Here is a 130899-nt window from a genome sequence, read left to right as displayed (position 1 = left end):
GCCATATGCCAAGTACTAAGCAGGACACTCTATTCATTGTAATGACTGCAAGCACCACCCGTTCTCCCTGTATCTCTCAGGCCACAATCACTGGTGTCAGATGTGTTTTTGCTAACAAGACTGTGGAACTTGTAAGCAGAGAGCTTTCCCACCCTTCCCTTCTCCCAAGCATCCGACAAGCCACGTTTTCAGAGAGGCCACACCCTGCTTGTTATTGTTGAATTCAAATATTAAAGGTGGGTTCTTTTTCTATTTTCCTTAGCCTTTCACCTTTATTTAAAATAGAGTGCATTCAAGGGACATCTGTGTTACTGGCAACAACATCACGTGAAGGAGCTTTCTATAAATAACATCACTATTAAATAAACTGCTGGAGCACAGCTTTACAACCACGATGAATTCAGTATTGTAGTATTTATTCTTGCTAGAACTGACTCTTAGCGAAGTAAATTATGCTTTATTTTCATTTTGAAACAATACTTTCAATGTGCAAATAAAACTGAAAAGCAAGATTCAAAAGATGCGTTGCCAAAACTGCTAAATTTCCAAAGTGACACTGGTAGAATGACTAACATCCAAATCCAAAACATTGTTCCTTTTTTTTTTTTTTTTTTTTTTTTTTTAATTTTTTGTTTTTTTAATAGACCATTTTTGAAAATGGAGTTTCTCATCTCTTTTATCTGTGCTTTTCAGCTGGAAAAATACAAAGGTGGGGAGGGGGTTAATAACACTTAGCCAGTTCACAAAAGTATTATGATGGTTAAAACATTTGTGTGAGTAAAGGACATTAAGTTTCTCTAACTGAATGAGTCATTACAATACCGAAATTATTTAAGATGCTTGGCATGTGAAGGAGTAAGGTAAATACTAGCTCATTTTCTTCCATTTTCACAACAGAAGAAATGCAAAGACTAGAAAACAGAGGCCAGACTTTCAAAGAGCTACAGAAAATCCATACAAGTATACATTCATAGCAGCTTTCACAGAATAACGAGATGTACCCGAAACCAGTTCTAAACTGTCTGGTTCGAGGTTTGTCAAGCTCTAGTCAAAGCTGTGATTTACTGTGGAAACTGAGCAAATTAGCCTGCCAAACTCCTTACTGTTTCTCTAAACTATTACTATTAAAAAAGCTATCTAGGTAAACCTAACTTGAATGTTTCTGCTCTAAAAATGACTACAGTGAGGACAATATAATTTAAGCAAACAATGTGATAAAAAAGAGTATTTTATGAGAGAAACAGGTGCAAGAAAAAATAATATAACACTACAAAAGAAGTGGAAATAGACATAATTTCAACAAGAGGGCACAGCAGCAAAGAGATTACGAAAGAAAACCTATAGAATTGATTAGAATAATTTATTGTTTTCCTATTCCTAAACATCCTGTGGAATTTAATGCACATGTTGAAAGATTTGTTTTTCCTATTACATCAGGGAGCTAAAGGACAGCTACATAAGCCACACATTAGCCAATATTAAGTACACAAATATTCCAAGCAAAACATCTACAGTCCACATAATTTTTTTATGTAATGCTACAAGTTTAAATGCGTATAGCATTTCTTGAAGGGAGAATTCAGCTGAGAGGTAATAGTATTTTATTAAGAGATTTATAAAGATTATTTATAAATCTCTTAATATTTATAAAATCTCTTTTATTAAGAGATTTATTTAGAAACACATACAACTCGAGATGCCTGTTCAAAAATTGGACTTGTGATTCTAAGGAAATTATATACTCCAGAAGGAAAGGTATGCAATTTCTGAAGAATACATGGAATAAGGATACCTAAGTTGTTTTAAAATCTGACCTTTTCACAGTAGGGCCAACATACTCACCAGTTTTCCGACTTTATTTTTTGGAAAACTCACAATACATCTCTTAGAATAAAGTCACATAGAAAGGCCTAAGAAAGAGGAATCAGGAGTGAATAGAAAACAAAACAGGCAATATCTTCTTGCCACCATATAAATCCATGGCTCACCCACACTCTAAATGCTGTGTGCAGTTCTGGTGCCCTCAGCTTGAGAAGGTATGTTAGAAAAGGCCAATATTCTGAGAAAAGTAACAAGGCTGAATAAAGGTTCAGAAGAGCTTTCAAACAAACAAACAAAAAAAGGTAGGTAGGCTGGGAATCTTCACATAGAATAAAGAGTGGAAGGCTGCAAAATCATTAATGGCATAAAAGGGTTAGATAATGAATGAGTGCTGTTTCTTTCAACATAAGAACCAAGCACAAACACATGAAAGCCAGATTCAAAGCAAAAGTGTAGATTTTCTTCATGCAAGAGGTAACAGTGTAATTCAAAAATGGATACCAGGGATGCAAGAAATGTATGCAATTTTTATATGAGTCTGAACAAATACCTGGAAAAGAAATCCTCAGAGGTTCCTATATAGAGAAATCACAACAAGTTCAGGAAATTCCCTTAACTAAATACAGTTGGAACACAGGAGAGTACATGACAGAAATATCATATTTTCTTGCTCTGTTCTTACTCTTCCCTGACACTTCTGTTTTTTCCAACAGGTCTCTGCTGCCGACACTAGACACATTGACATTCAGGCGTATAGCTCCTGAAGTAGTAATATTCTCAACACGCCTCGATTTTCTCCAGCTGCTTCAAGTCTTCATGCAATTTATCATCTACCCCACTGGCCATGATCTGTTGTTTCTGCCATCCTTGCCATCCTTCTACCTGATGAGGCACAAACTAGGAATCCTATACTAACAGGAGTTCTGCCTACTGGTGAAAATATTCTCCTCCTCATCTTCTGTCAGCATCCCTTCTCTGCTGGTAAAGTCAATCTTTGTTACTCAGTACCATGTGTCTAACATTGGCCCAGAACACTGGATGGCAAAATGATTTTATGCCAGCTTTTGATATTGCTGTTTTGCACATTCAGGAATCATGACAGATTTGTCTGCACTGCTCCACTTTTGGAGACAGGCTGTTGGACCAGATAAACCCATGGGTTGTGAGGCTGTTCTTATTTTCTAGAGAAAACCAAACCATGCATCACTTTACTCCCTAAAAGCACAAACACAAAAATGCTGTATTAGCACAAGTTAATTTATCAATGGATTCCAAATCAAGAATGAAGGTTATGGTTGTAGCAGTTAGCTATGACTGATATTTAGTACATTTTTTCATCTATCTATTGTGGAGACATGAAATGGGTTCTTCATGGGTAAAATATGTTGTAAGGGAACCTTTTCCTCTAGGCCAGTCCCTGGAAATTATGCTACATGTCACCAGGAGAAGTGATGTTTATATTATTTTGCAGGACTGATTGACCGTGCTCTTATAATATACCTTATATTGAGATGCAGGATTAAACATACTGAATGCTGAAAAACAATAAGGTCGGAGGAATACAATTGCCAAGTAAAACAAAACAGAATTAAACCTAAATTTCCACCATAGAACTCCCACGTGTTGGTATTTGAGACTTAGGAGAGGAATAGGCAGGTTAGGCCTAACAGAGATTTGTTTTCTTTGGCCAGTAAACAGCTAATCATTTTTTAAACTTGGCTCTTGTTTCAGATATCACATTCTATATGACTGCCCCTTTGTTCCCCTCTTTTAAGTCTTTTGAATTTCTTTAATATATGACAAGGTCTTTTAATTCATTATATTTTGCTTGTTTGTTTAGAATGAGAAGGTAATCTACTGTGTAGCACATTAAAGGGAAGGTAAATATTTTTGGTGACAACTCGACACCTACAGAGTTCAAATCCACCCTAGACTAATGTTGGTTACCCTCTCATGTCTCCCCAAAGCCACATGGATTTTTGATTACAGTACAACCGCAGACTTGCACAGTAAATCAGTCACTACAGTCAAACAGCAGTAATGACACATTCAGAAGTGTAACTTGTGGCATTCAGCCACCAGCTAGGGGTCTATGGGGAGCTGCAGTACCCCAGGGAGGGAAAGCTGGACCAGACACCACGTCTTCCAGAGCAGCCTCACAGCACTGAAGACAGTGAAGCTTGTGCTCTCTGTTTTAAGTTAAGCTGACTGTCAACTTGTGAACTGACGTGACTGCAAAAACAGATTTAGAGGCACTCAACAAAATGACTGTTCAGGAGCAAACTTTTATGATTTACCTCAGGCTGAGCGTACAAGCTCTGGCTGTGGCAGACGCTTGCAAGGTGCGGGGCTGTGGTGAGAAGCCAGCCTCCAAACCCGCTCCGGAGGTGTAATTTTCCAGAACGCTGCTCTTCTGGGGGTCTTGCCTGTGATAAGTCTCCAGGGCCACCTACGAAAAGAAGGTGCCGGTCATTTTATGATTTGCCTTTCAAATGACAATTACCCTTTGATTCTTTTGAGCTCCTGGTTTGCTGAGTCCTGGCACCTGCACAGCTTCAGGCTGGAGGAAAGCCACTGTGCTATAATGGTACAGCCCTGCTGGGGGATCATTTGTCCGGACCCACTATACTGTTTTTCCAATTTCATTTCTAAATAAAAATCAATACATCCGTACAAAAATACCCAATACATTTGTGTAATACCACTGTCACTCTATCCAGGTTCCATATGGTATTCTAATGACTGCTCTGGATTCATAGGCTATTACCTAATTGCTTCACACCTACCACACCTATAAAAAAAAGAGTAGCAAAGTAATTGTAACTAATCATGTCATACAAGCACATTGATTAACTCAGACAAAGCACTATGGATGTATAAAACAACCAAAATACCGTCTTTCATTTACAGCTACACGTCTGTTATAAGGGCAGATGCTGAAATGCTTTAGCTGTGTCATTGCTGAATATGTTAATGCTACTGGCCTGTTGTATAACAGTAGGTCAAGGGATGGCACAAGGTTTCTTGAGACACATCATTAAGTGGTATGGCTATAGTCAATCATACCACACAGAAAGGAATATGAATGTTAAGAACACTTGAAAAGGAAAAAAACAAACAAAAAAAAAAGCATTGCAGTTTTAGGACCAATCCACTAAATTACACATTTTGTCTGGAGAACTGTTGTGATTTACAAGTGTACAGTAGAAACCAAGATACATAAGAGTTAAAAGAGCAATTCAAACCTCTCAAACTATATTTAGTGTTCATAAAACTTGCTACAGTTCGTGGACCTGTTTCTTCCATCAGTTAAATTCATACTCCTTTCAAAGAATGACTCCCTTTTCTTAGTTTTAATAACGCTGGGTTTCTACTAACTGAACTTCCATTGAAACAGAGCAGTCTCTAAATACTAGACTGGCACAGACACTTATTTGCATTAAAATTTTCATTTTCCCACTTTGCTTCTTTACACACAGGCTTCTCTTGATTCATTTTTTATTCCACTCTTTCACTCTTACTTGGCTCTGCCTGAATTTTCATTGAATTTTTTTTTTTTTTTTTTACTTTCCCTTTTTTGCCATCTCTCTGGAATGAAATGAAAACATGTAGCATTAAGGCAGACTTGGAAATAACATAGCAGGATTGCTCATCCCAAATATAAACACATTAATTTTTCTATAGTTATCTGACACCTCCTCCTTATAAAAAAAAAATCCTTAAAAAATACAACAAGCATACACATGGAAACAGAGTGTCTGTCACTGTGGTCCAGTAGCTTTACTGTAAATTGCAATGTCTAGCAACTTAGCTGCAGAATTAGTTTTGTATGTATATACAGAATACCCATTTCATGTTATTCATATGCACACAAACCCATATACATGTATATTAGGGGCTACCTGTTAACCAAATATAACTGCTGTTACAATCCCATGCTAACAGAAATCATTGCTAAAAGAAGTTGACAAGCCCAGAGTCTTCACACGGATTTCTTTAGCACAAAATACAGGTGCCAGCAACAAAGTCTGCAGACCAAGTGAATCCTGATGATAGGAATTACATTTTAAATGCAATGTTCAGGAAGTTGACTACACATCTTGCATTCATAAAGCATGGTATTAGGAAGAGTATTTTAATAGCATTTTCAGTGCTTATTATGTAAAGTATGAAAACCAGCCTTTTCTGTGGAGAAAGAACAAACTATTACATTCTACATATATTCTTATTTTTTCAATTAAGAGAAAAAAAAATTAACATTTGATTATTGTTTCTATACAATAATCAGAGAATTTAAAAGTGAGGTTGCTCAGTCTCTTTCTCACAGGACTGCTTCCACATGGAAAAGACAGATGCTGCAAAAGGGATCAGGTAGACAAGGCAGGCAGGTTGGGATACCAGGCAAAAATGCAGCAGGAGAATTTTGGTTTCCACAGCCATCTTATATCATCCTAGCTGAAAACACACTTATCATAAGAAGAAAAGTACACCAGTGACAATATTATGCTCTGGGCGAATTTTCCTAACCTATTTATACCAGGTTTGAATTTGACAACCAGTGTTCTAGGGGAGAGCATTTCATTGTCATGTGTATCTGACACCATTATTGGAGACTCTCAAATGACATCCATCAGCAGTGCATCAAGTACATTTATTTTATAGCTCAATACAACTTGGAACACAGCAAACTGGCTTTGCTGGTGTTATACAGCTATTTCTGCACTCTAACTTTTGGACAAAACTCAAAAATTCCTCAGATTGAATCCCAACATACTTACATTCAAGGACTAGCTCATCTTGGAACTACTGAAAAACATTCTTCCAAGTACAGGCACACAGAGCTCGGCTAATGTTTGTCAATCTATTGAAAATGAGATAAAAAATGTTCTGCAGAATGACAAAATGTTAACGATAGCTTGTAATCTGAAAAGAAAATACTGAACACCAGTGTATGTTCTTGCTACATCTTCTGTTTCTACCACAAGAAAAGGCAAAAACCACACTGCCATAACTACAAAGACTGTTTTCTCTCCCACCTAAATCCAACTCTGGCAGAAGGCGAGTGGGTTTTTTGGACCATGTCAGAGATGAGTAGGGAGGAAGTGAAAATAGCCACTCTGGCTCACTCACTGAACTTGCTATAAGGAATGGACAAGAGCCACTTTTTCTCAGACAAGGTGATCCCCTCAAAAATTCTGGCATCTAGTAGCTAATCTGTAACCAGCCAAGTTAAACACCTGTATGCCAGGCAGAACCAGCTGTCTGTGTGGCTCTGCCAATCCATCTGCCCAATATACCTCCTACTGGTGGTTTGAGGCCTTTCAGTAAATATACAGCTCAAATACAAGTTGTTGTTGGTGGTTTTTCTTTTCTGTTCACCAATCTTCCTTAGGACCTCAATTTTCAAAGCACCCATTGATCAACCACAATGACAGCACTAATTGTATTATCGCCATCAGCTGGACATCAGCTCAATTTTTAGTGGCTACTTTAGAGATAAGGAATGCACGCTAAAGTTGCCATAAAAATGCTGATGCCTTCATCACCCATTGACACACGAACACCATGTTGCTTGAACTTCTGTCAAAATAGTTATACATTTAGGATAGGGTTATGTTTTCAAAAAGTTAATCTTCTAAGGGATTCAAGATGGGATTCTATAAGGGACATGATAAAAACTTCTTTTGGCTGTGTCCAGCCTTAAGTCATCCAATATCTTCCAAAATGAAAATAAAACTAGGTTAGCCACTATTGTAGCACACACGTTTCAGAAGGGATTGTATAACTGCTGGCCTTCAGGAAGGAAGAAAGAAGAGAAAAGGAAAAAATATTAAGGCTTATTTTCATTTCATCTATGGCAGCTCCACAGTTACATGTGCAGATGTTACTAACCACCTCAGGAGCTGAATTTGTATCAAGGGAAGAAATGCCACCTCACGCTCCCTCTTCAGAGAGGTTTTTAAGTTCATCCTCACAAACAAACTACTTCCAACTAAGAAGAAATAAGTGTCTTTGTTGCTCACAGTAGCGAAACAGAAACTGCAGAAAAGCCCCAGCAAAGTCCCCAAGAAGCCCCCATTATCTGGCCTGACTGAGCACGGCACACCATCTGCTCTAAACACATAACAGCATTTATTTTCCCTTCCTTGCCCAACGACCTGCTTTCTCCTTAGTTCCCAGGTCAGTTTACCCATCTGGTTTGGGAAGTATGTCAAGTTTTGTCTGGCTGAAGGGGATCATTTTAAAAGACTCTTTACAGTAATTTTCACCTCTTCTCTCTCTCATTCTGCTCCCTAGTGTAGCCTTTTCGAGGAGGCGGTGTTACATTTCTCCCGGAAGAGCAGTGACCCACATTTGTGCCTGAGCACCCACCTTTAAGTGGTCCTGACAGCTTTGCTCTGTTTGCTGGCTGCAGAGAAGTTTTCCTCCACAGCGAGCTCTTGGTTTGCTCTTTGCTCAGACAGACTATCTGTCTATTTTCAAACTGGTAAAGCTTAACTAGTGCTACACAGGATGTGTCTGACCAAGGAAGCTAACACAAACCAGCAGGACACTTTCGGCATTGTGTACATTCCCTTTATATGATGTCACTCTAGCTGCTGGCTCGGGGGAAATGCATTTATATGATTTACTTTTCTAGAATGTATAGGCAAAGTATAGAAACTGAAAGTTTTTAATTTTGAAACATTTCATCATCATTTATGGTGCAAAATAAATTAGAAGAGGTAAAGTAGAATTAGATCCTCAGTCCTTTCCCAGCTAGGAAATGTTTTCCGTGAAGTTTATGGCTATCCATAAACTGCAACATAAATATGAAACTCCAACTTTACAAAAGCTGATGCCAAGAAGATTTTGGAAATGCATTGATGTATTACTTAATTTTACAGTACCTTTGTAAGCGTGCACATTTCACTTGGATAAAGTGTAAACTCTGTATGATAGTGTTTTTCTCTGGGTGGGATACAGCCTGGAATAATAAGCATATTATCACCAATTTGTTACAGCCAACTCTCCTAATGATATGGATTCACATGTATTTCAGCCTTCCTGAAACTGCTTCTCTAAATAAATGATGGGGCATGGGGAAGGAATTTGCACACTTCTGAAGGAAGAATTTATACATTATTTTTAATTTTTTTATATATTATTTCATCATTACTTCTTCTTAGCAGAGAATGGGATTCATGTCCCATAGAGGTATACTATATTTCAGGACTACTGAGAGGTTCTGGATCTTTCCAGAGGAAGAGGATGAAGAGGAAGAACATTACAATTGCTTGTATAGCTTGTCTTCATAGAATAACTCATGGCAAAGTGAACAAGGATTCCCTGAGCTCTGTCCTGAGCAGAAAGATATAAAAATATAGGTATGAGGCTGAGGGAGGGGATTGAGGTTCTTATCCAAAGAGCTAGGGCTTTTTTTTTATTTGATTTTTTTTTTTTTTTTTATATATTCATTTTAGAGCATGGATTCATGAAAGCTGCTGGCTTATTTAGGATAGCTGTTTCTTCCTCTGGGCTCCCCTCTCTCCAAGTTTCCCTTGCTAAATAGGAGGAGCTCAGGTCCTGGAAGAAACGATGCTGCATGGCTATTTACAAACAACTATGCCTAGGTAAAATAGCACCAATTTCCTGTTCAGTCTGGCTCTAAGTGCTGATGTTTCAGCAGCTGCTGCATAAGCAGATGACCCACATGCCAACATGGAGGGACAGCAGCCATTTGAATGTGAGCTGTGCTCCTCACTTATTAAAATACATGATGATTTTTATATTCCTTTTATGGACGTCTAGTTCTGGATATGTAACTATTTCCTTTGCTGCTGTTTTTAATTACAAATATTTGGAATTAAAATATGTAAATGAATTTTATAGGAAGTAACATTATTGATGCTAGCAGTACAGTGTCGGATTACTTTGTTAACAATGGACTGTTCCCATTAAACTTAAACTGGCAGAACTCTTACAAGCAAGGCACTTTGGGGAAGTTCTGTTGCCTTTGACTACAAACAAACCAGGGGGTTAAAAAAAATCAATTCAATTCAGATTCAACTTAAAAGCAAGCTATATTCTTGAATTCAAATCCAGAGAGGTGATTCTAACCTGCTCCCAACCATAATCAAAAATATGGGATGGAAAGGTTCTGAGTAGGAAGATACATCTCAAGCCTCTATTTTTAGGTAATGTTTGCCCTACTTGCTACTGTGAGAGTGGCAAGAACTTGAGCAGTATATCCGCATCGAGGTCAGAGTTTACCCCACTTTAACTACTGATTTGTGTGAGGGAACATGAAGAATTTAATACAGACTGCAAATTATTCCAATTCCCTTAATTATTTTCACTGTGTCAGAGATAGGTCTTTGGTGGGTGTTTGTTTTTGCAGCCATAGTGATGGGATATATTTGTTGGCTGCAGTCAAAATAATTCCAAGCAGTTATCTACTGGCATTTTTTTTTTTTTTTTTAATTCAGTAAATCCAGACATTTGCCTGCTTTACAACCAGAGGATAAGAATTTCGAAACTGTAGTCTCAAAATAGCTCTAAAATTATTTTTCTAAATCAGACTCATAATTCACCATTTTGTTTCCCACAAAAAATCAAGACGGGTACTCACGCTAACCCAGAACTGACTCCATTCAGAATTTTCTTACTATTCCATTCCTAGGGGCAGGAGGGAGGAAAGATGATCTCATTTAAAACATAAACTTAAATATTCTTCAGAGCAACATCCTTTATAACATGCACGCAATAAATCACATGCTTTTCTCACAGTGCTGCTCTGCTACTATTCCTTTTGGTGTGAAAAACTGCCAGGATATGATTTGAACAAACTGTTGACGCTCGCTTGATTTTTAAAAGCATATAGGAATCAAACATTCACTGAAGTTCATATGTCTGGCAGCAGTGTATTTAAAAGCATGTGGATATGTGTATAAATACACATTGGCTACTTGACTTTACTGACCTTGGACATAAGCAATGTTTTTCATAGATCTGCACTGCTCACAGCTTCACAGAACAGAGTTAACCCCGTGTGATTAGCCTGGAGACTCTGACAACAGTTTTTGTTGCAACTAGGAGTGACAGTAGGAACGTAACCTTTTAAGCTGCTGAAGTTAAAATCCATCAGGGACTGAATCAAAGCCCTCACAGATTGCAGCTCACAGGAAAGTAAGCTGAACTTTATGGGAGCTTGATCTGCTACAGGCTGTGGCTTCTCAAGACAGGAACAGCGCCTAGCTAGCCACCCCTGCCACTGGCTTGATAGCATCTTGCAGGAAAATAGGCTGAGAGCTGGAAGCAGCAATCTCTTTAGTCATGCCAGCATGAATTGGTGGTGCTTGGGATTCAAAGCACGTATTCACATGAGCAGGCCCTATTCTCAGAGCTGGAATAGCCCCATTGATTCAGTGTATCCAAAGTAATTGGATTATGAAACAAAAGTAAATTCTATCCTTGTGCTTTCTCTACATCACTTCCTATTGATGCAGGGTGCTCTTGATTCTATTTTCAAAAAGAGGATGCACTAGAATTGGACTTAGAGTGTAACCAGGCAGTTAATAGTCCTGGGAAGCCTCTGCACTAAGAGCTCAGTATGCTGGTACAAGAGGTACTTGGTCTGGGGAGCCACCAGTGGTTAATATTGTTTCAAGTAATGCTGGGCAAGTTCCCAGCTACTCTGAACTCCAGAACTGTTACAGAGCAAGCATTTATTTGCTAGCACTTCTTTCCACCCCCAGGAGCTGCTCTAAGCCATTATTGGAAATGGCAGAGCACTACAGGCTTGAATTTTTCAGTCAAATTACAAAATGAGATTCAGTGATGAAAGGAAGCTAAGGTATAATCTTGCTTACATAAACCGGAATCAGCAAAACACTTTTTGTCTCTGGTATGCAGTTTGAATCCGATCTAAGCACAGAGATGATTTCAGGAGACTCACCCTGTTTGCTGCTTGACAGCTTTCTAACATATTTGCTTTCCATCATGAAAAATGTATTGTCACAACAACTGTAAGGAGCCCTTTGTGCAGGACAGAGTTTAACAATACAGCATTGTGGGAGCAATTTGTTTGCCTTTCATTAATGAAGATGTATAGGACAATAAGTACTAGCCATAGCCTTTTCATCATTTCTGCTAGGAGAGAGGGCATTTGCTGTTCCTAATTTAAGCAGGAGTCGGGATGGCTGTCAGAGCAGTCCATGTCCTCCAGGATGGGTGTTGCTAGTGAGTATTATTGTTTAAAAGTAAAAATAGTTTCTAAACAAAATGTTGTGGGAGGATAAAAGTTCAGTTAAAGTTGGGCAGTGGCCAGCCTGGGTTTTATGGAGTAATTGCTAATTGTGTAAGCTCTGCCCAATGCTCTGTTTACCAAGGATGTTTTGCCCATTTTAGCTGAGGTGGGGCTCGTTTCCTTAACAGACACAGAACAGAGCTGCAGTCTGCTCTGTATCCTGCTTTGACAGAGCATGCTCAGATCCTCAGGCATTCACAAAAAGTAAAAGTAACTTCCCCCCCTTCCTGCTATATAGTGGGCTTAGATAAAAGAATCAGGATGTCCTTCATGTTCAATATTTACCTTCTCTTACCAGTATATTTCAGAAACATCCAAGGTCAAGTGCAATTCAGTGCTTGTCCCAGTTAATCCTTCCTGCCGGGCTCTGTTGAAATGCAGCATTCCCAGTATTCCATTTTGATCAGTAGTGCATGTGAGCAGTATACGACACTGAATGCACCGTCCCTGTTACCGCTGTTTAGTAGCTCCTGCTCACAATTAATAACAGCAACACATGTGGTGTGTTAATACTAGCAAATCTCAGCCCTGACTACAGTGCAGGATGCAAGCTAAAATGTATTTATTGAAGTCATTGTGGGTTACAAACTGTACAATGCATATTAGCACACTGATGTAAGTGATCTACCTCTCATAACAGCCACGGGCTAGAAAACCACAGAATATTGCTTTGTTAATTAGCTCTTCTCTCCTTCATTGTAAAGTAACCTGAAACTGAATCAAGTAAAGCAGTCTTTTAGATAACCTAAAACTTAGAGCTTGTGGTATCTGATGGAGAAACAGTTTTTAGGCACCACAGAAATCTCTGTTAAGAAGAACCATCAGCAACACTACTTCTGCAAATCAGTGCTAGGTCAGAGGATAATAATCATTTTACTATGATTATTCTTCTCATGCCACATTACGCAACATTAGGTTAGCTCCCTCTTAGTTAGCTCCCAGTTCTGCTTTGCTATCACGTAATAGCCACATTCTTAGAAACTGTTCACATGGTTGAGGTATTTATATAGTCCCCTGCTAAATAAGAACGCCTGAACTAGTATTTTGAACCCTGTACATGGAACTGGCCAGGCACCGAATGGCCCATATGGAACTCTGTAGCTCTATTACATGTAATGGCACTGGAGTTAATTACATCTGCAACAGCAGCCTTAACTCGGAATTCCTCAGCCTTTGCCAAGTTACTTCTAGAATATGGAAAACCTTGTATGACTGTGTTTGTTTAACAGGAGTATGATCCACATACCTCACCCTTAAAAACAAGGAGAAAAGGATTGAGCACATCAGTCTTTCACTTTTAACAATGACACCGCACTTGAGAAGGCAACGGATACCAAATAAAGCAGTTCCTTGCACCCTGTCCCAAACCTGAGTCATAGCCCTGGGGACCTCAAAGCCTCCACATTATATTTCCTTTGCCTGTTGTCTTTAGCTCGTTAGCACACCCATCTGACTGAAGGAGACTGCCACCGATTATGTACCACCTTCAACAATAAGAGAGGGTGGGACCTGGGTGGAAGGATGTGTGAAGTGCCATGGAATAGAAACTCTGCACAGCAAAATCTTTAAGATATGCCTTGAACTGCATACTAGTGCTTGAGAACATGTTGCACCTGCTGAAAAGAAGCGACATGCAAAGTGGACAGAATTTGTGGAAAGGCAGAAAATACCCTACCTTCCAGTAAAAGCTGCTTTATGTTGATGTTCACAGTCTTCAACATACCCCTGGAGAGTTCTGCTTAAAAACGTGGTGTGTTTTATGTTTTGTGCATTGGCCAGGCTCACTGCACATACTGATACTACCAGTTTTGTTTCCACTCTTTCCTATCCCTGGCATGCCACACTCCCACAATTCTCTCTACAGCATGGTTTGGCTGTCAAATTTTGAAAGATTTCATGGAGTGAAAGATTCATGCTTACTATAAAACATGTAGCCCCAGTGTTTCTGGATCATGTTGGAATTACCAAGAAAACCCATATTAGCTCCACAGAAGGCTTCTGTGATGAAGCCCAAAAACCCATCTGACTCTACAAACATGCTATGCATTTGTTGTGAACACAACATAAACGTATCTGGAATCTCCAAGCTGTGCAGTGTCTCTGCCTAATCTACTGAACATCCATAAATCCTGAACAGACAAAGAAAAGACTCAAATTCTTCCTACAAACAAATTTCCAGATGGAAAAAGATGACATATGCAGAGAAATCTGACCAACCAGAACCCAGCTCAGAAATTCCCTGCAATCCCAGTTTTCTCCCTTGTCAAGAAGGATGTGGGCACACTTTCTCCCCATTTTCTATGCCAGACTTCTGATCCTTTGATAAGGAAGGCAGTGATTCAAAGGTATCATGTCACACACAGATATGCCATTGAGTTGAATAAAAGACTTTGCTTAGCTTGGCACCAATTTAAAAAGAATGTTTATCATACACAGGACAATCAAGAGGCACATATACCAACCCAAAGCTACCTTTTGTTTTCTTTTTTACAAACAGTGTTTTCCAGCTATCTGAATTATTTTCCTCCTCAATAAAAACAAATGAACAAAACCAAATCAAAACTACCAAATTAAAACAAAAACAAAGAAATAGGAGCTGTATCTTACAACGCAGTTCTACAAGAATTTGAGCAAAACTAGCAAAAAAGGGAATGAATTGCTTCCATTTTCTCCTGTGCCAAACCTCCCTTCTCTGTCCCTTCCTAGCTCCTTGCACCAAAGACGACACTAATCAAATATTTGCACAGAACAGCTCAGTATAGTAACTCAAGAAAATCCAGCCCTTTTCATGCTGGCTGAACATGTTGAAGTGGCTCACAGAGCAGTCTGTCAAGGTAAGTGCTGGGTGCGGTTAGCTGGGAGAAAAGGAACAAGATCAGCCCCTTCCAGCAGCAGGGAACTACCAGATCAGCTCACCTTGTGCCTCATAGAACCACATGCTTAGAGGTTTAGCTCCAGACTCTTGTAGCCATATAGATAATACATTAAACAGGGTCTCTACAGGGACTATAGGAAAACAAAAACATGGTTAGCCAACCTGACTGGACAACAATTCAGAATTCCCTGCTCTGGCCCTGAAGAACACTATCTTGATAGCATCTCTTGTCCGAATCTCAAGACATGGCTGCATTTACATCCCAAACACCACAGGGGACTGCTCTTTTGGTAGACAGCTAAAAGGAGGAGGAGGAGAAAGAACAAAATGAGAAACTAAGCTCATTTACTTTTCTATGCTTTCTCTTTTTGTTCATCTTTAACTCACATTTCAGCATTGTAAGCGGTAACAATGCAGTGAATTTATTTTAAATAAACTGCAGAGGGATTACTTCAGGGTTTCACTTCTCAGTAGCAAGAACAGAGCACAAAATAGCCCTATTTAGTAAAACAAGGACAGTTTAAGTAGTACATCACTGAGCAGCTATTCTCTGGTTCTTCTCCTACTTTGTTCAGCTGTCTCTCCCCCAAAACAAGCAACAACTAAAATGCAGAGATGGCCAATGAGGAATTATTACTAATTCATGATATTTGGAAGTGAAAGACAGATAAAATTTTAATAATAATGATGATGATAATAATAATAATAGTAATAATAATAATAATGAAATAGATGTTCTGACATCTGAATAAACCAGTGCCTGACCAAGAACACCACAGCACATAATTGCCGCTCTGTACAGCTTGTACTGGTCTCTTTTGTGTCTCACTCTATACCATATAACCCATAACAGTTCCAGTGAGCCATTTTCTGATAAAGTCATATTATTCTTATTAATGTTACAGAAGGACTTATTTGCAAGCAGCAGTGCTTTTAGAAAGTATTAAAGGAGAACAGGTTCCCAGAAAAGAGAGTAATGCCTTCTGCATGCTATCAAAATATAACTTCAGGTTGTTGACTGATTCCTCCTCCTCCCTCCCCCTCCCTCCCCCATTTTTTTTTTTTTTTTGGACATAAACTAACATTTCTCAGGAAATCCTTCCAAATGCCAGAAATTCATCTATTTTAGTTATAGAGAAAGCAAACTGTCTCCCCACAGAACTTTACTGATATCAAAATGGATGTAAGTAGATTACCTTTCAGAAGAATTTAGGGGGAAACGCTGTTCCTGGCCATAGCCATGCAATATATTAGCACAAAGTAAGAGTATATTATGAAATACTGACCAAGTCTTTATGTTTCTAATGTTATTTTTGCTACCTGTGGCTTCTACAGAATAACAGCAGTTAGAGTTCAGTATACATTGCTAACTGTCTTATTCCTATAACTTATAATTTCTGAAATTATGTCCCATAATTAAGCAAAACAATACTATAATATAAGAGCATTAGTTTTAATGAAAACCAGTCATGTATCAGTCTTCAGCTTAATTTGCTCTTCACAGACCCCAGAAATTAAAGGATTAACTATTGCAAATCACCCTGGTACTTTACATTTAATCACAAGCAATTTATGATAATTTATTCCACATGTCTGATACCATTGAAAAAAATTTGCAAATAAAGCTTGCCGATGCCTCCAGGAAGTGAGCTGCTCATTCTGTTCTAATATTAGAAGCAGACTACAGCAATGCAACACGTAACATTTATTCCATACCCCCAAATGCTGTGAGCCATCATTTTATGCACGTACAAAACAAATACGAGTGCCTGACAGTGACTGGGCTGAGAATTTCTGTCACATGAATACTGAATGACTTATAAACATGAAGAACTGAAAAAGAAACTTTGCTGATGTCTCAATCCAAGAGTACAGGAGTATCAGAATTAATTTGCTTCTTTTTTGTACTTGAGGGATGTCTCAAAGTGAGAAAGTACTTTTGGCTATGGCATACATGTACCCTTCTTAGTGTTACACCCACCCACAGCATTACTGCTTTTTAAATCAGCTAGATTTCAGAAAAGCAAAACTTTCTATGTAAACCGAGATGCTGCAACAGAAGTTTGACTTCTGGAATACGCTGACCAAAGAGCGGCTGACACATTCCTCGTATGGCACCCAGGAGTTCAGGGCTCCTGCTGAGCTGGTGGCACTGAGATACTACGGGCTTACTGATATCTCTCTGGCTCTGGAGGAAGGCAGGGCACCTGGCTCTCCCTCAATTTACAGTACAGAATTAACCAGGAAACCTTCTACTGGCACACTCAACTACTAATTTGGGAAAGGAAAATACTGCCTGGCAAGTTTGCAAGGCTGCTGACCCTGGTCTACTGGAACCACGCAAACCTTAGTGCTCTGCACCACACCCTGGGCTAATCAGTCTTTCCTTGGCTTGCTCAAATCCTCTGAAACAGATCTGTGTGAACAGGAACCCCTGTAATGGAACTACTGGGTCTGCTCATCTTTCTGTGCCCAGCTTTAGGTGTATAGGTTGGACATCATCATGATGTGATTTTTACCGAGCAGGTTTTTTTGCTTCCACATGGAAGCACATCACGAAAGCGAGGGTGGCGTTTTTGGTAGCTTTCAAGGTCCATTCGGCAAACTGTCTCCAGTTCCTGTCAGCACACAAAATATGGGAAAGTGAGTTTTTAGACTGTAGATAGAGGCCAGGTTAGCATTTATATTTAGATATTAATTAAGCTCATAATTTAATAGTTATTTTTCCTGTGTCCACATTTTTGAAAGAGTTTCAAGGTTGTTTTTTTCCCCTCCTTCTTCTAGAAACACTTCTCTATTTTCTTACCATAGCTCTTCCCTGAAGGCTGCAAACCTAATTATGAGAGGACTAAAAGAACTAATTATTTTCCCAGTAGCATCACGTCTTCCATCACCATGCATACATCATTACACAATGGTTAGGCTTCTTAGATTTCTTTTTAAAGAAATCTCAAATCTTTTTAAACTTGCATTCTGGCTTGGTGGGACCAGCAGTGACAAGGAACAACAGGTGCCTAGGAAGAAAAAAAACTAATGGCCTTGAAATTCAAATTATAATTTACTTCCATTCCATACTTGTTACAAGCATCATGCTGTATGAGGTGTTAGGGTCCAAGATGGCAAAACTCAAAGAAATCCTGCTTTATAAAAGTCTTTAATCAATAAGTAAATTGGTTTCTTGTTGAAATTAACCTAAAAACACAAAGAAGCAGGTTTTAAAGGCTAGAAGTATTTGTGTCACCGGGTAATGAAACATGTATTCAGAAAAAAAAAAAAAAAAAAAAAAAAAAAAAAAAAAAAAAAGATAAGTTCAATTTCACTTTCTACAAAGATGGAAAATAGAAAAACAGATGGTTCTGGAGGCCATTGCTTTTCCATGGCAATCCTCATTAACATAAATTTATTACAATATATGTATGAAAACTGAACTAAAAATAAATAAATAAAAATATCCCGAGTAAAACTCAACTGCAGCAGAGTTTCAGACCTTCTGTTGTCCCATTATGTGTTTTTGGCTCAGGTGTGATTCTGGGCAATCTGTTGATTTCCCCAGTCCAGGGCATTCATTTCAGACATTCCCTTTTCTTCATGTTGCTGTTGTCTGTCACCCAGAGGGGTTTGGCCAGTTCGGTTTTCTTCTGCAGTAGCCAGATAAAAAGGTAAAATCTCAATAGATGTATAACACTGTTAGAAAATAGCTGTGAGACATGAGTTCAAGGATGTACTAGAAGAATATAGCAGATGGCAAATAGCATGTGTTTTCAGACTTGTTTCCGCAACTATTTTCTTTACAACTAGTTATGTTTCATTATATTTCAATAAAACTAGAAATGAAAACTAGTTTTGATGACAATAGACAGCATATTCTCAAGTATTTCAATTAGTAATCTCAGAAGGAAATAAAATTTAAATTAGAACTTCTGCTCACCCCAGTGTTGTTCTGATGCAAACAGATCCTACACCCAGATTAATTTTGTAAGATTAGAAATTGCTCATTTTCTTTGAAATAGAAAAAAAAAAAGAAAGAAAGAAAGTCATCCTCTTGAGACCCAGTTGTTATGCCCTCCCTTTATGATTTATTTGGCCTTGAAAAGCAGAAGCAATGTTACACATCTGACTGGGGAATGTTACAGTTTAACAGACATGAATGCAGTGGGTAGAAATAGAAGCTGCCCCTGCAATCAGATTAGGTACCACTTTATAAAAGTTTCAAAAATAAAATTCCTGCTATTTTTGTCACTGGGGAAAATTCTCAGACATGCAAATCATTACAACTGCCCCACAGGTTTCGGTACAATTTATGCCATGTTTACAAGCACATATAAAATAGGGAAATCCTTCCCAGATACAAAAGCTCTAACTGACTGCCGCTTTTCCCAGATTTAAGCATTATTTCCTGTTATATACACCAAAGTTTTAAAGGTTCAAATGATGGCATAGTGACTGTTTTAGTAAGTGCTAGATCCTGAACAACTCTTGTTTTCTCTGAACTCTGAAATCTCCATCAGAAATGACGTGTACACACACCACTCTGTCACACGAACAATCATCTTTGAGCACATTTCAGGAAAAAGCATGTGCTATTCGAAACGCAGCTTTAAAAATAGCTCCTGTGTGGACAGATTGATTTCTGCCTAGCAGTATTTTGTTCCCTTAAATGTGACGGAAAATGGAATGATGAGCATGGGAATGAGTGATACGTATGGGAATTGCGAGGATGACATGGTTCCATTGTGTCTTTGCACTGTTAATCTTTCCGAGAGTGAAATTTCCAAACACTTAAGTCTGGGAACTTAGGGCAGGTTTGGTGTGTCCTTTCCCGATCTATGGTTGGGCGGAGGACTCAAATCTTTCTGCTGGAGACTTCCTGCTAAAGAGAAAGTGGGTGGTTAATCTGGTCTGCAGAAACAGATGTAGCTGTTGCTTTGCTACCAGAAAGCACTAAAACAGAGGTTTGGAGTAATTCTTAGAATAAAACATAAAAATAGAATTGAAGAATTGCCAGTTTGTCAACAGATGTTATGTCCACATTAGCAAGTAATACAAGCACAATAGGAATGCATCAGTAGAGCAAAACAATTTGTTCTCAGGCCCTTATGCCTTCACAACCTGTTTTTCTAGGGTTTCACTTTGGATTAGATTTGGTCTGGTCCCCAGATTAAATATCTCCCACACATGTGGTTTTACATCAGCCAAAGGACCAGTCAATGGTACAGGCTGCAATGTCCTCATCGGGGCTTGAAGCAAACACAGGGCAAACCCATTGTGAAGCCTCTTTAGTTTTCTCCAGGAACAGCCTAGCTCACATATGCCAAAACTATTCTGCAAATCAATCCAATGCACTGGGATTTGCTTCAAAACCATGTTATGACTTCAAGCCAAAACACTATTGCAGATAACTCTCTAAAACCCTGTTGTTTTCTGACTCTGTATCATCACCTATCGTCACTTCCCAAATACTTGATCACGATTCCAAAACCTGTACCATGTCAATTCTTCTCCCACATGGCTCTCTTGCAGCTGCACAGTACAATTTGCTGGCCCTATCGCTCCTCCACCTGTGTCAGCTGGACTTTGTACAATTACAGACACCAGCAGGATAACTGTCTAGATCATAAATTAGTTAGTCCAGAGTAATATTATTCCAGAATCTGGAAGTAAAATAAAGAAGGTACATGCAGGAGTGGTACTAGTTGATAGATATCACACAACTAGTGGATAAACTACAGTTCAATCCCTTACATGAAAAACAAAAACAAACAAACAAACAAACAAAAACCAACAAAAAAGCAATTAACAAAATATCTACATTAGTATACCTGAACTATTTTAACAGGAGATATTGCTTGCACTAGACTTCATTTATTGTTACTAAAAGCAGTTTAGGATGTTGAACAATCCTGGAGTAAAACGATCTGCAAAATGGAGAGGCCTGTTAGTGAATTACTCCAGGGACAGCTCAGCAACTGACAGGAGTTTTACCAAGAATTAATGAGATTGTGGGTTTTCAAATTGTTAGTTTGTTCGGCGTGCATACTAATCATTGTATGACATTGATAACAACATTTTTAAACAACCTTTAAAAAAGCTAATTACATTATTTATATTCCCTTCTTCTGCAACTTTGAGAATATTTGATTTTGACATAAAAGTGAAAATTTAAATAGAAAAACAGAAAGAAAACCAATACGATTCAGAGTCTGCATGTCTTCTGTTTTTATTCTTACTTTTCAGAATGGCAAGGTCTCACAAAATGACTCCTTAAGAATGATTTTATTTTTTCAGAAGAAGAAAAGACAGACGATGTACTCATAAGTACTAGAAACCAAACTCTACATAAAAATTGACTTAATGTAAAAGTAACGTAGGAATTCAGTGTCAACAGATCTACAGATAAATGAATGAACTGAAAAGTACACACAGAAATTGCACGAATGCCCTCAGTTCTGCTTTTTGGACACGTGAATCAAACATTTATTCTATAACCTTGCAAGGTGAAAAGCTTTAAAGATATTTATGTTCACTTCTCATTTGGCTAGGATAACTTCGCTGCATGAGCTCACCAACTTGGTCAGTCCAGCCTCAGACTCCAGGTGCTTTCACAGAATATAACATCACATTTAAAGCAATAAGCACAACAAAGAAAATGCAACATGCTGCTCATACGTTGCTGCAGTTTCTAAGAATCATTGAGTGCAATGAGTGAGTCATCACTTTGAGGGACAACAGCTTAGAGGGATGCAGCATTAGTAAACAGGCTTATTTTTTAGGTCTAAAGATGATGTGCCCACATCAGACTGATGTGAGACATGCAACAAAAATTTCCATATAGCACAGACCTTTTATGTTACCACCTCAGACATTTCCATGAATACAAAGCTTGTGCAAACTGACATAAGGCTGTACAACTGCTTGTGCTTCACTACCTTAGAGCAGGTCTAAAAGAGTAAATATATTCAGTTGGAGAAGGTTTCGCTACAGTGGAGCCCCTTCCCTTCCCTTCCCTTCCCTTCCCTTCCCTTCCCTTCCCTTCCCTTCCCTTCCCTTCCCTTCCCTTCCCTTCCCTTCCCTTCCCTTCCCTTCCCTTCCCTTCCCTTCCCTTCCCTTCCCTTCCCTTCCCTTCCCTTCCCTTCCCTTCCCTTCCCTTCCCTTCCCTTCCCTCTCCTCCTTTTTTGAGTCAAGTTTAATATATATTCTATTCCCTTTGTCACAATATTGAAGGAGGAGTTATTGTTAACATAATTTAACTGTTCTCAGCATTCACTGAGAAAGCAGGCATCCCTCCTAAATTCCTTTCAATGACTAAGGCATGATGACACATTTGGCATTAATTACATGGTGGTGCTATAACACTTATTTGCAGGACTGACTGGCGCTAAAAAATATTTTCCTACTCCTGCCTCAGCAAATCTCTAGGAATAATCAGCACAACCTACAGCACAAACCAATTTCCAAGGGCCAGACTGCTTTGGAATATAGGCTGCTATAAAAAAAATCATTAAGGCATTAATTGCTCTCCACCACATTGGCAAAAATTATTCCATCTCACTGCCTCCTCTTCCTGAAATCCTTGTCTTGCTCTCCAGTGTATCCATGAAGTTTCTGGAACTATCGTTTGCTTTGCCTGACAGTCATCATATTCCATCTCCTCTTTGAATTTTGCTTATACGTTTCACCTCTGTTTTCTGAACTTTCTGTCTTTACCCTTTTGATTTTTGTTATTGTTATTTTGGGTGGTCCTTTGGTTACCAAGGATTTGGACTCGATGATCCTTGTGGGTTCCTTCCAACTCAGATATTCTATGATTCCATGGCCATACATCTCTGCCTCCACCTCCAACACCCACTTCATCTCTAGACCTTTGCTCTGCTTAGACAGTCAAAAATGCACGTATTTTTTTTCCAGAAAATATACTAATATCTAGGATATACTATCACGTCAGAGCCTGAGCATTAGGACAGAACAAGAAGACATGAGAGTAACATGTGGCTGAGAAGAATGGTAAAACCATTACAAGATTCCCCCTGTTACCAGCAAGCTTCTTCTAGCCACAGGTATGAAAACATTATGTAACCAGACTGGACTACAAACATGACTCTAACAATTAAGATGCCTTTTTTTTTTTTTTTTTTTTTTTTTAAATTCCAGTGTTTTGAATTGCCTGCTTTCTATATTTATTTTATTTATTTTTTGCTACTGACAGGTATAAGCATATAAAGCAGCATTGCTGCAGCTGTAACAAAAAATTCTGGACAGCTCCAGGTGCCACCTAGCCATCCTATACTGAAATGCGTATCTTAAACCACTGAATGACTGTGAAGTATACTGGAAGAAAACTGAGCTGGAAATATTTTTTTCTCACAAGCTTGCTGCTTCTTCCTAGCCTGCAAGTAATCCTAAGAATGAAAACGCTAACACATGGAAGTTAGCTTCAAGTATTGTGTCTGGCCAAAAAATGCAAAATTTATCAACCTGTCTCACCAATCATAGTAATACCAATTCTCCAGCATTTCCCGCTACCATTCTGAAAACAGTCAGAGACTCACTATTACCTTGAGAGTCTTCAAACTCTACCGAGGTTTCTCTATTCTTCATAGAAATTCAAAATTCACTATCAATTTCTGTAAGGTAGAGTTAAAAAGGTAGTCATAAGGTAGAGTTAAAGGTAGTCATAAAGTTGTTCTTTACTACTTCATGACGACAAATGTAGTTTATTTTTTGGCCCACTTGATAGCTTTTGCTAGGATTACAAATTCACTAACTGGACATGGTACAACGGATGAATAAATTAGACAAGTGCCTGGTCCTCCAGCCAGGGTAATGAAACAATGAGAACAATGAACCTTAGTAGTAAATTAGCATGCTAAGCTGCTTTGTAAATATAAACATTTGCAAATACATGCAAGGAATCACGGGTTTTTAATATAACTTTTAGAATAGATTAAGGCACTGTTCTCACTCATATTTACTGTGGTCTAAATTTTAGAAAGGGTATAACTAAGGCATAAGAAGAGAAGAAAAAAAAAAGAAGTTACAAAACATAATGGATAAAATAACAAAAGCATGCATCGTACTCAGTAAGTACCTGAAGGAACTTGTATCAGCAAAAATACAATGTAAACAGTAGAGGCTCATCAGAAATGCCTATCAAGGCTCTAGGGACTAAGCAGCCTTGACAGACTGTATGAAATATGGGATTAGGAAAAGAAGTAAATGAATGAAGAAAACAATTTCAGAGGTAGCAAAAGTAAATAAAGTGGTATTTGAGAAGAGAACAATGGAAGAAAAGGGAAGGGGAGTGGAAAAAAGGAATGTTTATTCTAAAGCTTCCTTCTGTCTTGATAACTATTGCATTCCTTATCAACCAGAACCACATGGTCAGATTTGATTCTCTCTTCATGCCGAGTCTAAAAGAATCAGAAGAATGCCACTTATTCCTCCTTCCAGCCACTAAGAGGCAAGCTTTTCACTCTCCTCTGCCAGTGTTCAGATCCAACTGGTCTCCCAAGGCTAAATCATCCTCCTCCTTTCTGAATTTATTTGCAGTTTCCCAACGTCATCTCATACACAAGTGGCCAAGATCACCACTTAAAATCTCTTCAACAGTTCTTTGATGTTTCTTGTTTTGTGTGTTCACTAATACGTTGACACAAAAACCTGCAGTGCTGCTCTAATTGCATGTGTGTATTCTTAAGACTTGGAAGTTGCATTCCTGCATGGCTATCTCTATTTAGAAATTCTTTATCTCAAATTTTACCCAACTGAATCATTTTCTTACCCTGCTACATCATAAGAAATCACACTAATCTTCTCTAAGACGCCGCTGTTGCTTTAAGTTTTGCCAAAGACTGCTGCCAGAATCAACATAGATTAAAAAGTAGTTTGTGGATTTGGTGATTGTTCATAGAGAACTCCATCCTTACACAACCTCTGTAAGAGGCAGAACAGTTCATAATGTCAAAAGAGTACATAAAATGGAGCTAAATACAAATATCTTCCCTCTTTGATTATCATTATATGCAAATATAAGTTCTTTTACATTAGTGGTGCATCTTGCAAGAAGAAAATCTACTAGCTCTTTTTCTTATTCAATATAGCCCATTGGTTTTTACATCACTAAATTCATTCTTTCATTTGTTTCCTACAGCTATTATCACTTTAGGTTGCTCAAAGATAATCAAGCTTTCACTTTCCATGTGAAAGTTAATAAGCCAAAAAAAAAAAAAAAAAAGCCTTGCAACTGCTGCCGTTATTTGATATTACATACTTCTCAGGAATTCCTACCAAGATGAAACAAAAAATTTTCTTAGGGACCCTTCCAGTGTGAACCTTAGCCAAGGGTTCTGTATAAATAATGGACAGAAATGCAATTTTGGGCTCCCTTTACTAAGAAGGGCGTTCAGACACCCCCTTGTGGAAGCTGCCCACTTGTCTACGTGAACAGTACACACACACACCAGTAGATGTGCTCATCAGAGCACAAAGTTCTTTTCTTGCTTACAGGTACCTTGTCTCCTTTCTAAAGAGCTCCAACCCTTGCTTTTACACTTTTTCTTTTTTTTTTTTTTTTTTTTCCCAGCTGTAAAACTTGGAGAAAAATGGCTGATTCCATACCATTCCTTTCCACTGAAAAGAACAAACAGGAGGACACTTATCAACACTTAGAAGTGATTTCTGTGAAAATGTTATTCCTCCCCAAAACAGGTATTCAAGGAATGAATGATCTAGCTTTTCATTTTGGACTAGCAAATGCATTACATGTTGCAATGACTGTTTTAGTAACTGAGCGTAGCTCAGTCATTACATTATTTGGGCTGTCTGTTCCTTGAGTTCCCAACATTATATTGACATACCATCCCTCCCACATCTCAAAGAAAAACAACCAAGTGCTAATTTATAGATGATGACCTATAGCAACAAAGAAATACCAAAATGTCCAGTCTCTCGAATTAGAACAGTTGCCAGAGTCTTCAGACATATAAAATATTTTCTGTAGGCTGTGATGTCTGACATAAATACACTGCCAGAGTAAGGTCATCCAAATCAAAACCATAAATAGTGGAATGGTGGCAGAAAATGTTAAAAACAATCACAATACACATGTTCTGTTCCCCTTAGGACAAGAGATTCTCATCATGTTCCTTTTTGTTATGCCAGAAATATTTAACTGATTCATTGTTTGTGGTGTAAATACATAGGCCAGTTTCTGTTCCTGTTTTTTTAATAGTGCATTTTATGTAACATACAGATTCATTTGAACCAAAACAGAAGTATTCTGATCACTAGCATTTCTTTATCTCTAAACCTTGCCTAACACAAACTTCTCATGTGAGCCCAGTGGGACGTAGTTTCCAACAAGCAAATTTAGCAAAGGTTTCAAGATGGACTGATGTGTACCTCTAGTGTCATTTGTCAACATCATTACTTTCCTTTAAGAGATTGAAGCAGGTATTTCTACTAAAGAAAAGGAAGGGAACAGAGTGTCTTCTGTCTTAACTTTATCACCATAGGGAAGTGAAATCCAAAAGGAGAGGAGTGAAACAGGGGCAATGATTGATGCACAGAGGTGATTCACCATAGAAGATAAGGATTATGCTGCAGGCAAGGCTAAAAAGGGAAGCAGAGGCAACCCTTAGCACTACCTATAGATAGCCCTAAAGTGGGAAGAAACAGAATCAGCTGGGTTCACAAGGGGTCATGTAAAAATGTCACTTTTCAGTTTCAAGAACAGTTGGTTCAGAGTGGCAGGACTACCAGCTCGAACAACCCCAAAAGTCAAAGTCAGCTAAAGTCACAGAGTTTAGACTAAAAGACATAGAGCATAGAGTTTAGAGTGTTTTTTTTTTTTTTTAATTTTTTTTTTTTCCCCATCAGACAAGCATGAAAAAAAAAAATGCTAACAAAAAGCAAATTTCAAAATCTCAAGCATGAGTCTTCATGGAAACCAAAGTTTAAACAGATCAGTAAACAAGAGAGACAATGACCTGATTTCCACCCTTTATAAATAGGACCACGCCTCACCCACAGTGATTTTGTGTCAGTGACTGTGGGTGATGACAGAACTTTGTAGTTAGTGAGTGTAATGCACTCAATATATTGGAAGTAGGGTGGAACATCACTTAACAGAAGTCTCTTCAAATATATCCCTGGTAAAAAGTACTTAAAGGGAGCCAGCTGAGATCATACCATGTATGTTAAGAGCTGCAAATTTAACATAAACCTTTCACCTAGCCCATGACATGGCCAGTCTCAGTGTTCTGGTCGTGATACCTTGGACAAGACTCCATATATTGGAAAATTATTAATTTTTTTTTAATTGCCTGAGGATATACATACAAGTGCATAGCTCTGTGCAGAGATACGTATAAGAGCACAAGAAGTGATAATAGCTTTGCTTGTGGTCTTTCTGTCTGGGCTGATAAACACAGCTTAGTTGTGACTTACACTACAACTAAGCTATTGCTTGCTGACAAAAGTATTCCAGCTTCTTCAGAGTTAATATGCATCTCTGCAAAATAATGTTATTTCTTGGAGGCATACTTTAATATTTCTGTATTCTTTTCATAATTCACTATTCCTGAAATGACAACATTTTCCTCAGCGGTTCAGAGCTCTAGTGGTTTTCAAGACCACCTCCTAAGATTCAGCCAGTCAGGGGAGAAAATCTTCAAATATCCAGGATGACAAGTCATGATAAAACAGCTCAATTTAAAGATAAAATTATCTCAATTTGAAGATAAAATCACTTTTATAACCACTTCTCAAAAGAGTATGCTCTGCACAACCTAAATTAAAGACCTCTTAGAATGAAAATACCATGGGGACATGGATAACTCAATCCAAACCTTAACTGGCAAGTGTTTGACAGTGTTAGATATATTCTTGTCTCTCTAACTGTATTTTTTGGTTATAAAGCCCCAAGGGAGCTATTGTAGCAATTTTAGATGTCTTCAGCCAGATCAGATCTAATACTGGGAAAATTTCCCCTTGTATAGCCATATCAGCATACCTACTGCCAGAACAACACACAAGCATACCGCACCTCTTCCTTGCAGGAGGTAGACTGAGAGGCCTGCTTAATGCACTACTACATTTCAGAAATTACTACAAGAACAGGTTGGTTGCTCCTCAGCAACAAGCGTGACAGGAAAACTCCACGTGGAAATTCACTGCCAGAATGGGAGACATCAGTACAAGCATCTGGCACAACAACAATCCCTAAATCTTAGCGTATAAAATACTTAATTCTTTTTGTGCTGCGAACAGATGAGTGTTTGGGGAATAGGCTAGAATAAGAAACTGTGGTTATATTAATAACAAGCAGATTAATCATTTTAATAGCCAAAAAACAAGTAACAGGAAAAAAAAAAAAAAGAAAGAAAAAAGATAGCTATGGTCTGATTTATTGCATGTGTCACAATAATGCTAGTGTGAAGTAATAAAATGAAAGGAGACACAGTCCTGAAGAACGTGATTTACTCCTATGTAGTACTATTTATTCTGTATTGGTAATCAAATTTGGCACACTCATAATTTTCAACAGAAAAAGCAACAACAAAAAAGAAAGCAAAACAGGAAAAAAACAGACACTCTCCCAAGGCAGAAAAGGCAGGTATTAAAAATATTCTCATCCAACCTGCATATGTTTAAACATTGTTTTAGAACTTTTTTTAGTATGAAAATAATTTCAGAAGTTGTGAAACATCAGCAGTGCAATAAAAAATCATGTTTTCCACCACAAAATAGGGAGGTATGTGAGTGCAAGAGTTTACAGATTTACTTAATGTTCTGTCAATTCCTCTAAATACAGATGACCTGCATCATTCTTGGATTTAATTTATGTTCACATCCATAGCCCTTGCTCTTTCTGCCAAAGGAGACTGAACTACTTTAATTTGCACTATTGACATATGTCAATGCATTTTATGTTCTGAAGTATTTATAACACAACCTATCCTGATTTACTGACAACCTTAAAGCAATTAAAACTTTAACCAGCCTAGCATTTTACATAAATGAATGGCCTAGACAGCTCTATATGACATTTCAGGTCTTCTCAACCATACAGTTTTCAGAAAAGGAAAAAGGAAAATTGGGGGAAAAAACTATGACTAGAACAGTAGGGGTCAGGTTGTCACTTCTTTACCATGATGCAGTTTCATCTATCTCCTCAACTACATCAAAAGCACGCTGGCTATATTTTTATTTAATACAGACTTGAAGAAAAAAAGGAAAGTATTTGTTTCCAATAATTAATAAACACCTTTAAGCTTTTGTATGCTGACATAAATTAAGACACAAAACATGGAACAATTCCTTCACAAATGCAGCTTTTATACACAGAATTTCTTGCAGAAAAGATAAAAGATGTTCAACTTAAAAATATATAGAAGCATCCTTTTTTTAAAAAAAAAAAAAAAAAAAAAAAAGTTAGAGTTAGATTAGAGTTATTTTTTTTTAATTTTTTTTTTTCCCATAAAGTATTATGCAATCAGAACTGAAATCCTTCCTGGTGACAAGGATAGTCACTACATAATGCTTCTAAGAGATGCATGAAGAAATTTCTGTACACAATTATATTTTGAGTACAAACACTTCTGTAACATTCGCATCAAATTTTGTAGGTAACTAAGTACAGACTGATCCACAAGATCATAGAATCATTAAGGTTGGAAAAGACCTTCAAGACCATCTGGTCCAACCATCCCCCTACCACCCATGTCACCCACTAACCCATGCCCCTAAGCACCATGTCCAACCTTTCCTTGAACACCCCCAGGGACAGTGACTCCACCACCTCCCTGGGCAACCCGTCCCAACGCCTGACTGCTCTTTCTGAGAAGAAATGTCTCATTACTCCAACCTAAATCTCCCCCGGCGCAACTTGAGGCCATTCCCTCTAGTTCTATCACTAATTATCTGTGAGAAGAGGCCTACCCCAGCTCCCCACAACCTCCTTTCAGGTAGTTGTAGAGAGCAATAAAAGTCTCCCCTGAGCCTCCTCTTCTCTAGACTAAACAACCCCAGCTCCCTCAGCCGCTCCTCACAGGACTTGTGCTCCAGGCCCTTCACCAGCTTTGTTGCCCTTCTCTAGACATGTTCCAGGGCCTCCATGTCCTTCTTGTAGTGAGGGCCCAAAACTGAACACAATACTCGAGGTGCGGCCACACCAGAGCAGAGTACAGGGGGACGATCACCTCCCTGGTCCAGCTGGCTACACTATTCCTGATAGAAGCCAGGATGCCGTTGGCCTTCTTGACCACCTGGGCACACTGCCCGCTCAGGTTCAGGTGAGAATCTATCAGCACCCCCAGATCCTTTTCCTCTGCAGAGCTTTCCAGCCACTCTCCCCCAGGCCTGTCGCACTCCATGAGCTTGTTGTGGCCAATGTGCAGGACCTGGCACTTAGCCATGTTGAACCTCATCCCATGGGCCTCTGTTCATTGACCCATCCTGTCCAGGTCCCTCTGCAGGGCCTTCCTATCCTCCAGCAGACCGACACTTCCCCCAGCTTGGTGTCATCTCCAAACTCACTGAGGGTGCACTCAATTCCCTCATCCAAATCATCAATAAAGGTATTAAAGAGGATGGGCCCCAACACCAGCTCCAGGGAACACCACTGGTGACAGTCACCAGCTGGATTTCACTCCGTTCACCACCATTTTCTGGGCCTGGTCATCCAGCCAGTATTTAACCCAGCAGAGTGTGCCTGTCCGAGCCATGGGCTGCCAGCTTCTCCAGGAGAGTATTGTGGGAGACCGTGTCAAAGGCCTTGCTGAAGTCTAAGCAGACTACATCAACAGGCTTTCCCTCATCCACCACGTGGGTCACCCGGTCATAGAAGGAGGTGAGATTGGCCAGGCAGGACTTGCCTTTCATGAGCCCATGCTGACAGGGCCTGATCCCCCATCTGTCCCATATACATTGCATGATTGTATTCCAGGTGACCTCTGCCATCACCTTTCCTGGCACTGAGGTCAGGCTGACAGGCCTGTAGCTCCCGAGTTCCTCCTTACAACCCTTCTTATAGATAGGGGTCACATTAGCAAGTCTCCAGTCATCCGGGATCTCTCCAGATGACCATGACCACTGACAGATGATGGAAAGCGGCTTGGAAATCACATCCGCCAACTCCCTCAGCACCTCAGGTGGCTCTAAAAACCCTATGATTTTGCAATTTTGAACTAAAGGTTGTTAAGTCCCTATTTGTATACCAATATAACTAACTGGTGACCTTCAGCAAAACCTTAGCTCTGTGAAGAGCACGAATGTCAGTTTAAGAGGTAAGTAGAAATTACTAATAACGTGGGAAATTAGCTAAAATAAATATTTTCTCTCTTTTTTTTTTTTTTTTTTTTCTTCTGATAAAACTTCGGATTTCTAATCACTTCCTAGGCTTCCAAAATTTGTTGACTTTTGATATTAGGCCAAGATGAACGAAGTTTCCTCCCTGTTTCAACGAAGTAGTTTCAGCATCGCTTCATGTAGGGAAACTTCGCTTACCACAACTGACCACAGAGTGGTGCTATTTGAACAAATACAGATTTATTTCGTCCTTGAAGACTCTGAGATATGCTGAATAACTTTTGGAGCCAGAACAAAACGAAAACAAAACAAAAAAAAAAAAGGGCTATAATGTGAACTGTTGACCAAGATGGCTGATGATAGCATGTAGCCCCGCTTTCCATTAGAACAGACAACAACAACCACCATTTTCTCTTAAGCTTTTTAAGTTCCCCAGCTTTGAAACCTGCTTACAACAGTCAGCTCGCAAGAAAACCAAGACTAAGGAAGCTACGACTACTATGGGGATTAAACGTCCTGTGAGAGGATCTACACCATGACTGAAAATTGTTGGCTTAAGTTGTCTGGAAAGCAAACCTTCAGTATGTTCACACAGCCTGTTTTGCCACAGTTGTCTTCAGAAGTAAAATAATCACAGAACCAAAGCATTCGCAAAGTGTTCACCACATTCAGCAACACTATAGTGCTAGTTTTGTGCTTGTCAGGTAGGTGAAGATGAAACAACTCTTTGGCCTGTAAGACTGGTGGGTTCTAAACAATGCTCACTCCAAGACTGTATGTTGGGCTCGCTGTTCTCTGAGGAACGGATAAATTGTGCCTCAAGTCAGCGGGTGCTGGTCTAGTGTCCCACACACATGCAGCCACCCCAGCAGCATGCTTGCCCTTGGCCTGGCCACGGAGACCCAAGCACCAAGGCAGGTGCCCCGAAACCCCTCAGCACAAAGCCCAGGGGCTCAGCCTCGCGGCCTCCTCACGCCTTCAGACTTGGACAAATCACAAGGGACCCCACACTGCCATACATATTTTTATTTCTCTATTCAGTGGCAGTGGCCTGCCCCTGCTAGATTTGGGGTCTGCAAGGCACTCCTTAAGAGGGAGCGAGTTCAACGGGCTCGCTCCGCAGCTGCCCCCACGCTGGGCACGGCCACAGAGGGCCAGGGGCCGAGCCCCTCTCCTGACGCCATTTCTCCCGGAGCTCTTTCGCCTCAGTACACCCCGGTAACGCCCTGCCCCGGCGGGAAAAAAGAGCCCGCCCCCTCCCCTCACGAACGCTCCGCTCATTGGCGGCCTCCGCCCCGCCAGCGCCCAATCGCCTGCTAGCGCGGTCGCCATGGCGACGGTGGACGCGGCGCGGCCTAGGCCGCCATGGCCGCCTACAGCCCCGGGGTGCTGGTGGGCAACTGGAACGAGGCGGCGTTCCTGGAGGAGGTAACCGCGGAGCTGGGCCCTTCGCTCCCCCGCCCCAGCTCCCCGGAGCCGTCCTGCCTCTTCGCCTTCTCGCAAAACCTCAGGTTGTTTGCGCTAGGTAACGTTTGCCCCCCTCTCTCCTTTGCAAACAGGACCGCATGAGGGATTTCATACGTAAAAGAGACCGAGGGGAGCTGTTAATGCAAAAAATAGGCAGACTGGAAGAGAATCTTTTAAAGAAGGTAATTTTTAAAGCAGGTTTTGTCAGTTCTCTGTGACTCCGCATAGAACGACATAGCTGCTTATTAACGTGCTTTAAACATGAAGAATGCTATGGGCTAGCATTTCATAGGTTAAAATACTGCTGATACTAAGTTTATACAGATAATTCTGTATAAAAGTATGTGTATTTTGATTTAGATAAAGCTGTCGGTGTCTAAGGATGGATTTATTTGCTTTGGAGACACCGTGATGCTTTTGAGCCCGGACAGCAAATCCTCAGTGGACAATTACACTGGAGCGTGCGGCAACCTAACGCTGGCAATTAATCTGGAGGAAATATCCATATATTCGGCTGTGTCACTGCAAGCCCCTTGTGGAGTTAGTGCTGTCAAAACCATAGACCCCATGGGTCGAAACACATTTTGTCTTTTAAGGTTTGGTACATTCCTCTACATTGTTTTCAATTATTCCATTAGCTTTCAGTATCTTACTTTGAGAAATATGCAATTAATTTTGCTAAAATACAAATGAACTTGAGTAAAATATATTTAAGAAACACTCTAACTTGGGTCATACATTAAGCTTGCTTCTGGTGTGCATATTACTGTGAATGATTCCAAGTCAGCATAGAACTGGTGTGAAAACAGAATCAAGTCCACTGTGTCATTTGGTAAGTTCTGCAGCTGTTTTTAATGTGGTCATATTTGAGCTCTAGAATACAAAACATGTCCAAATTATTCATTCTCCTGCAAATAAAGTCTCTGAAGTGGAAATTTGTATCAATGCTTTTGCTGTCTATAAAATGCACTGCTACTCCTGTTGTCCTAAAAAAAAACCTCAATCAAACAGCATACTCACTCTCACAGACATGCTTGATTCCAGCTGCTCGCAGGAGAAAAAATAAAACAGGCCCCTGCTCAACAGTGGAAGGCTCTGCCTGAGAGCAGGTGTTTAAGAAAAATAACATTGTGTAAGAGTACAAACTAACCTATGTAATTCTGATTGAGCAAAACACTTTCAGTTAGACATAATAAACAATTTTGATGCCAAAATCCCAATTTAGGCCTTCTAGAAATGCAACCAAAGTACTTTTGCTCAGCAGCTGTCTGATACTAGTCATTGGCACTGCATGCTTTCAGATCCCTCATTAGCTAGCTACAAAGTTCATCAGCTGCAGAAGTTTCTACTCTAAATATACCTAGAACAGCCTAGCACTTAATTTGGAGATTCTTCCATGTAAGATACAGAAACCATTTTGAAAATATGGATATACCAGCACGTACATTGATGTAATAAACCCAATTACTAAATATCAATTATGTGTATAATTAGCAACAGGTGTTAGAGACAAACACTGTTCTGCTTTAAGTCTGATTTTTAAGATGCTTGTATTAAGTATATTTGGAAGGTGGCCTCGGTGCTTAATTACCATCAGTTTTTAGTTGGATATTATCTTTCTACTATGCGTGTTAATGAATGCATCATAAAAAGTAATCAATAAAGTTTGAATTTCTATTCTGTTAAATATTTTAACCAGTAAATAATTTATGATATATCTTTTCAGTTAACACAGACTTTAAACACCAAAAACTAATAGTAAAGCTGATATACTTGACTTTCTCTTTGTTCTTTTTACAATTTTAATAGTGTTGATGGAAGTTCAGTGGGTGAACCCATTAGATTTGGGCAAAAGTTTGGTCTCGGCACAACAGGAGGGTTTTCTGATCCAATGGTAAGGGAATAAAGTTGCAAATGACAGTGACAGCATATACTGATATTATGCTTTTAGTTACTGTATATATATATATATACACCAAGCTGTATAATGGTTCAACATCTTACAGAACAGATTAAGAACCATACACAGATCAAGACAAACAATACTTAATTAGAAAGTTCATGCAACTTGTCTGAGCTCAGGTGTGCAGTCAGTCCAAGGGGACTGAACCTGAATGATAGATAAAGGAGTTTTGTTTTTCTTTAAAGTCCAAGATGAAAAGCTTTCATTTGATTTCATTTCTTATGAAGAGAAAGCTATAGTCTGTATAGGAAATAGCATGCTATTCTATCATTCAGAGGCAGATTTCTATTAAATGTTAACATTGGCTTCCTTTACAAGTTAAAGGCAAAATAGACATTTCATGTTATGTACGTACTCAGAATAAATCACCACAACTACAAGAAAATTTTCCCTCTCAGCTATCACTTGATTCAGAGAAAATCTTTGAAATGTAAATTCAATTTTAAGTTAATATTCACTGGTTTAAGTATAGCATGGCTACTTTATGAGTTTATCAACACTATAGATTATTTTGTAGGTTTTAATTGTGTAGCTTCAATTTGACAGATGTTGTTCAGAAGCAAAGAGATATTTTTTGTGCTGATTTTATTTGAATTACATATATTTTAATTTTATATTGTCGTTAATATGTATTTTTGTTTACAGTTATATCTAGCAAGTGACCATAAATCATTCATCAGATTTGCTAAAAAATCTCACCTTCAGCAAGTATTTTTGACAGATGAGCTTTCTTATTTGACTTGCTGGCAAGCTGCCTTCTTGGATCCACAGCTGCGTCTTGAATATGAAGGATCTCCAGTTCCTGTAAGAAATTAAAAATGTTTTAAAAAAAAAAAAAGTTAAGTATTTAATTGAAAGAGTAAATCGACTATTTAAAAGAAAGTTGCATCCATTTTATTCATTAATTTTAATGAATTTTCATTTTAAGAAAGAGAAGAAGGAAGATTTTTATTAATTTATTTTTTTAAACCAGGGAATCTGGTGCTCATTTGAGGTTGACTTGCTCAGTTTTTCAAAAACTGTCAAAGGTGGGCACTGTTTGGAGGATGCAGTACTCGGAATCTGCATTTCAGGTCTTCTGAGCACTAAATTCCATTTTCAATATTGGAAGCTTTGATTGCTTAAGAACATTAAATTCAAAAAGTAACAACAGTAAACCGCAAGGCATGTGGAAAAGTGGATGCTTTTCCAAATTTGTTGTTGTAAAAACATTAAGTGGATACAATATTTTCCTGTTCCACATAACTTCTTGGCTTCCTGAAGTGCTGGGTGTATAGCAAACTATCACAAATATAACAGTTCCACTACAGCCTTGATTTGTGACTCATTTCCATGAATCAGCTCACTAATAAACTCAGTCAGAGTTACGTAATTGTCAAAGAATATTCTTGCACAGTGGTAGTAAATGAGGGTGACTAAAGATTCTTTTACCAAAAAAAAAAAAAAAAAAAAAAGTAAAATGTAAGGGTCCAGATCTAGTCTGTATCCCCAAAACACCTGGATCTCTCATCTGACAAATATCCACTGTAAGCAGTATTACCCTGATTACTGGCATAACTCTCCATTATTTGCTTATTATTATTTTTATTATTATTATTTAAGTGCCCAACATAAGGGAGTGGAGGAGAATGCATTGGACAGTAGACTGTGTCTTATCTGAGGGCTAAGTGTTTGGTTAGTCTGAACTGTTAAGATGGTTGTGTTGAGAACGGATGGCTTAAAATACCTCACTATCGATCTATAGCATGATACACAGCCATGCAGACTTGCATTAAGCAGTAAAGTAAATCATTTAATTTGAATAAGAGTTATTAAAATCAGTCTAAAAGTATCTATCATCCCTCTTTTGTTTTTGGTTTTGTTATTTTTCCAGGCAAACTCTAAAGTGATTATTACTCATTGCCATACTAATCGGAGCTTAGCTGTTCCAAGGAACTTTTGGACAAGGTAAGAATAATTTACAACTGGCTGCGATATCCATTATGATACACCAGCTGAGTACATCAAGAATTACTGTAAGAAGCAAGATAGTTGTGTTAGGAATACACCAAAGAAACAGAAAAAAATGCAGAATGCACGTTCTCCTTTTCCCCAGTTTTATTTCTTGGCTGTGATGTGTGCTACTGTGATCCTGTAGACAATCAACTGTCTTATTCATATTTGTTTTACCTTTTTATTTCGTACCACATAATGCTTCTAGCCTTCTTTAGTGTCTTGGTGGTTCTCCCTTTGAATATCTTGAGCAATTAATTTTATTTTTTTTCTAAGAAAAAATGGTATGCTAAGAAGTATAAGGAGTAACAGAAAATAAATACCACAGCATACAATTCTATACTTCTTATATATCCACATGACTCACAATAAATGAAAATTAATCCAACAATTCATGTTCATATGCATGTATTGAATTAATATTGATGAAATGTTAAGGAGTATAAAAATTGTTTCTCATTAAATCAAGGAAAAATTTGACTGAGAATTTGTTTCAGTTTTTTGAGTATGAAACAAGATCTGTAGGGCTGAGACTGAAATGATTAAGTAGCCAGATTCATCTTCAGTCAAAAAGAACGGCAATATAAAAGGCTGCAGAGAACCTAACCTGCTTCCACATACTCAATATCAGTGCTGTATACTGTTGGGGCTGCTTTAGTTCTGAAACTAGAAAGGTGGCATTTCCCTTTAATTTCACATTCCTAGGTTATTAATGACTAACAAAGCGATATATACATGTGTTTCTATTAAGAGTCCAATCTTTGTAAGTACATGCTAATATTTCTGAATAAACCAAGAAAAACATGAGAAAACGTTGAATGTCTTACAGCTAATTCAGACTTGCTGAATGTGTATATATTAATTCTATGCCCCTTTTCTTTGGCTTTGCAGGTCGTATTTTGGAAGGGAATATGAAGTAATTTGTCACACTTACCTGGACTCCCATAGAGTTGAAGAAGATAAGAATTATTGGGTAATAGTTACAGCAAATCCCGGTGACGATGGTACTATGATTGATAGACCTGACCCTCAGCCAGGGGGAATCGGAAAGAAAGAATTTTGTCAAGAGACAGAGAATATAAAAATCCCAGATTACAAATGACAAAGATTGATGAGATTCTGGTTCTTATTGTTTTCTGCTCAGATTTTAGTATTAGAGATGTTTAATTAAAAACAGAAATGAAAGTCTATCATTAATAATTTTATGTAATCTTATCAACTCATCAGGGTTATGTGGATGGCAAAAATTGACTAATAAAGTTTGATGAACAATGCATGACATAAAAAATTTGTCAATCAACAAGGGTTCATTTTCGTACTTTCACATTCAATGATGGCAAAAGAAGTCAGATCAGTAAATAAAGTGTATTTGCACTAAATTACTGGCCTTTCAAGTGTATGTAACCAATGCTTCCAAAAACAAACCAGTGTCAGCCTTTTGAAAAGAATGAGCATAGAGTTTCCAAAACACTAAAAACCAAACTCATGCAAGCTATTATGGGACACTTTGACATTTAAAGATCATCCGAGAGAAATTTGTTGGTTGAGTTTGTTCCACACAATGTAATGTTGCCAATTATTAAAAAATCTCAAGTACAATCTCTATATCTAAAGCTTGGCTTCAAATTTATGGGAATGGAATTAAGAAAAAAGTATGAATTTTTACTTTCATCTGTCTGCTCTAAAAATTTAAGTTCCAAGTACACAGCGATGAGGACTAGAAGCTGTGCACACAGTGCACAGCGATGAGGACTAGAAACTTCCTAGAGCCTTTTTTCATGCATCACCACGTTCCATTTGCTTCCTAATGGCAGAATTTTTCAATCCATAATCATTTCAATCAAGTTTGACAGCAAGATAAAATTCTCAAAGAAAAGTAAGCTCATACATGTCAAGATAGGAAAAGAATGAGAGACCCTGTAAATTTGCCCAATAAGACTACAGTTTATGTTTATATCTAATCAGACACCAAAGAATCCACATGAAAGTGTATGGGCCCAAGAATGGTTAAAAGATTGAACTCACATTTTCTTAAACATCAAAATCAACAAATCATGAGACACAACTATGAGCTGAAACTACCACAGAGAATCTTCTTAATATTTGGCATTCCATTATATCCATTTAGTACAGTTACCTGTATACATATTTCATTTCTTATTTTACTGCAATGGCAGGCGCTTTCTGCACAAACTAAATAATTGAAGTTCTGAGAGAATGGACTTTTTGAGAATGGACTTTTTAAGTCCATTCTCACAAAGCATTCCAAAGATCTTCAATGTTCATAAAGGTTAAACTAAACTTGTTAAGTTTAACCGAAACAAAAATATGAAACTTTCACAAAAGAAGGGATCAATCCAAACATTTATGACTTCAAACTCTGTCCCAGATAGATGAGCTGTTTCAAGCCAACTGGGAAAACTTTAGAAGTTCTTGCTTTTATTCAATATAAATTTAATAGCAGGATAGGCTAACTGGCACTTGTCATACAGTGTCTCAGAGCAGGTGAAAGACTACAGTTCTGTGACATGCAGATTTGCTCTGGGGGAGCATATCACAGAGGACAATTTTTGAATCACATTCTATGCGTGCAAGCCTTAACCTGTCTGCTATAGATAAAGCTATTTCAAATCTGGAAAAACTTCTTTTCATTGAGTTAAGTGTAATAAACAAGAGGCCTTAAAACAAAACTATTATTGAAACAAAACTTCATGTGAACTCATGCAGAAATGAGAGCTGTGTGGGCAGAGAGCCTCGGCTGGCCAATGTTATGGACAGGAGTGTTTGGGTGAGTTTGTGCGCATTTGTGTGGGAGAGAAGCAATGCAGGTTGCACAAAAACAAGTTTTGTATGGTCTTAGAGGAAAACCAGAGATAAACAGAAATGAGTGCAGAAGTAGACAATGTTGTAATTAGGTGCTGATTAAAAGTGGCTTGAAGTCTTTCACATGTTTTGATCAGACCTTATGGGAAAGTGCTGTGCAAACTGTTGGAAAATAAACAGGATTGAATCAATTCCTGATTATCTTATCAGTTTTTCTTCTGACCTAGTACAGTTTTAAGACCAGAGATTGTGCAAAGTTTCTTATATCATAAGATATCTATTTATAGTATAGCTGATTCTTGATGTCAAATGCAGATATTTGTGTTACTCATTTTTTAACTGTTCTTTTTACACTTCTTAATATTGTCCACACGATGGCACCACGTTGTCTAAAAAGGCTGATTATCGCCAGCAGGATTATTGCTACCTATGTAAAAATAGCTTGAAACGTTCACATTCAAATAAGTTCTTGATACAATGCCAGAAAAAACTAACTAGATGAAATCAGGCTTGAATTTTGTGCTAGGAAATGTGATCAATGTTTTATCATCTTTTTAGAAAATAAAATCAAGCAACAAAGGCAGATAGAAGAAAGTACAACATACATGCTTTGCAGGGAATTAATTTCTTAAAATTAATTGGAATATTAATTTCTAACAAAAAACATACAGAAAAAGTATGTTTCTAAAGAAAGAGTAATACTTTCTACATAAAGATATGAAAGCTGGTGTGCAGCAAATGATGCATATTTTTATAGGGACACTGCTGTTACTTACACCAATCTACAGAGACTAAAATTCTGCACATTTTCAAAATAGATTGACATAATTCTGCTTTGATGTTGTGGGTAATAAACTAGAAAAAAATCAGGCTGCATGGATGCACTGCAGTGTTTCTAATTCGACCAGTGTGGACATTTATTGGTAAACACAGGATTTAATATAAAGCTTTATGGGACTGAATATTAGCACAGAATCTGAACAGTCCCGTGACTGCCACAGTGTGGCGTAATTGATGGAGTAATGGAGATCTGAACCACGCTCTAGACCTGACCATTGAGCAACTAAGGGCATGCACTGTATTTTGGTTGTGCTGGTTTTGCAATCCATGAAACATGGACAGTGATTCATATTGCTTCATTTGCAAAGCACTTTGACATATAACAATGAAAAGCAAAATGTCTTAAGAAAGCTCTTAATGCTTCTTCCAAATTACACCCAGTAAGGAAAGGTCTACAAAGTACATTGTGGGCAGATAAAATTCACTTCCAGGCAGCTCAAAAGCTGTTAGCATGAAGCTAATCCTGAGCTATTAGTCCCCACTAAGAGACAGGGTGCATTAGTTCAGATTCGGTGCTGTGCTGATATAGCTTTTTGGAGGCCTGAGGTATAGAAAGAACTTGCATCTGTGTACGTTTTGCTGTGTGATGTATGTTAACAGCACAATATTGAAGTAAAGAAGAAGTATGGAATTCAAGAAAGCCCTCATCCTCCTAGTTAACTGACACAGAAGTAACACTGGAAAAATGAAAATCCAGTTATACATCTGCCTTTTCACTTTCCCTGCTCTTTTGCATGATCCCCCATCTCATATTTCACATCACTTCTCCTCTGCCATGTCATCTAGCCCAAACCTACAGATTTGCAAGGGTTATAAAGTCCTCTTCTAGCACTCAGTCCAAGTTCCTCGTCCCTCACTCTAATCACACCAGTACCTAGGCTGCTTTCTATTTTTGATTGTCAGGAGGTATTATTTTAGCTCAGTCAGCTGGTCAGAGGAGGAAGCCATATGCAGACTTCATAACTGGATATCTGAAAAAAAAAAAAAAAGGAAAAGAAAAAAAAAGAAAAGCACAGAGAACATTACAATAAGAAATTCCACACAGCAGTGGAAGAATATATCCAAGCACTGGAAACTTTGGTGGAGTTGGCAGGTATGAGGGTGATTTTGATAACATCTGTGCCCACTCACCCTAAATTAATATTGCATAAATGCTGTAACTTGGGATGGAAGGGAGTGTCCTTCTAAAACATTTTTTAGGAACACTTAGATATTTTAAGCATGAAAACTAAACTAAGGGGGCCACAGATGAGGAATACATAAGACATAAAGTGCAGAAGGCATCAAATACAAGTGGAAATTAAGAAGTCTCTATGTTGTTTTGTCACCTACACCTCTCTTCTGTTCTGGTGTTGCCTCCATTCCCTGCCTAACCTGCTCTCCCTTAGATTCCTTGCCTGTATGCAGTATAAAGAGGGAAAAGCACTGTATTTCATGCTGTCTTGGCTTCATCTTGGAAGTAGTAAAAAGGAATCTAATCCTAATTCCAATACTGTATTCCCCTGGGTAAGAGTAAAGGTTGGAAAGACCTGTCACCTTGCTGTGATGTGTGCTATTTCAGCCAGGAGATGTGCAGCCGTAATAATGCCAACTACAAGACTTGCATGATAGGTGTAGCAGTGCTTATAATGAGAGGGACAACTTGTTATAAAGACAAAGGGAGAGACACACATATTTTTAATTTTTTGTTGTTGTTTTTAAGGAGGATATATGATGAATGGTGGGCTTGTACAAGGCAATGCCTTTCATGTGAGAGAACAGAATCATCAGTGCTGTGCTAGAAAGCATTGCCATGACAGAGTCACTTCACCTTTCTTTCAATAAGTTTCTATATTTTCTGGCTAGGAGGCCTCAGAGTGCAACAGGATAGGCGCAAGCATTAGAAAATGCTTGATGACATTAATACCCACATTCACTTATGAAATTAATTCATACACATGCATCTCTGCTGTATGTTTATATGAGAAGCTCAGAGAGCTCATTTTCCAACATCTGTTAAATGCTGCTTCATACAGTACGTCAAAACAAAACTAAACAGACCATCCAGTTACAGGCCAGCTAGTATATACGTTTCTATAATGCTGGTCTTGTTTTAATTATAGGCTCCTTGGGGCAGGGACCATACCTTTATCTATTTCCCAAATAGGAACAACTGTAGCAGAGATGCTCAGTAAGCAATAGCCTAAAGTTGTTATTAAATGTAGTTGAAAGATGACAGGAAATTGAAGTAGACCTGGTGCAAATAACCAGAGATAGAGGGATATGAATTCTACACATAAACCAACACCAACTAGTAAATTCTCAGTGTGGGGTATAAAGATGCAGCTGCCCAAGTAATTCTGACGTTAATAGGAGTTGCTAGGAGAAGAGCCCACAAACCACAGTACTGTCTCTGTGGGTCTGACAAGCCCACAGAAGGGAATAAGAATTATATATGCCAGCATTTATTTATATATATATATAGTTATTTAATTATATGGCACACCAGTTAAAAATACCTAACCAGCTTTTAGCATAAATCTCATTTCCAAAAGTGGCACCAGTCCTGAAGAGCCAAGGAGTTGTTTCTGCAGCTTGTTCATGTTAAAACTTTCAGGAGTTAGGTGATCTATGCCTTGGAAGATCTCAGTTTATGAAAAACACCTTCAAAAGTTGCATTTAGCTGTTTCTGAAAATGTTGCATGTAGAATTTATAAAAAATATTATATCCTGAAACAGCATGAAAGCAAGAATCTACTGAATAAACAAAGATCTGAATTAAAGCATGAGTTATCTGTCCTTTATAGGCAATATTTAATAAAACTCCTGAAACACTATTTAGCATGGATTATTGTTATAGGGCCTCTTAAAAAATTAAACACAGCAGTTTGTGAAATCCACATCAGACAGCAATTTCTATCCTTCCTCCCTGGTTTCCTACCACTCCTCTCTTGCTTGGGCTTTGTGCCTCTTCTATATCCTGAAGAAACAACTGAGCAGTTGTTTGGGGAAAAGTTTAAGGTTCATCAGCTTTTCCGGTCTTTTTGCTGACAATTTTGGCAGCATCAGTTCAGCCAGAACACCCAAGATGTATTATAGTCTTGCAAGTAACCAGTGAATTTAATTGACCATGAAAAGTTATATTTTGCCAGATAAATGTATATCTATGCATGCATGTATGTGTACATATATGTGTATACATACATAGGTATGTACATATAATAAAAATGAACTATACATACATACACATACTAGGTACTTTAATGTTGGCACAGCAATAACATGTGTGTGAAGAACAATCTTTCCTCATCTAAAAATATTAACTGTTCTTTTTTTTTGAAAATACCTGAATTAATCTGTTCTTTCAGTGTAATCTTGTGTGGTCCTGAACATACGCATACTCAAGCCTGATTACAAATGACTTCATGTCACATAGTAATCCAGAATAACACTCTATTTTATGCTTCATCACGTCCCCTTTTTTCTTGTCCATCATCTTTCCCCCTTCTGCTTGATGCACAATTCTGTCCACAAATCCAGTTGACCTCAGGTTCTACTTGTGGCTGAGAAGTCACTCAGAGACAGCCCAATTTATGAGGCTGTGCTCTTTGATCCTCCTAAGGCAGTCAGTGTGATAACTCCCCCGAGGACATGTTGAGCAGATGACCATGTTGAGTGCCTCCCACCTTGCCTTCCTACAGAGGGGAAGCCAACCAAGATAAAGGGGAAGATCAAAGTATGAAACTGCAAACAACAGTAAACTCCAGCCTAACAAGTTCCTGAAGAAAGTGGTCAGCTATGATATCCTTGGTAATCCCAGAAACAAGCTTTGGAGGATGAGGAAGTCACCCAGTGATCAGACAGTCACAAAGCTGAATGGCATAACAAGTTCATGCTCATACCTCTTACGAAACAAAATCAGAACTCATAATAAAATACTAAACCATAATTCTTACAAAAATGGGAATGGACTAGTTTTCTATGTGCATGGTAAATGGATGAAGCCCAGGTGAAGGACTGTAACTATGTCTTTTGCTTTTATGGCACCATCTTTGACTAGTGATCATGTTAGACAGAGGTAATAAAAAGAGATTACCATGGCCAAAAATCCCCTAGGTTTGATCTTTGTATTTCTGGTCACTGTTTTAAAGAAAGTGAAAACTCCTTCAGTTTCCCTAGCTAACATGGGTAACAGTAGTCTATTTCACACTTTGTCATACATGTATCAGGTGCATTTTCATCCTTTGTTTACGATACCTATGAGTTAGCATCCTTGCCTGATAAACAGGCATAACTGCTTTGTAAAGAATACAGTAAGAACTACTTTTTGGATGTTTCCTAGGTGCTGACCAAAGCACCATACAGATATTACCAAGAAATTATTATTGTTCATAAATGTTCTGGCATTCTAAAATGTACCACAAAATCTTTCTGCATATATTTGGTGTCAAATCACACCAAAATTCACAGGTTTAATTAATAACAACATTGATAACTCCATCATGACAAAAATACTCGGTATCTGTTCTCTTTTATGCACATTCTTTTTTTCAGGAACAAGTGAAAATTTGTTTAAAAGGCATCCACACAACTATCTCAATAATTGCAGTGCATGACCTTTGATAGAACATAACTTATTGTTCTTACTGCTCATTGAAAATGTTGATGCTTCCAGCAGTGCTTGTATTTCAACATTTTCCTCTATCCCATGCTAATTAATATCTAACTGCATATATCAACTGATTATGCCATGTTAGGCGGTTATGGAATTTTGTCCTGAAGTGCTAAGTGATTTTAAATAGTGTCACGCTCTGGGACTCTTGAATGGTTTCTACTGAACACTAGGCTTAATACAGAATTCAGAAACACCAACACAAATTCCTGCTTCCTATGAAATTAGCTTAACAAGGATTTGGGGAGTAACCATTTGCACTATATGGTTGATGTGAGCAACCATTTCATCAAAGCGATTATGTCTGAGAACAGAACATTCATTCATCACAAAAAGAATTGAAACAAAGTTGATTTATACCACACATTTGACCTGTTACACAACAGAACCGTTAGCTGTTTGATTTTAGAAGTTAAATGTTACATGTAAGTGATGCAGCTTATTTGATTGGTCCATGTAACCTATAGCAATTTTAGGTTTTCTGCAACAACACAAGGTTCATATTGTAAAGAAAGATGTCAGAGTCAGTATAAATGCACAATAATGATTCTTCAAACATATTTCAAGTTATTCTACAACGAGAATACATGTATATTAATATATTGGGGTAGGGCAATTTTTCTAAAGGAACAGTGTAATTAACTGAGGACAATTCTCCTGTGTAACTGCCATGAAGAGAGTATTCATCAGCTGGAGACCTTGTGCCTGCAACATAACAGCACCGTTGGCTAAGACATGCTTCCTGAGGGTGGGACAGTGAAGTTGAAACTGAACTGATAGGCAAGGAAAGAGTTCTTAAAGAGCCTGGAAAACATACCCATGAAATCAAAACTATAGAGAAAAAGAAGAACATAAACTAAAGCTGTTCAAAATATTTTAAAATTTGTATGGCTATCTGTGCCTGGGGAGAATCTAACATGACATGAAGCATTTGAATATGAGCAAAGATTTTCCCCACAGAAATAAACAATAAATCATCTTTTCAGTTTAGTAGTCAGATATAGCTCTAATTATATTTTTTCAGTAACAGTCTATGAAGTTTTTTGCTGATACTTTTCTCCCCTGTTGAACCAAAATTAAAAATGTTCACTTGAAAGAGTATTTTAGAGATTAAAAAATAAATAGATCTTTGCAAAAGTTAAAAATAGTTTGTTGCATATCGTTCCTGTTACTGTGCAAAGATCCTCGTATGCCTCAAGTTATGGAATAAAAAGTGTATTGCATTTACAGCCCTGAATTCATTGTCTATGTACCATTTTTGTGTTGAGTACAATCAGGACAGCACCAGGGGAGGTATAATTAATAGCTTCACTTAGATTCACCTCACTAATGGTTTGTTTTCTTTACCTATTTTACCCAATTTTGCCAAATTACTGTGTTACATTCTTCCAATCCAGAAGAACATTAATGCAAAGTGTGAATAGATGGGCAGGCTTTTGTAAAAACAACAACCAAATAGCTCTTCAAATTGGTTACAAGAGTAACAGCTGTTGAAGATCAGCTGTTATACCCCAAGCCCATTGCTGCTGTAGTAAATTGCACAGAGCAGAATAAACATGCCAGAATGCTTTAATTACCTTAAATTATGAACATTTTTTAAAATCGTATTTCTGATTCAAAGAAGTCTGTCTTTCCATCCCAAGCCTCTGAATTCTGTCTCATGAAGGTATGTAGACAGACAGCAAAGAAATCATCTTGCAACAATCCGCCGGAAGAAAATAAAACAGATTCTTTAGTCTCTTCCTGCAATGAACACTCCTCAAACTTTTTGTATAATTTTTTTCTGAACTCTTTCCACCTTGTTAATATCTGTTCTAATAAGAGTGGATGCCCTACCTGGGCAGAGTGGCTCATGTAGTGCTTTACTCAGTGGTAAGGACACTGTTTCCCCTTAACACTTGGCACACACACATTTCCAAGACTGCATCCACAGTGAGGGTGGGTGGGTGGATTGGGGCTAGCCAGTGAAAATGGTTCCAGTCCTCCAGTCTCCTCATTTCCATTTGCTAGAGTAGTCTGAGACATGCTGCTTCCCCAGCGTCAAGAAAGCAGGAAGGAGAAGGGAGATTGGATACATGGGACAACACATGGGTTCAATAGATAGGCTCAAAGCACCTAGGAGCTGCTTTACTGAATTCAGATGTTACTGAATTATTCCACAGTGCTCTTGGGAGACTAGAAGGGACTGCTCTTGCACAGTAGGATTACAATTTTCTCACTCCCAAACAGTTTGCTGCTCTAGGTAAATGCTAGTTTTGCCTATATCTAGGCTGGCTGTATTTGTCCATACACAGTTTCAACAGACACTTTCCATTAAATTCTTTATTAAAGACATTACAAAAGGAGATGGAGTTGTAATTTTAAAGGTATCATTAGTTATATATTCTAAATAGTGTAAAGTGTTTGACTTATGGTCAGTAGTCAAGACCAAATAAAAAACACAAGTTAATGGCTATTTTCAGCTAGGAAGCATATTAACAAGGAGATATCCAAAAATCTACACCCAAACTGGGATTAATATAGTGTATTTACTACTCATCTGGAAAGCAAGCATGCAACACCAGAGGTGGTGTAACTGTGAAATTATACGTGATTGTTTAGAAAAACCATAACTTAAAGAAATTATAACTTAAAATTATAACTTAAAGTTATAATTAAAATTATAACTTAAAATTATAACTTAAAGAAAAACGAAAGCTAAAGGAAGGGTCTGGGCAACAAGATGGCAGCTGAAATTTAGCATAGGTAAGTGTAAGGTAATGTGCATTGAAAGGAACAATTCAAACGATTCATATACACTGATGGTTTGCAAAATCACTCAAGAAAAAGATTTAGGCGTTACTGTGGACAGCTTAATGGAAATTTCTACTCAGTGCACAGCAGTGGTCAAAAAAAGCAAACAAGATGTCAGGCTATATTAAAGATGGATTGGAAAATAATACTGGAAATAATAACAATACCATCAAATACATCAAATAATGTATTCTCTGTTTTAAGAATAGCTTATTTTGTTTTCATTCTTTGAAAATCACCTAAAATAGGGAATTAAAGTGGATTTAAAGGCATAGACAAACTTCTGTAAAGTGAAAGATATTTTAAAGGGTGTCAGAATCATGACATCCTTGAAATTAATTTTCTTTTCCTCTAAACAACTTATCTGCTCAGTTTATAGGTTTGTAAACAAGGATAGTGGAGGGACTTACCTTCACTATATCTATAGATGAATGGCTTAAAAACGACATACAGCCTATTGATGGGCCTCTTTCCAGCACAAATGCGTCATTTCCCTGTTACTGCAGAGAAAAATGGAAAGGGGCAGTTCCTCACCAAGCCTCCTCTGTGCTCTCCCCACACCCAAGTCTGCAGGACCCAATCCAGTACCACTTCCTATTTGGTTTACACTCAGTTGGTGGCTGTACCCATCACCTTCTATTCAAATTTCACCTGCTTCCCCAGGTCCAGTCAAGCACCTTAACCTGAGATCTTCCTTCCTTTAATCCCTTCTATTCCCCCACGCCCCACACTTGCACATCTCAGAGCTGATCAACCCTTTGCAGTCCCACACCCATTATCCCAGTGCTCCCCCACATGACTTTATGACCCACTTTTCCCCCACTGCAGGCACAGCTCACCAGCTTAGTTCCTTCAGCTTTGCTGTCAGGATTGTTGATGCTGTTGGACACCCACTATTTGCCTTCCCTATAGTATTTACGCAGAAGGTCGCTTTCCCATATTCTGCAGACCACTGTCAGACATGCATGATGCTGTTGACATTATCACTTACACAGTAAAGTAGAAAGACTAAAACCAGAGGTTAATTTATGGCAGAGGAAGTCCCCACGTACACACCCATCCAGTTTAGGGCTATAGCATACCTCAGTGCATATATCGCCTAGATATAATTTAAGGCAGAGGTTTCTCTCCTGAATACTTGACATTCCAGATTGAAGGCTGTCCTATGAACTATGGACAGTGATATACACCAACCTTTGTGGTTCCTAGGTTCCTAGTGCTTGCTGTAATTAGATGTCAGATTTGTAAATTCAACATTGTTTAGTCTGAGGATAAGTGAGCAAAATAGGAAACTCATTTACCCAGCAGTGGGAGGGTGTGGAGAGAAACAGTGTTGTTTTCTGTGGAGGATTTTTATTTTTATTACTAGACTCTTGAGAGGCTAAAGATGTCACTAGGTCCTTATGCTGTTCTGGGCTGTGAAACCAGCAAGGGAAAATATTAACTGATGCAGTTTTATATAACTTACAAATGTGTTTAGCATTTTCTGTGACAGAGTGAAGGCAGTCAAAAATTTAACTGTTTCCTTTATGAACTTTATTTTGTTTATCTGTAACCTTGCTCTATACCAGCAGAACTGGCAGTAGTCTTGTCCAGAGCAGGGGCAGGGCATTTTCCCACATAACCAAAATAAATTCTTATTCCAATAAAAAGAGGAGAAGAAAAAAAAAAAAAAAGAAGAAGAAGAAAAGAAAGTTATGCTGTGAAATGGCATTATTACCTCTAACAAAAAGCATATGGAATAGTAGCTTGCACATAGGTCTGAGAGCCAGGAATAAATCAGTGCTAGTCTAGACATGCTGATTCCAGCTGTGGTCCTGAAACAAGCTGTTAGTGCTAGAATTTGATTAAGCCTAATGCCCATCTGGAGAAGATGATGAATGAAGGCAGAATACCACTGTCCCATCAGAGTTGTGCTTAGAGGTATTTGTATTATGGCTGGAAAACAGGCAGGAGAACAAGGGTTACTCATTGTATTCCTGTTTCTCCCAGTAAGTGACTGGTTCCACAGCCAGTTTCAGAAGACAGTGTGGTACATTCTATGGAATTGTGACTTACCACATAGCCCTTTTCTTCGCCTCAGTATAGGCAAAGAAGCAGCAGAAATGACTTTACTTGGTCGTGGTTTCCACTTATTTAGTATGGCCCTCAGTCATTATGTCTCATTTGCTTTCTCCACAGTGGCTGTAACATTTAATTAATTAATATTTATAAGCACACAGAAGATGGAAAGCCTTATATATTATATGTTTAAGGTGAGTAATTACCTCACAAAAAGACATAAACGAACTCTGACCAGTGATGTAATTTCAGAATGCAGAGTGCTGGCAGGGACATAGAAAACCCTCACAAACATACCTCTTTCCCTCCTGCCTCCTTTCCCTTCCCCAAAAGGATGAATCCCTCTCAAAAGTGACCAGATATGAATAACGTTTGCACCTCCTTTACTATTATCTTCTTTTCATGCAGCAGAAGGGTCCTGGTTTATCTGTTTGCTTTAGTTTAAATTCTGCCATCCGCAGACAAAACTTCTTGCTCCACTACACAGACTTTATTCACCAAAGAACAACCTCCCCAAGCCCTTGCAGAGCTTATGAAAAGCGTTTTCACTCGCTTGGGTTAAATGAGCACTGTGTGTGTTTTCTTTCTTCTTCCTCTTTTTTTTTTTTTTTTTTTTTTTTTAGGTTAAGAGTAATAAATGAATCATTTCAACTTTGGGCAAGGAGTTTAGGTGTTGTATTTGTACCATGCAACTACATAAACACAGAATGAGCCAGTTAACCAATGAATTGCAGGGATTAGAAGCAATGAGATGATCTAAAGCATTTTAACACATTTTCCATATATTAGTCCTTGGACTAGTTGTGTTTTGCTTTCTTACAACAGACACAAGTCAGTAAAAGTCCAAAAGGAAAGTTTGAGGTTTTACATTTCTGTTTGTGGTACAGGAAAAGGGTTACGATCTCAGTGGTTGATTCAGTGAAATAACATCTCTTTTATACACATCTGCCTAGCAAGTAGGGCGGTAGTTGGAAATACCCAATCTAAAGCATTAAAGATTTGCTGGCAAATAGCAAGGCATTTTCTGCTGAGGAAAAATTGTTATATTGAGTAGTCACTTTGAATGCTTAGGAGTTACAGTCAAATACCCAAACATTGTGGAGTTGCACTGCACTTATTATTTTCTCAAGTATTTAACACACTGGGAACTGACTCTGCTGTATACATCATGTCCAAGAAGGAATGATAATAGTGAACTTAAATAAGAAGAACCTTGGCAATGGTAAGTAATATTTTTATATCAAATTATTTGGGCATCATACAGTCAACTGCTTTTATATGTCAGTATGTATCATTTTCAATTGTTTTTATTTGACAATTTAAATGAGAAGAATAAACAGGTAAGACATAAAATCAGAGGTATTTCACAAACTATATATATTTTGCCTTTCTATTCTCTGTTTTGTTTTTAAGTTGTATGAGAAATTTGAAGTAAGTTAGTGTTGTTGAATTATCAGTCTTATGATTTAAAACAGAGATGTTGTACATGAAAGTACCTTAACTTTGGTCACTTTTGCTTTGCTGTATATTTCTCCTATTTCTCCTGACACATATGAAAGTCAGCAGACTGTACCAGAGAATTTTGTGAGCCTGTAGCTTTCTTCAGTTTTGAAGGCCTCTTAAAACCTGCAATATCGGGAGGCAGAAAAGAAACAAAAACATAAATCAAATGATTCATTGCTCAAATGCATTTAAATTTACAAGTTCTCTCTCAAGAGTAATTCATCTTCCTAAAAAAGAGAAGGGAATTAATTTCAAAACAGGATATAAAGGAAAGGCTATGGGATATTTTTTAGCTTTTGCTAAGTACATTTTTTTCCAGAATTGTTTCTAACCTTTTGCTCACTTCAAATGTTGCGTAGCTGCAAGCTTCACTCTTTAAATGTTTTATTTTTCTTTAAAGAAGAAATGCAGAAAGATGCATGTCTCCATGAGAATTGGATAGGAGTACTATCTAATCCTCTGAAAACACATGCGCATTTCCAATCCATTTTACAATTAAATATTAATATGATTATTATGTTTCAGAACATACTTCCAGGCAAGACATCCAAATGCACTATTTACTTGAATCTCCGTATGAACTAGCCTATACAGGAAATCAGTAAATTGGTCCAGAGTCTCAGACTCAAAGGGGATGCATATTTGTTTAGTCATATACTATAAATAACATCTGTAGTCTTGGAACTGTGACAACATTATTAATGCAATGCTCACTTAATAGTTCCCTCTGTTACGAGCCTCATTAGTAACTGATTCATACAGTATGAGCCTACAGAAAAAACATGCAGGCTAGTACAACACACACATTGATGATATATTGTCCATACTGCCAGCGTAACCTCATTTGTTGTGCAGCTGGTAAGCTGTGAGCCAAGGGCACACCTCCTGGCCAGCAGCCCCCTGGGAGACACAGTCAGTGCAGAGGCTCTCTGCAGGGGGATTGCTGTCAGGGTGCAAGTGGGGGCCAAAACACTCCCCTCTTCCCCCACCATACCATCCTGTGGCTGGGACCAGATGACATAATGCTCTGTGGCTGTCAAATTGCTTCAATCTATGCTGGGGGACAGACCCTAAGGACCATGGCCTCTTCAACACGGTTTTGCTATCAGAGAGCACCGAGGATGTGACCTGCTCCTTTTATTTTTCTAGTACTGTTATAACATTTGTCTTGCCTGTATTACAGTATGACACATACTGTACACTGCAAAATAACTTGCATATTTTTTCTGCTTTGATATTTCTGGAATTACCATACAGAATAAACTTTGTATGAAAACTATTCTGCATAATGAGATGAGAGTTGGTATAGGATATCATTACTTGCCACCAGCAAATACTTACTGTTTTCTAAGGGTAGTTAATTGCTTTGTCTAATTAAAAGAATTTCACTGAATTCTCTTTTAGTACTTTTTATCAGAGAAATCCCTGCCCATCTGAGAAAGAAAGGAACAACTACAACTCATTTGCACTGATGAGGACAGGGATTCAGAAAAGTGGGGAAGTAAACTTATCTGATGTTAAAGCATCAGGTCACTATCAGAGCTGGAAGGAGATATCCAGACTCACAGTACAGTGCTCTGTTGAAAAATGGGCTGGGGCATATTGTTACTGGTTTTTGGAGTGAGTGGTGTGTATTAGATATGGTAGATAAGGTTCAAGTATAGGTACTTGAAGTCATTGCCCAAGATTAATGGTCAGCCTATACTGATATTGACAAAAACTTAACATATTATACATAGAGATCCTTTGTTTTGGCCAGAAACAGGAAAAACAAAAACAAAAACCAAACCACCACCAACTTTTAAACTCCTGTTCTTGTATGCTACCCCCAGAATTCTGGGTATTCTTACCTCTTGAATGTTTGAATTAAGTCTTTTAAGATTCATGTCACAAACTAAAAGACAATATTTATAATCAGAATTATGTTGAAGAAAAAGGAAAGAAAACCAGACTGGAAGTCTTGGGTTACAATATTGGTTGTATGGCTGTCTTAGAACATGATGTTGGACACTCAAATTCCAGAAAAGACTGCTTTCTTTTGGGAAACTCGAGCTGAGACAAAGGATTTAGTATTATTTCTTATGGAGATAACACTAGATATTTTCTTGATAGCTACTCAAAAATGGGCCCATGTGAGGGAAAAGACTGAAAATTGGACCTTCCAGAGCTCGTTTCTGCTCCAGTGTCAGAGTCATTCAGTGGCTGCCCTGAGTCCTAAGCCTGCTTTACCACATGGCAATCTGTAAGCCTGACCACGCTGTTTTACACATTCATAGACATACCAGGTTTTTGCACATACCCAGACAGCCTTCCAGAGAGCCTTTCCTATTCACAAGACAGACATGCAGTCAGGAGGTAGACAAACTGTTGCATAATCTGATCTCACAGCTGCTCTTGTCCCCTACTTCAGCTGCAAAATAAATATAGTAGCTGTGATCTGAGTTATAACTACTTCTTATGGAATAAGGTATCCCTTCCACTCCTTAATGCCATGGATGCTCAATTACCCACTCTCTGGGAGCCCTGGACTACAGACTGTGTGGAACCAACAGTTATTTTTTGGTGTTAAAACTGATGTCATCACAAAATTAAAAAACAAAAACAAAACCACAATAAAATATTAGGACACGCAATAACGTTTCATGACACCTCCCAACCACCACCTTCATGAAAAAATGCTAGGGAAGTGATCATGGCTTTTAATGTGCAATAACAATACTATTCAAGCTCTTTTGGACAAATAGGTAAAAAAATGCAAATGAGTATCTGAATACAGAGATGTTTAAAAGAAATAGTAGCTAACAATTTATATATGGATAGAACAAGTTTTCAAGATTGGAGGGATAATGTCTTCACATTCAGATTTGATGCTTATTTTAAAAGATATGCTTTACCTGGAGCATATTGTTGCCGTCAAGACAGGAATGACAGGTTAAAATTTTCTTTGTCAGGTCAATTAGACTAATTAATATGAACAACTTCTTCTGAACCCAAAATCTGTAGGAAAGAAAACCAAAAAATCTCAGGTCAAGAATCCACATCTGAGGCCTCTTGGTCACTAACTCCAAGCTATTTAACATTAGATACTGCTCTGAAGGTGTAGACTGATCTCAAAATATGTGAGAAGAGCTGTCTCCCAAAGACATTAGATTGTAGACTGTTTAGAACGCTACATTTGGCTCCAGTATCAATCACACACTCAGGCAAGGTATCATTGGATCTCATGAAGCACCAAGAGCATTATGTTTTGTGTCTTACCAGGGAGCTATTTTTTCTGACAGACTATATTATTTCACCCACAAGAAACGTGTAAGGTAATTTAGTCTCATCTTGCTGTCAACAATGATGCTAGTGAGCAATGCGCGCAGTCAAGAGTGAGACAGCTGCCATTGGAGCTTTATACTGTTATCTTCTATACCACAAATAAAACACATCCATTCAGACTCATTCTGATTGTGACAGCCTTAGAGACACAGTAAAACAGAAGAAATGTGCGCCAAGATATTGTTAGTGCAGAGAAGCGGCTGTATTAAGTAGCTGTGCCTCTTTGAGGCACCAGGAATGACAAATACTCAGAAGTAGCTTCAGCTAAAGCCTTGCAACTGAAATGATTACTGTACTTATAAATGCAGTAAAGTCATCTTATTCAGGCATAGATATCTACAGGAAAGAGATTGCATAATTTCTCATCAGCCACTGACAATGCTAAATTAAAAACAAAAAAAACTAGTAAACCCAGCAACCAAGACAGGACCATGCATACTACCTGTGAGGTGCTAAGTGATAAAAAGCCCCAGACTTCAGTGAGACTGAGGCTACAGAAAGTGGTGCCTGTGCCAGAAAGTAAAATATGGAGCAAATTCTGCCACTAGTACTCAAATGGATTGAATATATTCATCTTTCACTACTTCCATTCATTCCTATCTCTCTGTTCAAGGCAGAAAGGAAAAGGTAGTAGCAACAAATATGCAAAATGCAGAGACAATAAAAATGCAGCATCAGACAGGTCTAAATACACCTTTTATACTGAACTAATGAAAAATACAGAGAAAATTTTCTTGTGATTTTTATATGTGGAATAAGTTCATTTTTCTTCTGCCCTTTACTTTTTTTGCTTGATAAATCATAGTTTTGGCAATTGATAATTCCCCTTTCATTCAACCTAAAGGGCCCCTTATTTCAGACTACAGTTTAGGGGAATATAAATCAAAAGGAATGCAAAGTCAGATGAAAAAGGAACATTATGTGACTGGAAATGTGGAATGAGGAGGTAAAGTCATAACTTTTAAAATATTTGTTTTAAATTAGAATGACACCATACAGGGGAGCTCACATACTGTTTTTACTACTCTTGTGCTGCAGTAACTTATAAACTCTGTATTGGTCAATGACTTTAAAGAAATTGATGGTGCTTTTTTTCAGTACCAGCTATTTAGTAATTTCATAGTTCAGACACAAACATCCTGTAGTATCTCTCTAAGCCCAACATAATCATTTATGCAGTCTATAAACTCAATACAAAAATATTGAAATAATAAACACAACTCAAAACCTCATGTTTAAAGACCCATGATGTTTAAAAAGTACCATTCTTGCTATGCTTGATACATCATATCATGGCTAAAGTCAATGCACTACCCACTGACACTGCTGTTTTTGTTCAATTAGACATGCTTTTAATGCAGTATTTATATCACGTTACTTTTCTGTAAACAAAGCATTGTATGCATAGAACAACAGAGTTTGGGAAATGAAGGAAAAATTACCTTTTGATGAGTGTATGCTTAGTATTAAATTTTTGTCCATGGACCTACATAAGCACTATTTTACAGGTTCTCTCTAAGGCATTACAACAACCAAAAACACCTGAATAAGGTTAGTGATCATACACAGTGAAAGTGCACGTCATGCAACATAAAGTATTTGGGAATACCAGGTCTAGGAACTTTAATTAACTCACAGGGTGGCACTCCATTGGAAAAGAGTCTAGGAGGCTGCAGAACTGGATACCATTATGAAAGAGTCGGGTAATAAAGCTCACACAAGGAAGTTGATTTTTAAAAAAGGATCTGAAGAAAAAGGAGGAGATCCAAATATATGAGAGCAGCATGAAGCTTAGAGAAAAGAGGGGCAGAGGAAGGAAAGATAAAAGTATGCAGAGAATAGAGGATGACATCAGTACAGAGATAAATGAGAAAAGAATTCTACAAAGACTTGAAGAGCAGGGTATTTTTCCTAGTACAAGAACTGAACCAATTATAGAGGCAACAAATTTGAAACAATTACAAAGAAGTACATTTTTATGTAGCACATGAAACTCATTGCCTCTTGGTAATCAAAACTTAATGGGAGCCAGAAATGCATAGGTTATAGTTACACTACACAAGATTCATTTCATCTGTAGAAGAAAAATTCTTTATGCTTCCTGGCAAAAGCAGGTACTAAGTGACGAAAAGAATTAGAAAGAGATTTACCTAATTTGACATACTGCAATACTTATCCATTATGGCCTCATGTAGCTTCTGTTAAAACAATACTATCCAGCCATAATGTAAAAAGCTCCAACAGTTTTGGAATTCATACAAAACCTCAGAGTGCCAGCCTACTCTTATCAACAAGGCACTCAGAAGAAACTCTTCCTGAAAGCAAGTTACCTCTTGAGTACTTTTTTTGCAAGGTAATTCTATTGAAGCAATTGCTATTAGCCATTGCTGGAGAAAGATACTGGATTAACTGTGCTAACAGGGTGATGCAATGTGCCAGTTCTCATGTTGCTCTTGTTTTGACGGATGGAAGGGCAGTGTGAAAGCTGCAAAATCCAAGACAGAGATGACTAATCCAGTCCTGGCTTAGCAGCAATGAGGGAAAAGACTGTCTTGTGCAACGTAACTGTTGTCTGGAACGTGGAAATGTGTGAAAACTGTGACTGTGCTCAAGGCAAAACTAATTCATCCGTTTTCTGAGCAATGTAAGGACAGGACAAAAACTAGAACACCTCAAACTATTGGCTTTCTCTCCTATTAACACAAGAACTGCTTGGACTTGGATGGGGATCAGGACAGAGGCTAAGTTCCATCATTACTTAGACTTGCTTTGCCCAGTGCAAATGTTCTGTTTAAATTTGTACGTTGCTTTTTGGAGAAAGGTTATCACCAGTAGCAACGGGCAAAATATTTGGTACTGAATAGTCTGTAAATTTATCCTCTACAATCCAAATCTTTGGATTTGGAAAATAATTTGAAGGGAAGGAAGGATCAGCTCCTGTATCTGCTGTGGTTCCAGATGCATCTTGATTTTAGGCAAAAGAGAAGAACTCTCATAAAAAAATAAATTCAACGGCCTTCTCAGAAAAGTGTCTCCACTTTGTGGTAACTAGGACACTACCCCAGGGCAGAAGTATCACTCTACCTATGAATGGTACTGTTTGACTTTTATTCTGAAGCAACAGTCGCTGCCCCTTCTACATGCTATTCCCTTTAACTGAAGGTATTATTTTTTATCTACTCACCTCTTGAGGTGAAATCTCTGTCCCACTGAAATCAAAGGCAAAACAGCTAACTTCAAAGACCTAATAATTTCTGCTACCTTCTCGTTCTTCATATTAATTATGCTTTAGATTTCAAGTATTTCCTTTTGTTTATTTGAACTCTTAATTTTATTGCATTCTTCCTTTCCTGTCCCTCACATGAGAAGAGAGTAAAGAAACCCAGCTGATTTTCCTTATACTATTATTTCATAAACCTTTAATGATTCAGCTCCTTTCTGTAGAGAGAGTTCACATCACTTCAATCTTTTCAAACAAAATCCCAGCCTCTGATCAGTGTTCATTGGCCTTTTCCTAGTACGATAACTTTGAGCTATGTAATGAAGATTGACCACAGGATCCAATATCAAAGCATACCATCAGTGCGACACGGCAGGCGCAGCAGAGTTTCTCTCTCCCTCTCTCCTTTTCCTTATGGCTTCTTAAAATGTGCTTTTCTGTTCACCACTGGGCAATGAACAATTACTGTACAGAGAAGATGGAAAAAATTGCAAAAGGTTACAGTGAAACATCAAGAAAAAACAGCCCCTCCTTGTGATATTTATGTTTCTGCTGCTGGCCCTGGCAGAAGTCCAGATTCTGAATGAACAAAACTCCCAGTGGCTTAGGAACTACAGAATTCAGCCCATAGTCAGGAAATGCAATAGCATATGACAATGGGAATTAAAAAAGAAAAAAGAAAAAAACAGCTTCCCAATCCTTTTGAGCTTCCAGCTCAATCAGTTTGGATCAAAATACAGGGACTGTTGAGATTTTGCGTGAATGAGTTCTCTATTGCTAAACAAAAACATGTGTGTGTTACAGTGTAAGACAGTTAAATGGTAAACAGTACGTGGCTCTGCTTCCTCAATGATGTTTCATTTTCACAGTACTAGAACTTATAAAATTCCATTTTATATAGAAGTCCAATATCCTCTCTATTCAAACACAGTGAGGAACTGTTTTCTAAAACAGAAAGTCATATCCCTATTTCTGACCTTTCTAGGAAAGCTACTTGATATCCACTGTTCACTACTCAGCGTCAAATCATAATTTTTCTAAAGATTAGTACTTAAAATACTGTGGTAATGTTTATTGTCATTTAGTGATTCGAGTTAAAACTGTGTCCTTTACAACATATTTTCTTAGGGGTAACTAATACCTGAAAACCCATTAGCTGGGAAAAAAATGCCAAATTTTCTTCTTTTTGTAAATACTTAAAATACAAGTTAACCACTATGATATTAGCAGGAGCAGAGTGTTTCAGGGCTACTGTAGGTGCTGTACAAAGCAGAAATTTCAGCTTCGCTTTTTGTCCCAGTATGTCATTCTCCTGGAGCAGATACTTGTCTTCACAGTCCACATTTTATCTAGAAGTCACAGGAGACCACTAAACATGAGACCATGTCAGCAAAATTTTTACAACCCCTTTTAAACTCTCTCTCTTTTGAGAGTATAGTGAGAGACCGATAAAACCAGGATCTTCAAGCCACATAATACAAAGGACAGCAGGTGTTTAAACACTCTTGTTGGCCATTTCCATGACCAGACAGGGCTGCATGTAAAATTCTGTTTTCTGTTTATGCTTTCCAGAAAAGTAGAGGATCCGTGGTTTGTGAGAACATTCCAAAGAGGTCTCACTATTTCAATAAATTAGCATTAGCTGTCTCAGAGATTTTTATTTTTTTAATATACAAACTCTCTATGCAACTTGTTCCTACTTTCCCCTGAAAGCAGTCACATCTCCGAGAGAAAGTAGATTTCTGAAGCAAGATTGATAACCATCAATGTGTGAGTAGAGCTAGGGATTGACAGGCAGAGAAGAGCAGACCGATGAATGAAAAACAGCTGAGCACACCTATGGACATGGCAAAAAGGTGGCTGCCTGCTCCCACCACTGACAGTGGATGCAACTCAAGCAGCATTTTGGTGAGAGGAGCTGCCATAATAATAGACGGGACTATGAACCATTTATTTCACAGCATACTAAAGGTGCAATTGAGAAAATGGGCAATCTGTGGCATAGTTCTCATTTCACACACACTCCATGGAAGGAGCAACAATTTTCTGAGTCCTTGATAAGGCTGGATCACAAAGGTGCAGTCTAGCCCATGAAGGGGAAAGTATTTAAAAAAGAGCAGGTTAAAGGGACCATGCCACTTTCTGATGAAAACCACAAGGAAATGGCATTCAAAAGTAGCTCCTATTATTATTATTATTATTATTATTATTATTATTATTTCTATTTATTTATTTATTTATTTATTTTGCTCCTAGAGCAGAAGCTGCCTATGAAATTATTAGCAGTTTCATGTTTAAAATATCTGAAAAAAAAGTGTGAAACATGCTTGCCATCTCAGCCCCCAGCAGCAAATCCTGCCCTCGATTAATACAGATTCCCCCGTGCTTCCCTGTAGGTTCAACATGTTTGAACCCCATCAATCCTAGGACCAGAGAGCAACACGTAAAAACAAATTACACAAACCCCTTAAATGGAGTAGCGCCTTTGGGTAGCTGGAAGTTTGCTGGAAAGTTTCCCCCAATACAGCATCCCATTGCTTTTGTTTATCTATCCTTGCTGACATTTTCTTCAATTAGGAAACAATAGCTCCGTTCCAATGTACTGAGCAGAATTACTGAAACCAAGTCACGTGACGCCACAAGAGTGTGTTTTCAATTATTCACTCTGTCTTTTTTGCCAGGCCTATGAAGAGGAACAGCCTTCTGCAGGAGTCAGGTTTGTCTGCCTCGCTGTTGTAAGTTCGTCCTTTTGAATTTTTATTTTACAATTAGGGATTTTTTTTTTTTTAAACTGTAAATTCAACTCTCAGAGAGTTTCTTGCTCTTTTATTAGAGAATTTCCAAATCTCTTGCTCTTCCTACTGCCTGGAAATCCTTCACATCTGCAACAGTTCAGTTCTAATAGTACTGCTCAGTAATGAATTTGATGAAGATCACAAGATCTAGATTAAAAAGGCATGCAAGATATCACGCTATTAGCACTTGGTAATGTAAAACTCATCTTGCTCTTGCTAGTAAAGAAGCTTTAGCTTTCCTATTGTCTGGTTAACAGTAGTGCATTCCCATTCAATCTGGGAGCTACACCAAATTATTTACATCTTGTAAATGCTTGGTTTAATATCAACCAAAAATTTGAACCAAATGAGCGCAGCTCAAATCATGTACTTTGTTTGCAGAAGGCAGACTGAGTTAGGACTTTTTAGATTTAAAGCTGGAAAAATAAAGCTTGGGGAAAAAAAAAAGAAACAGAAGGAACATTTGGTTTGCATTACAAACCACAGACAACTTCCATCAGGCATGCTGAAGGTATAAGAATGGCAAGAGAAAATGACAAGCAGTGAGTGCACTGGAGGTAAAGATGAATGGGCTGGAGAATTGACTTTGAAGTAATTGTCCATGCCCACGATACCTTGAAATCAGTTTGCTGTAATACGGTAATTAATCATGAAGCTTTTCCAGCACTTGTGATACTGTTTTCTGTGTAACATAATGTTTCTGGATATTTTTATTGGAAAACATATAGAATATATTTTTGGTTGCTCCTATATTTCTGTCGCTCATGCAACCCTGATTCAGCAGCTCTGGAAAGGATGTCGCCTTAGTTAAAGACCTGGGCTGTAATCTAATCCCTAGAGGCAGAGCAAGCATTTAACTGAAAATCTTCAGGTCTAATGGGCTTATTTTCACTGCAGCCACTGTGTTGAGATACTAGGTATGTCATTCAGGATTAAATTTGGTCTTTGAGTTAATAAAGCTCAAAGGAGGAGGAGGAGGAAGTAACTGATGTAGCAGAGGTAAAGAGAAATTCTCTCTGTATAATGTAAAATTTCTCAGGAGAATTGCAGAGGGGTGGGATGGAAGAGTACACCGAAAGCAATGTTTCCTTCCCTGTTTCAACAGGTGCTTCTGTTTTCCATGCATCTCAGATGCTTAGCACTAGTCAGAAGAACCTTTTGAACCATTTACTATTGATGGCAGTGCTCAATACTGATGTTCTTCAGCTCAGCAGCTTCAGGCAGTGAGAAAGGCCTCCCATGTCTCTTCCCATCTTTTATTCTATCTTGCCAGTCTCCAGAGAGCTGTATTTTGACCATTAAGCTATTAAGTCCTCTGCTTACCCATGTGCTTAATGGCTGTGATTTTTTTTTTGTTGTTAATTCTTTCTCTTCACAGAAGTAAGAGTGCAGTTAGTATTTGCACAACATAGTATTTCATTCAAGGATTTCTATTTCTCCTAATTTTCCCCCACAGGCAAGATTGTTTAGATATGAATGTGCAACTTGGGCTCATTTCCGACACTGTTATTGCTAATATCTAATAGTGATTGCCAGAATCACAAAAGGAGCAACAATCCCTTCTCTAGACTTTCAAGTGAGCACAATCCACAGACCTTCAAGCAAGTTAGTTCTGTTGCTCTCTACCCAGGTGATGAGGTAGAAACTTGCAGAAGTTACCTTAATACATCAGCAGCAAAGAATGAAGTTCACCTCATCCTTACTATCCTATTGCTTTTTCAAGTCCACATTCTGGTCTAATGGGCCAGATCACATCTTTTCCTTCCTCTGAAATACCTTCAGACATACAGGAAAAGCAATATCAAGCTTTACAAGATAAAACTCTTACACTTGTGACTCTAACAGAGATTTTCCAACCCCATCGTTGAAACTAAGTTCATACCTATTATGGTATACTAAAGCTTAGTGCTAACCAAAACACTAAAAAGGGTTCTTTAAAAGAAATAGTAATCACCAAACCTTGAAAGTCTTTATATATTAGTAGTATCAGTCATCTTTTAACTAATGTAATCAGTGAAAAAGCATACAAAAATTGCTAACATGATGCTGAATTACACCAACAGTTACTTATTGCAGTTCTCAAAATCATTGTTCTAATGTAATTCTTTGCACTTTTCATCTCTGTACTTCAAAATAAATTCTGAGAAGTAGCTTCTCTCAACAGTGTAGAAGGGGAGATTAACCCCAGAGAAATAAGATCACAAGTCAACCACAAAGTCCATCTGTGAAAGCTGAATTCCATGTCAACCCCTTCTCCATCCCCTCAGTATCCTTACATACAAGCTCAGATGTCCTGTATTCAGCATGAGCTGTACATCACAGGAAGGGAGCGTGGCTGTGCTGTTGGGTTGTCTTCCACTGACACTTGTGGTTGCAAGCCTTCATAAGAAGAGAGGGAATTCTGAAAAAAAAAGAAAAAAGAACATTCAATGCACTAAAGAAAATACGCTAACTTAGTTTTACCCTGAAAGATTTCCTCACGACAGTGTGGGGAAGGCTGGGAGCCCGGTAATTTTGGTACCAATATTCCTGTAAAGTCAGGTCAGACTTTTCCACATCAATAGGGAGCCTACCAAAGACACACAGGAGAGAGCCAGAAAATAATGGTTTTGTTCAACTTGACATATTCTCCAGAAACTTTAAAATTTCAACTTTGCCATGGTATCATTTCTTGCTGGGAATCCTGAGGAGTTTCTGAAGTGCTGGGGATTTTATTTTGGAAGAGAGACATCAGACAGCAGATCAATGTTATGACTGGTATGACAGAAATAAGTTATAATTGAGGGTTACAGGAGCATTACCTATCAAAAACACCAGAAAAGACTGCACTCCCTGGGAGAAAAAGGGACCTCTTTTCTCCTCCTGGAAAAGCTGTATCCAAGGTTTTTCTTTTATAAATCGAAATTCAGATTCACACTGAATTGTATATACTTCTCCAGGAATGCCATAGAGCTCAATCACATAGTGCTTATCTTTTTTTTTTTTTTTTTCCTTGTTATTTGTATGAGAAAAAAAAAGTAATCCTTAGGATATGGCTGTATTGTATTTATTATAGATATTGGTCTGGTTTGGCTAGAATTTGAAGGCCTACATTTCTTGTCAGGGCTGTAAGGAGCCTTTAGAAAATCTGCCTTCTCCTATTTCCATATCACCATTTTCGGCAAAAAGTGCATATGTGTCCACCTAATTCCGCATTGAACCCAAGCCAGACAGTTTATAGCACATTGTACAACCGTTTTCTCTCAGTGGTATGCTTGAGAATGTCTTTTGTAATAAATATGATAATGAAAATTAAGCAAGTCAAAGCAATTCATTAAGACTTGCTCACGTTGATTTTTTTTTTCTAGCACCAATACATTCCTAACAAAATAGTTCTACAAAATTTCTGAGAGAAAAAGAAAACTGCTTTAACAAAGCTCTCCTTTGCTATCTTAACATGCTCATTACTTTTTTTTTTCTTTCCATTTTACAAAAGCTCCAGCTTGTCACATTTTGATTGTATAGCATTTCTTCCATTTTCTCTTAATTTGGTGTGCTGTATCATACACCGAAGCAAACCCTTTCTGTAATGGGACACTTTTTGATTGATGTATTGGAGCTGTAATCCTTTATAGAGTTCAATCCTTAATCAGATATTCATATCTAAAGTGCTTCACTGGATCTCTGTTACTGTTAAATGCAAAGTCTTAAGTGAGTTCTGGTCTGCGAAGGTAGGAGCTTTATAGCAGCCTGACATTTCTTACTCTCTCACGGCTAAGATCTGCTTTTGCTAAACCACTTACAAATCAGATGTGCCAGGCAGAGAACTTAACCTCAACAATTTGATTAATCTTCTTTGAATTATAGTGGTTTCATGAATCAAACTTCAGAAGGAGCTTCCTCTTTTCAAGTAATGTTAGCAGGATAGAATAATGCTTTTAAAGTATCTTCCTTTTCAATTTAGGATTTCAACATGCAAATTCAGCAGAAGCCAAAAAGCAGTAGCACAATGGAAGCATCAAAAACATTTATTAAAAGCACTCCATTGTGCTTGGGGAGCATGGGAAGAGAATGAAAAGGTGAAGGAGAATTTAGTAGAGCACTGCACAGAAACAGAATTAGCAAGTCATGAGATATCACGTGGCTGTTAGCAGACTGAAAGGCTCTGTTGATTCAATTTATTCATTAGGGCTTTTCAGTAGTGTAGGTTATTGAGTAGGGGTATATTACAACTTACTTTTTATATGTCCTTTCCTGGAGGATATTTAGCACCAGAGAAGCGGAGAAAGTTATTGAAGGTATCATGCCACATAAGTGGGAGAATGATAGGAAAAAGAGCAGTACCACCAGCTCTCTGAAGATGGATCGAAAGAGCAATGCTGGGAACAGGAAGTCAAGAAAGTTTCGCTCCATTTCAAGATCACTTATATTGTGCAACGCCAAAAACAGTGATGATGGGTCAAGTCCCGATGAGAAATGCCCTGATCCCTTTGAGATTTCTGCTAGCTGGGGTCAAGAGGATTTTGACTGCTGCCCTAGAACACAACTGACATTCACAACAGAGACAGAAGACAGCCCACCTGATCCTCCACGTGTGATCACCAGCATAGTCCAGTCCAAGGCTGCAGCAAATGAGAACTGCAACAACATGAGAAGAAAGTTACTCATCAAGGTAGGCAACCGTGTGTTATATTGTAATGCTTCCTATTGCAGTCATTCCTAAATGGGTTAATTCATATTTCTCAGGAACACAGGATTCCATCTGTCTCTTTCAGAGCTTATGAGCTTGCAGTGTTCCTGCTCTGTATAAACTGCATGAAAATGTATTAGATTCCCAGCTGTGCTGTTACACTCTGCTGATTAACGTTCTACTGAAATCAGTGACTGATTGGTCACTCCTCAGCGTATTCATACTAGCACAGCTGATGCTTCCTACTTGCAATATGTACTCAGCTCAAAATACAAAACTGTTGCTACAGGAAAATGAATGTGAGCATAAATTATATTAACACTGTTAAAGATGCAGGAGATTCAGCAGGCAGATTCTATCTGATTCAGGAAGGAGCTAGTGGTGGATCTAAACCAAAGAGGTCACTTTTTAAAGAAAACATTTACATCTTTTTAGAGATGTAAGTGTTCCATTTTTCTTCAATCAGGAAGAAACTATTTTAACCCCCAAACCATTTTTCAGTCTAGGCAATGTAGTTCAGATGTCTTTAGAAAGTTCCTACTCTGTGACATATCCTATTTGTTCACTTTATATCTACCTGTTGGTGTGAAGGGGAAGGGGGATGTCACCACAGCTATGATATGATTTTTAATACAGTCTGTGTCCTCCCAGCTTCTAATATTCGAATACCCAGTATTTATGCTTTTTACCTGTGGAAATAGTGGCTTATGTGAAAAAAAAAAGTTTCTTTCACCTATAATATTTCTCTTACATATTCTATTGTACTTACCTTCTGTAAAAATCGACTAAAACCAGACCTCTACATCTAAAGACAGAGTGGCACTTAAAATCTGAATCTCCCCTTACTCCTTGAGTTTCTTGCTGATGATCACAGCACACAGCCCAATGTTACAAAGACTGCAGCAGGACAGAATTCAGGTGAGGAGGTATCTTAGCCCCTTGGCAAAACCACAGAATGAGGACAAAACCAAGCCAACTTCCTATTGCATTCTGACAGAAAACATAAATAGGTGGAACTGACCAAAGTCCCAAAATACACACAGTCACCTGCAAAACCATACCACCTCCTCCCATTTGGAAGCAGTTTGCATGCACTCTGCTGATTTCTATGTGTGAGTAAAGAAGGAGCTGGCCTCTGTGGATTCTCCCCTTTTCTCTTTATCACAGCCTGAAACACTTTCTTAGGTGTGTGTCAACTGCTGCAGTCTGATTGCTTGCATACCTCCAAAATATGCCAGGCTCCAATAACTGTCATGATCCATATGCTTGTGAAACTACTCAATATCTTATTGCAGACTGTAAGTGTAGATCATTTGCTTTTATAGCTGGCAAGCAGCTCAAATAGGGATCTGGGGAACAGAGTAAGTCTCATAACTAATGCTGTTGCACAGATAAAATACAACTGCTGAGGGTATAAATCCTCTCTTAGGTTGGAATGTTAGTGTCACTGAACAGGATGGGTCAGGAGCCTGGATGGAGGGTGACATAAATCAATCAGTAACCCAGGCCTTTCTGGCAGTATTTGGGTTGCTTACTGCCACTATAGACAAAAGGCACAGTAAATTCTTTCTCCAGAGCTCTGACAGCAATATAAACTTCTTCAGGTGCCACTTGCTAATATTCCTACCTTTCAGAGTCACAGATCAGCAGCTCTAAAAAGTCTTATCTCAGCATGCTAAATTTGATAACTCCTACACGAACCTTACCCTGTACCACTGCTGCTGAGGCTTTGCCCTATATTATGAAAGCAGTGATCTTTTTTTCCCCATACGGCATAAGCCTGGCATAACAACCTTTCTATAGCACGTGTGTTAACTTAAGCTTAAAACCTCTCTGTTTAAGAAAGGACTCAACAACTATTTTTCAACTTCTAATGTACCACACTCTCTTCAGTCCATGTGACAATTCAGAAATTCATGATGCGTGACTCAGAGCTAAAGGGTCCTAGTCTTTGTTCAAGAAAATTGATTCCATTCTTCCTGTGGTGTTGCTGAGATTATTGCATTATTCGTTCGCTTTCCAGTGCCTGCAGCCTTAAGCATGACTCTGAAGGTGCTAATAACTCCCACAGAACTGAATAACTTAATTTTTTCTGTTACACTGGAAGAAGAGAAGAATGTTTAAAAGTGCAGCATGATTTAACACTCCCTGTGACTCTCTTCTGCAGAGCTAAGGGGGAACCTGGAGCATCAGTCTTCCTGATACTAGTTCTTCTCTACTGCTCAAAGACTTAAGTATCTCTGAATCCATACCCTGTCAATTGCATGAGATTCACTGTTACAGAAACTGTACCACACTGGCTGAGATAGGACTGCAAAGTGATGTCACTGCTCCTCCGCCAGCTGATCCCACAGCACAGTGCTAGGACTGACTTGTACTAACACACACATTTTTGTTTTCAACCAGGGCATTCATAGCCCACATTTATGCTGCTAAAAGTTGTGACACTGGCTACCATTTTCATTGTGGTGATGTGTGGCAGTATTAGATGACAGGGGTTCAGTTCATAATTGCATCTTCTAAGCAACTTCCTTCCAAAAGTATATGGCATGGTGGCACAGTCCCCATGTAAAGGACAGACAACTTTAACTGTTGTCATTGACACCTCCTCTGTAGTGAGGTTATATATAACCTCTTTGGTGGAAGGGGAGAAGTTTGAAACAAGAATTAAGTAGGAGCCTATCAACATCTATTCAGTGGTTCATTACATTCAAGGCAAAAACCTCAGTGGGTGCTACATCCATGTAAACTATGCAGTTACCTGAGACATTTGGACATTCAGATCCTGGCAAAACATGGCCATTATATTTTGCATAGGGCCCTGTGTAGCAGATCTTAGTGGTTATGCCATTCCATGACTTTAGCCTACACTGATAAAAATGACATAGATATGTCATTTTCCTGCTGAAGTCCTACCTTCCAGTCACTTTTTTTTTTTTTTTTTTTTTTTTTTTATCACAGAAAATCTGTTATGACATGCAGAGAACAGAGAAGACAGGAGACAATCTGGGAAAAGGGAAATGGAGAAGGGAAAAGAAAAAAATTATGAAGACAGGAAAAGAGGAAACAGAGAATGTGTACTTGACTATAAAATACTTCAAAGCAAGTGAAGCAAGAGGAGGAAAAAACAATAGCCAGGAGCAGTGAAGGAATCAGACTTGCAGCAAAGTGCATTTGTTAACGACTCCACATTTCCTATCAAATACCACATTCTTCCTTTTTTCCCTTCTCTGCCTCCCCAGTGCATTTTGTGCACTGCAACAGCAGACTTATTCACCTACATGTTGCTCTGCAGAAAGGCAAGTAGAGATGCCACACTTAAGGGCCATTAGTTCACAGACTTTCCAACAATTTCTTTCTTTCTGTCTGACCAATTGTACAAAAATAATAAAAGCAAATAACACATCACCATGCACACTCAGGCAAAGAACAGCTGGATCAAAATCTTATAGCACATAACTCACACACTCTAAAATGGTACCTGACAAAGAATATCTCAGTGTGATCCATTAACCTCATATCCTTTTCAATGCATCTCCTCTACTTTCATTATATATTCTAAATAGCAATGATTTCTCCCCCTTCTCTAAATGTACTGCTAACAATGATGAGAACAGTCTTTTAATTCATTTGGTTTCTTTGTTCCAAGATTCACTCATATTGACTCTTGCTCACTGTGCCTACAGCACCCGGCATTACCTGGGCATCATCCATTCAGCCAGCTCCTGGACCACTTAGTTTCTAAAGTGAGGCGTATTTACTCTGGCACTGACAGAGCTGGAAAACCAGCTTGTCAATATATAAATAAGCAGATCTGCTTTATAGTTTGCTTCTCACAAACTCAGCAGTTTCAGTTGGCCTGAAAAGGAAAAAAAAAAAAGAAAAAAATTATCTGATACCTGATGCACTGACAAAGCAAACACTTTTGAAGACGGCCTTGCCTGCTCATGTCATTACAAACTCTGAGGCTTTGTCAGTTGTAGGAAGGATGGACAGGAGTAGACAATATTGACTTGTTCTTCAGAGAACAGCAGTCTATGCTGGGTATGAGAGATGCTCCCAGAAGCATTACATTACAGTCAATGGGCTCTCCTCCCTGCACTGTGGACAGTCTGGGAAGCACTGAGGTATGAGCCACAGAGGATGGTGGTAGGGGTGAAAAAACATTTAGAATAAACTGTAAACTGGAAGGGATGGCTCTTTACACAAACGTTGGATCCAAACTAATCGGACTGTGTGATTCCTCTAGGTTCTAGAAACTTCTCTGTCCTTGCTCCCCTAGGTCCCTGACTGTCTGCTTGAAGAAGGAAAAAAGCAAAAGGTCATTTTCTCTCTTGGTCGTCACAAGAATTATTTTTATTAACTCGCCTTTGTGCAAAAGCCAGTTAGTTGGCTGCTTGGTACCAGGACAAGCGTTATGGCAACAGACTGTAATGTCTTGAACATGAGCCTATGGGAAGGATGGAAAAACAAAGCAAGTAAGGGATACTATTTATTTAGACATTTATGTTTTCTCCTCCCTTTTTCTATTTGCTCTGTCTTTCCAGCCTTCCTGTTTTGTGACATCAGGGCCATGCTATCCCCAGAGCAAGTTGGAAAAGAGGCTGTTTTATTAAGATAGTGCATGCTGCAAAATGTGGTCCAAGGCACAGGCTCCCAGAAAAAAACATACCAACGAAGGGCGGAAAGGTCTGTCTGTAACATCTAATATTCTGATTGTCTATGGAGGGCAGAACCCGAATCCTATGCCCTGATTCTTGCATCATCTAAAGGCATTCTGGCTTCTACCATTTTATTAATTGCAAAGGGAATATGCTGCTGGGAAAATGAATCACATCTACTATAAATGTTTTGGAAGGACCAAGACATTGGCTAGGGCATGTCAGAATCAGTGGAGTCACATTCACGTCAGTTTGTACCAGAGATATGCTGAAACTTGTTAGAAATTATACAGAAAAAAATGGTTCTTGAAGAAAATCCCCAAAGGCTGTATTCTCTTAAACTTCCACTTGGAAATCCCAGCCATTTCACAGTCAGAAGGCCAGAAAAGCCAAATATTTAAATTCACTATTGTACTGTTGTAAGAATTTTTGTTTTATTTTTTATTTTGTTGGCCTTTTTAAAACAACAATCAACTCATTGTCATATGGTTAGTTAACTGAGTCAAAGACCTTACTTGAACTAGCCTTGTATAACACTTTACTTCATTTCAGACAATCTAACTACTGTGTCTTATGTTAAGAGTGCACAAAAGTTTTTTAGTTTTTCACAGATGCCATGGTTACCCTTATTTCAAAACAACATCTGGAATGAGATGTTTTGAGACAGGACTCTGGGCTAGAAATGTTTAATGAGAACATGAAGGGAAAAGAAATCTCTTAAATGTCAGATAAAAAAACATCCTCAAACTTTTCATTTGGCATGACAAAAGAAGAGGATAAGGAGAGAGTTGGCCTGGACTTGCAAATGACTTTTCCAGAACAAAACATATGAAAAATTAATCTACTCTCACCTGCAACACAAATGAATTTAAGAAGTTAAACTCTTGAAATCTACCTTTGATTTTAATGTTTCAGTAAAGTAGATTCAACTTAAAGACTAATTTTGTTTATAATGCACTTTCAAAGTGTTGGGTTGCAAAGGCCCTTATAAGCAGAGAAAGATTTTATTCACTGGCCGCAAATACACATTTAAACATATGTTCTAATAATGAGAAGGCAAAGTTGACGTAGAATCCACCTGCTCACACACCAAACCTGTCAACATTATTTTAGCAAATTTTCAGCATTTGCTACATTCAGAGCTATAAATCACCTTGCAAAAACAGCAGGACGCATTAAAAGGGAGGAGGATACAAAACAAATACTGCCTTTACTTTTGGAACCATCAGCAGTATTTCTATGCATAAAATAACAAGTGAGACAGGAAATAAAAGACATTAAAGAACAAAACCCAAAGCAAATTGAATGCTGGAACGTGAATTGGTCAAGTGCTTATTTTTCTAAAGAACAGCTTTTATTAATTTTCTGTCATGTTGCAACAACTTGGATCTGAATATAGTGATCTATATCCAAGATCCCCAAAAGTGCAAATGCTGACAACGTACAGATATTTGCCACATGTGTCTGCAGCCCAGTAATCTTTTTTAATTTTTAAGTAATTCACATAAATGAATTTTGAAAAGTATCGACACACACAGCCTATTTGAAATGTAGCCCAACCTGGTAAGATGACTACAGATTTAAACAAATTTTTTTCCCAAGATTTTTCTGCAGTTCATTTAACATTTCTTCCAACTGAGTAAGTGTATGCAACTGATTGCTCTTAGAAAGAACGTTCATATAAGTTCTCATTGCTGTCATTTCACATGTATGTCCCCAAATTACCACCCTAGCACTTGTCCCATTGTACAAAACACATCTTTCCCAAAGGACTTAAACAGTGCTAAAACAAGCAAACAAACAACAACAACAAAAAACCTTCAGAGCCAAACCAATTGCACCTTTGTGAAGTCCTGAGAAACTGATGAGAGCCAAATGCCTTTCTGACAATTAGATTACAAAGGTTTTTATAAATACTATCAACGCAGCAGCTGAGCACTATGAGCAAGTTACTGGAAGAGTAGGAGCGTAACTGATGATGTTCTTAACAGAGACAAGTTAGGGACAGTCTGAAAAGACCCACTCTTAAGTTAAATCCAGACTGAAATGGAGAAAGATGAACAACTATGCAAAGTTCTCCATGTGTGTACCTAACCAATACTAGTGAGAGCATGTCAACATATTCCAGGGGAGCAGTACAAAAGACTAAAGGATTCTACCTTTAATATCTATCTTACATCTTTCTATGCTTTAGAATTAGCACATTGCCCTTCTGAAAACCTTAAAAATTTAATGAATGCTTCATGTTTGCAGAATGTAGCCTGTAATTTCTTACTAATACATAAAGCAAATAAAAAACATTCATAAAGTTAGCTAACAATTTTTGCTACTCAAGATCTGACTTTTAAGACATTAGAATTCTAATCTTTGTTTTCTCACCATACTAAAGATTTTAAAGAAAAAAAGAATATCACATAGTCCCGATTTCAAGCAGGTATTTCCCAATGGTATTTACTTTAGGTAAAAAGTAAATACAGAAGCTCCAAAACTAATACTAGAGTTCAAACAAACTGGTTTAATATAGAATTTTGTCCATACTCATGCATTTACCTATCACTCACTAGAAGTACTCTTCTTGAACAAAAGAGGCTTCGTAAAATTCAGACACTCCTCAGTAATGGCAGACAATCTGGAATGCAAGCAAACCCACAGAGTTAACAAGTCGGTCAATACAAGTATAGCCCTTACCCATTACCTACTGAATTCAGTCTGTAGTGAGCATAGGGCTCAAACTCAAATACTTCTTTCATTCACAGCCTTAGATTTACTCTGGCAGGTCTCAGAATGGGAACCAGGCTTCAACATCCAGGATGTCAATGACCTCTATTGAAATTGCTGTAAATCCAAAGTTTGCCTTTGTTGTCAGTCAGATTCTATGATTCTAAGGTATATTGTGATCCCTATTGATCTGTGGTGAAAGGGCATAATGGTTCTAACCTTCATGGCTAGATGAACTCTGCTTAGAGCAGAAATGAAACCCTAGTGATGCTGAAGAAGATGATTACACAGCTTTCCTTGTGCTGTCAGAAGACTTTAAATCACTGGAAATAGTTCGTGGCACTCGGACCAGGGGATCCTGGAGCAATACCGACCGTCAATTCCCATATATTGTGAATGAGACAGCACTCCTGACAATGGCCTGTCCTAACATACGAAATGTGCTTCCCCTTCAGAAATCTATACCCCAGTCATACAGATCTCCTGGGAACAAGCCTGGATCCAGGATACACTAAGGACCCTCTTCATTTTGTGGAGTATGGAGAGGCTGGTGGGGGCAGGGAAAGTGGATTTAGCTGGGAGGAGAATGAGTGAATACTTGAATTAGGATATGTAACTGAGCAAATGGAGAAGAAATGGTGTGCTAACTTCCCAGTTTCCTTTGTTTCTTTGGAATTTGTAAGTGTTTAAGTATTTGTGCTACAGGAGTGTATTTCCTAGACAAATGTGTTGTCCTTTGTATGCTTAGTCAATTCATTCCTTGCTTTATTTACTCATATGACTTAAGACTATTTCTCTTTCTGTATGCCCACATGTTAATGATTCATAACTGTGTTACAAATGTGCTTACAATTAGTCCTCCAGATGCAACACACAGACTACAGCAACCTCAGTCTGGAGCAGACAAAATCTTCCACTGTTGCAGTCATCTTTGCTCCCTACCCCCTCCTTAAAAAGTCAGCAGCTGGGGTGGAGTTTCCAATGTTTTGTATACACTTATTTTTCATTCAGACATCTTGTGTTTCTGGAGTATTTCCTTTTCTGGTGTATGTTTACTTTTCCTCCCTGTCTTTTCTTATAATTGTTAGCATAGGCAGAATTTATCTAGTTACTATGAGAAGTGTATTATCAGTTCTCTTCCCCTCTGTGCAAAGAGGCACTCTGCTGTAGTACTTCACTCTTTTAGACTGAAGCCACTAATGTCCTAAGGAAAACAACTTTTTCTAAACACTGACTCTATAACACAATTATTCATTCACAATTGCACAGTGTTATAAAGGTCTTTTCATCTTAAAGGCAGTCTGGTTCTAAGGACATTTTCTGCATTTCTTAAAAAGGCTCAAGATAAGTAACTTTTAACATCCTTGGTATGTTTTCTTTCAATGCAATCTTTCATCTTCCTGAATCAGGACAGCTGCATCTGCAGATTGTGTACAACCACAGGGAACAGCAGCTCAGGAATCAAGCTCTCTAGGAATCCAAACTGTGCACCTCTCTGGAAAGGGTTCATGGGCTGCAAGGTACCTGCTGGAAGCACAGCAAACAGGTACAGTATGTATGGAGTTAGTAAGCTTATTAAGGAGCTATTTGTCTGCATGGATTTTGCATGACCATGACAAACATGGGTTATTTTCTGCTGTCATAGGAGCCTGGTTGCAAGCTATTCAAAGTCCTTGAGCATGTGTACATACAACAAGCTGGCCAGCATGGGAGCTTCCAGGCAGGGAAATGCAGGAAAAGGGAGGGAATGGCTCACACTTGAGCTCTGCCCCCATAGGTAGTACAGATAGATACTAGTGGCTTGAACCATTTGGCACTGAGAACTTAAGGCAAAACAAGAGCCCTGATAGTAAAGGCAGAGTAGTTAGAGCCCAGGAAAGCTTGCAAGTAACAGTATTCATGGTCAGGACAGTGCAACCAGCCACATCAGGGTGTCCCTGGGTGTCTGGAGCAGGACAGCAGCCATACAGCAAGAATAGTACTTACCATGGCTTTATTCTAAGGTACACTTGAAGTCTAAGCTATTGATGGATGCAGCTGTATATGGAAAGGTAGTTGTTGATCACCAGGACTGAGCAGAAGGGAGTAGCGACGGGAAGAAGTCCTAGCAAGGGATGGGGTGCATCATACATCAAAACATGCCATGGCAGCTGTGTTCAAGGCAAGGGGAAAATTGCAGTTCACTCCTTAGTAAGGCATGTAACACACTAGTGCCATATTGTTCATCTATAAAATGATATGCATGCATGTTCCTATTTTCTTTTTTTTTTCTTTTTTTTTTTTTTTTTTTTAAGGGATGGTTGTCTGAGCCCAAGGGATGAACTGTTAGCACTAAATGGACAATCACTTAAAGATCTGTCTGGCAAAGAGGCTGAAACTCTCATTCAATCATCAACACGGCTGGTGAACATAGTGATGGCTAGCAAAGTAAGCATGAAAGTTGTGTTTTCCCCTCCAACTGTGGGGTGATTTGACAACATTTACTTGATAGAGAAGGGGAATTTGTGCAGCAGACATTTGAAGAACATGTTTTTGCTCTTCCTGACAAAACCCCAAACCTCTTGTGGTCAGACTCTGGTAGCTTTCAGCATAGCTTTTTCCCAGATAAACAGAGGCTATGGGGAAGCCAAGTCCCTGGGAAGTTCTAGCAAAGGCTGTACAATCCCTCCTTTTAGAAACCAATTGCTTGCCAATTTTCATTTGCCATTTGGAAGTTGAGCAAAGACAGAGGTGGATTAAAGGAAGATCTATGAATCCAGAAAGCAGGCCATGTACTGAAGTAGTGAGTTTGTTCTTTTGCTTGTTTGTTTTTGTTTTGTTTTGTTTTTTTTTAATGTACGGTCTACAGCTAGGAAGTTCTTGGGATGAATGCTACCGGAGTCTGCTACAGAGACAAGTCATCTTCTGCTTTTAAATCTACAGTAGAATAACTTAAAAAGTTCTGGTATAATCCTGGAATGAGAAAACTATCCTGACTGAAGCTGCTATCAGGTCTGGTACAAAGTACCTCTTTCTAAGATTGTAGTGTTGTGAACTGTCTCACACAGATGTCTACTGGATTCTGCCAAATTTTTTGTTTATTTTCACTCCTTTAAATGCCTAAGTGGCCAGAGATGGACTATATTAAACTATTGTAGTATAGTACCACCCAAGATGCAGCCAGGGGAACTGCACATTTAAAGACAAATCTACTACAAAATACTTAAGGTTGACAGAAAAGGCTTTTCATGCAAGCTGGCTCGTGAGAGAAACACTGCCAAAAGCAGTTTCATAATGTCTCTTTAAGGATCTGCCTTTTTTTTTTTTTTTTTTTTTTTTTTTTTTTTTTTAAATTATGAAAAGCTCCCTAGAGAAAGGGACCAGAAAGACCTAGTAGGATTTAGCTACTTAGCAGATGTCTCCACCTGCTGTCGAAGGAGAAAATTACCATTGCTTAGTTCTTGAGAAACAAACAGCACTATTGTTTGGCTTCTGGAAGAAGGGATTTGTCTTGGTTGACCCCAGGCAAGGTAGAACATATGGATCCTGCTCTGATGGTGCTCTATGACTTTCTTAAGCCCTTCAGAATATTTCTGACCAAAACCCTTATATATTTGGAATTTTATTATACTTCAATCAGTTTCTCTATGCGGTCTGCATTCAATTATGTTATTCCTTTAACTGTGGTTCCTTCATCAGTGGCATTCCTTGTGTTATGACAGAAATAGGGCTATCAAAAACCATATACACCCAGTAGTTATTCCTTACATCAAACTGTTATTCAGTTGTTATCATTTATTTATTTTCAAACTATTTTAAAAACTTGTATTTAAAATCCTGAAAGTGTTACCTACACGTTTTTAAATGCTAGAACTAGTGGCCATAGTTTGAAGTACAACATTCCAATTAGAAGGGGTTGAGTTTTTGGAAAGCACTAAAGCCTAGGCCACAAAGGTTTTTAAACACCCAGATCATATTTGGTCATCCTTTTAAGATCAGCAGGAGTCACCTATTCACCTTTGCAAAGCTGGGTCTAAACACCTTCTTTTTGAAAATAATGACCTTCTAAGACAAGGAAAGCTTAGTTCCCAAAAGTGCCAGTCACCTCCAAGAGTTAGACTGGTATGGCTACCATTTACCGTACATCGAGACATTAGTCTCTCTGAATTGACTGGGGATGACCATTAATTTTCTGTCCATTCTGACTAAAGACCAGAATCTATTTCTGTTACTCCTTTGGCAAGTTATAATGATGTTTCTAGCAAAACTTTGAGCTGCGTTCTCTTTTATCATCCTTTTTAAATAATTAACTTTGCTCCATGTTTTGCATTCAGATTGCAATTTCTGCAAGCCAAATTAGTAGAAAATTTATTTTTAAATTGAGATCACTTTCCAGAATTTCTTGTGGTCTTCTTATAAAAAATCAACAGGTGGAAGAATTTCTGCTTAAAATGTCCCTGATCTTTTTGTTTGTTTGTCTTAAGGAAATGTCAACCTGTAAGGAAAGACCTCTGGAAATACAAAATGGTTGTTTTTTGCACAATAAAGCCACATGTCAACGGACTCGCAGTAACTCAACCAGTAAGTTGCAAAGGAGTTATCTTTCTTCTTGTAATATTCAGAGAGCAAACAGCACAACACTCCATCGTGTGATGGTACTGCAGCGTTCAAAGAAATTGCACCTGTTGTCCAGACTTAGGCTGAGATCCTCAGCTATGAACTACTGACCAAAAATCATCACTGTTTATATTCACAATATCCTACAATCAAGGGTGTTGTGCATAAACATTCAATTTTAAGTTTTGGTTTGTTTGGTTTCTGAAGGTTCTAAATAAACCAATGCTCTTTTGGTAGGGAATGTTTGCTTTTGCTATACTTAACATTATGGCTACTCATACAGTTAACATTAAAAAAGATCACTCCCTTCACAGAAATTTACATCTGGAAAAACATTTCTAAGTAAAATTTACCATATTAGATGAACATGCAGAAATGCCAAAAACTAGGAGAAGTAACTGAGACCTTTCCCCATGTCTGGCAGGCATAAACCCGTACTGGACAGGGGAGACAGACTGCACAACACCCCGGAAATCCGTGCCCTTCAGAGATCGGCAGCCCCACGCTCTCCACACCAGTCGGAAATCACTTTCCCAGCAGCTGGACTGCTCTGGAGGGAGAACCCCAGTAAGTACTACAGGAAATCACCTGAAAAACATACAAAATACACTCAGATGAGAATCTTGGAATGACGCTGGCAGCCACGCTTTCCACCAAAAGTGCCTTCCTCACAAGCCCTGTCAGGGAAGATGGCGCCAGAGACGCCTCCTGTCCGGGAAGATGGCGCTGGAGACGCCTCCAGTCTCTGCCTGCTACCTCTGTTTAAAACCCCACACCTCCTCCATGGGGAGCAGGAGAGCAGGCAAAGTACTGTGCCAGCAAAACCCCTTTTCTTCAGCAGCTTCTCCCTCCCCTTGCCCCGGCAGGTTTTACAGTGTGTGTAAATCGCCCCGTGTGGTTTGCACCACCTTGGTAGCCACCCGGAGCCACCTCAGAGCTCACCGCTGAAGAGGCCCTTTCCTGGGTGTCTCCCCGCCGCTGGCCGTGGAGATGCTCTGTGCACGTGGCTGATAAAACCCCGGCCTGAGCTTCGGGCCCTGCCGCCGTGAGCCTCCCGAGTCACCTCCATTGGCCCAGACATGGCCATAAGCAGGTATGGACTCGCCTCGTGGCTGGTAGTCACTGCCCCTAGTTGTGTGAGGTGTCCCACTTTCTACTCCACTGTGAGTCAGACGTATTTCAACAACCTCATTAACATATGCCCCTTTGCTATCCAGGTGGATGCTAAGCAATCCACTTCAGGCCAGAAGAGCAGAGGCAGGTTAGAGGGCACATGGGTATATTTGTGGCTGAAGTCCCCAGATTCAAGCCTGGAGTGGGGTGATGAAGACAAAACTCCTCACAGTTGGCTGCCACCTTCTGAAGCCTGGCTGGGGGTCTCGTTGCTGCTGCCCTACCTTTTCCTGGGCAGTCCTTTACTCTGAGGACACCAGAGCCTGGATGAGGGCTTTAAAGGGCTGAGGAGGTGGCAAACCAGAGCACAAATCCCAACCAAACAATGCCCGTGCAGACAAACCCTCAGGGACTTGCAGGACTTCATCTTGCTTGGAGGTCGCACATGGCAGGTGCTGCCCATCCAGAGGTTCTTTGGTGGCATCCCAGTTCTGGGTACTGTTCTGTGTACATCACACACAGATATACAAAGCACATCTTGCACAGACAGAAATAGCTCCTTTCACAAACAGAAGCAGAGGAAATTTGAAGATTTCCACTTTCAGATTCAGGAGACCTGAAAAAGGGGAATAAACAATCACCTTGATGTGGCACTGTACACTTACTAGAGTATATTTTTGGTCTTTCATAGCACCTCCCTTTTCTTACTTATATTCCCAATACCATGTTGAATAAATAAGCTTGTATTCAGGTCAAATTGAGCCTTATTTTTTGCATATATAGAAGCCTAATTTTTCACTGATATTCCACGCACTTTCACACCTGCTAGTTTCATTTTACTGCATAAAAAAAAAAAGTGTTAAATTTGCTTGGACTTGTAAATGAGTTCTGTTAACTCTGGCCCTTCTGAACCTTGTTCTTTGTGTTAGCTTTAGGTAATGACTTTTGTCAGTGCTTAAATTAGTTTCTAATTCCCAATTCTATGTTCAGTTAGGAGGTTTTCATTAAATATTTCATTAAAGGTTCATTAAAATGGGTCAGATCTCAGGGGTTGGAATACATCTACTAGCTGCGGAATGGAAGAGAAAGCACTGAGAAATTCCTTGTTTTGGTTATCAAGCAAAAAGAATGTACTTCACCTGTTTCAGATGTAGAAAGAAATCTACATGTATTTGGTTGCTTATGGAAACAGTGAAGAGTAGTTTGTAGTATGAAGGGCTTTTGTAAGCACTAATTAGTGCACATTTTTGGGAAATGCAGAAAAGGGGCTCTGTATGTCCCATTATATTCTGTGGCAAAAATGAGGGAAGAAGTTAGAACTTCTTGTTTCTTATTTAAGTTCTTAGAGATAAATAAGATAATACTTGCCTATGACCCATAATAGCCATAAACAAGATTTTGGCATGGAGAGTCAAGTAAGACCACAAAAATGTGTCTCTCTACACCACCACACAACCTCAAGGGCCAGTTGTTTTAGTTTTGCTCTAGTTTAGTCACTACAGGGCAATTTCAATAAGCAAGACCTCAAAGTTCAAGTCATGTGCATTTAAAGATAGCAAAAGACAGACCACCAACTGCTGAATGTACCACAAAAGAAGGCCTGTTTTAGCATAAAAAGCCCTTACTACTCAGTGTGGTCTTCAGTTCCATGCAAACTGATCAGCTGAAGAAACAACCAACTTCAGAAAATGAGAAAGATTTTTTAAAAGCACTTAGTAGCATCAGTTATAAAGAAGAACATTTAAAATAAACAAGTTACTCTAATCTAAATCAAAAAAAAAAAAATAATAAATGGTTCTGCATTAAGAGTATATCTTTTTTAATTATTATTATTTTTATTTTTATGTCCACAGGCAATTTCAAGGCCGTCTAGATCACTAAGTACAGCACAACTAGTGCACACATCTTGTGGCTCACAGGCTTCAGTAATCTCAAACATCGTACTGATGAAAGGACAAGGGAAGGTGAGGTTGGTTCTGTTAATATAACATAAATGGAGTTTTAATTTATTTCCCAAATGTGATCTGCAAAGTTCAAGGAAATTACTTCAGGGTATTTAAGTTGCTACTTCTGGATTACCAACTAATATCCAGGCTTTATTAGGAGTGATTAGTTATCATAATTACCTTGTTAACCTACTGAAATATCTGTGAAATTATATCTAAAAAACTATTGTCATTGAAGATGCAGAAAACAGAGAGTACAGAATACAGAGAGAATACAGAAGCTATGAACTTAAAAATATAACTTTTGAACTTGTCGAATAAGGTTCTAAAGTTATTAATAACTATTTAAGTATTTAATATTTTAATTATAACTATTTAAGCTGTGAGATGACTCTCAGAAGTTATTCCATGAAGCATGATAACCATCATTTACAAAATCATAATTTATCGTCTCTGTTTTGGGATGATATAAGGACATCATCAGCATAGTATTTTAATTTTTCATTTGAGAGATGTTAAATGGCTTCAAAGGTACAAATTAGTCTTATAACATCCTTCTGAGGGTAGCAGATAGCATTTGACTTTTTATATAAGAAAGAAGGGAAAAAAAAAAATCAAAGAGTGCTGTCTACGTACGAAGAGCTATCAGCATTGCTTAAGCTTACAAGATGCATTATCTCTGTTTGGTAGAGGGTAAGAGACAGACATCTCCACAAGACCTTCCTCTGAATGTCTCCAGTTAGTTGAGAGATCAAGATTTTATATGGTGGTTTTATTACTCTCGCTTATGGGAAAGTAAATCAAGGAAAACAACAGATAAATGAATCTCTCAAGGTTGCATACTGGTCCAAGGTGGGAGGAGGAGGGATTTAGAAGCCTTCCTGTGTGTTTATAATTGGAAAGTAATCATTTGCAACTGAAACAAAATGCAAATCACGAGAGTATTCAACTGAAATTTTCATTTGCTTTTACTACTGGCATAAAGTTTTTTGTTTGTTTGATTTTTTGTTTGTTTGATTTCATGGATTATACTATTCTGTTAGTTAGTACTTCCTATATAGCTAATACAGAAAACACTGCAAATAAGGTATTATGAAAACTGAATTTAGGCTCACACACATCATTTTTTGTTCCAAAAATTAGGGTCTGGGCTTCAGCATTGTTGGAGGGAAAGACAGCATTTATGGGCCAATAGGCATCTATGTCAAAACCATCTTTCCTGGTGGAGCTGCTGCTGCTGATGGAAGGCTGCAAGAAGGTGGGATATCCTTCCCAAAGAATGATATCTAACAGCAGATTAAAGTAAAGCTAAAATGCGCCATAAGTGACTTTTACATCTGCATCCATTATTGCATTTCCAAGTCTCCTTTTGACTACATTTATAATGCAACTTACTGCACAGTATAGTAACAGTCTGACTTTCTATTTTAAAAACAGGTGACGAAATCCTAGAACTGAATGGAGAATCAATGCATGGATTAACACATTATGATGCTCTACAAAAATTCAAGGTTATGTACTCTCCTTCCAGCACAATTTCAGTCTTTATATGCAACATGCATGTTAAGTCAACCCATTCGATCATCTTTTCTTTCCAACAGGCCAAAAAGGGTCTTCTGACACTTACAGTCAGGACAAGCTTCAGCACACCACATTCTGCTTCCAGCTACTTGTCACCCCACTTGTGCCAGTCACTGAGCTCTAGTATATGCATAACCAAAGAAAACAGCTCTTTCAGTTCAGAAAGCACAACATTCTCATTAAATGCTACAAAGCCCAATGACAGGGTAATAATGGAAGTTAGCCTCAACAAAGGTAAGTTCCAAAATTAATTTAGCACTTGCAACCAAGGCACTGATTCACAAAACACTATTAATTTGATATCTGAATTTTTCCTCACTAACCTAGTTCTTTTCTTAAGTTTTTCTTTCCAGACGTACTAAAGTAGATCTTGGTACCTGCCAGTGCTAACAACTATCCTTCAACAGCAGGTTTTTGAATACCATCTGTCCTCAAGAGCCAATCCTTATTATTTACTTATTTATTTTTTAAAACTCAAGCATTTGATTGTCACATTCATGTCCATCACATGAAAAAGTAAATCTCTTAGCAACAACTACTAGCTATTAAGCAGATTATGCAACTTTTATCCTTTATTATTCAAGGATATTTTATGATTTATCTTTTTATTATTCAAGCAGCTTGTTTCATTCTTGAAAAGGCTTAAAAAGAAATAAAATATATACCTATCTTCTTGTATTTCTATTATCTATTTTTAAACAACAACAGACAGGATGAAATACACTTTTAAACATGGGAACATCAAAATAACAAACAAAGAAAAGTCTATGTGAGGTAACAGTATGACTTATCAAACAGTATGGGATCTGGCATTAGTGTACAAAGAATGAATTTGCAAAAATCTTAAGCAGCATTATAGAATGCAGAAAGAGGATTATGATGATACATCAAACAAAGGCCGCACATCACACTTACTCCTTAATTTTTTAATTCTGTTTCCTTGTGAAGATGTTTGAATTCCACTGTCATGAAAGGTTTTTTTGTAAAATAAACTTGCATCGCACCATGTTTGTGATGTACCAGTAATGAAATATGAACCGGATCTTGGATGGATAAAAAAAGCAGTAGGAGCAACAGCTAATATTGGATATGTAAAATTAATAAGCACAAGAGTAGGTGTCTGGTTCATTCAGAATAAGTTATTTAAACTGAAGACAGTTGGATGGTTTTAAAAAATACATTATCTCCAATTGTTTTTTTTAACTGTTTCTTATGCTTCTTTAAAATTATTACTTCTTTCAGAGCCAGGTGTTGGCCTTGGAATTGGGTTATGTAGCATCCCCTACTTCCAGTGTATTTCAGGGATTTTTATTCACACCCTTTCACCAGGTTCTGTGGCGCATATGGATGGGAGACTCAGGTAGGATGAAAAAGAGTGTCTTATGACAAAAGTTTTCCATTGCTCTGATATGTTTTATAGTTTTATATCTGACCTGATTGGGCAGGAAGTCATAGTGCTTTCTGGAAGTTTTGGGTTTACAGCACGTGTGCTATTCTGAGTGTTTGGACATGTATAGTTGTAATATCTGGGATTTCTAGAAACATAGCAACCCAGTGGCACTATTGTCTTTTGTCTACACTTGGCAAGCTTTAGAGGACATAGACAAGCATAAAGAATTCTTTATGGAGAAGATTTCTAAGTGAAGCAATAAAAACATATCTGGGGGAAAAATAAATAAATAAATAGATGGCATATTCTGGCTTGCATGGGCACTAATTTTTCCTTATGAAAGCTCTTCAAATTCTATCCCCTCTCAGCAATAAAAATAAAATATACAAAAAGATATTTAGTAGAAATTCACCTCATAAGATTTATGAACAAGTAGTCATGTTGAACATATTTAGAGTTTAATAGAACACAGCATTTTCAGTGAGGCTTTTTTTGATATAACTTTGTGTGCTCTGTAATCTTCCTCTCTATATATGCCCAAGAACTTAGCTGAAAAAACTGTTCTTCACTATTTGAAAGTTTGTACGATATGAATCAATGGCTTCAGTAGGCCTCTTAATGCATGTGGGTATTTTCAGTAATGCAGAGAAGAGTGTTCTCAGTTTCTATGTGGGCAAAATAAGGATTTAATCTGGAAAGGTTCAGTCTAGCAGCCACCAGGATTACAACAGTTTGTCATTAGAATTTTTGTATTAGCAAGTTATTCATATGTAGCAGAAGTATGAACATCCTTTCTGATCTTAAGAGACCATTACACTAGCAGAACACTAACAGACCATAAAAATATGAAAAGTGAAGTGTTAACTGGATAGGAAGGAAGGAAGATGTAGGTGGAAACTGCAGCTGAGCTGCATACAGCAGAAAGATCACAGACACAAAGCATGCATAGCTGAGCATGAAGTTCATAAATTGCATGCAACAAGTCCATAAATTGAAGAAAACTCGACATCCAGCTCATTCCAATTCCATTTTATGTAAAGGGAACAATGAGACATGGTGATTAATCTGTGATCAAATTAGAGGTCAACCACGTGGAATCTGTTTCTTGCATATTTTTACATGGGTGAGACAACGTTGGGAGGAAAACAAAACATCTGTTTTATTCACATCTTTTTTTTTTTTATATATATATATCTCTGTAGGTGTGGAGATGAAATTATTGAAATTAATGAAGCATCAGTACAAAATATGACTCTTAATGAAGTTTATGCCATGCTGAGTCACTGTGATCCTGGTGCAGTGCAAATTATTATCAGCAGACACCCTGAACCACAGGTATCATTGTATTCTTTCTGATTTTCAAAAAAATAAAACAAAAAAACAAAAAAAAACAAAAAAACAAAAAAACAAAAAAACAAAAAAACAAAAAAACACCAAACTGATGAACTAAGATTAAGTAAGAAGACAGGTGCTAATCTACAAGCAAGTGAAAGAATGTTGATAGGAAAGATTGTGATCCCTCTATAAGCATCACTGCAAGTATGAGACAGATTACGGTACAAACCTGAGATATGATCTTACATATAATCAAGTAAGATTTGAAGATTGATGGAGACAGTCTTACATAAGTTTCTGTGCTGTGAATAAGAAAACTACAGAAATAACATTTAAGGGATAAAACAAAATATATTTCTTAGAACAATAAACTGTATTCAAGAAAGGATTCTTAATAAGAAGAAATAATTTTTCCCTTGGAAGAGGGAACATACCCCTCCACCCTGAAAGATGGAGAAGGGGGGAAGAAAGATTTATACAGCCATCATCTTCCATACCATAATGAAAATTTAGGGCTTGCTCAACCAATGTTTGTTATTAAAATATTTTTTCTTAAAATAATTTTCTACAAAATGCTTCGTAACACAAGTGCAGTATAAATGATAATGTTTAATTCATTGCATTAAATTATCATAAAAACTCAGTATTAAATCATCTTACACTGGTAAGTCTATAATTAAATTTCTAGTGAAATATGCAAAAGGACATTTATCTTTGACAGATCGCATTTTACCAAAACAACCACTATAAAAACCATGTGTATAGAGAAATTTCAATTATATTGGAATATATGCCAATATGATGGTGTGTATTTGCTTAGCTTTAAAATTCTCTGATACATGATATAACTAGGTCTATTTATTTCAATTAGAGAACTTAGAAAAATTAGAAAACTTTGCAAAAGGAATCAAGATTTAAATGTTACTCATCACACAACAATCTTGTAAGAGTATAACAGCATGATATTTCCTAGGTATCTGAGCAACAGCTAAAAGAAGCTGTTGCACAAGCTGTGGAAAGCAACAGATCTGGAAGAGATAGACACCAATGGAGTACTGAAGGTAAGAGTATGACTGCATTCATTGACATGCAGTAATTTTGACTTTAGAAGATATATAGGATGAGTATGTGCTGTAGTAGAATCCTTGGTAAGACTCAAGTTGCCTGGAGTCAGAAAGAAGAGGAGAAGAGCTCACAGTACATGACTCCTAACACGCCTCCTAAGATACGTTACTAAAGAATGATGAGAAAAGACATTTCTTTGATCCACAGCAAGAAAAAAAAAATGCATTGTGCAAACAACTTCTTGCTCTTGCTTATCCTTTCCAGTGCAAAATCGCTGCTTAAAGCTTTTTAGACTGTCAGTAGGTGACAAGACCATGACAACAAAGAACTGAATTTAACCATTGACACACCTTTAACGGTGTGATGCATAAATCACAACTTTGCATCAACTGATGAAGGCATTTAGCCACAAATTTAATCAGCTGAATATTAGAAGCAAGCCCTTTGCATGTATCTGAATAGCCATTTTGATCGTGTTCCTGATACAGGTGTTAAAAAACTAGACACAAGCTGGCATGGAAGACACCCATGTGAAAAACACATTGAAAAGAATGCTGCTTATTGCAATCGCAGGGCACAGAAGCTAATGACCCGCTCCAGCAGTGACAGCAGCTACAACCCTCGGTCCTCGTGTAATAATGGAGCTGCATACCAACTGTGTGACTTGAAAGAAAGGGTACATAGCATTGATGTACCAATTACAAGACAGCCTGGACTGCTGTACTCATTGTCTGGAAATAATTTGGAAAGAAATTCCCCTCCTACTTGTAGTGAAGGAGGTCGACCCTTGCAAAATGCTAAGAAACCAACAGAGATTCTTGTTAGAAAACCTAAATCATCAAAGCCCAAACCTCCACCAAGGAAATATTTTAAGCAGGACTGCACAGGAAACGACCAGTGTAATGCAGACAGAAACGAAAAGCTTGTCTCCGAAGTGGCTATATCATCTTCTGCAAACCTTCAGGTAAAGCAAAATTTGCAAAATTTAAGTGTGTGCATTTGTGAGTGAGGCAGGGGAAGGAGTAAAGCAGAGAGAGTGACTTCAATGATAGCAGAAAAACAGGGAACAAAGAGTGTGTTTATATTTGTGAGGACTGGGGGAAGGGTATGAGGTGGTTCTGTTTTGAAAATAATGGAGAATGTATCTGAGTGAAGCCACCTGAGTTCTAAACATGATGTTCAAAACTGGTCAGAGTGCAGGGAAGTGTCTGAAGGAAATTTGAGACTGCGAGTTTGAATCCTAGTTAGAACAGCCTCAAGAAAAATTCCTTATTGACATTCCCTTGGAACATGTGCCACTGGCAGTATTGAGCATTCTGTGTCCTAATGGGACTGCAACAGTGAGGTTCTGTGGGCTGGGACTGGAGGAGTTTGGACTGCTTCTGATATCAGCTTGCTATGGTTCTTCCTAACTTCAAAATTCACAGTCATATAAGCAGAGAAGTCATGAAACAATTGCTTTGTTTCACCACTGGACTTCTTCGGAAGAAAGCACTAACAATATGCAGCAGGTAATCTTGGGCACTTTTTTTTTTTTTTTTTTTTTTTTTTTTTTTGAGATGAAGAGATGAGGTATTAAATAAACCCATATAAGTTATCAGGTACACATGTGTTGATGAGTATTTGAAAAATTAAGTGCATATTTGTACATTACTAAATATTAGTTCCTTCTCTCATCTAAGATAAAATCGTAAGACACAGTGTTTCATATTTGCAGGAGCGTGCAGGATTGTGAGATATGCATGCTGAAACAAAGTTGTGGTTTGTTTAAAAATGGAACCTCTTTCCCCTGAATTTAGTAATGTCAGTAGAAACGAACAGATCTCAATGCAAAGCAAAACATTTCCCAACCTGCACAAGTCAAAATAAACTGATACAGCTTAGACTGAAGATGAGGTATAATGTTAACATCCAAGAAAGTTTCAATTAAGCACCTCATGAAAGGTGGTTTTCCCGTCCCCCTAAGAAGAGAGCAGTAGAAACATTCTCATCAACAGCTACTAGAATCACCTACCAGAAGTAAAATTCAGGGAAGTTAAGTAGTTATTGAACTTATCACTGCACACAATTTATTATCCTTTACCCTTCGGTTATTCCAAATGATAGGGAGAAAAAATCCATCTTAAGATCAATAAAATCTGTGAAAAATCAAGTTTTTCTGTTAATGAAAATAATTTCCTCTAGAAAGAAGGTTTGTATATCTCAGGCAAATAGTCCTCTGTCCCAGGGAAACAGAGTTTCATGTCAGAAAGTATTTCAGATCGTTAAGACGTTTTATTGCTGCCTTCTTTTTTTTTTTTTTTTTTTTTTTTTAATTTCTTTTATTATTATTTTTTTTTTTCTCCAACCTTTTAATACTAGCCTGTTTGAGGCTGCATACCATAGGTTTTGTATGGGGATTCTGCAGACTGTAAGGTTGCTTTTTCATAACCAAGAATGATTATTGATTAATTGATGTTTTTGACCATGCTTTAAACTGCATCAATACAGTAGCTATAATCCCTATCAGTAGAGAATAAGATCAAACTGTACGTTTGGGTACAAAACAAAATGGTGCTTCACTTACTGAAAGTACAATGTCCATATATAATAGCAACAGAATACAAGCACAACTTTCAAGTAGGCCCCTAGTGAGAGTGGAGAAAGGTTTTCCTAGAACAAGAAAGCTGCACAACCACCACTACCACACTAGAGAAAACTTAAAAAAATCTTCAATTACTTTATTTTTATTTTATTTTATTTATTTTTTTTCAGGACACACAGTCCCTGCTTGTTTTTGCTTCCTATTTGTAATCCTGTAGTTTAACTACAGAGGGAATTTCCAGCATCACAATAGAGCAGATGGCAATCTAGTGTCATTGCTAACAAAGGAATCAAGAGCATCTGTTAATGGTGCTGACAATAGCATTCATTGTAACCTCAAATTAATCCTCTCACCGTGTTTACCAGCCAAGAATATGAAAGGGAGAGTTCTGAAGGTGCAGTAGTGACTTAGCTTGTCCTTAAGGGCAAAAGGTCTTCAAGAGAAAAAAAATGGTTTATGGTGTTTTTGCTGTTGACTAAATTTTTGGGAAGTTAACTGCATTTTTTTTTTCAGCCTGTTTACCAGTGTGCCATAAAATATCAGGCTGGGTCTCTTGAAATACAGAAACATTTAAACCATATGAGGAATACAACTCAAGCAGAAGTGAAAACTTGATTCCTACTCAGTATTTCTTTTCAGATTACAAGTAAATGAAAATATGTTTTTCTTCAGATTCATGTAGTGTGGTTTGCATAATTACATTCTGACATGCTTCAATTTCCTGTTTGTTCAGCAGGAAGTTAGAGAACCAATGCTAGAGGGACATCAAACAGACGTAACTCACAGTGTCTTCGCCACTTCTCCTACAGCATATCATACTGAACACACAGCTGCTGTTCCGGCAGGCAGAGATCAAGAAAGAAAATCAAATTTAGGTATGTTTAATGTGACGCTTGCAGATGAAACTAGCATTTAGTTTGGGCTGACTTCACCTCCATCTTTAAATGTAGACTTCACCCATGTTTGTAATTTTTTGGGTGAACAGATGAAATTTTAATCCATTGATCAGGCCTTGACAAAGGCATTAAAGGAAGGGCACTAGATGATTTCTTGTCCATTTAAACTTTTACAAGTATACTATTACTGTATTTTTTCAGATGATGCTTTGCTTATTTATATTGAAAAAAAATAATATTAAAGTTTTGTTTTAGTATTTCTAAAATACAATTTTATGTATAGATTCAAGACAATCATTGTAATGGTACAAACCATGTATAATAAATTACTATCTTAAAAAATTAAAGGAAGTAGTGTTAAGGGAACTAAACAACCTCAGGAGGTCCCCTTCCAACCTAAACCTTTACAGAAATTTGTACCTTCTGTCTCAGATCATTAAAAGAATATTTCCTTAAACATTATATCTTTCTTTATTCTGCGGCAGATAAAAGTAACTGTGCAAACGTACAAAGAAAAATTTGCTTCCATTCATCTCTACTGTATCTAACCTATAAGACGTTAAGATACTTTATTAGCCTGTGATGTATGAAATATTCTTACAAGAGAATTCAGTTACTAATTACTAGAAAAATATAAGTGGAAAAGTTTGCACAAATTTCAGCTAGCATAAACATTAATCTAAGATCTTCATGGGAGAGTCTATTTACACCAGGATATACTTAAAAATGTAGGAAACAAAAATGAGCTTTTAAAAGAATTTACTATAACAACAGCTTTTTCACTGCACTGCAGGAGACATTGCAATTTTATCCATCTAGTTTAACTGCTATAGTTTGTATTATGACTTCAGCGTCTCAAAATTTCAGGTTACCTTTAGAAGTTACAGCTCCTTTGGAAAAAAGAGCCTGTGCCTAAGCAAGCCTGGTTTTTCAGTTAATTTCAGTGTCAGGAAACAGAACTTGTAGATCAAGAGCTGTGAATTTAAAACATTTAAGTTTTCTAGAAAATGTTAAAAAAAAAATAGAGAAAATACTTATAGAGATGAATGAAATTCAAATTTAGTGAAGTAATAGGATGCATAAATAACGGATGGATAAGGAGAAGGAGAAGGCACCTTGCTAATAATCAATCTTTCTCTAATATAGGAAGTCTACTTTCATCAATACAAAGGCCTGTACTTAAGAGGCAAGCACGGGTAGATTATACTCTTGATACAACAACAGAAGACCCTTGGGTTAAGATTTCTGACTGCATAAAAAGTTTATTTAATCCTACAATGAGTGAAGATAACAGCCACTTAGATTTGCAACCTGGCATCAACACAAATGAAGAAAATCAAAACCGAAGCAGCTCAGAGGCAGTTCTGCAGAAATCAGAATCAGAAATAGTCAGTTCAAAAGTGCTAAAATCAGATGAAAATGACATTGTGAAAAAGGGTCCTCCTGTTGCACCTAAGCCAGCCTGGTTTCGCCAAAGTCTGAAAGGACTAAGGAAAGCAAATTCAGACCTGAAAACACAGGCAGATCAAAGTCCTCCTGGCCTTCAGAGTATTTCTACCAAAGAACTGCAGTCCAGTTTATCCTGTCTCTCTTCCAGAGGATCATCAATAAAACAAAGAATAAGCTCATTTGAATCTTTGAGTGCTCCTCAGTCACCTGAAAAAGTACACCGAAGGCTTAGCCTGAAAACATCTGTCCAGAAAGAGCACCCTCCCAGCCCAAAAGGGTCAGAGGGGTCTCCAACCCATATTAACCAAGCCTTTCTCCAATGCTCTGAAAACAGCCAACAACAGTCAAAGTCATCTGTGGTCATTGGTACAAAAAGCCTAGACAGAACTTCCCCTCCCAAGGAGGTCCTACCAGCTAGCTCAGAGGAAAGCAACAATGCCAACCCTGAAAATTCCTCAGGCCTTTTAACTACAGAAGCTATTCCAACTTCCCGTGCATTATCAGTAACAAAAACACATAACCTAAGATCACGAAGCTTTCCACTTACCACTACCCAGTCCTGTGAGATGATGAAGACATACGATGAAAAATACAGCAAAATCTATTCCATCAGTAGCCAGGTGTCATCTGCTTTAATGAAATCTTTGCTTTGCCTTCCTCAGTCCCCAGTCCCTTCTGGAAACAGTGCATGGGAAGCTCTGGAAACCTTGTCTCAGTCCTCTGTGGAGGAGGATGGGACTTCTCTCTTACCTGCAAGTGAGAATCATCACATGGACACTGGATTTTCTCTAAAGTAAGATACCATATTTAAAATCAGATTTGCAGATCAGTATTGCTGAGTCTGTGTTCTGATTAGCTGACAGATTAACACTCTACGTTAGGAGCACACAATAGTAAAACGCAAATTGAGTTAAGGAACTTTTAAGAGCACAAAAATTTGAATGACTTGTGTGATTATTACTTTTATTTTTTATTTGTTTTATATAAACGTGGACATATTTCAAAGTTCCTCCTAGTTAAAGATACTGAAGGTAAAAACATCATTACTAATGATGAAAAGTATGCATTTGCCAGTGAGGAAACAGAGGACTTTGAGTACGTTATTTCTAAATTATGTGAAAACCTTATGATTAGGCTTCCCCAAAATCAAATGCTGTAGCTAGTTAAAATGATGAGATGATGTAAAAATCCTGGCACTCCTAATGTTTGACTTGAGTGTCACCAACTCTCTGGGTAATTTATGCAGTTATACTGTGTATCATTGCAATAATACTTCTGTCTTAAGCAGAAGCAATTCTGGCTCAAGTACATGAAAGTGATGTAGCGGAGTGAAGCCTAGGCACTCCCCATAACACAACAGTATCACCCTTATCAGTATTGCTTCCTATGATTCGTATACATTTTCTGTTAACAGCTAGTAAGGGATTTCAGGAAAGAACAAAGTGAATAAAGATAACACTTGGCAAAATATTTCAAAAGTACATTTGAACCTTGCAAAAATTCTTTCAAAATTCTATTGCATGGGTTAAAAAAAAAAAAAAAAAAAAAAAAAAAATCTACTATTTGTCTTCTCAGATACAATTTTATTAACAAAACTTATTACCTTTTGCCAGAGAGTTATAGTCTGTGATGGCTACACATCAAGATATATACATGGTGATACAGATAAACCCTGGATTTCAAGTGTGCATCTGAATCTCTTAAATCTGCACAACTTGAGTAGTATTTTCTAGCTCTAATTAAAAATACTGTGAAAATTGCCTCTTAGAAAACCAATCTTACATGATTACCTACAAGAATTTCTTGATAAAAAATGAAATAGCCCCAAATCACAACTCTCCTCTTTATCTAATTCCAGGCTTATCTGGAAAACACAAAATCACATGAAAGTGAGAAGTTGAAAAACAAAATAAACAGCAACAAAACCACAGATATTTATTCAGGTCTGTTTTAGCCTGGAGCCGAGAGATTATTCCTGTTCTCCTATATGATGGTTCCTGCTTCTGTTAGGCTATGATATATGTATTTATAAGACTTATTTTGCAAGAGAGCTGCCTCCCCAAAAATGGTAATCAAAATATGACTGCTCTAGAATTGTCTGTTCTATGCTTGTGTATATTCTTTCATAACTCAACGTTTACTTTTTATTCTTTTCACAATGGGACACAGCCTTTCTGAGTTGAGAGAATACACTGTGAGCTTAGCAGACAGTGAGAAAGAGGAAGAGAAACAGGAACACGGCTCACCTCAAGCATCCGGTGTGTCAGGGCAGTCCGTCATCTCTCTGCTTTCCCCTGAGGAGTTAGCAAAGCTTATAGAGGAAGTAAAATCACTAGATGAAGCAACCTTAAAGGTAAATCAACTTTTTTTTTCTGTGTGATTTTCAGAAAGCTGTGGAGTGGATGTGCCTACTTAATCTTTGTGACCTTACATTTTTCAGAAATGAAATTAATATGTATCAGTAGCAATACTTAGTTCTTTTGGTCTGAAATCTTAAAGAAGTCTACCAAGATAACTAAGCAAGACTAACACCCATTTAAGTAACTGATAGCAGCTACAGAGCAGGTGAGGTCAGTGTGTGCAGAAGTAGACACTGATATTTGGGACACCTTTCATTTTTCTGTGGTTCCCAGTCTGAGATTCCTAATGCATACTCTTGGGGATTGAACATCCTTTAGTCCTAGTGGCTTCATCTAGAATTTTGATAATGTTCAATATGAGCCAAAATCAAGGCTAAACGTGTGTATTCCAAAACTATAAAGACTTTAATATAATCCAATATATAGTCCAGCCCTAATAGATAACCTATTTACAGAACATAACAGTTTTAGACACAAAAACGTTTTATAAAATAGGTAATTGATTTGTGAATTTGATCAGTACTATAAACATGTCTCAGCATTATATCCATGTCCTTAGGCCTCATTACAAAATTCCCATAGACAAAAAGAAAATGTATGGATTCCAGTTATTCTGATTTATATATTAAGATGTTCTTAACACAATTCCCTTCTCTGCCTAGGAATTTGATGATATTCATGTTACAATTTTGCATAAAGAGGAAGACACTGGGCTTGGATTCAGCCTGGCAGGTGGCGTTGATCTAGAAAACAAAGTGATAACAGTAAGTAGCATCTTTCAAAAAATGCTCTGAAAACAACTACTCTATCTAAAAAGAAATGTGTAACTTGATGGTTTTCTGCTACAGAGGTTTTCTTTTGGCATAATCAAAATAGGCAGCTGGGCTGATAGATCAGAAAAATCAGTCTTAAGTGTGCAAGAACGAGATTCTTCTGCACAGTGCTGCCCTCTCCAGGTGACTGGTCGTGGCGTCCTGTTTCCTCGGGCACCATCCTAAACAGCTCTGAAATCGAACAACCTACACCCCTCATGCTTACAGAAGACCCCAGCGCTTACAGAACACCATACAGGGTGGTCAGTGCTACCAGGAGTGAGGTGTGTGTATAGACAGGCAAGGGGTCTGAAAGCTAGAGACTAGCTTCATACCTTCTGACTGGCAGAGTAGCAAGAGGGTCAAGAAGTACAGGCACGGTACGTACTGTGGGCAGCAGGGTATTTGGCCATCTGATATCAGGGCTAGACAGATTGCCTTGCTGCCTGATGAGTCCTGTGTCCCGGAGAGCTTCTCTGTACAAATACTTTCAGCCTTCAGCCCTGAAATGTGCTAGAAACAATTTCTTCCTGTCGTAGAATGAAAAATGCACATAGTAAAAACTACTAACCATAGTGATTTATCTTGTTTTTCCCCCCTCTCCTTTCTTGTGTGTCTGCATGGTGACTGGGATTTTCAATAGGTTCATAAAGTGTTTCCCAACGGACTAGCATCTCAGGAAGGAACCATTCAGAAAGGAGATGAAGTACTGTCCATTAATGGAAAGTCCCTTAAAGGTGCAACTCACAATGATGCATCAGCAATCATGCGACAGGCTCGCCAACCCAGACAAGCTGTTGTTGTCACTAGAAAAGCTAAAGATGGAGAAAAAAACAGCATTTCAATTGATTCTAGTACATCTTCAGTAGCAAGTGATGCCTCACAAGACTCTGGTAAGTTCAGTGCAATTACCTTGCTGCCCCCACCTACTACATGTTTAATCATCAACCTGAAATCCTTGCTGTTCATAAAACAGCTCAGTAAGGCTTGGTAAATTTGAGAACCATGATTATGGACAGAACAGTTAATAAACAATCCTGAAATAGGTATTTGGAATAACTTTGTTAGAGAGGAAAGGAATTGATGGAATTCTAAAATAAATGAACATTCTGGAGATCTGGAGCTTTAGTTATGTCCTGCAAATAAAAATTAGCAGCTTCATGGTTAATAAAAATTTCAAAATTAACATCAAGTATGTTTATCATAAATTTTGTTCATTGAACATATTTTTATAATTCTAGTAAATATCACCAACTTTCATTTTTATATTTCTATTCTGCCATGAGTTCAAATACAACTTACTCCAGCTTCCCAGAGGGCCTTACAATCACAAAAAGAGGAATTAAAAGCTATCACTTCCGTTTGCATTTGGCAGTTTATAGTGCCTTTGCAAACAAAAGGGTTCATTTTTTGTAACAGATCCAGATTTCATAACGTTTCCAGATAATGTGGTGCCCATCTGATAACTTTCCATTTATTTTCAGCAACTGAAGATACAATCTGCACTGTAACTCTAGAAAAAACACCTGCTGGTTTGGGATTCAGTCTGGAAGGAGGAAAGGGCTCTATTCATGGAGATAAACCCATTGTCATCAACAGAATATTTAAAGGTAACACTCTTGAACGTGTATACGCAGGTTCTTAGCTGATGCAAATGTGCACTTTATAACTGACTGCTAATTTATGCCCAAAAATAAAATTTATTTATTTATTTATTTAAATGCAGCATTATCCCATGCAGTGCAAGTAGTTTTTGCCTGCTGAGACCAGGTGGTTTATACCAAACATGATTGTGATTCTTAACGAGTGAAAGAATCATTAAAAATGCCTCCATAGAAATAATTATTATTTTTCTTTTTACCCCCCTCTAGGGACTGCGCTAGAACAAAGCAGCACTGTTCAGCCTGGTGATGAGCTATTACAAGTGCACACAACTGCCATGCAAGGACTCACTCGTTTTGAAGCATGGAATATAATCAAGGCATTACCTGATGGGCCCATCACAGCTATCATCAAAAGAAGAAATCCAAGCTCTGTTACCACCAAGGCATCTGAAACTTTGTAAGAGGAGTAATTAGACTACTGCCAATATTACAAAAAAAAAAAAAAAAAAGGGGGGGGGGGGGCATAGGAAGCTCTCATTTGGCTAGCAGAGACAGATATTCAGAAAGCATACATGAAAAGTACATAATTTTACTGGCAGTTACAGAGAAAACTGTTTGGGATAAAATGCAAAGATGTGCATAAAACATGCAGTATTATTTCAACATTCAGAAATGGTTGTCACAAATTGTAGAATGATAAAAATGACTTTATTAATAATATACTGGTTGTAATAAAATATGACAGCTATAGTAAGCGCTCTCCTATTTTAAGCCATTAACTGAACTATCAGAAGCACATTCTGTGGTTAATTATTCAGTTCTGTTCTGCTACTTTTGCTTCCTGCCTTACCTCCACAGGAGGAAAAGCCAACAACTATACACTGCAACACTGGATGCATAAAAGGCAGAGAAAGTGGGATGCATCTTAGGGTAGCAAAACTAAAACGTGCCCTGAGAAACTCCAGCTTCTCTATTCAAACTGCAGAGCAGCCAAAAGCTAAATAGAGTAACTCTACTAGCAGTTGAAAGAGATATGTTGACTCCAGAAGGCAAACACAGGGGAGTGTCTCACCGTATTGCAAGGGTGAGGCAGGAAGCTGAGGGTAATACAGTGGAGTTTCTCCCAACCTTCCTCCAGCCAAAAGTCTCGGAGTACTAGAGTAGGAGAGCAACAAGGGCATTTAGAACCAAGACTTACCTTCTGACCACAGATGTATTTTGAAATATCTTTTTGCTAATTTTGTAAGGAAAAATGCCAGTGAGTGTTTCTGAATGCAAATATTTATTCTAAAGCACTAAATAATTTGGACACAAAAGTATACTTCAAATACGGCTATCAGTATTCTGGGCCTGCTCTCCAAACACTGTACAGAACGGTACAAGCAGCACATGCATCTATGGGAAGGGGCTCTTGTGCACCCTTTGGTCCTCTCTGACCCATTTCTCTAAAGGGAGACAAACAATGCCAGGATAGAAGTATTCATTCACTAGTTGAAAGCCATATGGTTACATTGGTTATTGTCTTTGGCTGTTCACCTTCCCCATACTCTGGGAATTTGCCGCATCCTTCTTAGGTTACACAGGGGATTCCTCCAAGATCTTACAGGATGATCTTCACTGGGACATTTGCATCTCCAGTTTGGCATAGCAGAAGACTGAATGTTAAGCGCTCTTAATTCTTTCTGAATAGAAAACACTGAGCACTCAGAGAAAGGATCCTCAAGTTATTTCAATTAAGAGATTCACCTATCCTTTATTGTTCAGAGTAATATAAAATACAACAAATATACAATAAATACTAATAAAAGGCCCCCACTGCCTGCAAAAGGTTTACTTGCAGGAATAATCAGTGGTGATTTGAACTCTGCTCATTGAGCTTTTTACTAATTAATCATAATCCTGCAAAGATCTGCCCAGATATCCAATTTCATGCCCAACTGAAAACTGTAGTATGTTTACTTAAATACGTATGAACCTCTGTAGTATCAGGCCCCCAATCTCTCCTCAGTGAATGCATTACCCTTCTTTAAGCACAGAAAGCAGCCATCTGAAACGGAAATACAGACAAAGAAGTTGAGAGGGTGAGTGCTCTCACCACAACACCTGGTGGGGAGTACAAACTGGAGTGAAAGCTCTTCTCTGCCTTATTGCATTGAATTCAGAGATGCTGGAGGTCTGAGTGTCTCTTTAGGTTTCTCTGTGCATGGGAATGTGGAGCAATTTTAGAGAATCTTTAGAGAATCATTCAGAAAAACAGCAAGACATAGCAAAAAAATATTTATTTCATCACACTTGTACAGGTTTTTACATATTTCTTTGCAAAAGAGACTAGGTTAAAAATTGGTTCCTTTAAAAATCTATTCCACAGGGTTAGAATTACAGTGGAAAACTTTGTATGCAAATCTATACCCCATACTAAACATAAATACAGAAAAGCAGAGCATAATAACCTTGTTAAATAACCAAGTTACAGCATTAAAATCACAACCTACATTTGAATTTCTAATACAGCAATTTATCTTCCTTTTGTAATTATATGTAACCCATAATAATGTCTGACACTCCTGCAGTAACCACAAGCATAAATATTTTCAAAAGCTGCACACATCACTACACACTAGATCAGGAGCTGATTTCCTAAGATAGTGCTGTGAGGTAAACCAGTCTTGAACAGAAAGAAACGTTTTTATGGCCTGTCAAGTCACTACTGAGCTGCAGAAAAATTATTTACCCGTTAAGACCTCTCACCACAAAAACTGGTAAAGTGTTTAAAATACATGATCATTACAAGTGCAGTTAAAAAATAGCAAGTAAAGTGCTTAATGCTCATTATTTATTGCCACTATGTCAGTGCAGTTTGGTTCATGACACTGTGGAAATCACTGGTTTTGGTAGAGGGAAGGAAAGAAGAGTGTTTATGTGCCAACCAACAGACCTATGAATTGATTTGCACTGCTAGATCTTAATTTAGGAAAAGAAGCACCTAAGATACATTTACCATGAGGACTACCTGTTATCTGCGGGAACAAAAAAGTAGATCCCACAAAAAAATCCAATCAATTCTGACTTTTAATTCTTACTGTCCTGGTCTCAATGAAACATCTTAGCAGCTCTGTGAGGGCTGACAGCAGAAGAGCTACCTCTCCATTTGCGGAAGGAACATTATTCTGCAGGAGTCTACAAGGAGCTTCAGAGACAAAACAGGGTGACTTGCACCTGACTAATACTGGTAATGCTAAGTGGATTTTAGTGATGCTCCTCCTCTTAGGCAGTGAGAGAGTTCTAGTACACTCATCTTCTCCCTTCAGCCAGCCAGCAGTGCTGCCTCCAGGATTCTTCCAGCCTCTGGTATGACATTCTTCTAATTATGAAAATGAAGGAGAGCTCATTAGAAAAGTATGCATTGCTTTGAATAGAGACAGGCAGAAATTGCAGTTTTAAAAATGTACTTAATCCATTCTTCCCATTTCACTTTTCCCAAGTATCTTTGCTGGTTAAAATAATGGCTATAGGTCAGCTTCATATTTCCCATGATTTCTACCCTCAGGCTACCAGCTCTTTTCCTACCCTCAGCTGCTGATGTCAGCATTTGGTCTTGTCATGCTTTTAATGCCTTAACGGCTTTGGTCAGATTGCTGTAAAATCCAGCTATGCTAGCTGGAAAGAAGGAATCCACCACCGTCTGGGGAAGATAGCCACCAAGATCTGTCTGAAAGAAACTGAGGAGCTGAGTCTTATCCGGTTCCCTGCAACGACAAAGGAAGTGATTTTAGAGCCAGAGGTTTGGAAACATTTAGGACTTCACAATTACTCTTACATGCATTATCTGACAATGGATATTTCTAAGTTCTTTTTTTTAGGAAGTAAGAAAACAGCAGACATCATCTCTATGAATGTGGCTATCCCCACAAATCAAATTACAGTTAAGCTAGGCCCTCATTAGGTACACAATTCTGTTTATGAACTATGACAATGTAATAAACAACAGGATGCTCATTTCCCCCAAATTAAGACCATACTTGTATGTTCTGCTGAATCTCTGTTTAAGAGGTCAGCAAGAATCCTACCACAATGATAGTTCCTATAACACTGAAGACCCACGTCCAAGAGAGACTAATTCATCACACAGAATAGAACAAAGGGCTTTATGGGCTTAAGTTGAGCCAGGGGAGTTTTAGGTTAGATGTTAGGAAGAACTTCTTCACTGAAAGGGTTGTGAGGCACTGGAACAGGCTGCCCAGGGAAGTGGTGGAGTCACCATCCCTGGAAGTCTTCAAAAGACGTTTAGATGTAGAGCTTAGGGTAATGGTTTAGTGGGGACTGTTAGCGTTAGGTCAGAGGTTGGACTCGATGACCTTGAGGTCTCTTCCAACCTAGAAATTCTGTGATTCTGTGAAAGCAAGTACTCAGTCATAATGACTACAAGTCACAGGAAGATGGGAATGTGTTATTGTTGAGGTGCTACAGATCAGGTGTAGCCACATACACAAAAGTACACTGCACAATGGATAAGTAGGGCTTCAGAATACAGTGGTCAAATAGATCTCTACTTACCCTGGAAGAGGTATACAGAAACAGCCACAGGGATAATTCAGCCCTCTCACAAAATTTGGTTGAGGAGGACACTGTGGGTGTTCCACATTGGTGGCTACAAGAAAAAAGCAATTATGAAGAGATGTAATTTTCACAGGAGATGGGAAAGGGTCCTTTGTACTCAAAGCACCAGCTGAGAAGTAAACTCACTATAAGAGAATACATGTATATTTAAGAATGGCTGCATAACATTTTTTATGTTGGGCTGCGCCATGCATGCAGTAAGAAAAAAAAAATATATTAAAAAGGAACCACTCTGGCCAGAGAACTGAAAAAATCAAAGTTTTAAATTCAGAAGCAACTGTTACTGAGCTCTAAATATTAAGACGTTCTAAGGGAGTTTTATTGAACCTGTACTGTGTGAGTGCATTGCTTTTCTTGAGAGGTCATTCAAGTTGCTTCCAAGTAATCCATGCCACATAGGTACAGGTACCTTGACTGCTGAGAAGTTGCACTCCAGCACGTATATAAATTGCAGGCAAATCATTCCTAAACAGAATGGGAAAATTGGGCAGCTGGACAGAGGGGCAATAAAAGTACTGCCTTGCAACAAGCAAACAATAGGACAAAAAGGAAAACAAACAAAGAAGCATCCTTCCATGAAGCAGTTTCTTAAAAAATCAGCACTATTTGGTTTCATAGGAGCCACAGGCTAGCAGTATATTCTGAATGTTAACGTGGCTTTATATACATGTATATACTCTGCCTAAGAAAGAACAGTGAATAGAGACCACTAATATTTTACCTTTTGATCAAAATCAGATCAATAGCTAAAAAACAGCACATAACTCACTTTGTGTTTTATATTTATTTCTGGTAGCTACCAATTAACTCCCAACACAACATGAGCACAAGCATCTTACCAGCAGATAGCATTGTCCCATCCTCATATTGCTTCATTAGGACCACATCCACAAATTCTCTTGGTGAAATAATCCTCATGAAAGCCGAAGGGGTTGTGGTTCTGCATACAGAGACAGCCTAGAAATTACAAAGCCCTTATGTCAGTTGATGCTCTCACAAGAACAGAATAAAAATCCCTGTGCTTTCTGGTACTCTTTTAGTTACGCTTAAAAAACTTATCATGAGTTCTATGACACCATTTGCAAAAAATGCAAATCAACACAGGCAAAAGGATCCAAGGTATGTTGACGAAGGACAGATTAATGAGGAAAAACACAACGCTGCATTGTTCCCAGGTCACTTAAGGTCAGATACCACAAGGGTTAAAGAAAAGCAGATCTGGCACATGTATGCTCATGAGACAGTTAAAACACTTCTCTTTTCCAGGAATTCCGTGAAGGTATCTTCTTTGTAGCGTATCACATAGTAAGGCAACTTGATACCCAGACTTGTTACCCTGAAGAAACCTTAACACTTTCATCCTCTTCTATGGAGGTTGTATAGCGGATGGACACCCCAAAAAAGAAGTTTCTACTATATCAGTAAATGCTAGCAAGTCTAGCAATGTCTGTGAACCTCAAATGGCAAGTTGTACCACTTCTAAAGTTGAGGATTATAACACTGATCACCTGTAAAGTTCCAACAAGAAAAACTTTCACAGGACTTCCACAAACACCCCTGGGAGTGGTTGTGGTTGCATCCTGGATATCCCCAAGCACGAATATCCCCTTTTGATTTGGGGTTCTAAATAGAATGTTTTTAAAATTCTAACACACAAAGAAAAAAAAAAAGGAAATCAGACCGTACAGTCGTATGGTTACAGGAACAGCAGCAGCCACTGCTCAACCACAGCCCTTTTCATCTGTAGTGCTCCAAGTGCAGCATCTGTGTTTTGAAGAGGGAGACACTGAGGGCAAAGCGCCGAGCCAGCCAAAAACAGTGGCACAGAGCACTGGGTGCTGCCATGGTGCAAGACAGGGCCTGAATTAATGGTTGATGATGTGAACCTTCACTACTTACTTCAGCCTATATGCTCTCTAAACCTCCTCTTTCCTCACAGATAGCTCATTCAAAATAATCACACTTACCTTGATTTGCAGCATTAACAACAATGTTTTGCTGGAATATTTATAGTTTAAAAAGATGTAAGTTTACAACATTATTTAGCCAAGAATGTACAGTAGTTCCTTTCACAAAGATAATCCACTGATAATACATACATGTTATCACAACACTGGTGTGATAACACTGCTGTTCCAGCTACAAGTACAGAGTACGGCACTGAATGGGCTGCTGCCGGGAAAGTTAACATTCCAGCCAGACCCAGTACAACAATTGAGTACAATTTTGAGTAAAAAGAATAGATTGCTAATCCCAGTACTGTCACACTGATCCAGACAGAGGCTGCACAACTTCTAGAGGCTCTTTTTACCTGCACGTGACGTAGGCTGTTTCGGAAGGCAGAGCCCAATTCCTCTGAAACCCCGCTCACTAACCCCACCGCCACAGCCCTTAAGGAACTCACATCACTGACGGCCTCCACAACCTCGAAGTCCTTCACGTTCTGGTCCCACTTGGTCCTCAGCCCGCCGGCCACCGGCTTTATGCACTCCCACACATCCTCCGGGCGGGCGGCCACGGTCCCCTCCGCCCTGTACCTGCGGCAGGGCGAAACGAAAGCAAACCCCGCAGCTCCACCCCGCATCGCCCCCAGCACAGCCCCGGTCGCTCCGCGAAACGCCCCGGCTGTACTCACACGTTGCCGCTGAACTCTGCCGAGGGTCTCCAGGACACCACAACCTCGCTCTGCGGGGATGGGTGAGAGCTGTGAGCGGGCACCAAACTGACCCCCGCCCCGATCCCACCCCACACGTCCCTCCCAGGGCTCACCGTGCTTCGGCAGCCCCGCCAGCCGCCGGGGTCCTGCCGGTACTGCCCGATTTTGGCCGCCGCCGCCTCAGCGAGCCCCGCGTAGTCCATGGCCGGGCAGGGCGGAGCTGCCGCTCGGCCGCCGCCTGTGAGGAGCCCGCGCCCTGTGGGCCGATGGCGGCGCCTCCCCCTCACCTGAGGGGCAGTGGCCTCACGCCGCCCGCCCCGGGTCGGCTCCCGAGACGGGCAGCGGAGAGGGGACGGCGCTCGGGTCGCCTCCGGCCTCCAAGGAGCGCCGGGAGCCAGGGTTTTGTTGCTTTCATCCGAGATGGATGGCGTACTGACAGCCCGGAGGAGCGGGGGGCAGGCCGGCTGCAGGCTTTCATCCCGGAAAGCGCCATCTTCAGCATCTAAAGCAGGCGCGGAATTGCAAGGCTGAGTGAAAAAAGTCAGGATAAGTCAGGAGTGATGACATACGTTTTTAAAAGGCCACGGAGAGACAGTTTTCCCCAAAGGCTTGCAGTGAAGTTTATCAGCGTGAGCTGAGGAGTCTCCCCAGAAAATGAATAGAAGACCTAGGACTTCATCTGTAAGGCTGCGTGGACTTCCACCATCCAATAATTCAGTTGTCCATGTAGTACAGACTAAAGAAACTTACTAGGCTCGGTAATTGACCTGCCGCTGATTTCTTTGAGCTTCCCCATATTCGGGGTAGACACGGCAAGATGTCAGTCAGGCTGCAGATTGCGGCCCTGCTTGGAAGGTGATTACCTGCTCGATTTATTCACCGGGAGCATCTTAAGCTGTGACTGTGTCAAGGAGACAAAGAGAGCCTCATCTGACATGTTTTGGTACAGGTTTAATTAAAATGCCCCGAGTACATAGCTTCTGATTTTCCAGTATTTTTAAACAGCATAACAAGTAATAAATTGCAATAATTTTCCAAGTTTTGCAATGCATCAGTTGTGATATGGAAGCGAGGTACAGTTAACAGTAAAACACAAGGCTATCTGTACTTTCCCACCTCAAATAGCTGCACACACTGTTCCAAAGACTCTTGTAGTTATTCTAATAGATGTCAAAAAGCAAGTACAACAAATGCACATACACCCGTCCAAAACACAAAAAAGGCTGGGGCACTTTCTCAGACATTTGAGCATACCAGTTCATTAGGCTCAGACATGTTTAGATCAATACTGTTCTTTGATTTCTTTTTGGTGAGTTTTGACCCAGGTTTCAGGTACTTTTCTTTGCTGTGAATGACCTGGATATATTGGTCATTGCTGCTGTTCTGTGGATCACTGCTGGATTCAATGGAAACTGAATCAGATTCTGTGAGAGATTGCTCCAGCTTATGCTTTGACTTCGGTTTCATATGTGGCTCAGGATAGTGCTGGTCAGCTTCAACATTTTTCAGGTGCACTTTCTTGTAAGCGTATGGAGGTCTGTCTAGGTCCATCTCAAAACCATCATCCCAGGATTTGTAATGCACTTTGGCTAGATCCTTGCTCATAAGAACATGGCCATCAGCGTGCTCCCCAATGTAAAATCTTGGTGCCGGGCGAAGATCAGATAGCGAACGAGGGCGATGCGATCTGTTCATGTAGTGTCTCCTAAGTTCCTCTTCTTCCTCCTCCTCTTCACTGGGATGAGGGGAATACACCCGGTGTGGTGTACGAACCACATATCTTCTAATGTTGCGTGGATACAACTCAATAACATCTCCTGGTTCTTCCATTCGGAATTGCCTCTGGAGTCGGGAGGTAGAACGGGATGATTTTTTGCGGGACTCATTTTCATTAACAATAATGTATCTGGTAGCATGTGGTCTGCGTCCCACAAAAACAGGAGCCCCCGCCCCAAGAGCATCTGAATTTGCCTGCCGAATGCTTTTTCTAAAGAGAGGCTCAGAATGAACATCTTCCATATGCTTTTTGAAAGTCACTGGTGTGTAGGGCTTTGTTTTACAGAGCTCACTTGCACTCCCGTGCACAACACTTGGGTACCTTTAGGAATAAAAAATGAATCAAATGTTGAGAGATATTCTTATGTCCCAATATAATCAAAACACATAAGAAATTAACTGCACAGAAGCCAAACACTGGATTGTAAGGACAGAGATCTCTGTTGCAGAATCTGTATTGTTCAAAAGTTTTACGAACTGTTAGAGAAACACAGAAATTAGGAGATGCATTTGTACTTCCCTATGAAATGACATCAGACCGTTGACCTTTCAAAGCATGTTCCAGATCTGTTTTCTTAATATTTTGAGAACTGTTTAGAAATACTTTTTAATCTCATTACTTGGAAAAAAAAACAAAAAAAACCAACAACACATCCTCCCCCCAAAACAACAAAAACACAACACAAAAAAGCCCACACAGGTAGCTTAAAGCACTAGTGTGCTGTCTGAACCAACATGTCCAAAAACAGTCACGCAACAACTAGACTTGCACAGGCATTCTGCACAGGATTACTTCACTGTTACTGTGTCTGTCTTGTTCTTTTAAATAGTGTCCCATATAAGCTATTTTACTTATATGCCAGACAGAAAGCTTAATATTTACCTCTGCTTGAGGTATGTGTAAACTCCGTCAATTACATTATTTCAAAAGTTTTATAATCCTGTCTGGCAGGCTGAATTAAGAGAGAATTAAGGAGGTGATGTTACCAGCAGTCTGAATAGTACCCATGAATGAATCTGCTTTTACAAAATTCCTTAGCTGCTGTACTGCTTCAGTTAGTCTGAATGCACAGCTATTTTGCAAATAAACACATGAATGTCATGGAGTTGATGGAATAAATATCATTTCAAAACAAAAAGTCTTGCCTGTTAGTGGTATGATTGTTTCTTGATTTCTGTACACTTGATATTGAGGGAGCTGACGTTAAAGATGTTGAAGTTGTGGGATTTGCATTGACAGGTCTTGCAACATCAGTTGAGGGCACAGTTTGGGGCACAGACTGGGAAATGGTTTGTATTCTGGTGCCTTTGGTCACAGGAGATTCAAAGTTCAAGACACTGCCATTCTTCCGGGGCGTTGAGGATCGAACAGAAGATTCCTGGCTGATAAGATCACTTTCTTGGTCTGGTCTCTTGTCATTCCCACCCAGATTCTGGATTCTGGCTAGAAAGCAGAAATTATTACACTATCTCTCCAGGCCTCTACATTTAGAAACAGTTGAGTAAATGCATTGGCTCAAATTCACCCACCAGTCAGGGGATAACATGATGACAGAACCTCACTGTGTTCAGCAGAGAGATACTGGTGCTATACTTGTAGAAGGGGTGATAAAAAGGGGTGGATAGGCACACTGCAGTACGCAGCAGACACACTATTGCTGACCACAGAAAAACACTGGAAACTGCACTGTAGAAATCCAAGTGGGCACAAAGCCATTGTTTCTTTTCAAGAGCCCTGTTTTAGTTCATAACATGTAAGAAGATGGCCAGATTGAGCAAACTTACCCTAGTGACTGTGCTGGTCAGAGCCAAAAGCTGCATTTGGTTTCCGTAACAATGGAAATCAAACTAGCACACACACCTCATCACACCTCATTGCCCTTTATAGTCACTCCTCATCAACATATTGCTCTACATCAGGTTTTTCACCACTTACGTCTTCACGGTAGTGATATAAGCGGTCAGTAACATTAAGATCTAGCCATAACCATTGATTGTCTTTTATTTATTTATTTATTTATTTAAAGCTTGGCACATATCTACTTATTACTTTCACTGGGAGGGATTAATTAGAAGGACTGCATCCTTTCTGTGGCTTCTTGTTGCTAAAATCTGAGAGGTGGAAGGTGTGTAGGCTCAAATTCCCTCAAGGCACAGTAGGCAATAAAAACCTAAATCTCTTCATTGCAGATGAAATGTTTAACCCAGGGAGGTCAAAGAACAGGGGCCATTCCCTTTTCCCTCTTCTGTCTATTACCCGATGAATTCTGAGCAAGGTCTGACATGATATGAATCGGGGTTGCTACCAGGTTCTGCCCTGTATGTGACAAAAGCAAGAAAATACTCAGCCCAAGTAAAGCTGGGCTCAAAAGCCATCTACAAGGATGACTACCAAAAATAGTTTTTTAAACGTGGTTGAATGTCTCTCTCTATAATAAGAAATCAAAATATATTTGTATGCAAATGCTTTATTAATAGTGGAACTTCTAAAGCTCAACAACTTACCTACTGCCATCTGAACCACCTTTTTCTTATCTTCAGTTCTTTCCTAAAATGCATTCAGGAGAATGAGAAGCAGCAAGTTACTATGGACTAGAAACTAAATTTATTTTAGTGTAAAGATAAGAAATACAGGATGGGTTTTACATTGTGAAACAAGGAAAGTGATTTTCGTGGTGTAATTAGGCTAGCACTTTCCTGAAGACCCACCAAATTCTATATAAAAGTACTTTGAGCTGTACTTACTGTTTGGATCTTCATTCTTAGCTGATTGTTGGTGAATTTCAAGGATCTTGCAATACTTTGTAGGTAATAGATAAGCATGCTAGAAGTGAAAGAGGTGATTATGAATCACATCAACTATTCCTGACAATATTCTCTTTGAAGATTTATAAGTCATCAAAATGGTGTACAAGGTCAGTTGGTGCTTTTTAGCATTTCCTTTATATTGTGATAATGGATCACAGCCTTCTTTCAAGCAAATACACATGGAAGCGTAAGAAATGTGATACTGAAAACAGATTTAACAGCAGTACTAATTGTGCCCATGCCTTTTTTTTTTTTTTTTTCTTTTTTCTTTTTCTCCAGTCCAAGGTTACTTGGAGAGGAACTATAGCTGAGTTGCATGTGCTTTACAATGTCATTTTGTTGGCTGGTTGCAATAACACCTTGTTTACACTGACACAGCTGAGATCAGATCTGGCTCAGCAATGTATTAGTGGCTTTCAGATGATGTAAAGTCTTATAACTAGACTTGTTAGCACAAACATTTACATATGTGCTTATCCATCAGTTTAAAACAATCTACAGATCTACTTGAGTTTGTAAATAAGTTTATTTATGAAGCTGTAACCTTAAAGGAAAAAGTTACAAATGATAAATAATGCTTTATGTCTTCTCAAGTTATCCGAAAATCAAGCTGGGGATTTGCTATAAAAACTGTAGCTTGGTACTACAGTGGGACAAACTCTGCACTTGTCTGTAGCTTATGGGAAAAAAATAGAAAGATGCAAGCAAAATACATGACACTTCACAGAAGCAAAGTGAATTTCAAACAGCTCAAAGCAAATATTAATTCCCAGCTGTGAACAATTATTTAGAGACTGGAGTAAGAAAGGACTTCCACTGGAAGGTCTACAGGAAGCTGTATTACATTAACACTTAAGAGCAGACCTTCATAATTGATTTATCTTGTCAGGAATCAGCAGGACTGGGTAGCTTCTTTCAATGATGGCCTGAACCCTGTTCACAGTCATAAGCTCAACTAATCACCATGAGGAAATGGAAAATTAACTTCTGCGTGGCTCTTGAGAGGGAAGAAATATCTTAAAACTTCCTAGAATCAACAGCACTGTAAGCCTTGACACACTGTAATGAACTTGCTTTAACACTATTTCCCTGAACAAGAAATGTCCTTTTGAAAATGTGTTGACAGTTTTTTTAATATCCTCTCATTCCCATCTGATCTATAGATTATATATTCAGTAAGAGTATTTTTTTTCCTTCAGATATGCTTAATGCTTAACAATAATGCAGTGCTTGTTCCTCAGTATCAACATTTGACTCTCAAGAGATCAAGTTAACAATCAAGTTAACTTTTCTATGAAAAAACATGCTTACAATAGAAGTAGGAGTGCAGGGAGGACCACCACAGGACTGCTGATGTAAGTAATCACTGTGTTGAACCATGCGGGAAAATCATTTTGAATTGTTTCAGAAACGATATCATATATTTTTTCTTGTCCGCTACAGGAGGAAGAAAAAAGTAAAATTAAATTGCAAGAAATGCTTGGTACACCATATTTTTAAGGAGTGTTGCACTGAATAAATAAGAGCTTTCCTACAAGACCTTTTTGGAATAGTGTAGTCCAAGGGGAGATATAAAAAAAAGATACTCTTTTATAAGTAAGTTCATTATTTTTAAAAGAAATTTACAGAAGTGCAATAGCACTGACCAGACTTGAAGGGTGCTTGGACTGAGACACAGGATGGCAATATGTGCTAGATTTCTTACTGGAACATTACATCATCTAAACATGAAATGTTGGAACCATGTATATAAAGCAACTCACTCAGGAGGTTGACATATTCAGCTAATTAATATTTAAACTGGAAAAAACTGACAGCACAAAAGCATTGTCCTATCCATAGACTTCTATTTGTTGGTAATTTGGGTAATGTTAAAGCTGATTAATTTATTGAGAGAGGGTGAAATAAAACATTCTCAATTGTCATTAGTCCATTATAACTTACCTGAAGGGACCACAGTTTAAAGATGGTTTATACCGGGCAATAGCAAAAATTGTTGGTAGCATGCATAAAAACAACATGAACAGCAACATGGCCAAGTAGAAGTTATTGGATCTGCAAGAAGGCATAACATGTTTCAGATTATACTAATCAGGGAGAAAAAAAAAAGAGACAACATGAAAGATGTAAGTCTGCATCTACCTAACAAGTTCAAGATCTATGTTTTTGAAAGATCAAAATCATTCTGTTCTGATTAAAAAGTCTGAACAGAGCCAGCTTAAACAGACCCTTAATGATCAAAATTCTATTTGCACTGCTTTCCAGATACCACTGCTACAGCCAGAGAACCATTTATAGCACTCTTCTTTAAAAAAACTCGCCTTAATTCCCAGACACGTTGTGGGGAGAACACAAAAAAAGTGGCAGAACTTAAATCATCTTCAAAACATGTTAGAAATAATTGACTTTTAAGATTTAAAGATGCCCTAAGTTATTTCCATTTTGAGTAAACAATTCTGATATTCATCTAGACAGAATTAAAAGGTGGAATTCCGTTGTGTCATGCAACAGACAATATCAGATCCTTAATAGTTTTCATAAAAAGAAATACCAAGAAATAGGACTTTGAACAATTCACACATGTAGCTTATTGCACTTGGTCAGATTTGTATGGAAATAAATTGTGTTAGGCCACATTTACTGGTCTAGGAATATTCCCTGACATATTTTTCAGTTTGATTTCTACTCACCCCCAAACTTTGGCAATAAAACAACTTTTGATACTATTGGTTAATTTCCTCAGTGAAATGAGGCAACCTTCTGCCCTGGATACTGCCCATCAAAATCCATACCTTGCCTTTTGGCAAGGAACATCCACCAGAGTTTTCAGTACAATCAGAAAACAACCTTGGGCAATTCAATGCCATTTGCCTCTCTTCTGTGTACATCTTTAACTACCCAGCTTTTCAAACTCTCCAGTTTCTCAGTAACTACGTTTTTTTTTCTTTTCTTTTTTTTTTTTTCTTCACAGACCTTTGTTATCTGTCAATTTTGATTGTCAATTTTCAGAACTAAAAGCTCCTTTCATTTCATTTCTGTGCGCAGAAGGCATTTCCACTGTCTGCATTTCATTTATTCTTTATCTTTTGTTCTTATTTTGACTAACCGAGAGGCTCTGAAAACCTGCTGATGTGGTACATTACACGTTAACACAGCCCAGCTCCTCAGGTACATGAGTCCAATCAACTTGAGAACATTGAATGCTGGTAAGCAAGGTGAAAAGAAGGCTCCCATCCTGCAAAAATAATGTCATTTCAGTGCTCAGTATTGCTGGAGCAATTTTAACAACAAAGAACATATGAAAAATATAAGTAAGCAATAGTTAACTATCAGCAGAAAATCTCTTATTACAGTAAAGTACAAAAAACACATTACTAATATCCTACTTAAATAGGTATCATTGGGAATTACCAGACTTAGTAATCAACACACTGACCAAGGACAAGAAAGATCACTTAAGGATTACATACCAGATCATTCCTTGATTGTAGACCAAATGCAGTACATTCTCTGCAATTTTGAATTCTCCATATTCTGGCTACAATAAAGACAGTGTAGGATGAATACCTTGTCTTTTTTTTTTTTCTTTTCCCCCAACAGATCATTTATTACAAACTTTTGACTGATTCAGTTTTCAGACAGCACATAGCCTGAAATGTCCAGACCGAACACCCACTTTTGACAGGTAGTGAGAACACAGTAAAACCTACTCTGTAGCAGGGGATTGAACTAATTTCTCTCTAATTTACTTCACTTCTTTATTTAAGGACAAAGAACAGACTTCAGCCTTTCATGACAAGAGCTGCTTGCTAACCAAATATTACTTAGCTTAATTTTCTTGAAGGACTATATGCTTTTGGTTCTTGTTTCTTTGACCACTATCCCCATTATGGATTTGTTGTGACAGCTACAGAAAAGAGGATGTGGGAAACAACCCATGCCCTCTCTTTTCAAAAGGCCAAACCATTCATCTTTTTCTCTGGGACCGTTACATCATCTCATTTGGGGAAAAACAAAGTTTTTGCACCACAACCATGGGAGTAGGCTTGAGAATAATACCCAGTCTTGGCATTTATCCCATGCCCTCCCGAAAAAAAAAAAAACCCTCAGTGTGAGCTGTGCCTTTATAGACATGTGCTACCAAGAAATTATGTATCTGTTGACAGGCTTTAAGAACATCCAGTACTAGGGAGCCTACATATATTTAGCATCTTGGTTTCATAAAATAAAAGCCCGTACTTACAAACTTGCTTTCTAGATCCCAGCACCAACAATCGCTTAAATATCGGACACACAATCCACGGAAAAAATCAATTAGCAGGATGCTTGCAACTGTGAAAATCATGTCGATGATTGACAGCTTTAGCATCTCCTGAAATACATATCATTCCAACACAAAGTCATTCTGGAATAAAACTGCCTCACACACAGCTCTTTTTCAGTTATACTTGTATTACATATTTTGGCTCCAGATTAGTATCCTGATTAAATATTATTTGAATATATAAATTGTTGCTTTTTACGCTTTTCCTCTTTGACTTTTCCCTTATTTGCCTTTATTCTGGCAAAGAGAACAAATATAATCAATCTTCCAATGTGCCTTCTACTGCTTGCAAGAATATAACTCTGGTCATAGTGGCTTCAACCTTTCTTTCTAATGATTATCCTGAAAATTTTACTCTGCTGAATAGAATCCTTTATTATCCTCACTGTTGTAATACACACTGGATAAGTGCTTCACAATGAGAAATGCTGATTCTTCTTACAAAAACACAACCCATTGACAGTAAGATCCTCAAGCCACAACAGAAATCTGTTTAGTGCTTACAAATGAATAGTTATTCTTTATTTGACCCTTAAAAACACAAAATTACATTAAAAAAGATTGTTTCCAAGAATCTCTAGCCCCATTCTGAAAAAAAAAAAGAAAAGAAAAAAAGAACACCAATTAGAAAAAATACCTGATGTCTGTGTAATAGGGAGAGTGGCTATACAAGAATAGAAGTCAATCTAATAAACCTGGGAGGAGATTTTTGCTCCTGATGATCAAGCAAGTCCTTTAATACTGCTCACTCTGGAAAAAGGAACTAAGCAAGTCAGTTGCATGCTAGCGTCATTCTTACTCTAGTGGCCTAGACATGAGATGTGTGCAGCACTGACAGAGACCAAAATGCACCAGGATCAAATGACAACTTTTGTATTATGCATCCTATTAAATTAGGGTCTATATCAGCGTCATACATCTGTAGAGATCTGCCTGTGCAGAGCTGAAGACAGAGACTGAAGCCTGGCAAAAGGACATTCATACAACACTAAACACATTGTAGATACTGAACAAAAAACAAAGCCTGGATCTGTGGCTGTATCACTTTGCATACTCTTTGCTCTTTCTACACAACCCTTAGCTAAAAATTCAGAATTTACACAAAGAAAATCTCTAAAATTGAACACAGCCCAACATGATATTAACTTTTTGGTCAAACATGGATTAGGAATGAATTGTTTAAATAACGTAACAATTACATACCTGGCCAACATAGGTCTCCCAGCACTGGTCCTGTGAATTCTGGGTATTATAGGAAACTGTTTTGTTAACCTGTGTGTCAGGAACTGTCAGGCTTTGAGTGTGAGACTCTTCTGATGTTGCAATGCTGCTTCTTGTAATTTGAACGTAAGGAATAGTTGTAGATAAATTGTCTTCTTTAGAAAGAGTTTTAGTTACTAAGAAGGAGGTAGAATTACTTGCATCATTGTTAACTTTGGAGCCCTGAAAAAATAAATGTCCTGAAAAGCTGCATTTTCACATGCTGTTATTACTTGCAGTACATACAAAAGCCCCATGCCTTCTTCAACAAGGCATACATACACATAAAGACATTTCTTCATGCATTTTCAAGCAGCAATTAGGTGACTTTCAAGTAGCCGCCAAAGTCTAGATGCAGATGCAATTTTAGGACAGCAGTAAATGCTGAGTGGAGGTCAAATATTTCCAACTACCTAAGGTGTTGACTTATTTGAGTAGCCAAACAATGCATATAAGTCTATTTTCTTACTAGACATCAGTGATTAAATGGATACAATTATCCTAAAAGACTACAGGTATTTGCAAAAGAACATTACAAAATAAACTTTACAATCCTATCAAGCCGTAGTGTTTTTAATACTTTGATTTCAAACTAGCTTTCACCTGATTTGATATATATACATATTACAATAGAAGGAATTTTATAATAAAGTCTATAAATCTATAAAGCCAACTAGTTTTGCACATAAGCAAATATCAGTAAACTTACAGCGTCACTCATGATGTTCACTTTATCAAGGAGAGCAATGATTAAACTGTAGAGATTTCCCAGATACAGAACAAGAACTCTGAAAACAGCAAGAGATAAAGGTTATTGGCATCGATATCCCACAGAATTCTTACCCTCTGGTTTGTCTGAAATAAAAACTGTGACCAGAATGCATCTTTCCTCTTCCTCCTTTGTTCTTCCCATTCTTTCTACACTGCAGAATGCCCATACCTGGCAAGCTGAAAGCGAAGAGTGGTTCTTGGATGATACATCTCTAGAGCTGCCACAAGCTCAAAAGCAGAGGGTGCAATCATGGTAATCAGCGACACAACTACGCTTACCTACAGAACAGAAAGACACAGCATTTTGTAGCTTTGCTTGTTGATCTCCTGTAGTGATTTGACTACTGATTGAAATCCTACTACATGTTTTGGTGATTGATTTTCTTGAAGAATAGTCATGTTAAACAGTTATTATTGACATCAGTAATAACAGCAGCTGGGATCCAAAATTATAGATCTGGAATCTGCTACTCAGGAATCTTTACTCTAGATATATTCTAGCTTTCAAATTATTACTTTATTAAATAAAATTATATTTGTTGAAAATATAAGGACAGCATCTTCCTCTGAAACTGATGAGTATGTTCTCCATACCCACTCACTTCTTATTCTCAGCAACCACTTGTTCCTCTGAACTGAAGTATTCACAGAACGTTCCATATCTTTCAGCTGAAATCAATAGCCATTGTAAAAGCTGATTCCTTTCTAACAGTTCTTTTTAGTCCCTTGAGCCAGTGTTCGCTCAGCTCAATCACAGGCACAAAAGTAGATTTGTGAGTGACAGAGGAGAGTTTATGCTTTGTCCTCATGAAATAAGGGGCAGCTAGAAGTGCAGTCTCTGTGAAATGAGGACCTGCAGCACCTCCCTGCCTGTGTCAGCTCTGCTGACACCTTGGTGCAGAGCCAACATGCAAAGAGACCCAGGTAACCACAGCTCTGCCCTCTCTCTCCTCATTTCTCCTGGCTCATGTCTCATGAGCACACTATCACTATGGAGAGCCCCGAGACAATAATCCTGCTTCTAACACAGTGGTGACAAATGCAACGTACCTCATTTTTTTCCCAAAGAGTCAATTCCTTTTTGGTATGCTCTAACCTTTGGGATCGATCCACGACAAAATAAATGATGTAAATACTTCCAGCAAGTGAGAGAAGCACAAGGATGTTTGCAATAATCCTTAAGCTTATAGTGACTGCCCTGAAAAACAAAAAAAATCACACAGCCAAAACAGTAGGCTGTCTTTAGACACAGGGGTCTTTTCTAACATGTTTTTTTTTTACAAGTATGAAATGAGCACATAGCCCTGCTATCTGCATTGAAGCAGTGCTTTGGAAGGTATCCCCAATCTTATATACATACAGATTTTTGGTTTTCTTCTTTTCCTGCTCTTCCAATATAGCTTCCTTGAAAGAAACACAACATTATCATTTTAGTAGCATTCAGCAAAAATAACACATGCATCTTTTGCAGAGAGTATTAAGTATATTAATAAAAAACTTTACATCCTGGAAATGCAAATAGATAAACACCTCTCTGTTCTGCATAACGTTTTGGAAGTGATAAGGGAGCTTAAGAATTGAAAGAGATTTCTGAGAAATAAACACGCAAGTAATAAAATATTTGTGCACTTTCAGTCACTTTTGTCTCTTACTGTGCCGGACAGGTCCTGCTAACTTGTGTTGTCACAGTGGTTTCATGGTCTACTAGTGGAGGTTTACACTACTGGATCCTTTTAGCAGGATGTGCCTTTAAAATCTGAGTCAGTAATGTAATACACAACTGTCAAAAGCTACCCTCACTGAAATAACTAAATCTCATTATTAATTTGTCTTCAATGCAGTTTGAAGTAATTTGGTTTAATGATTTATATGAATACACTAAATTTATGAAGTAAATTGCTTTTGAGGAAAACCATACCTGTTTTTTAAATTCTAAGCAGAAAATATCTGTATTTAATTCACCTTTTTAATATTGATGGAGATGTAAGGTATCTCTGGGCCACTTGTTACAGAGAGATGAAATAAATCAGTGCTTTTACATTGTTAATGTAACTTTGATTCTACTGTTCAATAAAATTGCATCACAAGCAAATTTGTTGCAAATTTTCTAGCTTCCTGTCACACATCTGGTGGCATTAAATAAAGCATTTCCCAACAGGAACACAATGGTCATGTAGGGACACAAGAGACACTATGAAAAGGAGAAACAGTGTCAGCAGTATGGTATTACTGCATTACCTCACAGAGGTGTGATACCAACCCTCCCCTAGGCAAAGACATCAGTGAACACCAAGAAACAACAGAGTGCAAGGAAATGAGAGGAAAAGCATACTTAACTTCCAACTTAACAAACAAATCAGTTCTAAAAATATATAAGGGGTGGATGCTCACCCGAATGCTATTAACTATGGCAGCAGCTTTGCTCTCTGCAGCCTCGGGATTTCCTATTAAGTAGTCCCAGGCACAGAACAGTCTCCAACAGAAAGTGTAATTTTCATCAGAGGCACTTGCTAAACTCATTCTTGAGTTCTTTGCCATTCTGGACCAGAAAAAAAAAATAAAAATTGTTGTTGAAGTTGTTGATGTGTGAAGATGAATATCAAGTCAGTGGTTTGGTCATAGTTTTCAGTTGTCTTTGTTTTAGAACCATGAAAATTTTGTGGCAATGAGGGTCATTGCTGGCTGTTCTCTGAAGATGATAAAATAGGGTGAGGTTGCAAGAACAAACTTCACTTTTGTTCTAGTGCACAAGAGACTCAGGGTGGAAGGGCAGTTTGGTATTTGCATTCTTTATAGCTAATAAAAAAAAAGCAAACCTATCTCACTAGAGCTGTGAGCTAAAAGGGTTTTAAGATTTCCATGTAGGATCCAGATAGAAAATGCTATAACTTACCACAAGTAATGTGATTATGAGCCAATCTGGCAAAACTAATGATCATGCAGATCTGCTTGGTTTTTTTTTGTGTGTTTGTTGTTGTTTTGTTTTCATCCTTAAAATATATGTTATTGTCAAATAGAAGCCCAGTGCTGTTTTACAGACTTTGGGAAAAAGAAAAAAAACACAACACCTACTTGTCACGGCCAAGAATGCAGAGTATTGCAAATGCTAAGAAATGAAATGAAGATTAATAGCTTATGAAAGAAAGGGCATCTAAAAGGACAGTGTTAAATGGACTACAATAATCAGGCAAGCAAGAAGTCAGTGGGCTAAATCAGACAGAGAAAAGCTAATCACATCCAGAAACTGCAGATGTGTAAATCAGTGTCAAGCGTATCAGTGACCCTGGCACAAACTAGCAGCTAGAATAAAAATAAATGAAAAGGGAAGGATCAGTTTTGAAACAGAAAGTTATTAAAGGCAACTCTAAAAATCACCCTGGACTGCACTGTGCCGGATAAATAGGTATCTAGAAGGGAGGAGAAAGTGAATCGAGAGGATAGAGTGACCTTGCCCTTCTGTAGGCACTGCACATTCCTGGATTTATGGCCAGCACTTTGTCTTGCTCTCTCCTAACTCCTGGCCCTTAAACAGCAAAGGAATTAAGCTCATGTTTGAATGGGATACCACATACCAGCTGAAATGATGCAAAATATATTACATCTATGACAGCATTTTTATATTTGTCTTTCAGTAGATGGGAATAATAATGCTTGAAAGCATTACATGTAAAATGTTAATTTCTGTCACAGCTATATTTAAACCAGTACAGAGGAAAAGAGAAAAACTTCCAGGAGAGTCAGACCTCACTTTATACAAACATAAACCACACAGATCCTCTGTGCTGCCCTCCTTTTATAGACTGGGAAACCGAAGAGGGAGAAAAGATCAACAGCAAGATAAAGAGCAAGCTATAATTAAAACCAGTCTGCCACCCTGCTATTAGCAGGTTAATAGGGCCATGCAGGATAAAGGCAGAGGAAATGGGATAAATACACCATTAACTGCCAGAACATGTAAGCTTATGAACGGCAACAAATGGGAAATCTTACTTCTTTAGGAGAATGATGAAGCTGTAAGCAAACACTGCCATTCCCACGAGGAAGTAGGCGAGGGGCAGCCGGTATCCTGCTTTCCCGATCTTCCTGTCCCGACCATAGTAACCGTAAAACAGAACAGAGTACTGGAGGTAGCCCTGCAGAGAGCAGAGTTGGTAAGTAAAGGCAGTAAATAACAGCTACAACCAAACAGTGAGGGGTTTAAAATAAAGAGTGAATTTAGCCTTGCCCCCAGTGACCAGATGGTGTCCAGGTCTTGAGCAGAGGCGATGCGCTCCTTGGGAATGGTCTTGCTGACTGTGCTGCCGAACGGTGCTCCGGCCAGCAGCTGGGAGAAGAGAGACAAGGTCTGAAAAACTGCATGAGCACCTCCAACCCTCAAAAGGCCTGCCCCCCATTTGGTATATCAGATGCCATGGACTTTGGTCATCCTGCCCCAACTAACAATTCCATGAGAAATCCTGCATTTGTTTTCCGCTAAAACAGATTTCTTTGGCCATCTGTGGTCTACCTATGAGGTAATTTAGTGCTCTGTAGACATCTTCTAAATGGCTGAAAAATGAAAAGAGAGGTCAAATGAAATCATTAACTATACATATTTAAAATGGACAAATATCGTCCATTTCAATTTAAGCATTTTAAAATTAAATATAACAATATTTGATCTCAAAATAGTATTTTAAAATTAAATCCACTTTTACTTACAAAATCAAAAAAAGAAAGTGGAAAGAATCTTTTCCATTTCGCTTTTTTTTTTTTTTGTGCGTGCGTGTGTGTGTGTGCGTGCGTGTGTGTGCTTGGGGAGGCTTTGCTGTTTTATCATCTTCACAAATTAGAAGATAAATCAGACATTGACATGTTTCTGGTGACATCACTGAAGCACAGGTATGTGAGACGAAATAATATTTATTAATTATTTAACAAAGTTAATAAATAGCCTTATTTGCATGCAAGACCTAAACAAAGTTACAGCTGTTCAGACTTCTAGAAAATGCCTTCTAATGGACAATAAACCGGAGCCTGGAGGGAAATGTTATGTTTTTCTGCCTGTAAATGACATTAGCAGGACCTGAGTGTACTTAACACCAACTGCAGCTTTTAGGATTTGATTCTTCATTTTAGTAATCGGATACAAACATATTCTATAAAAGCATTAGTACCATGTTGACAAAATATAATCTCTAACACTAATAGCAAAATTCTCTTACCCTTTGGCAGAAAAAAAAAAAACCCTCTTAACAGTGGAATTTATTTTAAATAATTTATTTATATTGATGTATGCCTCTAAGTGTGGCATTTGTTTAATTCAGAAAGGAAAGTGCAACAAGTAAGCATTTTCTGCAAATATTAACCATACATTCTTACCTCTGGTAAGACTACAAATGCTCCTGTCATTATGGTAAGTACAATATTGATTCCAAATAGCCATCTCAAGAAGATGAAATAAGAGGCAACTCCAGACCCAAAATGACCTTAAACCACAGAAAATAGTTATCTGAGCTACACGGTCTATAAAAGCTCATATCATTTATTCATCAAGTATTTCTTGAAGACTAAAGCAAAAGTAAACCATGCCTCATTCATGCAGTGCAAACAGCAAGGTCATGAACATGTTAGCATGTCAATGTGGAGAACACAATTCCAACACAAACTCTGTTGGGGAAGTTTGATAATTACCATCAGTATTTACACAAGAAGCTGCCAGTGTGGGTGACATCATGCAGCCATTTCCTTTGCTGAGGAAGCACAGAGGTATGTCCCAGCCACTGGGATGATAAGCACTGCCCTAGTTCATGTCAATGACACCGACACTGGGGCTGGCGACGCAGGCTGTACGCCACACGTGGTCCTGGGCACATCTGGGCTTGGCCTAAAGATGCTGCCCCACGGGCTGCAATAGACTATGCCCAAAGCTTGCTGCTCTTTAACAACCACAGTGGGCAATAGGACAAAGTTGATTTTATTTTTTAAAGCCACCTGACACTAAGATCATAAATGAGAGCTCTGCAGTATCTGAGGCATCAGGAAAAGTAGAAAAAGCAAAGTTCTAAATGAAAATTGTGTTGCTGCTCAAAGTTTGTGTTTAACACTTCCTCCCAAGTACTATTTAATTCAAAAGTAAGTCAATTCAGCAAGTGCTTTACTGTTCAATCCCATTCAATCTTTATACTTACTCTCAATTTTTTTAATTCTCATTTCCCAAGGAATAAAGAGGACCACAAAATTATATGCAAGTCGAAGAAACTTCCTCCAAAGCTGAGGGAAAAAATATATATATATAAATAAATGTGACAATTTTGCATGGAAAAGAAAAAAATCCATCAGAACACTTTACTCACCTCTCTTTCACCTGGTACCACAAGAAATACTACAAACATTAATTGCTGAGGTCTCAGAGCATGTCTGTGGGTTGAGATGGGCAAAGCAAACCACGGTGAGCTTTAGAAACACGCAAAATGTGAATGGGCCCATGACCCCTTGACTCTGCTTACCAGCAGACAAATACTAGTTACAGAGAGGCGTTTATACACCTCTGTGGGTACAGTCAGTAGCCATCAACCCACACCTTTCATGCACAAGGGCCAGACATACAGAAGCTGCTAAATGTTGCTCCTCATTGCTGCCCCATCGGGCTGGGGCTGCGGAGGGAGGTGCTGGGGGAGGCAGCTTTCACTCTGTCTGCACCAATCACCCCCTTCCTCAGCCTGCCAGATGGGGTTTGGTTGCAAGATGCCTGGAAACAAAATGACTCCACAGCATACGCCTTTTGTGCAAGAAGTTGCGAAGACGTATAACTAGACCCGAGAGTTAAAAAGAAACCAAAACCAAACCAACCAACCAAACACAAAAACACCAACACAATACCAAGGTCCTCAAGAGGAATTCTACAGATTCTCTATTTAGATCAACTAAGCCAATACAAATCAGTCTCCATATACTTCATGAGGGAATCCCACTGCACTTAACAATAAATTAAATTTCTAGGGCAAACAAATGAACGTATAACTAATTTCAAATTTGAAGAGAAGCAGGATACCGGTTTTTCTTAGAGGACAAAAACTTTTCATAATTCAACAACAGTGAATTCAACAACTATATTCTTATCTCTGCGTATTGCAATTGGCATCTACAGAAAAACTGTGCTTATGCTTTCTAGAATCCTTATTCAGTCTCCATATTTTGGCATGCTCAAAGCAAAGCATCTTCTGCACACAGTGGAATGTGCATGTAGGAGAAGATCTGCATGAGCAAAACTGAGTGTAGATTTTGATTTGTTGAATTAGAGTTATACCATGACAGTATCAATATAAAAATAACATTTGTATTATCTTATTCATTATAAAGTACATTTCATAGTACAGCTAAATATTTAAAAAGCTCTATTTTAGTCAGCAGCAGTGTCAATATTGTATCATGTAATCTAATCTCCTGAAACCAAAGAGAAGTAAATCACATTTTAATTACTGAATGTATCATCAATCTGTTTGGCCAAAGTTAATTAATTTTTATGGTGATGCGAGTATTTTTATTGCATGAACTGGAACTATTTTAATTAAAGAAATTGTAGATGTTGTGAGTTGCATGGCAATTGCTAGGATTGCTACTTTTGTTTGAAAACAGAATTCACGATGCTGAGACTGGAATCAAGCAGCTTGTACCAGTTGTGCTGTAGTTTCATAAAGTATACAAAGATATCCATGTCAGAGTAGTATAGTTAAAATTATAATTAGATAACTATTTTTTTCTGTCTACTACATACCTAAACAAAAAAAGGAAGGATAATTATACCTATATAATCCAGAGTATGAATATCTACATTAAATGTAAAGAAAAAAATAAAATTGAAAACAGTTGAACTCAAAAGCAAAATGTCTTCAATGTCAATGTCAAAGCAGTAATAAGTACTTCACATTCAATTTTTATAAATCTCATTAGGAATGGCTTGTCCAGTTATGAACAGGGTGTATTTTGCCAATTTTACAAGCTAATTTAAAAATGGGTACACTTAACAGCTTACCTCTCAGTTACCTTGAGACTGTTGCTGACATCTTACAGGTTGAGGCAAGTGTTTTGTTCTTAGCACACGCTCAAACATTAAATTCTTATTCTGACAATCTAGTGCTTGTTTTTATTGTGGTGTATTTTTGGTCACCACATTATTTTCTAAGAAAATACTTCCAGTTTAATAAACAATTCAGCTCATTCTGTTATTATTATTAATTTAGCCCTGAAATAAAGGATATATTCCCTAATTTATGCTGAAAAAAAAAAAAGAATATCCTACACATAATAAGTGGTGTTAATTAACTTCTGAATTATATCTCTGTGCAGAATGTCTTCAAGCAAAAGCATGCAGTAAAGGCAATTAGATTAGATACAGGCTTGAATCATTGTGAACTCTAAGATGAAAGTCTTGATTTTGTTATGGAAATGGGAATAAGAACAAAAGGGAGCCCAGTATCTGATTTAACAACACACATTGCAGACCCCTGGCACGTCTCTTTCTAGTTAACATGCTAGTTCCACTGAAGTCCAAGGCACAAAACAGTATTTAACAGCATCCTACTTCCATTGCACTTGCCATACACAAAAAGGCAGAACAAGAAAAGATGAGACCTTCCTCCCTCAAGAAGCAGTACTTCTAACTTTTGCTGTATGCCACCATAACAGAAAACCAGCTAGGCATGCAGCCTTTCACTTGTTTACACGAATAATATACATGATGTTCTATTTTACCGTCACAACCCTGACTTTTAGAATTAAGATGAATTATATCATTAAAAGTCTACTCATTATGATGACACAAATATTCTTGACTGCTTAAATGACTAAAGACCTCTTCTCCGTTGGTTGCATATTAGGGACAAATTCCTATGTGTTATTAATTTCCAGCAATTAGGGCTAAGGTCTATTTTTAGTGTTATAAATAGATTTGCTAAGATTAGATTCAAATTATTTGAGTATTATGCAAGCAAAAGCCTTCTTTGACAATGTATTTACAATAAGCTACTGTAGGATTGTCTTCCAAAATAAAAGCTAGACGCATTTTTCATACTAAACTATTGAACTGTGGCCCCACCGTCTGCTGAAATTGCTCTTCAGAGAATACTGACATTGTATTGTTGGTATCCCATTCCCATCACCCCCTCTGGCAGACATCAATATTCAATATATTTATTTGAGAAGAAAGCTTATCCTGTGTTAATAGGAGATCCATCCCTCACATATTAAAGTAATCTGCAAAAATGTAATTACTATATTCACAATTGGAAAAAAAAAAAAAAGAGGAAAAAAGAAAAAAGAAGCTTTTAACTCCTTTTTCTTCCCTCTACAGAATCCTTGAGATTGAGATCAGGACAGCACAGAAAACATAAACTCCTGTGAATAAAAACTGCAGGTGACTATAGGTATAGAGAGGAGCTGTAATTTAAGAAGCAGCAGACATACCTCTGCACCAGCAGCTTGGTAGCCTCTTGTTCTGGTGAGCCTCCCTTCGTACTTCAGCACGATCTCCTTTGCCTGTCTGCACAAGAAGGTGGAATCGTGTTTTACATCTATGCCGTTACTCTGAACCCCTTGCTCTGCACAGGCAGCAACTAGCAAAGTGCTCTGAAACACTGTCATGGACTATGTCACACTTCCTCAGCACTACAATGCCATCCTCACATCAGACAGTGTTTTAAGAGAAAGAGGCTTGATGAAGAGGAAAAAAAGCAAGTCCCAAACAGACCATACTGTGAAAGACCTGACACAGTTTAACTGAAAGAGTTGGACACCCACCCTTTGCATTGCAAATATGGCAGTGTTAATATAACTATTGAGATCTTAAGCTGTGAAACATCATGACCACACCAAATGTGCCTACCAGCACACATTACTTACCACCATTTACAATATATTACCTGAAGATTACAATGAGCTCTCAGGTCTCATCAGACTATACTCACACTGTGCTTTCCTAGCCGCTCTAAATCATTTCTGGGCTTGTTCCCTTTCAGCTTACACTGGAAAACTGCAGCTGGAAACACGGTCACAGTCAGTAAGCCTGAGAGCTTCTGTGCAAACACCGTTACCTGAGCGCCCGCAGCTTCTGCCTCATCGGCCATGGCCTGCAGCGGATGTTGGACATGATCTCCTTCTGGTACTGGATGTTCTGAAAGATCTGCTCGGGATCATGGTTGTCAGCCTTATCCTCACTGATATCCTCATCTGAGTTGCTGATGGTCCAGCACACACCCCACGAGAGAAAAAACAAGACAAATTATTACCCTCCAGCTCCCCAAACTGTTGATTTGTACAGTACTCAATCTATGAGAGTTATACGACAGCAGTAAGCTAGGGAACAGGCACGACCTTGTTTTTAGAGTTGATGAATAATTAGGATTGTTTCCCCAACTCTAGGACATGCCTTTTCCTCCCCACCACCTGCTACTCAGGCATAACTCATCCGTGCTCCCAGCAGGAATTCCAGTCTTTGCTTTCCCAGCCTTTCCAGCCATGCACCTTTTACATCAGGCTAGCAAGACATTCTGTATATTTTTCTGGAACAAAGTGCTGTCTAAACATTTCCAGCAAGAGCACTTAACATTCATTTGCTTGCCATGAAGTGTTGGCCTTTTACTTTGATGGTAATAATGAAGAAGTTATTCTTTGTTAAAATGAGGGGAAGAAATGATAAGAAATTCTTGCCCTTTGCTCCTGTTCCCTGCTGGGAGGACAGGAGCATAAGACCCCAGCACACCAAGAATTACATATTCCTGTAAAAAAAAATTATGTGTTCCAATGCAGATTTCTGTAAATGCTCATTAAATCATCTTTTCTGATGCTGTCACCACATTTGCTAAGCTACAGCTCTCTCATCTCATTTTAAACAGGCTACTGTAAGTGACACCAGCAATATTCACTCTTGCAGGGACTCACAGCTAAAAACCTGTTGCTACAGTTTCCCCTTGCATGATATGAACAGAACTGAACACTTTTGAATCACTTTGAAATAAATCAACCTAAACCTTTTCTTGTAACAGCATCCAAAGGATATAGTCAGTCAGATTGCTGGTCCATTGATCCACAGTCCCCACTCTGACCTTTGGTCACAGTGGATATTCAAGGGAAATTATAATACACAGGAAAAGTATAGAGAGATTTATTACCCTGATATGCCCTGAATTCACTGGAGTTATGCTGAAGATGTTTATGATGCAGTATGAAACATTACTTTTATGAGAAGAAAAAGAGAAGAAAAGAGGTTTAAAGTACATCTAAAAATAAAGAGAGGAGTGATTTTTCTCATGCTCCTTTTAACATTACTACACTCTGACGAAATGAAAGGCAAAAGACAAGACCCCACATTTCTGCTCAATAAGGAATATTTGCACTTCAGAAGAGAGCAGGATGCCTTACCTGTGGGGTGGCTCCTGGTAGGTGTAGATGCTGGCATGCCGCTTCACTGTCTGGTACTTTTTGCAGGACTTTGCAGTTTTTACCGCAGCAGCACCTGGAGCTGCTGCCATGGTGGGAGCTGCTGCCAGCACCAGGTGAAACTCTGCCACGCTAGAAGAAAGCCTTCAGCTCACCGGTCAGCTGTCTCCTAAGCAGGCAAACGTTATTAAGTAGAGAGCAGCGAGAGAGTGCCGAGCCCTGATCAGAGGATTGCTGCCTGCGCCTGGTGCTCCTGCAGTGGCAGGACCTGAAGCCTGGCAGTGCGTGCATGCCTTAAAGCGGCAGCACACAGCAGCCAGGGTGCTGTTAAGTGAAATTCCTAGAAGCGGGGTAGGGAACAGAATCCAAGGGTGGGCCAGCTGCAGTCCTTAAAGCATCCCTTTGTCACAGATGAGGTGATCCCTCAAAGTGCCACCCCACCAAACCAGGCTGGATCATGCTGGGTGATGTTTGCAATGACCACACTGGAATGATTGTCATCATTGCTTCATGTGTCTGAGAGAACATTTGTGCCCATGTAAAGCAAGAATTGTTTGCATTTTGGTCTTTCCTAACAGACAAGTGTGAATGCATTTTCTCACAGGACTAGCAGGCCCTTTCCCAGGGGACAGCCCTGGCACAACACGAGAGTTGCTGATCTCCTGGGTCCCAGCCCCACATCACAGCGTGTCCTGTGCTTACTGGCCCCAGATGTATGACCTCTCTTTTGGAGGCATCAAAATACCTGCCATTCAGACAAGTACATGTTACCAAGCAATTCACTCTTTCTCAAAAATTGTAGTATCTTAATTACTTTTCAATTCCCTTAAGTACTGTAACTTTTTCACCATTTACTTTAAGCATCTTCTCAGATTATAGATATTAATAATTATTCATAGAGCTTAAACACAGGAAAATATTGCCATCTGATGTTCATTTCCCACTTCTTCAGCACTACTACTTAACTAATTTTATTACAAAATTAATTTCCTAGATGCTAAATGCACAGCTAACTCAAAGTCACTTTAAAAGTCAGCAAATGGATTAGTGGTGGCAGCTTAAGGACCTGTATTAAATAACTACTTATCTTTCTCTCATTTTATTCAAGTCTGGGGGCAAGGTCTTGCGTTTTTATGCCTCACTTCCTAAAAACAAATACAGAGTATTTCTTCATTTCACAGGAATAGCATGCAATTTATCACAAATTTTGAGGTACTCTGTGTCTATCATATGATGATTATGTATTATTCACAGTAATGTACTTCATTAACAGCCATTGTGGGCATAAACTTCCTGAAGTTCCTACAGACAGCTCCAACACCACCTCTCCATGGTACTGGTATTGGATTGTCAGGACAGAATAGACTGCTCTAAGTTTTGTTGGGCCCAGCAACTTTCCACATCATCAAGTGAATTTCCAGGGCCTTTCTCCATCATAAAATTTTAGGTCACATTATTAAAACAGAGCAAAACAGGCCAAAAAACAACCACCCTTGTTATTAGATTCTATTGACATAATTTGTTGCTCAGAACTTGTGAGGAAAGGGATGAGTTTACAGAGAGTTTTCTCTTGTTCCTAACTTGGTATTTCTTTCTGTAATAGCTCTGTGCACAATGTGGCAAAGGTTTCAGTTGCATAAATCAATGGTCTGTTGTAGTTAACTTTTATTTGCAGCCTCTGACAAGAAAGAACATTAAGTTCTCTCTGCTACATTTCCTGTAGAGAAGCGCACAGACTGCTTTTCCCCTTTGCCCTGAGCTAATCAAAAATACTGCCACTAGCTGAGAAATCCTACTTTTCCATTATTGTGGTTCAGTCCATTGTACTATACTTATTTAGCTAAATAAGTAAGGGACTAAGGAGTCACAAGCCTCATTACCATGCAAGTATCTCCCAGACCATAGGTAGTGAGGCTTGTGAAGTCCAGAGCTCCAGGTGTATCTTGTTTGAAGCCTCCCCAGAAATCAGGGATTTCCATTAGCACAAAGGAGAAGAGCCTCAGAATAGCTCCAGAAATGCCCCACCCAGAGCTCAGTGAAATCAGGCACCTGTATTCTGCACCACCCCTTTAATTTCTCCTTTTGTCACATGTGCATGGCATCTAAACAGAGTAAAAACATTGGTGGAAACCACTTAGCCATGTTCTATTTACTCTGTAGATTTTTCTCTGAACTCAACTCACTCATCCCAACCACATTCTAAGCATTTTCTGTACACATCTCCTTCAGCCACAATAGAGACTAAAGGGTGTATGCTCCAGTATTCAACTTCCCAAGAAGGATGGAGCATAATAATTCTAAGTTTTCTGTGCTATATTTTATTTTTTTTCATAGTGAATTCTGTAAAACAAGGGTTGTTAGATCTCCGGCATATCAAGCTACCTGTGCCTTGCCTAAATTCACCAGCCTTGGAATGGCTTTGTTGTTTGGCTTCAAGTACATGGGACAGAAGAAGTGCCCTAACATGCTCCCTGTGTGTCAGACCATCCATCAAGTGAAAGCACGCAGCCAAAAGGAACATGTTTCAGCCCAGAATCATGTCTCCTTTAAAAGACTTATCACCACTTTCCAGCTGGAAAAACAAACAGCGGAACAATTCTGGATGCCAGAAAAGCCTTTTAAAGCTTTGATGTGAAGTCGGTACTGCAAACACGCCCACATCACCACTTTTGAGACCTGCTGCAAGATATGCTTTCAATTTTATAATCTGAAAGCAATGAAACATCAGTTCAAATATATTTTCTGGGTTATAGTTAGTTATTTGCCTTTGCATTTTGGCCAATGGTACAGCAATGGGGACCAGATTCTGCCACTTTGCTCAGGAGCATAAACACCTCTCTACTCAGGACAGCCCGCTAAAATCCATTAGTTGGCTACTTATTCCAGCTATGTTTAGTCATTGCTCTCCTTTATCAAATTCAAATGTTTTCCATATACACATCATTTCAAACAATGCAGCAACCTAGCATCTACACGGCTCTGTGCCACCCTCTATCATATGGAGAGACTCTTCTGGCACAGCAACTTTGCGTCCAGGTAACAGGCCCATTCCATCAGCACTGATTGACTGTTAACATGCCTTTATTTTTTTTTTATTGACTAGTGCCAGTTGGTTAATTCTGAAGATCTCTGCGTAACACACTATCAAGGTAAAAACATGCACTCAGTGCACCTGAAACTTATTACACTTATTATTATTAACTTATTATTATTTATATTTAATAAACCAAAATATAGACCTTAAACTGAAGGCTTCAAGCTAATACAGTTTTGTTTAGGTTTCACCATCCTGAAGTACCTGACTCCTGCTGGCATCTTTACAGTAAGATACCTTGCTGCTGTGCTGGTCCTAATGGCCAGGATATCCAGCTTTAGTTCTTCATTTTGTGGTTTGTCTGCTCCACAAACTCCAACAGAAGCAGAATAATCTGAGAAAGAGCCCTGAGTAATGTGACAAACATGTAGAAACATTAAACTCATGTTACTGATAGAGGTCTTACTAAGGAAAATTTCCTCCCCCACAAAAAATAGGTTTTAACACTAACATCCCAAATCCCTCAGAGAACATGATCTAGACCTCCAAAAACAACAGGAGAAAAACCTATCCACTTCTCCCTCTGTATTACAGCTCCTATTTCCTACCTCTTGCTTGGCTTCCAGATACACCAGTTTTTAGTTTTAGAAACCACTTCATTAAAACTTTGATTAAAACTTCACATCAATGGCAGTTCCCAGGGATTGCTACATTTCACAGATAAAGCAGTGTCCTTTCATGCAATGGTGATACAGCACTACCAAAGACATTAAAATGCTAATATTAATGATATACATAGATTTAATTAGCTTGTATATCTTAACACATCAACAGGGAATATATTAATTTCCTTTCCCTTTGTTAGAAGAAAGCCCAAAGTATTAAAACAAGGGGACAATTTAAACCTGACATTTATATGGCTCTAATACTGCCAGTGCTGGCATCACATATGCAATCTGAAGTTACTACCAAACACTAAAAGCACAATGAGCAGCCAGAGACTCATGAATTCAGAGCTCATCTGACAGGAGGATGCAGAGTGCTTTTTAAGAGAAAACAGTAAACTGGCTTCAACAGCTTATCCCTGAAGTTGGAGGCATCCTCCACTTCCTATGACCCTTACAATAGCCTCTCTAAAGAACTCTAGGATTCACTCAGATCACAGACAGGGTTCAGGGTTGGCTGTTGAACTCCACAAGCAGTTTAACAGCCAGAACAACACAGCAGCCTCCTTCAATACGCTCTATTGAATCCAGAAATGTACGGGGGTTGTTTTACTGTGAATGAATACTACATATATTTACTGTGAATGAATACTACATATACAAATAGTTATAGATTTGATTTTAATTGTCATTAAGTGGGTGTAAAACAGGATGTTAACCTTTTACTGCAAAACGTATAGTGGCATCTCTCTGTGGGTAAAAGCAAGTCTCACATTTGATGCATAGGGCCATGTTGCATTTTCAAATACTTAGCTAGGGAAAAAAAAACAACACAAGTGGGTGGACTCTGCACATATAAAAATTAAAGCAAACAGCAGGCTATCTTCCCCATGCTTGTCCATTCCTGTGGAGATTCAGTTTAAATCCCCCCTTTCTTTCAGTATTGCAGTTAAACTTGGACCTTTCTAAAATGTTCTTACATGGGAAGGGGACATCCCAATTCTAAGGTGAAAGTTCAGAAAAGACTGATGTTTTCAGTGATGTCTGGAAAAAAAAAAAAAAAGTACCATCCCTCCAAGATGCTTAAGTATATAAAACAGATGGGGAAAAAATTATTTCGAAACACCGAAGAAGGAAACTTTTGCACCTTTAAGAGAGCTAATTATCAGTAGTGCTAAAAATATTCAACTCTGTAGAAAACAGTGATAGGTAATGATGCTGTTCCACATTCAGGTTTGTGTGAAAGCACAAAATCCTCTTAGTTTGAGAATATTTACTTTTAGAGCTAGAAGAACTATGATCAGAAGACAAGCCAGTTGGATTTCAAAGAAATACGTTCCGTTCTCAAATTATAATCTCAGTTCACCTGTTCAGGCCCCAAGGATATTAGAGATGGACAAAAAAGATGGATAAAAAAGCAGATATGCGATTTCCTGGGTAATGTTGTCAAAGCCATTGACTTCATGAACTGAGAGTAAAATTCATCTACTGGACTCTGTTAAATCACCGTCTTCCCATGAGTTTGTTTGGACAGCTTAATTTCATACAGTAGGTTTCACTCTTCAATTTCTGCATGCTCATAACTCTTACTGACATTTATCAGACTTGGATCAAGGGGAATACTCCCATCGCAGTTCAATTTTCTCATGAATTCACATCCCACATAAAAAATCTTTCATTTAAAAAGCTCTTTATGTAGTTAACTGATTTTACATCACCATAATAGGTCTATTTTTATTCATTAGATGATTACCATGACTATTAAAATATACGTTTCTGTGACAGTACAATCCACAACAGAATACATCAAATTCAGAAAACTGTCAAGAGCAAAATCAGGGTAATGCTTACACAAGCATTTTAAAGCCTAGTGCTAAGGCAGTGGCAAAAGACAAAGGGAGCCACAAGCAGAGCCAAGCACCCATGGTGGGGCAGACCATGTCCCACCAGCTTTTACAGCCAATGCAACCAAAGTACAAGGCCTGCAGCACTGCCCTGATGTGTGTGACACTCCCTCTAACTTGCAGCTTTCTACTTTCAGGCAGCAAGAAAGTAACTGGACACCTAGATAAA

At 38.4% G+C, this 130899-nt stretch overlaps 4 protein-coding genes and 1 long non-coding RNA gene across 17 annotated transcripts; 2 read left to right on the top strand and 3 right to left on the bottom strand.

The window, feature by feature from the left end:
• Nucleotides 1–16372: 16372 nt before the first annotated feature.
• On the bottom strand, nucleotides 16373–58313 carry LOC116493360. 2 transcript variants are annotated; one of them, XR_004253746.1, is made up of 8 exons: nucleotides 58284–58313; nucleotides 54277–54379; nucleotides 51376–51505; nucleotides 49877–50002; nucleotides 48229–48318; nucleotides 35419–35521; nucleotides 18472–19854; nucleotides 16373–17602 (listed from the first exon to the last, which is right to left on the bottom strand). It is a non-coding gene; the product is annotated as an uncharacterized LOC116493360 (long non-coding RNA). The 2 variants fall into 2 exon arrangements; XR_004253747.1 differs by lacking the exon at nucleotides 49877–50002.
• On the top strand, nucleotides 31952–38812 carry CFAP161 (cilia and flagella associated protein 161). Of its 2 annotated transcripts, none has more exons than XM_032194696.1 (7): nucleotides 31952–31993; nucleotides 32849–32938; nucleotides 33117–33352; nucleotides 34566–34650; nucleotides 35365–35523; nucleotides 36593–36666; nucleotides 37603–38812. In XM_032194696.1, exons 2-7 carry the CDS (start codon nucleotides 32855–32857, stop codon nucleotides 37811–37813), a joined length of 849 nt encoding a protein of 282 aa, XP_032050587.1. In that variant the 5' UTR covers nucleotides 31952–31993; nucleotides 32849–32854; the 3' UTR covers nucleotides 37814–38812. The 2 variants fall into 2 exon arrangements, with proteins under 2 accessions (XP_032050587.1, XP_032050586.1); XM_032194695.1 differs by lacking the exon at nucleotides 31952–31993 and adding an exon at nucleotides 32655–32717.
• On the top strand, nucleotides 50772–96254 carry IL16 (interleukin 16). 8 transcript variants are annotated; one of them, XM_032194690.1, is made up of 22 exons: nucleotides 50780–51101; nucleotides 60608–60661; nucleotides 64961–65372; nucleotides 74179–74315; nucleotides 75064–75196; nucleotides 77233–77329; nucleotides 77790–77932; nucleotides 80332–80442; nucleotides 81568–81682; nucleotides 81862–81935; nucleotides 82026–82239; nucleotides 83248–83365; nucleotides 84598–84730; nucleotides 85704–85791; nucleotides 86284–86759; nucleotides 89116–89254; nucleotides 90422–91517; nucleotides 92894–93077; nucleotides 93747–93848; nucleotides 94540–94789; nucleotides 95381–95506; nucleotides 95768–96254. In XM_032194690.1, exons 2-22 carry the CDS (start codon nucleotides 60612–60614, stop codon nucleotides 95959–95961), a joined length of 4392 nt encoding a protein of 1463 aa, XP_032050581.1. In that variant the 5' UTR covers nucleotides 50780–51101; nucleotides 60608–60611; the 3' UTR covers nucleotides 95962–96254. The 8 variants fall into 8 exon arrangements, with proteins under 8 accessions (XP_032050575.1, XP_032050574.1, XP_032050581.1 ...); XM_032194684.1 differs by having other exon boundaries at nucleotides 50772–51101; nucleotides 64970–65372; nucleotides 81862–82239; nucleotides 89113–89254; XM_032194683.1 differs by having other exon boundaries at nucleotides 50772–51101; nucleotides 81862–82239; nucleotides 89113–89254.
• A 1386-nt stretch (nucleotides 96255–97640) lies between these two features.
• STARD5 (StAR related lipid transfer domain containing 5) lies at nucleotides 97641–103630 on the bottom strand. Of its 3 annotated transcripts, XM_032194700.1 has the most exons (7): nucleotides 102887–103630; nucleotides 102753–102802; nucleotides 102522–102654; nucleotides 100957–101074; nucleotides 100055–100148; nucleotides 99068–99246; nucleotides 97641–98861 (listed from the first exon to the last, which is right to left on the bottom strand). In XM_032194700.1, exons 1-6 carry the CDS (start codon nucleotides 102974–102976, stop codon nucleotides 99099–99101), a joined length of 633 nt encoding a protein of 210 aa, XP_032050591.1. In that variant the 5' UTR covers nucleotides 102977–103630; the 3' UTR covers nucleotides 97641–98861; nucleotides 99068–99098. The 3 variants fall into 3 exon arrangements, with proteins under 3 accessions (XP_032050591.1, XP_032050590.1, XP_032050592.1); XM_032194699.1 differs by having other exon boundaries at nucleotides 97641–99246; XM_032194701.1 differs by lacking the exons at nucleotides 97641–98861; nucleotides 99068–99246 and having other exon boundaries at nucleotides 99868–100582.
• A 74-nt stretch (nucleotides 103631–103704) lies between these two features.
• TMC3 (transmembrane channel like 3) lies at nucleotides 103705–125442 on the bottom strand. Of its 2 annotated transcripts, none has more exons than XM_032194691.1 (22): nucleotides 125110–125442; nucleotides 123783–123926; nucleotides 123157–123232; nucleotides 119883–119964; nucleotides 119074–119180; nucleotides 117938–118036; nucleotides 117703–117845; nucleotides 116104–116251; nucleotides 115073–115116; nucleotides 114763–114910; nucleotides 113882–113991; nucleotides 113651–113729; nucleotides 112885–113124; nucleotides 111601–111729; nucleotides 110828–110895; nucleotides 110464–110592; nucleotides 109302–109412; nucleotides 108669–108794; nucleotides 107295–107373; nucleotides 107055–107097; nucleotides 105696–105993; nucleotides 103705–104871 (listed from the first exon to the last, which is right to left on the bottom strand). In XM_032194691.1, the coding sequence occupies exons 1-22, from the start codon at nucleotides 125217–125219 to the stop codon at nucleotides 104010–104012; spliced, it is 3375 nt and encodes a 1124-aa protein (XP_032050582.1). In that variant the 5' UTR covers nucleotides 125220–125442; the 3' UTR covers nucleotides 103705–104009. The 2 variants fall into 2 exon arrangements, with proteins under 2 accessions (XP_032050582.1, XP_032050584.1); XM_032194693.1 differs by lacking the exon at nucleotides 125110–125442 and adding an exon at nucleotides 124063–124262.
• Nucleotides 125443–130899: the final 5457 nt, after the last annotated feature.

Source organism: Aythya fuligula, chromosome 11 (genome assembly GCF_009819795.1).
Source record: "Aythya fuligula isolate bAytFul2 chromosome 11, bAytFul2.pri, whole genome shotgun sequence".
In the NCBI taxonomy this organism is placed as follows: Eukaryota; Metazoa; Chordata; class Aves; order Anseriformes; family Anatidae; genus Aythya; species Aythya fuligula.
The sequence above is the reverse complement of the archived record's forward strand: the minus strand, read 5'-3'. Positions and strand labels throughout refer to the sequence as shown.

What these genes read in the sequence shown, in the direction of transcription:
- STARD5 (XM_032194699.1), bottom strand. Translation starts at nt 102,976, where the DNA reads ATGGACTACGCGGGGCTCGCTGAGGCGGCGGCGGCCAAAATCGGGCAG. An exon ending in TTGTGGAGGCCGTCAGTGAT is followed by an intron (nt 101,075 to 102,521) that starts GTGAGTTCCTTA and finishes TGTAATTTCTAG; the next exon opens with GCTGTCTCTGTATGCAGAAC. An exon ending in TGGGACAATGCTATCTGCTG is followed by an intron (nt 100,149 to 100,956) that starts GTAAGATGCTTG and finishes TTTTTCTTGTAG; the next exon opens with CCACCAATGTGGAACACCCA.
- TMC3 (XM_032194691.1), bottom strand. Translation starts at nt 125,219, where the DNA reads ATGGCAGCAGCTCCAGGTGCTGCTGCGGTAAAAACTGCAAAGTCCTGC. An exon ending in TTCATCATTCTCCTAAAGAA is followed by an intron (nt 116,252 to 117,702) that starts GTAAGATTTCCC and finishes TTTCTGGTCCAG; the next exon opens with AATGGCAAAGAACTCAAGAA. An exon ending in CCTGCACTCCTACTTCTATT is followed by an intron (nt 107,374 to 108,668) that starts GTAAGCATGTTT and finishes TTTCACTTCTAG; the next exon opens with CATGCTTATCTATTACCTAC.
- CFAP161 (XM_032194695.1), top strand. Translation starts at nt 32,655, where the DNA reads ATGGCCGCCTACAGCCCCGGGGTGCTGGTGGGCAACTGGAACGAGGCG. An exon ending in AAGAGAATCTTTTAAAGAAG is followed by an intron (nt 32,939 to 33,116) that starts GTAATTTTTAAA and finishes ATTTTGATTTAG; the next exon opens with ATAAAGCTGTCGGTGTCTAA. An exon ending in GAGGGTTTTCTGATCCAATG is followed by an intron (nt 34,651 to 35,364) that starts GTAAGGGAATAA and finishes TTTTGTTTACAG; the next exon opens with TTATATCTAGCAAGTGACCA.
- IL16 (XM_032194683.1), top strand. Translation starts at nt 60,612, where the DNA reads ATGAAGAGGAACAGCCTTCTGCAGGAGTCAGGTTTGTCTGCCTCGCTG. An exon ending in GCTCTGGAGGGAGAACCCCA is followed by an intron (nt 77,933 to 80,331) that starts GTAAGTACTACA and finishes TTATGTCCACAG; the next exon opens with GCAATTTCAAGGCCGTCTAG. An exon ending in TAGAAAACAAAGTGATAACA is followed by an intron (nt 93,849 to 94,539) that starts GTAAGTAGCATC and finishes GATTTTCAATAG; the next exon opens with GTTCATAAAGTGTTTCCCAA.